This window comes from Mesocricetus auratus, unplaced genomic scaffold (genome assembly GCF_017639785.1).
Source record: "Mesocricetus auratus isolate SY011 unplaced genomic scaffold, BCM_Maur_2.0 Super-Scaffold_100011, whole genome shotgun sequence".
Lineage (NCBI taxonomy): Eukaryota > Metazoa > Chordata > Mammalia > Rodentia > Cricetidae > Mesocricetus > Mesocricetus auratus.
Genome location: NW_024429195.1, coordinates 78,798,574 through 78,918,637, shown reverse-complemented (window position 1 = coordinate 78,918,637; position 120,064 = coordinate 78,798,574). Strand labels below are relative to the sequence as shown.

General features: G+C 43.2%; 3 protein-coding genes across 3 annotated transcripts; 1 reads left to right on the top strand and 2 right to left on the bottom strand.

Annotated features, from left to right (window-relative positions):
• Positions 1 to 18,752: 18,752 nt before the first annotated feature.
• On the bottom strand, positions 18,753 to 22,230 carry LOC121143320 (40S ribosomal protein S12-like). Its single transcript, XM_040755105.1, has one exon. It carries the CDS (start codon positions 21,681 to 21,683, stop codon positions 21,285 to 21,287), a length of 399 nt encoding a protein of 132 aa, XP_040611039.1. The 5' UTR covers positions 21,684 to 22,230; the 3' UTR covers positions 18,753 to 21,284.
• A 200-nt stretch (positions 22,231 to 22,430) lies between these two features.
• Positions 22,431 to 32,666, top strand: Arl1 (ADP ribosylation factor like GTPase 1). Its single transcript, XM_005067986.4, has 6 exons — positions 22,431 to 22,584; positions 24,406 to 24,543; positions 26,912 to 26,993; positions 28,535 to 28,646; positions 31,212 to 31,390; positions 32,312 to 32,666. The coding sequence occupies exons 1-6, from the start codon at positions 22,581 to 22,583 to the stop codon at positions 32,340 to 32,342; spliced, it is 546 nt and encodes a 181-aa protein (XP_005068043.2). The 5' UTR covers positions 22,431 to 22,580; the 3' UTR covers positions 32,343 to 32,666.
• A 4,116-nt stretch (positions 32,667 to 36,782) lies between these two features.
• Positions 36,783 to 119,805, bottom strand: Utp20 (UTP20 small subunit processome component). The gene is made up of 62 exons (XM_040755104.1): positions 119,586 to 119,805; positions 118,450 to 118,530; positions 114,826 to 114,892; positions 114,563 to 114,695; positions 113,550 to 113,738; positions 111,738 to 111,819; positions 110,943 to 111,080; positions 110,283 to 110,438; positions 109,607 to 109,753; positions 109,350 to 109,484; positions 108,478 to 108,555; positions 106,575 to 106,753; positions 102,479 to 102,634; positions 102,256 to 102,344; positions 100,814 to 100,919; positions 97,897 to 98,047; positions 96,921 to 96,983; positions 95,388 to 95,546; positions 93,157 to 93,233; positions 90,455 to 90,534; positions 90,026 to 90,269; positions 86,636 to 86,821; positions 83,444 to 83,534; positions 82,550 to 82,635; positions 81,905 to 82,030; positions 78,743 to 78,909; positions 76,972 to 77,180; positions 73,963 to 74,106; positions 73,250 to 73,329; positions 69,331 to 69,554; positions 68,545 to 68,689; positions 67,578 to 67,665; positions 66,535 to 66,678; positions 66,193 to 66,243; positions 65,943 to 66,095; positions 63,842 to 63,997; positions 63,465 to 63,605; positions 62,961 to 63,098; positions 60,973 to 61,112; positions 60,681 to 60,763; positions 58,667 to 58,956; positions 57,262 to 57,401; positions 56,904 to 57,060; positions 55,317 to 55,415; positions 54,033 to 54,200; positions 52,169 to 52,335; positions 51,315 to 51,456; positions 50,438 to 50,554; positions 47,924 to 48,094; positions 47,634 to 47,765; positions 46,798 to 46,908; positions 45,058 to 45,137; positions 44,631 to 44,700; positions 44,350 to 44,532; positions 43,472 to 43,603; positions 42,817 to 42,949; positions 41,400 to 41,587; positions 40,770 to 40,841; positions 39,162 to 39,425; positions 38,431 to 38,557; positions 37,440 to 37,585; positions 36,783 to 37,290 (listed from the first exon to the last, which is right to left on the bottom strand). The coding sequence occupies exons 1-62, from the start codon at positions 119,628 to 119,630 to the stop codon at positions 37,135 to 37,137; spliced, it is 8,352 nt and encodes a 2,783-aa protein (XP_040611038.1). The 5' UTR covers positions 119,631 to 119,805; the 3' UTR covers positions 36,783 to 37,134.
• Positions 119,806 to 120,064: the final 259 nt, after the last annotated feature.

Here is a 120,064-nt window from a genome sequence, read left to right as displayed (position 1 = left end):
TACTCTGGCCTAGTGAATATGGTCAGTTTCAGGGACTTCCTGAAGGCTATTGAGTTGTTTACCTTCCCTCTTCAGGAGCTTCCCTGCAGGGTAGAATGAATCTCTGAGGATATTTCTATACAAAGCATGGATAATCAGCTACTCTGATGTCAGAATGGCATGGAAGACAGCACACCATGTGAGTGAGTGAGTGAGTGAGGAGTGAGTGAGGAGTGAGTGAGTGAGTGAGAGTAGGATAAAGCTTAGTATCTCAAACTTCATTGTGTGTCTGTCTCCTTCACTATTTTAAGACTTTAGATTATGCCGGGTGGTGGCCTTTAATCCCAGCACTCGGGAGGCAGAGGCAGGCGGATCTCTGTGAGTTTGAGGCCGGGCTGGACCGACAGCCTCCAAAACAATACAAAGAAACCCTGTCTCATAAAAACAACAACAAAAAAATCCCACCAGTTCCTGAGCCCAGAATCCCACTGATCCCCAGGTTTGCCCCAAGCTCAGGACTTGAAATCCCACCAATCCCCATGATGGGAATCTCAGCCCTGGAAACCCCTCCCGCAAGAAACCCTGCATAAGTCTGCCTCCATCTCAATTCCCTGTTTGTCTCTCCCCAGCAGAAGCAGCCACCCTCTTGTGTCTTTCCCAATGAATTTCTGGGTGGGATTTGTTGCGCAGTATGGCTTCGTGGTACTTCTTAGTTCCCGACTGCTAGGATGCCTTTCCCCTCAGAACTGCAGCACAGTACAATCTAATATACTTCCCGATTAACTGCAGCCTGTCCATATAACATACGAGCAATACCTTGACAATTATTCGTTTGTCGATTGTTCTTATGGTGTTGACTCGGTGTCACTTACAGTTTATTGATAGTTGACGATGTTGGCTGATAGTCACCCAGCAGGCATTCATCCCACACTGGCTGTGTGCCTGATACCATCCTAGGAAGTAGCAAGCAAAACCAAGCAAGGCTCCTGGGGTCAGGAAAGTATAGGTTTAGTGGTGAAGGCAGGGCTTTCTCACAAGATGACAGGCAGATGGAAGTGTGTTGTTTATCTCATCCTCTGAACAGCAATCTGATGCTGGAAGAGTTCAGGGCTGAGATCTACTGGAAGCTGGATGGTCAAGGGAAACATGGTGGCGTAGGAGCTGCTATAACTTTTCCTATAAAATGTATTTGCCTAGAAATTACCAAGGTATCTTCCAGCTCCAATATCTTAATATTTTTAGTTCTTTTTTTTTTCCTTTATCTGGGTAAGTCCATTTTAAGATGGGAAAGCCCCTACTTCAGCAAATGTCTAGCGAATGCAGTAATGTGACTTCTTTCCATCTTGCTAATTTAAATCTGATCATCTCAGGCAGCCTCCTCTGGTCTTCTTGCAAAAACTTTTGAAGATTGCTGACCAATCATTCTCAGAGGAACATCATGAGCCATGAGTAAGCAGATTGTACTGAAGAAGGCAGAGATGGCTTTCATCTGTTTGGGTAAAATTTGAAAGGCCTCCAGGAAAGCTGAGTTGGGCAGGCAGTCTCCTCCTGGCGTTCTTTAGAAAACCACCGCTTGACACCACTTAATGCTCGCACATCTGCATGTGGGGTCTTGTGTTCACGAGAAGGACATGATGAAAGCGTAGAAAGCTTGAAGCCTTGGGGACTTGGCTAGAGATTTCAGACCTGCAATGTGGTTCAGGGATAGGCATGGGCAGGGTCCTGGCTGCCAGGTGGGGGAGTCCACAAAAAATGAAATACTGAGGAAATATGACTACTGTGCCATGTAGCTCCAGTACAGAAGTAAGTACTGGCATTCCATTACCAAAGGTATGCCCAGCCCAAATTTAAAGTGTTTTTTTTTTCTTTCTTTTTTTTTCTTTTTCTTTTTTGGTTTTTAGAGACAGGGTTTCTCTGTCCTGGAAAGCTCTTGTAGCTCTTGTAGACCAGAGGGATCTTGAACTCACAGTTCAAGTTCACAGCCTCCCGAGTGCTGAGATTAAAGGCGTGTGCCACCAACGCCCGGCTTAGGGCTTACTTTTTAAGCCTAACAATATTCACTTAATTTTTTTTTAAACTTACAGCACCCAGTATTCCCAAGTTGTCTCCCATCTAAGTACTAACAAGGTAAGACTGTGCTTAGTTTCTGATATCAACATTCAGGGTAGTTTGGTCATAGACTCATTTAATAGACACATGTAAGTATTTACTGTTGCACAAACTTTAGATAGTTCAAGAGCCAGATAGGATAGATTTAGGAATCACTGAGAAATCTTAACATTAATGCGATGAGCTTTTTTTTCCCTCTACATTTAAAGTGAGTACCTACATGTGAGTTCTAGCAGCCTGATCTGCTAGAAATATTGTCTCAAACCATAAATAGAGACCAGTGAGATGGCAGAGTGGGCAGAGACCCTTGCCACCAGGCCTGATATCCTGAGTTTAATTCCAGGACCTACAAGATGGAGGAAGAGAGGTGACTCCCCAAAGTTGTCTTCTGATCTCCATACAGACAGCTCTCTCTCTCTCTCTCTCTCTCTCCCCTCCCTCTCTCTCTCTCCCCTCCCTCTCTCTCTCTCCCTCCCTCCCTCTCTCTCTCGTATTATTAAAGAAATTTTTAAATAAAATAAGCTTTTTTTTTTGCAATACGTAACTTAACCACCCCCACACCACCACCACACATAGATGAGATTTTGTCTTACTTGACTTCTCAGCTGGGAATCAACCTCAGAATTCATCGCTATAAGTAATGGAATGAGTCCTTCCAAGTGTGTCCTAGGCATACACTCACTCATGGCTGTCCTGGAACTGGGACTGGCCTTGCACTCTCCTCCCCAGTGCTGGGATTAAAGGCATGCACCACCACCACTGTGCTGGTATTTCTTTTAATACAAATGATAGAACAATGTCTATGCTGCTTTGATTCTTACTGTTCTTTAACAACAATATATTTTAGTGCATTTTTTTTTTGCATCAGTTCAGGTAGATTTATCTCATCGTTTTCAGACCTTGGAGAAGAGAAATGCAGAAATGCAGTAATGGTGTTAAGCAGCGTCCCTCTGGATTCATCTTTTGAACACCCGGGGATCCTCAACCCCACCGCAAAGCCCACGTGGGTGATCCATCGGCCTCCGGGTGGTGAGAAGTTGCTCAGGTCCACACTCTGCTGACGCCACACAGGGGCTCAGTGCACTGTCCTATACAGTGGAGCAAGGTGTCCTTTCTGCCGCCACGTCCCACAAATCTTTTCTGTCATAACATGTTGTCAAGTTTTTAATTTTGACATCGCCCACAAACTCTCCAACCCTGAGTAATACACAGCACCCAAGACTATCTTTGTCTGTGGTGGTGCATCCTTTGATTCCATCACTCAGGCAGGTTGATCGCCGAGAGTTCAAGGACAGCCTGGACTTCATAGAGAGATCCTGGACTTCATAGAGAAATCCTGACTAAAAAACAAAACAAAACCAAAAAAAAAAAAAAGATTTTTTTTCTGTGGTGTCAGGTGTGGAACGCATACCCTAGGCAGTTCAGTCCCTAGGAACTGCGTCACATTTAAAATGAAATGCTTGGATCTTCTGCCATTACAGCAAAGGCTGCAATCTCGGCATCAGGAGGCAAGGCAGGAGGATCACTGCAAATTTACAGCCTGTTTACATAGCAAGTTCTAGGCCATAGCGAGCCTCTGCCCAATGAGAGAGAGGAAAGAGGCTGGCAGGGTGGCTCATTTTAAAATAAAAAGGAGGGCATAACAGCTCTGCAGGTAAAGCACTTGCTGCTAAGCCTGACAGCTGGGCCCAAGTTCAATCCCTGGGACCCTCGTGGTTAGGAGAATAAGTTGTCCTGTGACCTGTACGCTTGCGTCACATCCTGTGTGAGCCTATATACATATACACAGATGCATACGAAATAAATAAGTTTTTAAAGAAACAAAACACCATCTCTCTCTCTCTCTCTCTCTCTCTCTCTCTCTCTCTCTCTCTCTCTCTCTCTCTCTCTCTCTGTCTCTTTCTGTAATTTAAGACAATGTTTCTCTGTGTAGCCCTCCATGTCCTAGAACTCCCGGAGATCCGTCTGCCTTTGCCTCCAAGTGCTGGGATTGAAGGTATGAGCCAACCCTTCCTGGTCTTTCTCTTTTAAATGTTTCCTTAAACTAAGAATTTTCTTGAGGTGCCTCGATTCCTTCTGGCCAAGGGACCTCTGGTGGCCCTTCAGCAACCTCTAGGTACTCTCTGTTGGGTCTCAATCCATTGGTTCAAGATGGGTCATGGTGGTAGCAGATGCTTGCAATTTAGGCACTGGGAAGGCTGAGGCAGAAAACCATGAGTTTGAGGACAGAGGGAGTTAAATAGTGAAATAGTGTATTTAAAAAGTTACACCAGCCCTTTTCTCCTGTCCCCAAAACGCAAACGATAAGGCATTGTGTAATGTCAGCTCACCTCACGGGAGCCTTGTTGATGTGGAGATAAGGGACTCAGATTACTGGACACTGCAGTTCATCTTGTCATCATTTGTGTGGAAGAGTGTAAGATTAAGCACCCTCCATGGGAAGAAATGGGGAGGGATGTTCATGCAGGAGACTGATATTCATATGTTCTGTCTCACACTGCCTCCCAGGGTTGGGAAACCCTTCTACACATTAAACACAGTCTTTCCAAGCATGGCCTGATGTTAAATGTCTTCTAATTTTTAAGTTCATCACGGGCAAGTATGTCACGTTCATTCACTCATTCAAAAACATGTGGAAAGATGGCTCCGTGACTAAGAACATATGTCCCTGTGAGGAAGACCAGAGTTCATTCTCAGCACTCATGTCAGGCAGCTCATTACTGTCCTTACCCCAGCTCCGGAGATCTGCTACCTTCTTCTGGCCTCTGCACGCACTTTCTCATACATGTGCATAGATACAGGCACGCATATACATACATAAAAATTAAATATATGTATGGGCTGACCCTGTAGCTGGCCCAAAGAAACAACCAAGACATTGACAGATTGCAACAAATCCTGTGGAGCAATCCAGAGGGATGATGTGATAGCTTACAGTTAACTGGGGAGAGGGAGCTAATTTAGATGGAGAGTTAGAGCAGATCTCAAAGAAGGTGACATTTTGTTGGGTGTAGTGACACATACTTTTAATCCCAGAACGTGGGAGGCAGAGACAGGGGGATCTCTGGATTCAAGGCCAATCAGGTCTACAGCGAGTCCCAGGACAGCCAGGGTTACATAGTAAGACCCTGTTTCAGAAAACCAAAACAAGGGTGACACTTTAGCAAGAGCCTGCGTGGTTGAAGATGAGAAGACTGAGGAACAGTGTCTGGGCACAGGGACAGGGCAGCATTGGACATTTCCAGTTCATTTCAGTATCATGCAATGCTGAACTCAAAATACACCCTCTTAGATGAAAAGAAATTCATGCTAGTTTGCCTAGTGCAAAAAAATATTTTAAAGCCACTTATTTCCTGATCTGAAATGTTATTGACAATAAATAAAACAGTTATCATTATAGCCCTTTTGAAACATAATTTTTTTATTTTATGCACATTGGTGTTTTGCCTGCATGCGTGTCTGTGTGAGGGTGTTGGGTCCCCTAGAAGTGAAGTTTCCAACAGTTGTGAGCCTCCATGTGTGTGCTGGAATTGAATCCCAGTCCTCTGCAAGAACAGACAGTGCTCTTAGCCACTGAGTCATCTCTCCAGCCCCCATTATAGTACTTTTCAAATAGATGTTCTTGCTGATGAGTCAGCATAATGTATTCCTTCAGCAAATTTTATAAAGTCCCAGATCTTGAACTTGATTCTGGTGATAAAGTAATGAAGTCAAAAATACGGTTTTAATGAATATTAGGCTGAGCATGAAAAGCTAAGATGTGCTCTCTGTAGTCTTTATGGTCAACCAGTTAGCCTTCCTCCAGCCCTGCCTGTCACATTTGTTCAGTTTTCACGTTGTACAAACAAGTCAGCACTTTTTCAAGTCATTGTATGGAGTACTCAGAAGACTAGATGGACCCTGCCCACCAGAGTATTTTCATTTGGTTTGTATGTTCATATCCCACATGACGGTCTTTTAGAGAAACAAATTCCACTGGTTAAAAATATAAAGAAAGCCAGGCAGTGGTGGCACATTGCCTTTAATCCCAGCACTTAGGAGGCAGTGGCAGGGAGATCTCTGAGTCTACAGGCCAGTGTGGTCTACAGAGTGAGCTCCAGGATAGCCAGGGCTACACAGAGAAACCCTGTCAGGAAAACCAAAACAAAAAAAGAAGAAGAAAAATTGAGAACATCCAGGTCCCAAAATTTTCTGTACTGTAAAGCATGTGTATTATCATGGAGAGTTGACTTCTTTTCATCTTAGAAGTGCTTACAAGCACGATGAAAGCTTGCAGTCTGAGACAGTTCAAGGGTAACATGGGATACAGAACTCTTCCACTTGGAGCTGGAAAGATGGTTAAAAGCATTGCTCTGGATGAGGACCCAGGTTCAGTTCCCAGCACTCACACAGTGGCTCACAACCACCCATGGATCCAATTCCAGGCAATCCAATGACTTCTGCTCTCTGGGTGGGTGGGGGACAGAGGTGTGCTTATACATATACATGCAAGCAACACACACACTTAAAATATAAATAAATAACTTTTTAAAACGAATCCCTCTACTTGAACAAATATTAAAAGCATATTTACAGCCAGGTGGTGGTGGCACACACCTTCCTTTAGTCCCAGCACTCAGGAGGCAGAGGCAGGTGGATCTCTGTGAGTTCAGACCCGCCTGGTCTATAAGAGCTAATTTCAGGACAGCCTCCAAAGCCACAGAGAAACCCTGTCTCAATGCCCCCCCCCCCCCGGAAAAAAGCACATTTACTTTCAGTACAGATATAACACCTTCCCCACGATTAACATTATTAAGTAAATAACCAGGTTCCTTGCCCTCTGCAGAGCAAATCAAATCAATTCCTGCCCTTATCCTTTGAGAACTGCTTAAGCTGTCTGCATCTGTCGTAACCAACTTCCCTCCTTTTAGAAGATCCAGAAACCTTTTAAGTAATAAGGAAGGAAACACTAAGCTGGCAAATGTGGGATGTGAAAATGGTTCTCTGGGCATGAGAAACACACTCCTATTAAGTTAGCAAGTTTCAAGTCCTTTACGAAAAGAAGAACTAGCTTGGCAACGCCAGTTTTGCTTAGTCATGTCATTTTTTTTCCCCCAAAGGTTATTTTTCACTTATGTATTGGCTTTTTCGCTGGCATCAACGTGGGAAAGTCACATGAATTTGAACTTGTGCCCATTTCATCCTCTTTGACACCTATCTCGGCGTCGGATGTTATGAAACTAGTAGCAAAGACTTCTAGACTTTGCAAAAAAAAAAAAAAAAAGAAATAGTCGAGCCCTTTCTTCTCTTGTCTAAAGCACTCTGGCTGGGTGTTTCTTTGGTTGTGAAAAACCACTATGCCATTACCCCTTTAATCCCAGCACTTAGGAGGCAGAGGAGGGGTACTCAGAGTGTTTCGGGACAGTCTGGTTTACATAGTGAGCTCCAGAACAGCCAGGACCATAGAGACCCTGTTTCAAAAAAAAAAAAAAACAAAGCAAAACAATCCCCCAATGCTCCCTAAATCCCCCAAAACATACCCAAGCCTACTTGAAATGAAGGAGACAGTGATTTGATTCAGCATGGAAAGGCATGTGCCACCATGTGTGATGACCCGAGTTTCATGATCTCCATGTGTGTACTGTGCTGTAGAGGGAAACATATGCCTGTGTACCCAAAATAAATAAATAATGTAATTTAGAAATGAAATAGAAGCTAGACAGTGGCGGTGCAGACCTTTAATCCCAGTACACAGGAGGCAGATGCAGGCAGATATCTGTGGTTTTGAGGCCAGCCTGGTCTATAGAGCAAGTTCCAGGACAGCCAGGGCTATAAACAGAAACCCTGTTTCAAAAAAGAAAAGACAGACAGAAAGAAAGAAAGAAAGAAAGAAAGAAAGAAAGAAAGGAAGAAAGGAAGGAAGGAAGGAAGAAGAGAAAGGAAAAAAGAAATAGCTATATACCAGCATATTGGACCAAGTATGATGATGTATGCCTATAATTCTAGAATTTGAGGAGTGGGGACAGGAGGATCAGGAGTTCAAGGACAGCCTTGACTACATAGTGAGTTTGAGGTCAGCTTGTCTTATAAACCCCAGATTTCCAAGCATCGTGCGACTCATCTTTAATCTCTGTACTTGGAAAGCAGAGGCATGCGTTCAAGGCCAGCCTAGTCTACAGTGGTTCTACATGTCTGCGTAGATAGGCCCTACCTGAAAACAAACACAAACCAGTAACAAAGCAGGGAACTTGGGTCTGGGGAGATCAGTGAGTGCAAGCGGGAGTACCTGACTTTGATCCTCACCACCCACGTTAAAAGGTGCCATGGTGGCACATGCTTGTGATCCCAGGCTGGGAGGTAAAGACACACAGAGTCGCCAGGGAGTCAATGGGACAGCCAGCTTACCCTAATTGATAACCTCCAGGTCGCAGTGAGAGACTTAGTCTCAAAAACCAACTTGGATGGCTCCTGAGGAATGACACTTGAGGTTGACCTCTGCCCTCCATATGCATGAGCACATGCACATACATGTGTACCTGCTCCCTCACACAAACATTCACGCACCCACTCACAGACAGGAATCTAAAGCAAACTACCCAAGCGAGCAAGCAAGAGGAGAGCGAGCAAATACAGTACCGTGGCCTGTCTGCAAAAGCAGGAATGAAGTGATTCTAGTTCTGTGAAGGAAATTGTCTTCTACTCTCTGGCACAAAATATAGTAAACATGAGTAAACACTGGATCATTAAAAAAAAATCTCAGAACCAAGTGTCTCAAACATTTGTTTTCTGTGTGTATAGAAGTTGTAATTTTCATCCATCCCCCTGAAGGAATCAGAATCCTGCTAATATTAGAATCCCTGAACAGGCCATGCTGAGTTCCAGGAAAGTGGCCCTCCAGAAGTAGTCTTTGAAAACTAAAATGAAGAAACCAAAATACAGCCAGGCCCATAGTGATGCCCACCTTTAATCACTACGCTGGGGAGGCAGAGGCAGGCAGACGGCTGTGAGTTCCAGGCCAACCTGTCTGAGTTCAGAACAGCTATATAGTGAGACTTGGTCTCAAAAAAAAGTTATCAAAGTGCAGGATGACAAACTGAGTCCCATGCCACTTCTCTGATTTTCTAGGAGGCTCAAAACAAATCATTAGTCTTTAATTCCCGATTTAATCTTACCTCAAGTCATTGCTAATGACATAGCCAAAGAGGAATACCTTTGTCCAAGTAAAAGAGAAAGGACTTGTTATCAACAGGGCTTTAGAGTTCCAACTCCTGTGTACTTAATGTAAACACGGTGATGGAGGGAGAGGGGCGTGGGAACATCCATTAGAAATCAGTATAGCAAAGCAGGTCCCTAGTGAAGTCTTCCGTTTGGGGAAACAGCAAACTGATGTCATTAAATATCATGGTTATGAAATTATCACTGTGATTTAAGGAACAGGAGACATTTGATTTTCCATCTGTAGGTCTGGAGATACTAACTTTGACTAGAGAAGAAAAATTCTCATGCTTAATATTATAGATTGATAGAATGGGGTTTATTCTCTCTCCCCTCCTTCCCTCTTTCCCTCTTTCCCTCTTTCTTTCTTTCTTTCTTTTTTTCTTTCTAATTTGAGGCAAGGTTTCCCTGTGTAACTCTGGCTGCCCTAGAACTTACTACATAGACAGGGCTGCCTCATAGAGATCCACCTGTCTCTATATTTCTGAGTGCTAGGACTAAGGCATGCCCCACCGTGCCTGGCTAGATTGGAGTTTCTTATGTGAACCCTAAATCCATCTAATATATATGTATGTGTAATATTTTGTGGTATTATACATTGATCCTAGCATCATACATGTAGTGCTGTTGGTTTTTAAAATTTTGATCTAATAAAAACTGTGATAAAAAGAGTACCACAGGACATTTTTAGTTTCAGAAAGCCATTGGTCGTAGAACTGCCTTTCACTGCTAAATCTGTTACTAGCCAAGGCCTCAGAGCTCTGGGTTTGTTGAGAGGAGTCCTTACCATTTGAAAATGTCCTACATATGGGACATACGCCAGACAATGGCCATGACACGATACAGCCACTGTGAAAGAGGTGATCATGGGGTAAGTCTCAGATTTCTTCCTCTGGGTAATCTTCTTTGCATACTGGACTTTCTGAACCCCTGTCAACTTGTCCCATAGTTACTGTCACTGTTGGATGAGATGTGGTCCTTCCTCGTCAGCTGGCCTGTGTGAGGGTGTCCCTTTGTCTTCCTGAAAGCTGGCTTATGATGGTATCAAGTCTGGGCTAACTACAGGCATGGTTCCCAGAGTCAAAGGGTATGAGGGTCAGAGAACTGCAGGATTTTCAAAGGATCCTGCAAAGATCTGCCTTGTGTTATTAGTTTCAGGGGTTTTGGTCCACAGCACAATAGATCCATTCTTCTGGACGTGTAGTGAGGTAGGGAGTTCATCACAATGGAAGTCCATTGTGCTGGCAGGGGTGTAGAAGTAGGGGTAGGTTTTTGGTTTTGTGCTTTTGTTTTGTTTTTGATATGGGGTCTCACTAAGTAGTCAAGATGGTTTTGAAATCACTTCCTAGTCCAGGTTGACTAAGTACGTGAGTCTCCTGCCTTTGCCTCTGGAGTTCCGGGGAGATAGGTGCATGCCGTATCCAGTTACAAGGAAGGTTCTTATTTGGAGTCATCCAGCTTCTTTTCCAGAAGCTCTGTACAGTAAGAGTGTCCAGGAGGCCTGATTCTGATGTCCAAAAGCTTGGGCCAGTTTTATCTCAACCAATTACTAGTTATACACCTTGAACAAATTGTTTAACTTATCTACATGTTTATTTCATTGACTTTAAATCAAGGATATTTACCTCTTAGGGTTTAAATGTAGATCAGGTGAAGTAATGTAGTTGAATGGACAAGCACTCAGCCAACAAAAAGTAAACATTTGTTAAATGTCAGTAGAATGCACCCATGACGAATATGCCAGGAATATACAATAAGGGTTTGTAAAAATGAGGTCAATGTTTACCTTGTTTTGTTTGATCCTTTGGAGAGCAAAGTCAAGTCCTGTGAAGTCTAGGCAAGCCTCTACCACTCAGCTCCACCCCAACCATGGCTTTTCTTTTTTCAAATCTGACCATTTCAGTGACAAGGATGCTAAAACACATTCAGCACACACAGACATTCCATTCATATAACCACGGATTCAGTCATTTCCAGGCACTCGCTGACATTCAAGTGTCTCAGGAATGAAGAGTATTTATTGGTGGGAGCATGGAGGAGCAAGCCTCTCCCCATCTCTTTCATTCCGTAGTCCAGGCTGGCCTGAAATTCACTAAATAGCCCAAACTGCCCTTCTCCCTGATGCTGGGATTTCAGGCACGAACCTCTCCACATCAAGTGGTTCTGGTTTATTTTTCTCTAGGAACATTTTATTAGAGTTTAAAAGAAAAACAAAACTAGGGCAGGCAAGCTGTAAATCTCAGCAGCTGCCTGCAGAAGAGAAGGAAAAACAAAAGAAAAAATCCCACGAAATCATGTCATTTCAATTAGGCTGATACAGAGGCTAGAAACATGGTGGACAAGCAACCAAATGTCAGGATGGGAAACTTTAAAGCAAGTGTGGGCAGGAGAAAGGGGCAAGCTTAGGTAGGCTCTGACCATAACTCGGGGGGGGGGGGGGGAGGGAAGAGGGGAGAGGTAAGAGGAGAGAGGGGGAGAGGGAGGGAGGGAGGGAGAGCAAGAGTGGAAAGAGAGGAGAGATAGAAAAGAAGAAAGAAGAAATAGTTGCACTTTCAGAAACACAAAAAGGCAGTTCATAGGGGTTGAGAGCTTTGAGACAGGGCTGGAGAAAGAGCTCAGTGGTTAAGAGTACTGACTGCTCTTCTAGAGGACCCAGGTTCAAATCCCAGCACCCTCTTGACAGCTACAACTTTCTGCAACTTCAAGATCTGACACCCTTACACAGACACACATGCAAGTAAAACATCAATGCAAAAATGCACATTAAAAAGAAGAGAGAGGTCAGGTGGTGGTGGCACATGCCTTTAATCCCAGCACTCGGGAGGTGGAGGCAGGTGGATCTCTGTGAGTTCGAGACCACTCTGGTCTACAAGAGCTAGTTCCAGGACAGCCTTCAAAGCCACGGAGAAACCCTGTCTTGAAACTCTACTCTTGCATGTCTGAGTTTTCTGGAATCTCAGTAAGATATAAGGAACTAGCTTGAAGAAAAATCGCAAATCTGATTTTTGCTGTTGTGTTTTTGAGACAGGGTTTCTCTGTGCAGCTTTGGCTGTCTTGGAACTCGTTCCATAGACCAGACCTCGAACTCAGAGATCCACCTGCCTCTGACTCCTGAGTGCTGGGATTAAAGGCATGTACCACCACCCTGGTAAGAAATCTGATTTTGTGCCTAGTTAGTTAGGTGGCCTCAGTTCTACAATATCCCTATCTACAAAACAGAGAGACAGGCCAGGTGGTCTTGGGTTCATCAGGCTACTGCAACTCCATGAAAATTCCAGGGTTGCTTCATTCTCCTTCCCTAGAGACCCACTGGATTAGAGGATGACAGAGAGATCTGCAAACTCAAAACTAAAGAAACTCCCTCCCATTAATATTTCATCGTAACAGAGGACTAAAAGAAATAAAAGACAGTAAGGGTCAGGGCAATGGCTCAGTGGGTAAAGCTCGCTGTGTAAGCCTGTTGGCTGGAGTTGGAACCTTGGAAACAACGTTTGAAAAAGCCAGATGTACATCTGTATTCCAGGCATTCCTGTGCCAAGATGGGACACAGGAAAGGGGGAGAAATGACCAGAAGCTGACAGCAAGCCTGGAGTATGCAGAGCTCAGGCACAGAAACAAGAAAGACTTCACCTCTGAGCAAGATGGAATGAGAGAACCGACTCCTGCAAGGTTGACCTCTGACGGTGATGGGCGGGCTGTAGCAGGTGAATGTCTGTACACATATACATATGTGTACATGCATGCACACACACACGCACACAGAGAGAGAGAGAGAGAGAGAGAGAGAGAGAGAGAGAGAGAGAGAGAGAGAAAACCTGGAAGTTTTTTACTTTGGTTTTACTGTATTTATTTATTGAACATTTTGATTAAAGGGTGGGTGTCCTTTAGTCTAAAAACAGCTGTAAATGACTGATACACACCAAGACTAACATCCATCACGCTCTTTATATCCTATACAAGTATTACATTGCTTTTATTAGGGCTATCATTTAGCTGATATTTGCAGCATTTTATAGGAATGATATACATCATCCTCCATGTAAAATGTTTTCAGAGAGCAAGAGAGATGACTTCAGGGTTATGAGTATGTCCTGCCCTTCCAGAGACTCCCCTTCAGTTCCCAGCACCCACCTCTAGCTCCAGCTACAGGGATCCAACTTTTCCTCTCCTCCTAAGGTGCCTGCACATACACACACTCACGAACACATACACTCTCTCTCTCACACACATACAAATACAATCAATACATACTTTTTTGGGTTTTTGGGGGGGGGGTTCCAGACAAGGTTTCTCTGTGGCTTTGGAGGCTGTCCTGGAACTAGTTCTTGTAGACCAGGCTGGTCTTGAACTCACAGAGATCTGTCTGTCTCTGCCTCCAGAGTGCTTTCAGACTTATAGAGCTTGTATTCTATAGATTTCACAGTAAACTTCAATAACCTGCAACTAAAACTTCTGCCTCATTAATAATTTGGTCATATGTAATATAATTCTGTCAAAATTATAAATTAATATTTAGGTTAAAGATTATGAGACAAATATTGCAAGTTGGTTTAAAAGATCCAAGTATTCAGGAGAAATGCAAAGTAAGAAGACATGGTCTGAACTGCTTCTAAATTTTTCCCACAACAGTGAGTTAGGCAACATTCAAGACACTTCCTTATTTTAGCTTTAGAATTTGCAATGACTTCTCTAGATTGATAATAAGATTCTTTGCTTTCCGGGCAGGCAGTTAACAGTATTATTTGACAGGCAGTTGGTGTAAAGCAAGTGCTTAAATTGGCTATTGAAACTGTCATATCAAGAAATGCTCTATGGAACTAGTTTTTGTTCACGTGCCAAAAAAATCCCATGAGTAATCTCCTTTGTGTATTTGGTTTGAATGATGGGGCAGCAGCAGCTAATGTCATCGTTTCCAATGATGGACAGGAGAAAGCTGAATCTTAAGATAAACTTACTTTAATTAGTCCTAATACTGTCAGCTGAAGAGCAGCTCAGACTGTTCTTTACAACATTTCCTTTGAGATTAGGGAAATTCCATATTGACTATTTCCTCCACACTCTAGAAGACAATATCACACATGAAAACATCTGATTTCTTCCTGAGGCATAATGCTGTAATGAATCATTTATTCATTCAAATATTCAAGGATGATTGAGTGCCTTCTATCTGTGAGGTACAGTACTAAGCTTTAAAAGAAAGGAAGAAAGAAAAAAAGAAAAAGAGAAAGAAAGAAGAAAAAACAAACACACCTGTAGGGCTAGAGATATTCTCATTTATAAAGCTCTTGTCTGGCATGTGTGAGGCACTGGTTTCAATTCCAGTACCATAGGCTTCTAGTTTTCTTCCTGTTGCCTGAAAAAATAAAAACAAAACCAAAACAAACACTCAAGTAACAATTTAGGGAGAAAAGGGTTTATTTGGCTTACACTTCCGGGTCATAGTCCATCACTGAAGGAAGTCAGGGCCGGAACTCAAGGCAAGAACATGGAGCAGGAAGGGCAGGGGAATACTGCCTGCTGGCTCCCTAGTGGGCTCATGGCTAACTGCCTTTCTTACGCCTAGGAATGGTGCTGTCCACAGTGTACCTGGTCCTCTGTCAATCACCAATCAAGATAATGCATAATCCTTTACACAGACAGGTGGGCACAGACCTACCTGATACAGACAGTTACAAATTCTCCCTCCCTCCCTCCTTAGACAGAGCTTGTCTATGTAGCCATGGATGGTCCCAAATGCACAAATCCTCTTGCCCCTGCCTTCAGAGTGCTGGCTTTAAAAATGTGTGTCACCACACTCAGACGGAATTAAGACACTTTTCAGGTGATTCTAGGCTGTGTCAAATTAACAGTTAACGCTAATTAGGATTCACAGTTGTTTTTTTTTTTTAAACAAAAGTGTATACAGTAGATATTCGAATGAGCCCAATAATTAGCCGTAGTTAATGGTTATAGACAATGAGTGTAAATTCCGAACGTTGTTACTGAATACTGCAATACAGCAGAGAAAGAGTGAAGACTTGAGTACTAGAATGACATTGGGGAAAGCTTGAAGAGATGGGCAGGATTCACGGAATGGGGAACAATGGAGAAAGCACAGAGCAGGCAACATTATTCAGACCATCACAAGGCCAGCTGTATAAAGCACAGCAAATCGGTCCCAGAGCACAGAATTTGATAGCTACTCTAAGGGAGTCTGGGGGCCCGCAACATGAGCATCCCTATCTTTACAATTACAGAATCGATGTGTGGCTCTGTTTGGCTCTCATCTTTGGGTACATTAATGCATCATTTTGTCTGAGAAGCCACACCATCAGCTGTTCCTTCAATTCAGAAAGTGTGATGATCCAGAGAGAGATTGAATGGCTTCTCTCACGATAATAGAAAACTTTTAAAAAGCCCAAATCATACAGTCCTGGAAATAGCAAATCCCTTGCCATACAGAAGGATTTGAATTCCATGTTAAGAAGTTTAAGTTTTATCCTCCACTAATTAAATGATTGTTGTTGTCATGGTGTACTTTATTCTTGTGTGTGTGCTCATGTGTGTGGAGGAGACAAGAAGTCAGCATGGGGACAAATGTCAGTGCCACTGAAGGTCTGAGGGAACCGTGACAGACAGCTGTGGAAAGAGTGAAAAAAAAAAAACCGGTAGCAACATGAAATTTGTGTCTCAGAGCTCATGAATTTTCAGAGCAAGCTGGGAGATTTCCAGGCCAGGTATTGAAGGAATCATTTGGCTCCTGAGAAGTATACGATGTTACAAAAGGGGTGAATGTCGGGTCTGTAAGCACACAGCTGGCTAGTGACCAAAAGGATTAGAAAATGAAACTTCATTCCAAGTTTCTCCAGCTGGCAAAACGGAAGAGAACCCGACGGTGTGCCTGTAGGACCTTTGGTCAAGACTTCAGAAAGCAACTGTGTGTGGTGGCAAGCCTGTAAAGGAGCACTGGAGAAACGGGCAGGGATATTCTGCATGTTCAAGGCCAACCATCCTGGGCTAACAACAGACTGCGTTCTTATCTGGGGAAAAAATAGAGGAGGGCTGAATTGACACGGGTCTGAACTTCAAGTCTTTGGAAGGCTACAAAGCTCAAGAATGATATCGGTGGAGAAACAGTCAGAAGCCGGGGGTGGGGGGTTGGGGGGCAGAGGGCTGGGGGTTGGGAGTGGATTCTGCCCTCCACACCCCAGACTGCCTCATTGTTATAACAGTCAGCTCTGGTTCTCAGCAGCTCGGGATCAAGGATACATATCAAGCTGGAAGTCCGAAACTTTCCCAGTTACTCAGAGAAGGGAAACCAGGACCGCACCAGGCCCTTTACTTAGACCCGTGTGTTATTTGCTTAAGATTAAAAATTAGAAAAAAGGTAAAAGAGAGTGTTGCAGGAGACAGGAACCGGGGATAGGAACCGGCGCCATACAGCACGAGCCATGGAGAATGTGTTAATCATACTTTATTATACAGAGACTGAAAGGGGGAGACAGACACGGGAGAGAAAGATAAGGGAGAATGGAAGATGAGAAAACATAAGCGGGCGGGGGGAGGGGGTTCTATCCTTTTAAAGGGGTCCTTTGCACCTGCGTGCAGACTGGTTCTCATGGAACTATGGGCTGGCCAGAGAACTGCCTGAGTGAATCCTGCCAGGTAACAGGGCAGGCCAGTGTAATGCCTGAACCTTTTACTCTGTGGTTTCCAAATCTGAACCTTTCTGCAGAAACAAGAAGTTGGCCTCCCAGGGAAAACAGTCACAATATGGCTAGGTGCCATTTCCCAGCATCTCTATCAGAGCTGTGTGAAGAAGAGTTGGAAAAGATGGCTCCCTGTGCTGATGAGCGGGTGGGACCTGTGCTGGACTATTTGTGAGCCCAGCAGGAAATCAGGGAGCAAACCCTGTGGTTTTACCCTCTGGAGAGACCCGCTACAGCACCCCGGGGGAGTCGGGGAGTCGGGGGTGGGGTGGGGCACCGGGTACTGCTGCAAATCCAGTGATCCCCAGTGTCCTCCCTGTAAGGGCACTGCTGACTGCCCACCTCCCATGTACTCTCCGCCTCCAGTGTCCCTGCCTCCCCTAGTGTACCGTCGCTGGATGGTGGCATCGATCCCCTCTGGGGAGCTGCATTGATGTGGAACCCCATCGTCAGTGGTCTTCACTGAAGACCTCTGGTTCCTGGGCGGGAGGTCAGGCTCTGGAGCGCAAGCCTGCCGTGGGCAGATCCACTCCTGCTTCCCGCTTTGTCCCAGGAGGCCTTGGCCTCTGGCAGTCACCGTCAGCCTCTTAAGACCTCAAGACCCTCAGAGAAACAAGAGGAACTCAATTGTTTTCTCTCTGAGGAACCACAAAATCTCAAAATGCTGTACCTGCGGCTTCTTCCTTTGGTTTTTGGAGGCAGGGTTTCTCTGTGGCTTTGGAGACTGTCCTGGAACTAGCTCTTGTAGACCAGACTGGTCTCGAACTCGGAGATCTGCTTTCCTCTGCCTCCCGAGTGCTGGGATTAAAGGCATCCGCCATCACCGCCCGGCTCACCTGTGGCTTCTTTATGCGAATTTAAATGGGGGGGGAGAATTAGATGTGAAAACAAAACACATCCAATTTTAAAATTTAGTAAATTATTGGATTATATCAACTGAAAAAGATTAAATTGGCTGGCTGTGGTGGCTCATGCTTATGATCCCAGCATTTGGGAGGCTGAGGTAGCAGGGTCGTTATGGGTCTGAGGCCAGCCTGGGCTACAGAGTGGAACTCTGAAAAGAAAAAAGAAAAAAAAGATTAGTTAACTCTGAGGCTATGTAATATACAATATGTAATCCAAGCATTTAGAGTTGAGGCAGGAGGATAACAAGTTCAGTGTCAGCTTGGACCACACAGCAAGACTCTGTCCCAGTAAACAGGATAAAAAAGCAAGTTGCTTCTGATAAAATGACCAATTGACAGGCGGCCAATAGAAGGGGTTTAAAGCACCATCTCCACCTAGTGGCCACTTTTGACTAGGAGCATAATAGTTCATTTATGACTACAGTGGGTAACAAATTCAATAATATAGAGCATTGAAGAATGAAACTAATGGTCATTTCGTAGTTCCCCAAATCTCATGTTATAATTTAGCATATAGCTGGGCATGGTGAAATACGCGCACTCAAGAGTAGCCATGTCTACATAGTGTGAGTTCCAGGCTAGCCAAGGCTGCAGAGTGAGATCCTGTCTCAACCAACCAGCCAGCCAGCCAGCCAGCCAGCCAGCCAGCCAGCCAGCCAGCCAGCCAACCAACCAACCAAAAATCCAAACAAAGTTGGATAGTGGAGGCACACACCTCTGATCCCAGCACTCGGGAGACAGAGGCAGGTGGATCTCAGTGAGTCTCAAGACCAGCCTGGTCTACAGGGAAAGTTCCAGGACAGCCAGGGCTGTTACACAGAGAATCCCTGTCTCAAAAACAAAACAAAACAATCTCAAATAGCAAACAACAAATATCTTAGTGCTCTTCTGCAATAACAATAAAGTCCATTTATTTTACATTTTAGTGAATATAATATGCATAAGACAAGGACAAAGTGAGCAAATTTAGGTTTCTTTGGGTAAGAATCTATACTAAAAATCAGAGCAATGGGAAGTGGTACATGTTGCAATTTTATTTTTTTTAATAATTTATCTAATGTGCACTGATGTTTTTGCCTGCATGTATATCTGTGTGAGTGTGTTGGAGCCCATGGAACTGGAGTTACAGTTGTCAGCTTCCATGTGGGTGCTGGTAATTGAACCCAGGTACTCTGGAGGAATAGTCAGTACTCTTAACCGCTGAGCCACCTCCAGCCCTTGCAATTTTTAATATGGCAATTTGAGTGAATACGTTGAACAAGTCATTTCTATGTAGTTGTCTCAAGAAAAATACAAATCTCCCAATATAAGTGTATTGTGAGCACTTCCTGTACTTCCTCTGAGATTACTCTTTAAAAGATATTCACTTTTATGTTTAGGTATTTGCCTAAATGTAGATATGTACACCTGGTATGTATAGGAGTCCATGCAGGCCAGAAGAGTGATGGAATCCCCTGGAACTGGAGTTACAGTTGAGAGACACCAAACGGGTGCCGGGAATCGAACCTGGGTCCTCTGCAAGAACAGTAAGAGATACTTACTGCTGAGCTTTCTCTTTAGCCTCAGAGATTACTCTTTATTGTGGAAGTTCCAAAGTTTGCCTACAGGGACTTATTTTCATAAGTTTTATGGTGATGTCTTTTTTTTCTTTTCTTTTCTCTCTCTTTCTTTTGAGATAGGGTTTTCTCCCTGTCTGTCCTAAAACTCACTATGTAGACCAGGCTGGGTTTGAACTCACAGATCTCTTCCTGCCTCTGTCTCCAAGCACTGGGACTAAAGCTGTGTGCTGCCCAGCGTTTACAGTGATGTCTATTAGCTCACTTACAAATGTGGCATATTTTCCCTCTTTTAAGGAGAACTCACACTCTCAGGTATTTTCTGCAGTTGTACTCAAAGGAGGATCTATAGGAGTATACGTCTGAAGTAGCAATAACCAAGACCTGCCGGGCGTAGCAGCCCATGTTGTAGAGGTGGGCAGGTCAGTGGACTCCTAAGCATGCCTGATGTGTGAAGCATGTAGACAAGGCAGTCCTTACAGAGTCATAAATGGAATGCCATTAACTGGGAAATTGTCTAGTGTTCTTTAAGCCAAGAAGCTGAAGATGGAGACAGGGTTGGCTGTGCTCCTTCTGGGCCAAGCATCCTAAAACTCCCATCTCCCCTGTGCTGAGGCAGCCTGGTCTGTGTCTCTGTAGTGGGGAGAGAAAAGCACCAAGGAACAAACAAACACAAAAACAAAACAAAAATTGCTGTGTCCTTGAGAACTGCTAGAAAGTGAAGCATTTCCAACAGAAGCTACTAGTGTTTGAGCCATGTTATAAAATGCCTAGAATGAAAATAGCCAGAAACTCAGCAATGTGACGCTCATCAGGGGGAACGAGGGCTGGGCTCTCGGAATTCTCAACGTCGAGCGCTGGCTTTGCTTCCAGGGCTTCAGTCGGTTTCTGCTGGTGGACTGTAAGGGCCAGACCCGGCCACAGTTCTACCTGCAAAGTTCTTCCACATGGAAGTCTCCCCTCCCCTCAGGAACTCTGGGTTGTTGCCTCGGTGAGGATTCTTGCTGACTTCTGGTGGATGCTTAAGTTTCTGATTTGACACTACCGTTTCTTTGCTCTTCCAATTGGGCTACCCCAGTTGACTCTCTGCAGGATGTTTTGAGCACCTGAGTTAATGATGCTTTGTTATTTGTTGCTTCTGTCTCCTACTGGTTTACTTAATGTCTTTTTGTTGTTGTTGTTGTTGCTTATTTTATACTCAGTAAACTAATTCATGGCTACTATAGACCATTCTCCAGACCTCAGAAGTGTCTAGGAAGAAATTCACTTTCTGGAGCAACTTTTCCTTGTAAGGAGTGTTCCTTTGGGTGAAGATCAGGGTATTGGAAGATTTAATTCAATGTCTATGTAGTAAATTTAAGCAAAAACAAAATAGACACTCTTGCAGGAATGAAAAGTATTATAGCCATTATGAAAAACAGTATGGAGGTTCCCCCCCAAAATAAAATACTGTAGTATCCCCTTTGGGGTATCTATCCAAAGATAATTAAATCAGTCTGTTAAAGAGATACCTGCACGCATATATATATATATATATATATATATATACATACATATATATAAGTACTATACATAGTATATAAATATGCATATAAAAACATCACACTGTGCAACAACATACATATAATTTTGTCAATTAAACCTTAGTAAAGCTAGACCAAATCTTACGCTGTTCGTAAACTTCCAAGCAGATGAAAATTTCCATAATAAATAAGAAGACAATATGCAAAGTTTACATTTGGAAGAACCCCTAAAAAGTGCTGTAATTTCCGGCGAAAACTCAAGCGTTTGAGATAATACTACTTCTCTACGTTTTCAGGAACTTAAAGGAAAATAAGCCAGTTTGTTGTTGTTCATTTCTTGCACTTGAAGTACTCTTCAATGACATCTTTAGCCTGAGATTCTTCGCCATAGTTCTTAACCACCACACAACTACAACCTATCACCTTGCGGGGTTTGCCCTTTCGATCAGTCTTGCAGAGGCCTACCCATTCCCCTAGTTTCTTGTTGTCATCAACCTTAATTAGGTTAATTTGGTGCTCAGCACAAAGGGATTCCACCAACTTGATGTACATAGGTTTATCACAGTTGGATGCAAGCACGCAAAGATGGGCTTGGCGCTTGCCCAAGGCTTTGGCAGCTTCGTGAATTCCTCGTGCCAGGCCATCGTGGACCAGGGCGGTCTTCAGCACCTCTTTCAAAGCAGTACTGACGTCCATTTCAGCTCCAGCAGCAGAGCCTTCCTTGGCCATGGCGGTGGGTGTCAGGTGGATCCGATCTGGATCTGGAACGCACGCGAGCCTCTGAGCGGAGCGCAGAAGCAGGGAACGTTTCTAGGAATTTTAGGGACCACTCAACCCTTTCAAAACCACTCAGCAACTATCGAAAACAACGTAACTTCCAACCCAAGTCGCAGGAGGTAATAAATTCCCAGTCCCGCGGAGGCGGAAAGGCGGTCAGGTGGCCACCTAGAGGACAAAAATTAGAGGACACCTCAGGAACGAGGCTGCTCCGTGTGACAGGTGGCACGCAGTGAGTATGGGTGGCTCTCAGTGAGCACCGGTGAGCTTTCTCGTTATTGTTACGTAATCTTGGCTGCTTCTGCAGGAAGGCATCTGGGGAAGAGTGGACCGCCTCCGCAGACTGCTCCAGGATCTACAACCACTGCGATGCTGCAACCTGCACCGGCATCCTGCGCCCGCGCTTCATCGATCTCTCACCCTTATTTTGCGTTGGCCGATTCGCCATTATATGGTGTCTGAATTTAACACGAAAAGGACTCGAATTTTAACACATGAGAAGGCCTCACTGTTCGGAAAAGTGGAATCAGGAAACGGTTTTGGTTTCTAAATTTTTTGTTGTTGTTGTTATCGTGGTGGCGCCCGCTTCAGCTACACTCAGAGCGCCGGGACTTTGCGTCGAAAACGCTGACGCGGACGCCCAGACCGCGCAGTCGCAGTGACCTCTCGCTCCAGCTCCCGCCCCCGCTGGGTGGACGACGTGGAAGTTGCTGGCTGACCAGGCTTGGGGTCCGCCTGGCTACCGGAGGCCGGCGGCGGCGGAGGGGGCGGCGCCCAGGCTCAACTAGGAGTCGTTGCCGAGTCCCGGCCCGAGTCTGAGGATAGGCGAGGGCGCGGCGGCGGTCCATCATGGGTGAGGAGACCGGGACGGGCGTCGGGCGGCCGAGGGTCCGGTCGGGCCACAGGCAGCGCAGCCGCCTCGGCTCTCCACCTGCGAGGGGCCGCTCTCACGGGCGCGCTCCTCCCGTCCCCCGCGTCCCCATCCCGGGTGGCGGCGGGAGCCCGCGCTCACCGGGGTGTCTGATCCCGCCGGGAGCAGCTGGGTGGCTGCTGCGTGGGCAGTTGGGACCGCGACACTTGGAGAAACCCGAGGCCAGGGGCTGCTGCTCCCGGCGGCGCTGCTCGCCCGCTGTAACTATTGGTGGGAATGGTTGAGTACGGTGGGTTGCCGGGTGGGAGGTCACGGCGGCGAGCCAGTGCGCGACAGCTTTTGATCGCGCCTGGCAGGTTTGCAGTTCCCCAGGTGAGGGAACTCCAGTAGTCGTCCCCGCGCACTCGGCGGTGACTCCCCCAGTCCTGCCGGAGCCTCTAGGGAGTTGCTTTCTTACAGTCCTTCCGCAGCTTTCTCCAAAGTGATCCCTAGCACCCTGATTCTGTTCGGTTCTGTATGACCCTGCAGTGTTGTGTTCCCGCCTCTCTTCTACGTGTAAAGGGTCAAAAGGACTTTGTTAAGTCACACCCATTCTCTGCCATGGTTCCGTATACAGTGCGACATCTCTTCCTGTCTTCTTCCCGTCTCCTTTCCGTGTGTGTGTGTGTGTGTGTGTGTGTGTGTGTGTGTATGTGTGTGTCCGTGTGTGTGTCCGTGTGTGTGTGTGTGTGTGTGTGTGTCCGTGTGTGTGTGTGTCCGTGTGTGTGTATGCGCTTGCTTGCTTGCATGCAGGCTGTGGATTGAAGTAAGCCTTGGGCATGCTAGCCAACGCCCTACTGCTGAGTTACAGTCTCAGCCCTTTTAAAACTTTGAGACAGGATCTCACTAAGTTGTCTAGCCTTGGACTCAGCTCACTCTATAGTCAAAGTTGGCACCAAACTCACAGTGCTCCTGTTTTAGCCTCCTCGAGTAGCTGGTGTTACAGGCCTGGACCTGTAGCCAAGAGGCCTTGCCTTTTATTTACATTACATGTAACCTGTATACATTGCTTATTGAACATATTCTTTATATCCCTCACTTTCCCCTCTTCTCATTTTATATTGGGAATCTTTTTTTTCCCTCTTTAGTCACTTTTGAAAGCAAAGAGTTTGTGCCACAAATACTTTGATGTTGAAGGGTGCCTTTGGTACATAATGTTTCCTGGAAATATTTCATGAAGTATTGAATGTGGTTTTACTGTCTAAAATGCGTATCTAATGATTCAGGAAACAGAGGCAGGCACATCTCTTAAGTTCGAGGCCAGTTATTGGAAAAACAAATCATCAACGAAATAGTTGTTGTTTTGTCTTGTGTGGCCATCGAAGTTTGTTGTGGTAGTTATGTGGGTTAGTGGAGAACACACCAAAGGTACGGGTACTGTGCTTTTATCAAAGGCTCCATTGTCACTGCTTCTCTGACTGGGACTTTGGTATTTAGGGAAAAAGAGGAGACTGCTGAATTATCGTGCCCTTGCTTGGACACAATATTGATTGGAAAGTGAACTGGATTCTTGAGGGCAGTGTCTGCATGTCTGATATTTAGTGTATCTTGTGCTGTCTGACAGTACTTGGACCTAGGAACATTATTTGTTACTTGTCTGCTGTTGAATAGTTTATCTGATTGGAAGCAAAAGTACCTACCTGTGCATCTGGGAATTTTGCTATTTGATTAGGCGTATAACTTTCAAAAGACAAGGTTAAATGTTTTATGGACCTAATTTAAAAGATGACATTAAATATGTTTTTTGTTTTTATTATCTTGTAGGTGGCTTTTTCTCAAGTATTTTTTCCAGTCTCTTTGGAACCAGGGAAATGAGGATCTTAATTTTGGGATTAGATGGTGCTGGGAAAACAACAATTTTGTACAGATTACAGGTTGGAGAAGTTGTTACTACTATTCCCAGTAAGTATTGGTTTGATAACTTACTATAGAACTTCTCTGGTTTCCATCTACTATATAACTTTCTGAATAAATTGATTAGTTGATGAGGGCTTGTAAACTTCTAGTATGAAAAGGATATTGGCAATACTGTTTTTTAAAATAAACTAAGATGCATTTGATGTACTTTAAAGTTCCTTATCCAGGCACACAAACAGGTGTCTGTTTAGAGCTTAAGTCACCTAATCTTTATTCTTAATGAAGAAACTAAATATCTACTGGCTTTGAGGAGTAAATAAATGAAGTGTATAATGAAGTATATAGATGTTAAATTGGTATTGTTGCATACAAAGTACATTTTTATGCATTTTTAATTACTTGAATCACAGTTTAGTTTCTTGTAAGTAATTCTGTAGTTCACTTTTAAAGATGGGAATTATAGAAGCTTATGTTGAAATGACTGGGTTACCTCAATACTGAGAAGAAACACCCAAACTTTAACTCAACTCGTAGCTTTATTATTCTTGCTGTCTTAGAAGATTATCTGCAGATAGTCCTGTTTTACTATATGTGGATGATATTGATGTTTGTACTTTTTCATTTGTGCAACTAAAGTTGTAGAGAGAAGAGTAATTGAAGAATCCATATAATTTGCTCAAGATTTTAAACTGTATTTTGAATTACTCTGTCAGGATAGTCCCCTTTTGTCACTAAACCTTCCAGGAGTTTTGGTTTTGCTTTTATGGAGGAATGTTTGGATTCTGTAGCATCTGTTATTTCCTTTTGCAGTTTTCTGTCCATTTCCTTTCCTTTGATTCTCACTTCTCAGTATCTCCCTCCCCTCCCCTCCCTCCCTCTCCCCCTCCCTCTTCCCTCCATCTGGGTAGCTTTTGGTGACCTCTGCAATACACAATGCTTCACCGTGGGTAGACTGCAGTGTGGGTGTGGGCTGCCTTCACCCCTGTCCTTTGCACATAAACAGTGCTCTTGATGGATGAACACAGCTGTATTTGTCTAGTTCTGAGGGAAGACAGGGACTTGCTTTTTAGTTTGCCACATTTGCTGTGGTTTTTTTTTTCAGTTGTAATATGCATACTTCCCTGCATATCATTTACCAACACAACACAACGTTAAATAGGAAACAAAAATCAGTGGTAACCAAGTCATTTTTCAGTCTAACTTTTTTGTTTTGTTTTTTTGTTTTTTTGAGACAGGGTTTCTCTGTGGCTTTGGAGGCTGTCCTGGAACTCACTTTGTAGACCAGGCTGGCCTCGAACTCACAGAGATCCGCCTGCCTCTGCCTCCCGAGTGCTGGGATTAAAGGTGTGCGCCACCAACGCCCGGCCAGTCTAACTTTTTTTTAAGCTTAGGCAATGTGAACAAACCTATCTAGCCTCAGTGTTATTTTCTCCCTCATTTAGACTCTTCTTTGAAAGTATCTGGTCTCAGCTGTGTAATGCCAAAGCTAGACCTAAGGAGGGTGGTAGACAAAAGGGGTGAGATATTTACTGTCCAGCTTGTAAGTGAGCTCTTGAGGCGTCTGCAGAGAATTCGGCTCCCATAGTCCTTGCTGTGTCCTTGTTGACTTTTAGAGCCCAGTCTTTCATAATAAGTTTAGTTTTTACTGCCCACCAGAACTTTAGCTTCTATATCTACAACTGCCTTTTCAGTGAAACTTTCTGAACATGCTGGGTGGTGGTGGCCTACATCTTTAATCCCAGAACTCAGGCAGAGGTAGGTGGAGCTCTTGTGAGTTCCAGGCCAGCATGGTCTACAGATTGAGTTTGAGGACAGCCAAAGCTGTTGCACAGAGAAATCCTTTCTCAAAAAACCAAACTAATAAACAAAGCCCTTTTTTGAACACTTTTATGTTAGTACTTAGTGGAGTTTAAAAGACTTCTAGGAAACGGGGGAGACTGCTCAGTAGGTAAAGTGTTACGGGTGTGACTTCAGTCCCTAGAGCTTATACAAAACAAACTGGAGGTGGTGGTACACAGTTAGGAGACCAGCAGTGCAGAGGCGACTGGTACATGCCTGGGGCTCGATGGCAGCAAGGGACACGGTCTCAAAAAAAAGATGGGCAGTGACTGAGGAATGATACACAGTCCTCTGATTTACACACACACGCACGTGTATGTGTCCCAGCATTTGTGTTAATAACATGCACAGAGTGGTCAGGAGATATTTTTGTAACCTGCAGGTGGTACTGATCTTGTTGATTTGTGTGCGCACGTGTATATGTGTCATAGTATATTGTCTTAAGTGTTATAATAATTTAGCCCATAATGTTATTGAAAATTACTAGCAGTTGCTAAAATTCAGTGAAGTTGGACACTTTGTAAAGGTAGAGTGGGTTAGTCTACATAGACTATTGATTTGATTTCTCTTTCAGCTATTGGATTTAATGTAGAGACTGTGACATACAAAAACCTAAAATTCCAAGTTTGGGACTTGGGAGGACAGACAAGTATCAGGTATGGTATAAATGCCAGGTAATTTGGTGGTATTTAATATTTACTGGTTCTTTGTAGTGCTGACAACACTAAACCAAAGTACATCTCTGTTGTAAATTATATAGGGGTCACATTGCTTGAGATAAGGTAGAATTTGAAGTTGCGTATTTCCTTAGAGTGTCCAGTGATTAAAATCTAAGGAACTCAGGTTTTCGGATGATCACTTACATGAAAGCTCTCTCAGACACTGGCCCCTTGTTTTGGTTTGTCTTGGCACCCTCCGAGACTGTTTGGCAGCTATACAAGGCCATGCAGAGGTGACGTAATGCAGATGCCTCCTGAAATTCAGTACTCAGCAACTTCAGTGTTTGTGACTATCAGTGGCTTAGGGCACCAGCTTAGGTTATAGTAAAATTACTGTTAGAAAGATTGATAGCAGCCGGGCGGTGGTGGCGCACGACTTTAATCCTAGCACTTGGAGGCAGAGGCAGGAGTATCTCTGTGAATTGGAGGCCAGTCTGATCTACATATCTAGTTCTAGGCCAGTCAGGCCAAATAGTGGGACCGTCTCATAAAAGACAAAGTAAATCAAAGAAAGGAAAGAAGTAAGAGATTGATTGGTAAGTAATACATTCATTAAATATTCTGCCATTCAGTAACTCATTTAAGTCACTCAAGATTATTTCTAATTGTAGCCAGTTCTATTTATAATTTTCATCAGTGATTAAGGACACATTAAAGATTCCCAACAATGGTGGAGCACACCTTCAATCCCAGCACATAGGATGCAAAGGCAGAAGGATCTCTGAGTTTGAGCCAGCCTGGTCTACAGAGTGAGTTGCAGGACAGCCAGGGCTGCACAGAGAAGTCTGTCTCGAGGGGGAACAAACAAACAAAAAACCCATCCTTTTCTTGTAAGGGATTCCTGGTTAAAGACTTGTAGGTTATAATCATTGGGTCTGTGAACAATTTTCCTATTGGTATATTTAGTGTTCTTTGTAGACTGTATTTGTATCTTCTCATCCTGAAGTTTGAACTTACTTCGAAACTAATTTTGGGCCTGTAATTTAGTATTTAGCACTCTTCTTTCAACCCAGTTACACCGAGTGTGATGCAAGATGTATTTCTGTCAGAAACAGTCAATCATTATGGCATTTTTCTGAACAAGAGAGGAGCAGGGCCGGGCAGCAGTGGCACACACCTTTAATTCCAGCACTCGGGAGGTAGAGGCAGGTGGATCTCTGAGTTCGAGACCAGCCTGGTCTACAGAGCTAACTCCAGGACAGACTCCAAAACAATACAAAAAAACCCTGTCTTGAAAAACCAAAAAAAAAAAAAAAAAAAAAGGAGAGAGAGAGACAGACAGACAGAGACAGAGACAGACAGAGAGAGAGAGAGAGAAAGAGAGAGAGAGAGAGAGAGAGAGGAGAAAGAGAGAGAGGGAGGGAGGAGCAGGGCTGGCATGTAATCATTGTCATTGATTAACCCAGTCCAGCATGTAAATTGACGTGCCAAGGTTTTTTCAAGGGATAATGGGTTTTCCATTTTTGGATTTTCTTTAGGCCATACTGGAGATGTTACTATTCAAACACAGATGCAGTCATCTATGTAGTTGACAGCTGTGACCGAGACCGAATTGGCATTTCCAAGTCAGAGTTAGTTGCAATGTTGGAGGTAAGCAAACATTTACAAGTTATCATTACATATTTAAATGAGGAACTAGAGGAATCATTTACATTTGCTTACTTTTTTCTTGTGTATATTATTGTGTATAATGATATTTAAAAACATGCAAGGACAGATTTCCTCTGTTCTTTTCCTATCTTTTCTTAAAGTCTTATTTCTTTATTTGTATGAATGTTTTGTTTGCATTATGTGTGAGTACCATGTGCATGCCTGGTGTCTGTGGAGGTCAGAAGGGAGTATCAGATCCCCTGGGAATGGAGGTGTAGATGACTGTGAGCAATGTGTGGGTGCTAAGAATCAAACTTGGGTTCTCTGCAGGAGCTACAAGTGCCCTAAACCAGTGGGCTAACTCTCCCTACCCCCCCCTTAAAGATTCATTTAAAAATATTTTCATGTGTGTGTGTGTGTGTGTGTGTTTGCATGTGTACATGCTTGTACATGGAGATCAGAGCAAAAATTCATAGAGTTGGTTCTCATCTTACCTTTATGTAGGTTTCAGAGTTGTATTTTTACATTTTTTTTTGTTGTTTTTTTTGTTTTTCGAGACAGGGTTTCTCTGTATTGTTTTGGAGGCTGTCCTGGAACTCACTTTGTAGACCAGGCTGGCCTCGAACTCACTGAATCCGCCTGCCTCTGCCTCCCGAGTGCTGGGATTAAAGGCGTGCGCCACCAACGCCTGGCGTAGTTTTACATTTTTAAAATTATTTTTTTTGAGGTTATAATTACATCATTCAAGAGGCCCCATCCTCCCTGAGGATTTGTCCTCAGTTAATGGTTGCTAGTGAAAGGAGCTATGTTTTCTTCAGTAATGTAGCTACTGGTAAGCACCCATTGTTCTGAAAGCCTAATTAATTTCATTAGGTCACTGAAAAATGAAAAGAAAAATAAAAGATAATTGCCATATACCACAGCAGTTCTAGTACTTACTTAATACATAATCTCTTCAAGTTAGGCGGAAAGAAAGGATTTCTCAGCCAAGGCAGTGGTGGCGCACCCCTTTAATCCCAGCACTCGGGAGGCAGAGGCAGGCGGATCTCTATGAGTTCCAGGACAGCCTGGTCTACAGAGCGAGTTCCAGGACAGGCTCCAAAACTACAGAGAAACCCTGTCTCAAGAAAACAAAACAAAACAAAAAGGTTTTTCCTTCTTTCCTCTAAGACCTTCCTTATACTTCTTTCTCTCTATAAAACTCATGACCTCTGTTCTCATTAATTAATTGTTATATATAATGGGTTTTTAAAACACAACTTTAGTCCTGGTTCACATTATGTAAAGTATTTCCTGGAAACGGATTACTAACTTCATTTTTTAATCTTGAGTTGTGTGAGATTGTTAGGAGTCATTTGCAGCTTTAGGATTTGATTTATCGAATCTCACTGAGATGAGCCTGTAATACAGGTACATGCTGTATTCTACTACTTGGGAGGCAGAGGCAGAGGAACATGAGATGAGACAGTCCTGGACTCCATAGTTCAAAGTCTTACTCGGAGCCAGCGTGTGTGCAGCTCAGCAGAGCACGTACCTAGCTTGCACAAGACCCTGGTGCACTCCCTCACACTGGGGAGAAGAAAACTCAGCAGAGCAAGAACTGGAAGTCTCCTTGCTAGGAAAGAGCCCTTGTGTCCATCAACAGACACTGTTGTGTAAAGTGTAGGTCTAGTGCCAGTCTGTGCTGTTAATATAGGACATGAGCATAGAGCACCTCAGGGTTACCTTCTTCGTATACATAAATACATTCTAAATTAAATAATTAATTGTAAAATATGGAAATCAGCCACAGGAATGTGTAAGTGTAAAGTATGTGTTTGGGAAAGCATTTCTGAAACAATGGAAAGATTTACAAAAGCAAAGATACTTTTGACTGTAACACAAAACCCTCAAAGTTCAGATGTGCTAAATATCAACGAATAAGACAGGAAATCAGGACTAACCAGAAATCAGTGACGACTGAGTAGTGCTTCTTTTTTCTTGAGATAGGGTCTTTTAGCCTCTGCTGATCTGAACTTGACTGCCATGTGTTCAGACTAGCATCAGACGTGATCAGCTTGCCCCAGCGCACTAAGTACAAGATGCTGCTCTTTCCTCCTCACTCTGGTGTCTAAATGCACACAGCGGGGCTTTCCTTGACGTTTCCTGTGTGTTCATGCTGTATTTTGTTTATATGCGCTTCCCTCTGTCTTCCCGGGTTCTCCCTCCATTCCCACTAACCCCTTCTTCCCAACTGGCCTCCTCTCTATGCGCATGTCTTTCTGTTGTTGTTATTGTGACCCAATGAATTTCATTAGAGTTGTTTACAGGAGTATGGATACACAAACACACACTCTTTTTTGGTTTTTCAAGACAGGGTTTCTCCGTGGCTTTGGAGGCTGTCCTGGAACTAGCTCTCGTAGACCAGGCTGGTCTCGAACTCACAGAGATCCACCTCCCGGGTGCTGGGATTAAAGGCACGCGCCGCCCAGCTACAAATACACATTCTTAAACACTATTTTTGTTTCCCCAAGTCAAAGGTGCAAATTGATGAAAGTAAATGAAGTCTTTTTCCATTTTATTTAGGAAGAAGAGCTGAGAAAGGCCATTTTAGTGGTGTTTGCAAATAAGCAGGACATGGAGCAGGCCATGACACCCTCAGAAATGGCAAATGCACTTGGCTTACCTGCCCTGAAGGACCGAAAGTGGCAAATATTTAAAACATCAGCAACCAAAGGCACTGGTCTTGATGAGGCCATGGAATGGTAAGTGTCTGTGTTTGAAGCCAGCTGTGATGTGTATGGGAAGCTTCCTATTGGATAGTGTTCTTTGTTCTTCCCCAGGTCCCTGCTTCAACCTCCTTAGTGTAGTGTGCATTTCCACACCAGCATTTGATGCTGTATTGGCTTTTTCTTGGGGATGTGACATTTAGGTAATAGGCAACGCTTCAAGCTTTTCCTCCTGCTGTCTTCATGAGTAAGCATCTCCATTTCAGTCACACTTATATGACTAGTTACTAGGTAAACTGTTCTCTGCGTTATGTCTGCTTCTAGTTCTGAGTCCTTCAGGAATAAGGCTTGCTTCTTGTCAAGAAGTTCTTAGAAGGCACGATGGTAGCTCATACATTTAATACCAGTCGTCGGGAGGCACATGCAAGACCAGCCACACGGCTACATAGTGAGACCTTCCTCCCTAAAAAGGGATTCTCAGCTGTATCTGTGATCCCACTATCTTCACACACAAGGGAAATTACATGCCCATATCACAGACAAGGCTTGCCGCATTAGTTTATAATTGTTTAGTAGGTGATTCTACTCTAGCTGTTTTGAGAATGGAGATCAGTTTTTAGCTCTGAAGTGTGCAGATGGACAACCAGCAGTAATAGCAGACTGTAGATACCTCAGACTCAAATTTGATGGTGCATGCCTATAATTTCAACACTTTGGAGGCAGAGGCAAGAGGGTCAGGAATTTAAGACTATCTTTGACTGTGCTGAGTTCAAAGTTAGCCTGGCGTTACTTGAGATTCTGTCTCAAACAAACAAACAAAAAAAAAATCAGTAGATACTTAGTCCTTTTCTTTAAATTGCTTTGAATCCACCTCCATTGTGAAATTGATACTGTAGATGTTCATGCTTTATAACTGGAAGTTAGTTTTCTTAAGCTATTGCATTTTTTTCTCTGCAGGTTAGTTGAAACGTTGAAAAGCAGACAGTAAGTCCATTCACATCAGGTCCTGTGAAGCAAATGCCACGTCACACACTCACTGCAATCAGCCAGATGTGCTTCTGTGACTGTCAGAACTGTGTGATTGCTGGCATGTACAGAACTGACTCCAATGTTTGTAATAAATACAAAAAAAACCACAAGTATTTGGTGAAAGGGTTAGCTTGATTGAATTACCCAAATGGTTTATGTAATGTAAAATATTCTTCCTTGCTTTCTTGTGTTAAGGCATATGTTCTATTTGTATGGAATTCTTACTCAAATACAATTCTATTAAAGAATGTACACTCTTGGGGGGAACCCTCCTATTTTTAAATTAGTGGTTGCATTTTGTTTGTATGAACACTAATATATAGCTCAGAATTTTTTGCCCTTAAAATGAATTAAGGCTTTCCAAAGATTAGTCTTAGAAAAATAGCTTAGAAATATAGTATGTATAATATAATCTTCACTTGCCTAACTGACTAGTTTATATTAAGCTATTCCACTTAAGAGTTTTTGGTTATAGGCATGAGTATTATTTTGTTAGCTCACTTAATTGACTTACATTTATTTTACAATACTTTATAGCTGTCAGAAGAACTTTACATATTTTGACCTGAGCATTATCCAGGCACCCTGTGAGAAAGGCAGGGTTCTGCTGTGTTGCTTTGCTAGGCCCTCCCTATTCAGTGAGGTGTGGTGAAGTTCAGAGTCTGGCTTCTGCGTCAGAAATCTGTGTCATAAATCATGCTGTTTCTGGAAATACCAACATGGGAATACAGACACCCAGGTGTGGTGGTACACACCTATAATCTAGTACTCAGGAGACGAGGCAGGAGGGACAAGGGTTCAAGGCTAGCCTCAGCTTTGCGGTGAGTCTGAGGCCAGCCTGGGCTGCTTGACACTACGTCTTAAAACAAAAATAACAACCAACCAAACAAAAAAAATATGCTAAAGTAGTTATAGACATTCAAAGTAATGTTTATATAAACTGTCTATGCTAGTAAAATGATAAATGGTACAGTCAAAATGATCACAAATGACTGTATTGATGAGTTCACAATACTATAAAAACTTCATATTAAAGAAAATAAAAAGTAATTTTAGTAAGTATTAACAAGGTGTCTTGACTGTCTTCCATTCATTTACCTTTTTCAGTATAAAATTGGTTAAAAATAAGAATTTTATTGGTTCTATAGCAAAAATGAAGTACTTCTAGTTTTAAAGATTAGGCATGCTGCAGGGTTAAACTTGTCTTCAAAGGAACTTTCCCAATCTACTAATCCAACACACACTTAGCAAGAGTGTGACAGTAAGTATAACATGTCCATAGTATCACTAACACTGGGGCATTCTTTCAAATATGAGCAGCTGGCATTTAGAAATTAGACACTGGTGAAGAGAGATGGGGACTCTACCCTTCCCTCCCATATATGGTCATTTTGTTGGGGAAAGTGAAGGAATGCACTTTGCTCCTGAGGAATTTTTATTTTTGGAGCTAGCCCAGGCTGGCCTCAAACTCCCAGCGATCCTCATGTCTGGCTGAAGTTGTGGCTCCTAACCGTCATGGCCAGCTTGGGATTCGTAACCTTTTGTGTTTGCTTCTATTTAGTTTGATTTCTTTAAAAATTTTTGGGATCCTCTTCCTCCAGGCACAGTTATTCCCAATTCAACAAAACAAATGAGTACACTTTTGATGGGCAAGGATGAATTCTAGTAGCCATGTATGTGGACATTCCCTTCCATTGGAATATACTCATACTTGAGGCTGGGAGGTGGCTCAGTGTTTGCTCTGCAAGCTTGGGGATCACCCTTTGATACCCAGCAAGCAAGTAAAATGTCAGGCATGTCTTTAACCTCAGTGTTGGGGCCAGTCTAGTAAAATGGCAAGGTCTAGCTCCAAGACCTTCATCTCAGAAAACAAGATGGAAAGTGCTAGATGAAAGTTGACCCCTGACCTTCACATCTGCATACACACGTGCATCCCTCACACCCTAGCACATATACCATGAAAAAAGTCTACTTAAGGTTGAAATAAGATATATACCTGTCAGGTACACAAGGAGCACTTCAATACATACTTGTAAAGAGTAAATTTATATACACTGAGTTACTAGGTCTATTCTCAAGGTGCTATAAGTACTCCCCCATGATTCTGGAACACTGGAAAAATAGGGTGTGACAGACATATACTGCCTAGCACATAGCCCCTGCCACCTGAATCTGATCATGATTTGGCTGATTCGCCACATACTGGCTAGAGTGAATCCTGAAGAATGAGTGTGTGTGTGTGTGTGTGTGTGTATAAGAAACTTGGTAAGGAGAGTGTTTTGAACCTTGCGTGTGTGTGTGTGTGTGTGTGTGTGTGTGTGTGTGTGTGTGTGTGTGTGAAGTTAAGGATAGTGTTTTGAACCTATCTCCTTAGGTTATTTGCTGAGTCTGTTTCATCTGTAAAATAGGAACAATTTGCTGGGTGGTGGTGGTGCACACCTCTAGTCCCAGCACTTATGAGGCAGAGGCAGGAGGCCCTCCATGAGTTCGAGACTATACTGGTCTACAAGAGCTAGTTCCAGAACAGGCTCCAAAGCCACCAAGAAACCCCGTCTCAAAAACCAAACCAAACCAAACAATTTTGAATCTTAGAGACAGTATCAGAATTAAGATGTAGCCAAGTACCTAATAGACAGGATGGGTTTTCTGTTACACAAATATACTGGGCACTGAAGAATATTGCTTTGGGGGGAGAGGTGGCCAGTGGTTAAGAGCACTGGCTGCCTGTTCTTAAGGACCTGGGTTCAGTTCCCAGCATCCACATGGCACCTCAAAACTGTCTATCACTCCAGCTCCACAGATCCACTGTCAATGCATATAAAAGTTAAATTTTTTGGGGGGGGGGTTTCAAGACAGGGTTTCTCTGTGGCTTTGAAGCCTGTCCTGGAAGCCTGTCTTGTAGACTGCCCACCTCTGCCTCTGGACTGCTGGGATTAAAGGTGTGCGCCACCAACACGGGGCAAAAGTTAAAAAAAAAAATATGGCTTCAATGTTGAGTGTGGTAAGCAAATGATAACGTGGCTGAACAACTAAAAACAGTTTCCTTCAAATGTGTGAGTCACTGTAGACTTGGGTATCTTAAACCTTAAATCAACTGGTAAAGTTTCAGTGAAAAGCGTATCAAATTTTTGTTTCTTGTTAGTTCGCTCGATTTAAATTGAGGTATTTGCATATAAAGAAAATATGGGGAGTAACAGGGAATAGGAACTCATACAGGGTGCCATTGGTGGTGGTGAGGCTAAAGGCAATGATTACCAAACAGCATGATGTAAGTTCTAAGAAGCTGGTACAGCCACTAGCAGCTAATCGTTACTATTAAAGATCATTTCTGCTTTTTTTGTGTATACCTGTTTCTTTTGCCACTTTTTCTACATGCTTTACTTATCACATAGTCTGGAAACAAATCCTTTAACAGTGGCATACGGAATATGCCATCTTATAGTGACCCTCTTCAGGAGACAGGGTTTCCCTGTGTGGCCCTGGCTGTCCTGGAACTAACTCACTCTGTAGATCAGGCTGGCCTCGGAACTTGGAGATCTGCCTGTCTCTGCCTCCTGAGTACTGGTGTGCGCCACCACTGCCCAGCCAAAAAAATTATTTCTGTGTATGCCATGTTAGTGTAGGAGTCCTCCCGGACTCGAAGAGGGCATCAGATGCCCTGGAGCTGGAGTTAACAGCTGTTCTGTGTGACAGGGTTGCTGGGAACTGAACTTGAGTCCTTTGGGGAGAGCAGCACCAAAGCCTGTATCCCTTTGGTGAGAACTCAGCTCCACTACTGACAGCACTTTATTTCATCCTTTTCTAAAAGCACCTTGCTTTGGTGGTTCACTGTCTTGTCTTCCATGTAAATTTTAGAATTGGCTTTATTAGCTTAACATAATTTTTTGGGGGGGGTTTGGTCCCATATGCAGTCAACCAATGGGATCAATTTAAATTCATCAGCATGGCTATATCTTTGTTTGCATAATAAGTTTACATATTATTACAAATACTTTGTTTTACTTTATTCCTAAATTCTACTTTTTGCATATATATTTATAAACATATGTGCAAACACACACACACACACGAGGCAGGGTCTCTATATGTCTTCCCGAGTTCTAGGATTAAAAGTGTGTGTAACCTAACCAGGCTTACTCCCTATTTTAGTGATTTTTTTTTTTTTTGGTTTTTCGAGACAGGGTTTCTCTGTGGCTTTGGAGGTTGTCCTGGAACTCGCTTGGTAGTCCAGGCTGGTCTCTAACTCACAGAGATCCACCTGCCTCTGCCTCCTGAGTGCTGGGATTAAAGGCGTGCGCCACCAACGCCCGGCTATTTTAGTGATCTTTTTGTGAAAAAGCTAGGCTTTAAACCAGGTCATTTAGTACCATACACTTTTTAGACAATGAAGATACAGGAGTAGCATATTAAACATTTTAATTTAAAAAATACAAGCATGATCACATTAAAATATACATTATAAACCTATGCCAAAGTTTAACTCATTTTCTTTTGGTTGAGATCTGTTCTCAATTAGTCCAGTTAGCCTGAAATTCACTGTGTCGTCCTGGCAGGCCTCAAACTTGCGGTAATCCTCCTGCCTTAGCCTTCCAAGTGCAATGATTACAGGTGTGTAGCCACCACACCTACCTTCCAAAGATTAACTTAGAAAATAAAATCTGCTAGGAATTCAGTCCAGCAGAGTAAGGCTGGAAGTCCAGGGTTTCACTGGCTGAGTCCATGTGAGTTACTGTTGGGCACACAGGGAGGCCTTACTCTACTATTGCTAAATCTCTCAGGCTGTGGGATTTCTGTCTTTTGGCCTTATAGCCCGGGCGCAGGAACTCTATCTTTCTTTTCTTGGCTTCACTTTTATTTTTATGTTTCTTCAACTTTTTCTTGGCAGCGACATCAGGATTGGTTACAAACTTGAAGAGAAAGCAGAGATCTTTTGTTACTTTTAAGGTACATGTTAAAAGAATCCAAAGTGAATGCAGAAGCTGTCTGTCATTAATGAAAACCCTCCTCTCCAGCCCTCATCCCTCCCCTGGGGACAGGAGCACAGCAGCAGACTCACCTCCAGAGCCTTCCTCTTCTTGCGGAGAGCCCTCTTCTCACTAGCCTGTTTCTGTACAGAGGCAAAGGCCACTGAGAAGTTCTCCAGCCCAACCAGCTTTCTGAGCAATTCTATGATTTCCTGGGATAGATTCTTCAGCAAAGGATCTAACCACACAGAAAAGATGAGAGGCAGGTACACATCAAAATAACATTTAAACTCTTGTGGCATCATGACTAGTTCTCATTCAGCACAAATCCATTGGCCTGTGAGCTCCTGAGATGGGAGGGTGTGGCACCTGTAGCATCCACCTTAGGTGGAACACAACAGGAGACCTGCCTCTAGGAGTCCACCTCCCTGCAGGCACCTGGCTGTGAAGAACTTGGCAGCATCTGGGTTTCCTGCTCAGCTTTGCAGATGTGGCAGAGAAAAGACAACGCTGTTTTTCTAGCCTTCAGTGCACAGGTCAGAGCCTAGTTGTGCTCTCTCCTGCCCTCCCTCTCCTTATAAAATGCAAATTAGCCACACAGCTGCATATTTCTCAAATGCCATGGGAATTAAGGGGTATATCTACTGTCTAATATACAGAATGGACTTTTCAAATACACAGGGCACTAAAGAATATCACTTCAACATGAAGTGCAGTGAGCAAAAGGTGAATGGGTCTGAGCAGCTAAAAACCTCAGTCAGGCGGTGGTGGTGGTGCACACCTTTCCACTCTGGAGGCAGAGGAAGGCAGAGCTGTTTGAGGCTGTTCTAGAACATCCAGGGTTACACAGATAAAATCTATCCCAAAAAAACCAAGACATTTAGCCCAGGCTGTGAAGTTATCACTGTCCACCTGCCTCATGCGTCACAAGCAACAACACCCATCTTTTGACGTGACTGGAAGCACACAGGAGGTTCGTTGGATACAGGGAAAGAAGACAGAAAGGACGGGTCATATACCAGCATTCACCAGATAAGCCAGGGCTCCAGTGTGTAAGCACTCGGACAGATGTGGCAGTGTTACCTTGCTCTGCATAGGTGCTGTTGAGTTCCCGAAACAGGGGAGCAATGATCACCGGGAGGTAGGGCTGGACCCGGTCCACTCCAAGATCCACGGCTACTGCACCGAGGAACTTAAAGATGCAGGTCCTCTGAGAGAAGAGACGTTCTCATTTGCAAGGTCCCTACTCAGCCCTCAGTCATGCAAACACAGGCTCACATGACAAGCACAGCTACTTTGAGACAGACATTGTTGCACTTTTAGGTCTGAATTACAAAATAACAAGGACCTGAAAAGTCTCACCAATAACATAAAAGCACTCAACAAGAAACCTCAAACCCCAAAACAAACACCCCAAATAAAAACTCCCAAACAAACAAAACATCATGTGTTGTAACTTTCTCCTATAATAAATCTAGCGCTTGGGAGGCTGAGATAGGAGGATTGCTATAAGCACAAATTTTGGACCAGCTTAAGACATAAAGCAAGCACCAGGCAAATAAGTCAGAACCTGGGTCAAGAAACCCTGTCACAAAAACTGGAAAAAAACACCTGTGTCAAAAACCAAGAGGCAGCCATAAAGGCACATGCCTCTGGGTGGCCAGTACTTGGGAGGTAGAAGTAGACGGATCTCTGTTAATTTCAGGCCTCCCAGGCCAACAGAGCTCCAGGCCAGCCAGGGCTACACAGTGAGCTGAGACCCTGTCAACAGCAACAACAAAAATGAACAACAAAGACTTGTCACCCCATTGTACCTTTAAGGGATTTCTGGGCGTGTAAGCAGCTTCCAGCTTAGCTGTCCGGGTCAGCTTCTGGATCAGCCACAGCAGCGTGGCCGGTTTGCTGGGCTCTCCCTTCTCTTCTCTGTGCAACTCCATGTTTCCATCCGCACCGGCCTCGTCCTCTGCATCTCCTAATGTGTCCTGTTCTTCAACGGCTTTCGACTCTCCTTGCTGGTTCCCGGAATCAGGTTCCAGTAAATATAAGACTTTTGCTACGAACAACAAGTTCTTAACAACCTTAAAGCAGGGAGAGGGGCGGGTTAGATTGAGACAATCAAGGCATGTTGGACGCTAACCTAACATGCAGGAGACAGAGCGGTGGGCAGAGCACCATTCCACTGACGACGGTGTTCTTTAAATTCTTCCATAAAGCATCCACACTCATTCTCCTGTAACTTAGCATTTGGCTAAGTTCTGTCTTTAAAGTCAGAAGAGGCAGAACATTTTCCTGTGGAGTAAGTACTGTTATTTTATCTTACATTAATTCATTGAACCTAATTATGCAGAAATAGTACTAACTGACTAGCTGCTTTCTATGTATGTTGATTCAACTGTGAAAGATCTCTCTGTGGTATTATCACCAGAAGAAAAAGTTATTCTAAGTTACACCAATATAAAATGTCACTAGTGGTCAACCAGGATTCAACAGTCTTTAGAATTCAATGCCAAGTACTTAATTGTGCCCATCACTGAATGGCTAGCCACTCCTTCCCTGACCCTGCCATATGTAAAGAATGGTACCATTTACTTTTGAAAGACAGAGTTGAGACGCTGTAGCCCAGGCTGGCCTCACACTGATGACAACCCTCCCACCTCAGTCTCCCAAGTGCTAGAATTACAGGTGTGAGCCACAATACCAGCTATAGTCGTATTTCATCTATGGAGGTACAGACACTAATGATGGAAAGATGTATCTGCCTTTAGGGACAGCCAGTTTTTAGGTCAGACTGTGAATGACATTCTTTCTCTGTAACTTCCAGGGGTATGGGAAGGACATTCATATCAGGTTTTACTAGAGTACTTAACCCATCAATCAACCCCTTTAAAGCTTCAGTCACAAGGTAGAACTGGTATTTTAAGGCTAAAGGTGAAAAGGTCAACAGTCTTCTTACTCCATCATCTTTACTGGGAATGGTGATGAAGCCAAGTCATTCCAATATCAACCACAGAGTCAACTAAACACACGTGTGACACACATACTGGAGTGGGCGTTTACATTTCACCAACTACTAAAGCTGGTTCAAAGCGAAAGAAAGCAAGTGACAGCCAGGCAGTGGTGGTGCACACCTCTAATCCCAGTGCTCTGGAGGCAGGTGGATCTGAGTTTGAGGCTAGCCTGGTCTACAGAGCAATTTCCAGGACAGTCAGAGCTGTTACACAGAGAAACCCTGTCTTGAAAATAATCAAAACCAACAACAACAACAACAACAAACCCGAACACCCCCAAAAAATCCAACAAAAAACCAACCAACCCCTCTCCAAACCAAAACAACAACAACAAAAGAAAGGAAATAACAAATGCGCTATTTATTCTTTGTCTACTGGTAGAACTGCTTCTCATACTGGAGACTGTACTCTTACCTGTTCTCCTAGGGACTCATCTAAGAATTTGGAATGCAGCTGATGGCACGAAGCCAGCGAGATACTCTTCATCTGTGAAGAGAAACGGACATTAGCAGACAGACAGCACATTTGCTGGACGTTTAAAACAAAACAACAGTCATACAGAACAGCTGGGTGTGGTGGCATGTATCTGAATCAGGACTACAACAGGGGGTGGACGCAGAGGACTCTGTGAATTTAAGGTCAGTCTGGGATACACAATGAGTTCCAGAACAACTTTATGTCACATAGTGAGATCTTGTCTCAAAACCAACCACATAAAACCCCTCAAAAGTCCTACTGATCCCATGTGTAGCAAGACATCACCCGCCATTCTCACCCCCACGGGCCAGTCGTAAGACAGAAAAACACCTCACATAGGCCAGCAGGGAAGGACAAGGGGTAGAGAAACTTTATCTTACAAACACACAGGACAGTAACAACAAACGCTAAGCCAGGCGTGGAAGAATACAAGTCCTAGGACTTGGACGCCAAGGCAGAAGGATCACAGTAAATTTCAGACCAGCTTGATTTTTTAGGGTAGTCATGGCTATACAGTGACTTGGTATTAAAACAAAACAAAACAAACAAAACAGAAGAAAACGGTACCTTTTGGTCAAGGTCACTTGTTAGGAACCTGACTGCTACAGGCTCCGTGGGCTTCTTTTTCGTTTTTTTGTTTTTCCATTTTTGAATGAGCTCTTCTGGTTGGCAAGATGCGAAGAGCAGTCCAAAGATCTGGGCTGCTGTGAGCCATACCCAGCTGTGCGGATGTCTGAGGTGAGCGTGTACATGACCTGAAAGAGCAAAACGCATTCTCAGATGGCTCACACTTCTCATTCCCCGGACGTAAACAGAGTGTAGGCATCCATGGAACCTCTTATGTGCCTGGACTGAGGAACCAAAGAGGGAATGATGGCCCCTGCTTTCCAGGCCACAGAAGCCAGGGAGAAGTGAGGCAGAAAGACACAGGAGCCAATCATAAACTGTCTGGTGCACTGTCGGTGCACGATATCCCCAAATTCCCTGTGACCTGGTGCCACGTGAGTTAGCTGCAGAATCCAGGGAGATAGATGCTGTCAACAATACATTTGTTTGTTTTTCAAGACAGGGTTTGTCTGTATTGTTTTTGTAGGCTGTCTTGGAACTCACTCTGCAGACCAGGCTGGCCTCGAACTCACTGAGCTCCGCCTGCCTCTGCTTCCTGAGTGCTGGGATTAAAGGCGTGCACCACCAATGCCCGGCTTACAATACATTTTTTTAAGGTCAGTAATGTAAACATGGATATAGGCAAAAACTTAGTCCTAATATTGAAATTGGTGGCTGGAAAATGAATATTTATTTTACTAGATGCTTCCTCCCAAGTGTATGCTATGGTTAGCTCCTTTAGATACAGCTGTAGCTTCAGACAAGGAGAGCTGCTCCCAGGAGGGAGGCTGCTGTCCCCACCTCCTCCGGAGCTCATGCTCCAGCAATAGGATACAAGGCCACTCTCCATCACCACACCAGGCAAGTACAGTGACAAGTCCAATGTGACTGTCATTTAATCTCAGCAGTCTGCGTAAAAATACATGTGCCTACTAATCTTCACTTACACGATAAATTACTTTATTTCAGCCCCCCACCATCTCTTATTCCCTTCTCCCTCCCTCTACTTCTTTTTATCAACAAGTCTCCCCAAAGATAATTCTTATCTGTAAGTCCAATCTAAACAGAGCTGGGAAGAAGACAGGAAGTTACAGGGAGGAAGGATTTGTGTGGAGCAAATCATTATGCAGCAGAACTTCTGCAACACCTGCCTTTTCAAAACTTGACCCCAATTAATATCCTTTGTTCCATAAATGAAATGTATCAGTGACAAAGAAATACCCCCCACAATAACATTTTAGTGTAATAATCTGATGAGATTCTTTACATTTTTTTCCTTATGGACTTAAAAAAAAACTTTCTGCAGGGTTCTCATTCAAATTTCAAGTATTTTCAATAATTCTATCACAACTACTATGTTGCTAAATAAGATACTTACTCCAGATTTTATTCAAAGTCTCAGAGGGCTTGGTAAAGCGAATGATGTTACATTCCTTGATGAGTTTACTTATCAGTGTGAGAAAACCAAACAGCAGGCGATCTGCAGCTTTTTCTTCTGTCTCCTCTATGATCTGAACACACAGTGAATGCACACCAGTTAACAATGACCTGAAGTGCCCGTGCACAGGTCTTTCTAGCACGTCTACCCCAACCACAGCAACACTGATGATTCCCCCCCCACCCCGCCTCCTTACTAGATGCAAGTCCACTCTGCAGTTGTGATAAGCAAACATTCTTTTGGATATTGTCAATTGTGCCTTGAGGGGTAAGACACCCTAGCTGAGCACCTTTGATTTTCACACACCACGCATGGGAGATAACTTACTTTTGGAGATAGCATCACACTGTGCATCTCCACAGCAGGCTGCCCTTGCTTGTTTTGGTGTGCTGGGGGCTTGGGCATGTTGGCTAAGCCCTCTATCACTGAAATGCACACTTACCTCCTCGGCCGTATTTGAAAAAGTTCCAGCTGCACCAAATTCTTGTTTTTAACGAATGAAAACTGCATTTTAAATACGGTCCTAGCTATACCAACTCGACCCGAGTGCTTTCACACGCATTTCCCAAGGTTTAGGAATTAGCAAATTACTTACATCTTTAAAGTTTTCAGGATCAATCTCCTTTTCAATCACAGGAAGAAGCGTTCCAAGCCTTCTCTCAAAATCAACTCCTTCACTTTCCGCGAACAAGCCACAGGTCAGTGCAGCTAACTGCCTGTTTAATCGCTACCCAGAACAAACCACAACATGATGCAGAATTACAGAAAGACCAGAGACATAAGAAATAGACACCACACGCTATCCCTGAGATGCGGGTCCTGGCTTGAGTGAGCGCGTGGATGGCGGACACTAGATGGGCCGGCCCATGAGAGGGAAAAGAGGTTAAGGGAGAGGGACAGGAGGATAATGTAACATCACATGAAAGTGAAAGGGTTCGAGACCAGCCTGGTCTACAAGAGCTAGTTCCAGGAAAGTCTCCAAGGCTGCAGAGAAACCCTGTCTTGAAAAAACAAAAACAAAAACAAAAACAAAAAAAAAAAAAAAAAAGAAAGTAAAAGGGAGTGTGGTGGGCAGATAGGGACCAGAAGGGGTGGAGGGTTGACCAAACTAAACATGGATGAAACTGTAATTTTCAAAAAAGAGAAGAAAATAATGAAATCACAGCTGGACTCAATGAAAGATGGGCCAGCAGTGATGGTGAGTGTTAGGTGGGGATAAAGCAAACCCCACTCCGGACACTGAAGAAGAGTGAAGCGAGAGCGTCGGGACATGCATGCAGTTAACACGGGAACATCTGCACACAGCTGGTGCTGTTACTCCTGTTGAGACTTCAGGAGCACACTATGACACAGTCACAGAGCAAGGCTGTCTGGGAAGTATCATCTCACCAGTGTATCTAGCATGTATTCTGACATAAACTATGCACCAAAGCCAAGACATGTCACTGAACTGTGACCAAAAGCGACACTAACCTTTTTTGCTTCGAACCAGGAGCTAACCAGACCAAACAGCCAGTCCCTCTTCTCAAGGCTGACCTTGCTGAGCAAGGATTTGATCGCCATGGATGCCATCTTTTTGCACATGGTGGAGTCATCATTGACCACCATCAGGCAAAGAGGGATGAAGAACATCCCGCAGGTGTCATGCAGCAGTCCCTACGGGACAACAGGCACCAGTGAGGACACCCAGAACCGAACTGCCATGGATGCTGACACTACACAGCCAGGCCTGTGGGACCCATGGTAAACAGTACCTGAGGGAAGGTGTCAAAGAGATAGGCAATCATTTCCAAGGTGGATTCTCTTCCAGTCTCGTGCTCATAACTAGGGCAAGAACATAAGGTGGACTCAGATCTTGTGATTATTTTTAAATTAAAATATCAGTTTGTCAACTTTTTCTTAAAAGTTGGGACCTACTCCATTCCCCTAATGTCAATCATCGCATGGACCATCGGGCTGCCATGCGCTTTAGATGTCATTATGTTGGATTTCTGACATTCTCCTGAGTAGACTCTGATCAGACGGAGTGAAAAGCATCCTATGGAAGTGTCAGGGAAGCCAAGGGCGGTAGCACAGCACCCATGAGAAACTGTCACTCACTCGGGCTGTCCTTTCAAGACAGCCACCACACTACAGGAAAGAAGACACCCCTCTGCTACTATGCTGTGTAGCTGCACTTACTTCAGCTGAGCGAGCATGAATTCCAAGTTTGGCCTCAATTTCTCACCAAGGGGATAGTCAAGGATGTATTTCAGAAACACCTAAGAACAAAACACACAGCTGACTGTCTGGATTCCACCTGTCCAGGCGGGAAGCCTTCCTCTCCCCTTTCGTCCCCTCCCCCTGTGCCTTATGAGGTGGCAGATTGAGGCAGGGCTTTGGCCGGCTGGGCAAACACTACCAGCAAGTCATGTCTCCGGGATTCCTCCTGCTGAGGTGCTTTCTGGGACTCACAGGAGGATACACCTTACCCAGAGGAAGAAGTCAGACTTTCCAACTCCAGGTTGACCTGTCCACTAACCCCCCCACCCGCCATGTCACTCACTTCATGGCAGGTCCTGCCTGCCACCACGTGGCTGAAGCTGCAAACCTAAGCCTGCACATCCAGAGCTTCTCTGACAGGGTGTGGTGACCGCACTCACTAACACCACGTGTGTGCCCGGCACTGTTAACCCTTGGTGGGTGCCTTTCACTTCTCCAGGCAGTAGGTACATAACAAAGCGATGGCACAGAAAGTTTAAGTAGCTCACTGGTCCAGGCGTTCAATTTTCATTTCTAAACCACTAGTACTGGGCCTCAGTTAAATACATGGTGAGAAGGAAGGCATACCCTTAAACTTTCAGAGCCGTTTTTTCCTAATGCTAAAACAGAGGTGCTAGATGCCTACACTAGGCTGTGTAGATTGTATGAAGTGGTTGAGGGGAATAGCAATGTGCTGTGTACAGCCCAATCTGGAATTACTACGTACTCCTTATCACAGCCAATGAGGGCAGACCACAAGCCAGACTGAAGACTAGAGATCATGTATGAGAGGGAGTCAGTTCTTCCAAAGCAAGAAATGGGATCTGTGTACACAGTAATTCCGAAGTAGGCTGTACACAGCACATTATTATTCAACGCAACTGCTTCACAGCAGCTGGCCCTCCATTCTGTGGTCAAGCAATTTTCTGTTTCTAGGGATTGCTTCCTCTCTTCCACCCTAGTCTCTGCAGCAGCCTAAACCAACCCTGTGCAAAACTATAACTCTGACGGCCACCTCTTGGGTATGGTATGTGGTGCTCCTAAGATTAGAGATGGACAGATGTATAAGCAAATTTAATCATGTCACTCCTCTGCCTAAGGATTATAATGACTGCTTACTGTTCCTAGAACAAAGCCCTTCATTAAAAATTATACTTATTTATTTAGTGTGTGTGTGTGTGTGTGTGTGTGTGTGTGTGTGTGTGTGTGTGTGTGTGTGTGTGTGTGTGTGTGTGTAGAGGTCAGAGGATAACTGGCAGGAGCTGGTTCTCTCTTTCCACCATGTTGGTTTTGGGGATCAAACACAGACCATCAGGTTTGGCAGCCAGCGCCTTTACCCACTGAGCTCTTATGAGCCTAAAAGCCCTTCACCTTTAGCCAGACACAGGTCTGGCCTATTCCACCATGCTTCACTCTGAAGTAAGCTAAGCTCCTGCTCACCCCAAAGGTTACTTTCTGGAGGCATGTCTTTACTGCTCCTTCACCCTTTCTTCAGATTTCGGTTTCTCTAGCAGTCCTCAGGAAGGCTTTCCTGACCCCTAGAAGCTGGGGTCTCAGAACACAGCAATACAACACACAAAGCAGCCCTGAGAATCCAGTCAGAGGGTGGTCTCTAACTCTGAAGTCAAGGCCGGCAGGCTCGGCTCCACTTTGCTAAGGCAGTCAGTTCTCCGTACGCACCTGTCTGCACTGCACCCTGGCAGGCTCATTCTGGGCAGAAATTGCCAACTTGGATACTTTCCGCATGATATCATCAATTTCCGGGACCAATAATTTCCTTGATAAAATAGCCTAAAATATAAAGGGAAAAGACACAAAATTCCATCCACAGATGGACACAAGTAGGCATGATGTTAAAGCAGTCACAGGCAGTCTATAAACACAATGAAAGCACCCAAAAGAAAAAGTATATTTGGAAAAGGATTAAAATGGAAACTTTTAATTATGTAGTTCTTCATCAAATTAAGAAGAACAACAAAAAGACCCTCTACTATGATAAACAAGAGCACCCAAATCTGTCCAGTGCTCCCCAGGCTTGAGTGAGTATGTATGTATGTCTGTGCACATGTGTATACATTTGTATGCATGCATGCAATGCTAGCTAGCATTGCACCCAGGGCCTTCCCCACCCCCTCTGGGAAGATTACTAGGGACCTCCTGTTTCAATACTATATCAAGGGCTGGAGAGATGGCTCAGAGATTGAGAGCACTGACTGCTCTTCCACAGGTCTTGAGTTCAATTGCCAGCAACCACATGGTGATTCACAACTGCCTGTAACTGTGGATCCCATGGGATTCAGTGCTCTCCTCTGGTGTGTAGACATACATGCAGACAAAATAGCCATATACATAAACAAATAATTCTTCTTAAAAATACTCTATTAGCTTGTCTCTATCAAAAATCATAATAACCTTTGTCAGTTATTTAATTAAGTTCAAGGAGTATGCTCCATATGATCCCAAGGATCTAGTATGTGTACATAAATGACCCCAAACAACATCTGGCATCATCATACCTTGAGAAGACCAAATGCAGTAGCTTGTCTTGTCGTATCATAAATGTCTTCCTCAGCATATGCCAGGAGAACCTGAAGTTGCTTCTCAGTTATCTGGTACGACTTGACTTTTTTGACAACGATGGTCACACACTGTAAGTCACAACAGTGAAATCAGCAGCAGCCACCCCAAAGTGAGGCTCTGATGAAAGGAAAGGCCTTCCCAACAACAACTTAGGAAACAAATCTGACCAAAAGAGGTGTTGTGACCTCAGTCCTGGCACTCTCTAAGGGCAACTGTTTCCTCTCACCTTGAAACAATTCACCACCAGGTGGAAGTTCTGGCCCTGGGCAGCCCCCAGTCTCGCATAGTTCTTCAGCAAGAGGAAAAGGTGCTTTGTCAGCTGTCCTGCTTTGGTTTCTACGGAAGGCAGAGGGAACCGCGAGACCCAGATCAGACACTGCAAAGCGCCCGTGATCACCTGAGAAAACACACAGAACTATGACTCAGGACATGCGCGGAGCAATGAACAAGTGACAGACTGTGTTGAGCCTGCTACGGGAGAGCTAGCCACAAAACAGGGTTCCTACTTCGTACAAATGTAGCTGGGTAGCACACGTCTTTAATCCCAGCCCTCGGGAGGCAGAGGCAGGTGGATCTCTGTGAGTTCGAGACCCAGCCTGATCTACAGAGCAAGTTCCAGGACAACCTCCAAAGCAATGTGGAGAAACCCTGTCTCGAAAAAAAAAAAAAAAAAAAAAAAAAAAACCAAAAACCAAAACAAAACCCAAAACCAAGATTTATGTGTGTTATGTGTAAGAGAAGAGCCTCAGACCCTCTGAAGCTAGAGTCCCAATTGGCTGTGTGCCATGTGGGCGCAGGGATGGACCGGGGTCCTCTGCAGTACTCTTAACTGCTTAGCCATCTCTCCAGCCCCACATCACTTATTTCTTGCTGAAAAGACATGACTTCCCATCAGGGCAACTGATGGCAGATTGTAAGTAAAAACAAAGGTGCTCACTTACCAAGTTCTTGAGGATTTGGATAGACCAGACAATTTCAGGACTTTTTTCTTAAAAATTTATTTACAATGACTTTCTACTTTCTAGAATGACATTCAATGTAACCCATCTTTACTATGTTTGTTTTCTACATATAGAGCGCTCTCCTGGGTGGGATCATGAGAGCTGCCGCCACCACTACCTTCATTGAAATGATACGGTGTGGGAATTTTGATCTCACACTGTACACCGAGACTGTTAAATGAAGTTTACCTTGAATCAGGGGTGTGGCTAGAAACTAGCTGAATTGGCAATAGAGACACCAGCAATCTGGATAGAGAAGACACATAGGAAGGAAAGGGTAGGCGCTTGAGTTTGGGCTTCCTTTCTGGTTTGGGGACGAGTGAAGAGACATGTCTCTTGTTGGATATGCAGCCAAAGCAAGGTCAGCTGGTTGCTTCTCGGCCCCCACATCTGACTTTTGAGTCTTTGTTGGTAAACAGAACAACAGAGACTTAAGTTTAAACCTATATATAGAGACGCGTGGCAGAGCTAGGGCTGTAGGACTAGAAGGCCCTCCAGGCTGTGGGACCACAGACATAACTAAAATATCAGTAGATTCATGTGCAGCTGCTAAGTCAACAGAAAAGAATAAGTCCTAGGATCAAATCCAGGGCCCTTCATAGGGTAGGTAAATGCTTTGCCAGTGATCTGCATTCCTAGTTTATTACTGGGCATTATAAATACAAAGATAGCCATGGTGGTGCAAGTCTGAAATCCCAGCACTTAGGAGGCTGAGGCAGGGAGATCTTGAGTTTAAGGCCAGACTAGGGTACATAGTTAAGAGTCTGTTTCAGCCGGGCATTGGTGGCGCATGCCTTTAATCCCAGCACTTGGGAGGCAGAGGCAGGTGGATCTCTGTGAGTTCAAGGCCAGCCTGGTCTACAGAGCGAGCTCTAGGACAGCCTCCAAAACTACACAGAGAAACCCTGTCTCTAAAAACTAAAAGAGAGCCTGGTCAACTGAAAGTTCTGGGCTTAAATCTGTGCTTTTCAAGGGATGGCCTGTGTGACTCTGGAGATGGGGAGGCTCTGGAGTCTGGCAGACAGAGGCTCATCACCTAGATCATGACTAACTGCCAGCCCTAGCTTCCTCATTAAAATCTGCCTTGGGATGGGAGCAAAACTCAGTGGCATAGCACTTGTCTAGGATACATAAGGATTTACATTGATTCAAAGAAATATCTGGGGCCTGGAGATACAGTCTGCTGCTCTTCAGTGTGGTTCCTAGACCCACATCAAGCAACGGACAACTGCCTGTAATAACTCTAGTGTTTCAGGAGACCCAATGCCCCTGCTGACTTCTTTGAACATTTAGATGCACATATGCAGACGTATAAATACAAATACAATAAATATATAAAGAGAAAAAAAAATCTGCCTCAGCAATTTGGAGGGTCAGGAATGGAGTCATTAAGACAATGACAATGGGGACCACGATGAAGATGAAGACCGGTGGCCTGGGAACACCACTGAAGGTGTTTTGAGATAACCTGGGCTATCCAAACAAATGGGACTTTGTGTGTGGTGTGGCTTTTACGTGCATGTTGGGACCTGAACTCAGGCCCTCAAGCTCACACGCCATGAGCTTTTCTAGCCCCCAGTGGTTACTTTCAATGAAGCAGACAGTAATGGTTGTGCTACATCCCTTTATAAATGTGGTCATCTCAAGAATGGAACGTTCCTCAGCTAAGTTCCAGTATTGCATGCAATGCAGCCCCTGTGAAGGATCGGACAGTCCAACACAAACCAATACTCACACACCTTCACATCCCTGGCACCCAGACAGTTTATGAGGAGCGACACAAAAGGGTCCAACATTTCCAGCACATGCTCACTAGAAGACTTGATCTTGGAAGTCTTTAGACTCAGATGCAGCAGCTAAAAGGTTTAAAGAAGATATTTTACATTATTTCCCCATAATACCAGGTGACTGACGCAAAGGAAGTGACTTGCAGACATGGCTATGAAATTTAAGAAAATGAAGAAATCTAAGAAGTGAGTGTCAGAAAGTCAAGCCCATGGGAACTCAGCCTGCAGCTGAGACACTATTCACCAAATGACCAGTAGGCATCTGCTGGGATTCCAGGCACTGGCCCAGTGTACAGGGCGCAGCCATGACCGGGACATACCCAGTCCCTGCCCTGAGGGCTCTTAGCGAGGGACAGACTCTAAAGAGTGAGGTGACTTTAGAATTGAAGGGAAGCCAGCCTCACTGAATATATGTTAGGGTGGTGCAGCAGGAGCCCAAAAGGACCAGGAAAAATGTGAGCCACAGGAACTAAAATGATCAGATTTTAAAAATCTCTTCAACTAAGGAAAAACACAGTGGTACTCTAATAAACATTAGGTCAGAATAGTAACTGAGACAACCGTATCATCAAATCAGCCAAGAGTGGTGGTGCATGCCTGTTAGGCCAGCACTTAGGAGACAGAGGCAGGCAGATAGCTGCAAAGTCTTAGGTTAGCCTGGTCTACACAGTATTGGAAGTATTGGTAGAGACAAACAGGAACTTAAGAAATGCACCATTCACCATTTCTGTATTAATTCACGGTGCAGTATTTCCATGGAGGCGAGTGGCGTGGCGCCCGAGATTCTGTAGATGAGTAAACAGGAAACAAGGTGCAAGCAAAGTCTTACCCGAAGCCCAGACTCGATGAATATGTGCATGTTGGTTTTCTTGCTCATAACAGCTTTTGGCCCACCTCGAACTGGAGTTGGTGGGAGCAGGAGGCAGCTCTGGGGTGGCAGTCGTGCATCAGGCGCAGGGGCTGCTGGCTTCCTGTCAATCACAATGGTAAAGAGAGAAAAAGTATTGTCATCTGCTTCAGAGAGGGACTGCAGGTGGCCTCGTGGAGACCTGAGGGGCACCTGACAGGGCCCAGTTCTAGCCCTGTCTCTTCCCTTCCTGCTGTGATGGAGGGTTGACCAGAGTTACAGCAATCCCTAGCACCAGAGGTTAGCCTAAGGAATGGATCTGAATGAAGACTACTGCAAGAGGATGCTTGGGGTTGCAATCTGAAAATAAATGCCAAGGCCTCTTTTCAGAACGCAGAGCATGATCCAAAGGAAGTACATGAGACATTTTCAGATCACTTAATCAGAACAATAGGCATGTTTCAAATCCACCCTTCCATTCAGTGACTGGCACCAGAGAACAGCGAGGAAATAATTCGCTGCTATCTTCAAGCTACCTCATTAAGAGAAAACACTCTTTCAAAATTGTTTATTTTTTATTTTCTGAGACAGGGTCTGTGTAGCCTTGGCTGTCTGGAATTCACTATATGTGTAGTCCAGGCTGGCCTTGAATTCAGAGGCCCCCTGCCTTTGCCTCCCAAGGACTGGGTTACAGGCATAGATTGATGTACTCAGCTTGATTTTTGTTTCACATCACATCAGATTATTGAATGAGCGCACTTAAGAGACAATGACTAAAGGGCTCACCAGAGAGAAGACAAGACAATGGTTTATCTTAAGGTTTCCCCTGAACTTACTTTTCCTTTTCTGTTAGCAGCGGCAGATTTTCACTGACCAAACCATAGCTGAGCAGAAGAAGAGATTCTGCTGTCATGTCTGGGTTCACAATTAATCCTGCTATAATTCGGCGCAAGGTTTCGTGAACCTTCCGGGCAAGTTTTAAACTCGTGGTGCTTTGTAGGATCTAAATGAGCAAACAATGGCACACAGATGAGCACAGCCAGGCTTTAACTTGCTCTGATGGCTCTCCCACGTACTTGCTTCCAGGGTGTTCTTAGAATGCAGTACCACATCTTCAAATAGATGTAACATAAGGTAACAGTCACAGCCCTGTCAACTGACATTTCCAAAAGAAAACAATCTACAAGGCTGACTGAATAATTAGATCCCCAGTATTTATGGAAAGCTAGAATGCTGAAGGTCCAGAAACAAATAATCTCAGGCTATCTCTAGCCCACAAATAGTCTCTTACTGCACAGCCCTGTGTGTGAGCCAACGTCTTCATGACTATCTAAGTAAACCCTTTTGGGAACATAGGACAGACCTCTGGCTTCCAAGACAAGGCTAAGATAACAGTATGGGACTACTACAGAGACTCTCTGCTTTATTGTAACTGACCTACCCAATGTTTCCACAGTACACTTTGTTTGTTTGCTTATATACTTATTGTTTTTTGGGACAGGGTTTCTCTGTGTAGCCCAGGTGGTCCTGAAACTCACTTTGTGAATCAGGCTGCCCCTGAACTCAAGAGATCTGCCTGCCTCTGCCCCTGAGTGCTGGGATTAAAGTCAGGTGACACCTGGCCCATTCCACAATGTATTTTTAAAATGTCTTGAGTTACTACTTTGCTTCTTCGTTAATTTGCTACCATGCTGAAACATGATATTTGAGGTACCACAAATTCATGGCTACTCATGTTTGGCTTCAGAATAATACAGAGCCTAAAAATTTCATACTCCCTTTGGGGGGTGATGGTGGGTACACACACACACACACACACACACACACACACACACACACACACACACACACACACTAAAATGCATAGTTGTTATAGTAAAAGAAACCATGTGAATTAAGGACAGCAATGGCCAGGCTTTAGGACAAACTCAAAGGAACTTAATGGGAGGGAACTTGGGATCGTCATCACTCTCAGCAAACAGTCAGTTAGCACTTCACTGCATGAGACCCTTTCCACCTCAAATATACCCAACAATCTTAGGTCAGTGTCAGATAAAACCACTTGCACTCTAGAGACAGGGCTACCTACCACCAAGACTTCTGGAAAAAAGAGAAACCAGTCACTCTACACAGCACTTTTTGCTCTAGCTTTAGTACACACAGCTGTAATAAAATGAATCATTAACATTATTGAGTGGTTATTACTTAAAGGGTATGAACAACAGTAAGAAAGTGGGTAAGTTAGAGCCCCTGTTCTCTACGGGGCAAAAAGAAACAGTAGAAAGCACGTGAGCTTTGGATCAGAGTGGTCCAGGACTAAATCTTGAGTTTCTGTAACTATGCTCCTTCCTACCTCCCAAGCCTGAATTTTCTACCTGTAACCGTGCTTAGAACACTTATATTTCTTTTTATTTTATGTGTGTGAATGTTTTTCCAGCATGCATGCTTGTATGTTCCTGGTGATTTCAGAGGCCAAAAGAAGGTGTCAGATCCTGCTGTGCAGTAATCCTTTTGTACACTGTGTGAATATATGTTACTGCCATTGGTTTAATAAACAAGCTAGTGGGCCAATAGCTAAACAGGATAAAGTTAGGTGGGAAAGTCAAACTGACAATGATGGGATGACAAAGGGCAGAGACAGGGGAGTCGTCAGCCTGAGGTATGGGCTGAATATATGTAAAACCTCACTCAAGTACTTACCTCTTTTAATGGAAGAATAAGTTTTGTAACTTGGTCTTTTCCGACAAACTTGCCCAGGATTTCATAAGAATCGTAACTCTTGCTCCTTCGAGCCTCCATAATTTTGGACAGAATCTGCTTTACTTCCTTTTCTTCAGCAAGGGCACCAAACAATTCATGGTTAAAAATCTTTGAAAGAAAGAAAGGACAAATGGCAGAGATGAGCACTTAGCAAGGCACACCCTAACAAGAAGTCTGTGACAGTACACCGTAGGACACCAAAGTTACACTGGATTGCAAGGAGATGGGACGAGCTTCTGTTAGATCTCACACATTTTCAATGCACTTTAGAAACCAGTCAGACACACAAGAAACAACCCACAGAGCAAAATGCTGAGACACATAAAATCTCGTATTTGCAACTTAATTATGGAAAGCCTACTTCCCAAATCATTTAAATTACTTAACTTTAAAAGTATTCCTTATTATATAAAGCTCTGATTGAACATGCTTTTAGCTTTCTCAACAAGTACATAACATATCTCTGATTACTCCTTTGAACCTGGATTATTGAAGATAATTGGAAACTTTTGTTCATTTCAAAAGCCGTTGACATGCAATGCCAACTCTCTTTTGAAAAAGAAAGGTTAAACCAACTTAAGAGACACTAGCAATGACAGGCTGCCCATTGCAATGAAGTTGTAGGTTTTCCAATGAAGTCATAGCTTTTCCAACTTCTGCTAATCTAAAACATAAAGACAGTAAGTTTGCCAAGCAGTGACAGTGCATGCCTTTAATCCCAGCACTTGTTAGTCAGAGGCAGGTGGATCTCTGTGAGTTTGAGGCCAGCCTGGTCTACAGAGTGAGTTCCAGGACATCCTTCAAAAGCTTCAGAGAAACCCTGCCCCAAGGGAAAAAAAGATAGTAAATTCTGTGTGTGTATGTACACGTTCTTACGCATGTGTGCTGAAGTTAAATCTAGGGAGGGTCTTCTACGTACTAAATACCCACCACCACTCAGTGAAACATTATGTTCTATTTTCATTTTTTTTTTTTTTTTGCTTTTTTGAGACAGGGTTTCTCTGTAGCTTTGGAGGCTGTCCTGGAACTCACTTTGTAGACCAGGCTGGCCTCGAACTCACAGAGATCCGCCTGCCTCTGTCTCCCGAGTGCTGGGATTAAAGGCATGCGCCACCAACGCCCGGCCTCTATTTTCATTTTTATACTTTATTTTTATTTATTTGTAAACTATTAAAATGACCATTCTCACTTATGGAAAGTAGAATTGCATTCTGTGAATCTTACCTCAGTCATTATTTGCAGACAAGGGTCTAAATCCCCAACCTGCAGCTTGTTGGTGAGGCCTTGCAGCAGCGTGTAAACAGTGAAAGTGAGCACGTGGACCTGAGGGAGACACAGTCAGAATGTGAATGGCTATGAAACCCACACTTGAGGGGCTGTCTGTAACTCAAGAGTTCTGTGTTAGCTACTGCTTAGAGCAGCGTGGGGACATGCCACCACGTCGCCACTGAAGGCCCTTTGACAGAAGGATGGCTTTGCACAGATACAGCGTGTTCAGAAATACAATGGTATGCTTAGGTACTACGGTGACTTATGATGGAAAGGCACTCAGATACACATGTACAAACTTCTGAGAAATAGACCAAAGTGTTCTACAGAAGAACATGTTCCTAAGAAGGGAACAAACAGAGTAGCTTACCACAATGGGTGTACAATGCTTTGAAAGCAAATTCCTGTGAAGGGAGAATTCCATATTCAGCAGTGACACCCGTCTCAAGGCCCCCCAGAAGAAGGGAGTGCGAAGCTGCTGCCTCCAGCCCTACACTACACGATTGCTCACGGAGTTCTTCAGAATGAAGGGAGTAGAAACAGGCACACATAGCAGTTTGGAAGTGAAGAAGGAGCAATGGTAACCTCTGGGTGAAGCTACTTTCCACTGGACTTTTTCCATATGTATTTGACCATTAAAAGCAAAGTTACAGCCTTACCCTATGAAGTTCCCAGTACTCAAAGACAGAAGCAACTACAGCAGGGGGAGGGGAGAGGACCTACACAGTGGTTAAGTTTCTACACTTCACTTGCAATGCTAAAATACTCATCTTTATAACATTTATGCTGATCTCTATGGCATGCTAGCAAGAAAGTCACATAAAGAAGGAATACCAAACTTTTACTCAGAAAAGGCTCCTTACGCATCAGTAAGTTAAGACATACAAGGAATGGTGACTACAGATCTCTTGGATGAGCACTTGAACACACTGTAAAGCTTCCCAAACTTGACCTAAAGATCCTAGTAGACACAGGTTCTATAGTCAAGAGTGGGTGGGCTCTAGTTTGCGTCTAACAGCTCCTACAAGTTATTGTCCAGGCTCTCACTTGGGGCTGCAGGTTAGACCACCACGCAACTAATGTTTCATTTCCTGGTAGCCTTGCTAATTTTATACCTTATGCCAAGTTTAAAACCTTAAATACATACTATCTTCTTTTTTATTCACCCAGCTGGTATCACCTTCAGATAAATATGGCAACCAACATTTTGTTACTATCTGGATACTATGAAACAATGTTGAATAATGTGAAAGAAAAAGATCATGTAACCTAGCTGATGAGGAACTTTTGAACTGAAGGTTACTGATTTCTAATCAATACCTTTTGCTGTTGCTGTTAGTTTGAGGCAGGGGCTCACGTAATGGCAACTGCCTTTGACTTGCTGGTGCTCTTTTCTCAAATTCCCAATACCGGGAACAGAGATGTGAGTCACCAAACTCAGCTGTGACTAGAAACGTGAAGGCCACTGCCTGCTTGCTCCACTAGCTTTGCTGAGGACAGACCCAAAGTACTGACGTGGGAAACACTGAACGCTGCACTCACCTGATAGCCTCGGACAAGGGTTGTCTGTAACTCTTTGAGGACATACTGCAGAAAGCGCACACCCAGGTCCTTAATTATTTTGGAGAGAGTACTGCGAGCAATATCTCTGACTTCCTGTGCTCTGTTCTTGAGGAGGACACACACTTTCAGCAAAACACTAGAAAATGCAAAGGTAAAAAAATAACTAAGAGGCAGAACCGTAAAAACTTACTTATCCACAGTCCAAATTCCCAGTTAGGGTTTGGAACTATAGCAGACCATGGCAGTATTTCTCTTCCTGACAAAAGAAATTTCACAGCCGGGGGAAAGGAGCAAATCTGAGTTTCTCTGAAGTCCTTATGTCTGTCATATGACGCACCTGGGCAGATTTGCCTCCATAACCTCCTGTGGGAGGGACCGCATCAGCTTAACCATGGCAAAAGCCAGGGGGACTCGGACTACTTCCTCCTCGTTCACGACCTTTGACTTGACCAGCTTGTGCTCCTCTTCCCTCTTGGTCTGTAAGAAAGGTTGGGACATCCAAACACCAAGGACCACAAAGGCCTGGACCCGCCAGTGACTAACCCCAGGTCTTGGGACTTGCTACACCGAACTTTCTTGACCCCTAACTTTACATCTGAAAGACAGTTATTCAGTCAGATATCCCGCTCTATTTCTCCACCTTATTCCTTGGGATAGTCTCACACTGAACCTGGAGGTAGGCTGACAGCCAGCAAGCTTCAGGCATGCTCCCATATCTGCCCATGCCCACCATCCCCACAGCACTGGTGTTAGTTATGGACATGTGGCACTGCCATTCCCAGGTGTTTATGTGGACGCTAGGGGGACCTGAACTCAGATCTTCATGCTTGCACAGAAAGCACTCTGACTTTGCTTGTTTCTGTTAAAGCTAGCCAACTCTGCTGCTGCAATGAGAAACATGAGCTGTGTTCTAATGGAACTTTATTGATTAAATACAAAACAAAAAATAAGCTGCAGCCTAGCTATAACTCATGGGTCATAGTTTGTAGGCCTAGGTCCTATATAAAGAAAGAAAGGCTCTGGGTATATCAGTATGCACTGGTAAATGTTATCCCTGTCAACCAGGAGAAAGATGGATCTGTCTGACCACAATGTCTGCCTAAAATATTTAAATAGTATCCAAAACCAGAGAAGGAAAATAGATTCTAATGTTTAATTAGCTTTCTTTGGAAAACTTATCGTCTACCTGGGAGACAGAAAAAGCATATACCTGTCAGAAGCGATCATTGTTATTTAGGACCTCTTCTTGTAAACATTGCCAGCCTTACTTAAGAAAAGCCCATCGTGTTAAAAGAATAGCTACCCTCAGTTCCATTCAACCTCTTTCCCTCCCCAGCTTCCTAGTGAATAGAACTTGGGCTCACAGGAATAGCTGATGGCAAAAAAGGAAACATCCACAATTAGATCACTTAACCCCTCCTTCTGCGACCCTTTCACCTTGCCAACACCTGCTATCTGCTCACCTTTAGTGGCCTGGTTACTAGCCAACGACCCCCTCTCCTTTGCTTACTCGGCCCTACCTAGTTTCCCGCCCTATCTGCTATATAACGTGCCTAAGGAAAATAAAATCTTGCAGCTTGATCGGCCATGTCGTCTTGCTGTCCGTTTCTCGTGTCTCTTGTGCCATCATTCCAGGTTCCCGTGGGCTCGACCTCTGTTGTGCCCTGCGGGCCAGGGCACACGCCTGCCATACCAAAGTGTAATGAAGGAGCTACAGCAGAAGACGCTGGACCAGTGCTTACCGCAGATGCCAGGCACTTGTGCAGCCTGGGGAGGATGTCCCCAGTTATGGCTCCCTGGATGGTTTTAATTGTTCTTTCCAACTCTTCCTTATCCCGAGGAAGGAAAGAGACAGACTTCGAGATGCACTCCTGTTCCATAGCTGCTATCCCAGCAGAATCGGCTGCCTCGGGGGTTTCTGGTGACTCCTTTTCGTCTGACAAACTCTTACAGGCTTGGTCCTTCTCTTCCTCATCCATGTGCTCCAATTCCATGGCTTCTTGTTCCAGTACCTCAGCCATTTCAACTGTGTCTGTAACAAAAGTCACCTTTAATGAAATAAACAAATGTCATAGAAGTAGGTCTTGCCTGTCTATAATCGTAACTACAACAGTAGCACTCAAGGGGCGGGGAAAGGAGGATTAAAAAGCTCGAGGCCAGCTGAGTCACATAGACAGATTCATCTCAAATGAGGAGGAAGGGGAGGTGAGGATGAAGACAAGGCTGAGCAGCCGTGATAAGCCGCCCTTACTACCAATGTCTATCATCTAAGAGAGAGCACTGATTCCCAGGTCAGGCAGGGAAGATACTAGTCGAGGCAGTAGGGGGCGTGAAAGGACTGTGGGTTTACTCTCTCCCAGCTGAGCCTAATGTGGGCAGAGACAAGGAAATGGGCAAGCAGAATAGCACGTGGCCTGGCCAGGACAGGGTCACGTGAGCAGGGGAGGGTGGGGCACGCTGGGATTAGGATTCTAAATTGAGAAAGGGTTTCCCAAGCAGCGTGGCTAGAGTTTCCTTTCGGCAGAAACTCCATTTACACGAATGAGAAACAGCCATCAGCTGCTGGCTCCCATATAGAAATCTCCCTTGTGGGATTTAGCTTATTTACTTTTGCAGAGTTAGGTAGAACCCAGGGCCTAGCACTTACTAGGTGTGTGCTGTGCCACTAAGCTACAGCATATGAAAGGAAATGAGACGGTGAAGTATTGGGAGGCAAGTCCAGTCGTGATGCTATAAATCAGTGTCCTCCCTGTGCTTTCAACTCCTTACCAGTGAAGGGGACAGGCGTCCACCTTCCAAAACTGCTGTGACAATTAAACGAAGTAAATTCTCTAATTGTGTTTGTTATTCCACCAACTATTAAACAACAGTGCTATTAAGTCCCTTCACTTTTTCATTTGCCGGCTGTGAAACATGGTTATCTTATATAGCCAAAGCTCAGCTTCTCCTGTGAAAATCCAGGTAACTGATGGGGTTCTTGAGAGGTGGCTATCAGGGTGACAGGATGCTGCCTATCTGCTCAAAACACTGCCTTCATTTATCATTTCACTGTCGCTGAGCATTTTTTGTTTGCTTTTCAAGACAGGGTTGCTCTGTAGACCAGGCTGGCCTCAAACTCAGAGATTCGCCTGCCTCTGCCTCCCAAGTGCTGCCATTAAAGCATGTACCACCACTGCCTGGCTTGTTGAGCATTTTTAACTAACATATGGAGTTAGGAACCAGAAAGTGAAAACTCTTGACTCAGCATCATGAAGGACTATGAGTCAAAGGTGCTCTTCATCCTCAACCTGGATGTTAGGATCCCTCCACCTCGGGCTGGGCCAGTGCTGATGCATGCAGATGACTCTGGGGAGGTGGATAACTAGTAGGTCAAAGGTTCTGGCTGTGTCTCAATGTGAGAGCACTCTTGGAGGCCAGTACAGAGGAGGCTGCTGAGGAGCAAACAAGAAGAAGAGCCATCCTGAGGAGGAGAACAGTGCTCTGTCTGGGCCCAGGATCGCACTGTGCTACTCATAGACAGACCTCTAGGGAGATAAACAGCAGCCCAGATGTTTACATTATACAACTGAGATGTGTCTTCTGTACAGCGAAGTAAAAGTTCATAAGAATAAGGCATTCATTTAGTTGGTTTCTTTCTGACTCAGTAAACCGGTCCTCATGGCAAAGAGAAGAAAAAGTGCATTTTGCTGTCTTTAATTATCACAAGTTACCCAGGAATAAAATGAGAGTCTAATTTAAGAAAGTTTCAAAACATACTTCCTTCATCCTGAATACTTCCCATTTGTTCTTCGAGAGTTTTGTAGTCAAAATGGAACGCTTCCAACACTATCACCAGTAAACTGTCAAAAAAGATGGAGAAATGCCCTTTGATTAGCAATGTCATCTTTAAAGGGGAGAGGGAACATGAGGACAGCAACAGTACAACTGTTTTACTGTAACCACATTCATAGAGTGAGCATACGAGGTGACATACGTGGTGATCTCAGAAAGACCCATTCGGGAAGCAATGCTTAGGTTACAGGTTAAAAACAAAAACAGTCGACTATACCTGACGCCTAGCTTCTGGTTGATCTGGCCTGTCTGCAAGACGTGGATGAAATGTTTCAAGTAATACACATATGCTGGCCAAGACAAATGTCTGCAAATAGCTCCAATAACCTCTGTGGCAGCAATGGTTATGTTTTCATGCTGTAAAACAAACCAAGAGCATCAATATACAAGTAATTGCTAATAAAACACAAGGCTGTTTTGGTAAATGCCACAGGGCAGCAGGCCACTAGGAATTACAGAAGGAAAGATACTGCCTGTTCTTCCACAAGTAAGTTTACAAGATACTGATTTGGACACTGTGTATATTTGTCACGTAAATCATCTTTATTCCTTTTCCTGCCCTAGTCCCAGAAAAGGATGGTATCAACTTCTTTTAATTCTTTAATATTCTTTAATGTTACTGTACTCTGAACTTTTTGAGACCCAGATCTTCCAGATGGGTTCAGACTACTGGCAGCAAATGAAAAAAAGAAGTGTGACCAGTATAAAAAACTACGCACTACTGATCTTAAACTAGAAAAGTGGACAAAAACAAACCCAGTTTTCAGACTCTGAATGTTAAATGCAGCAAGAACAGTTTTCCGAGAGGAAGGATAGAGAGTGAGTGTTACCATGCATGGCCTGGATTTCCTGTATGCAGAGACCTGTGGGTTTCCCTACAGAAGAACTATGGTCTCTGAGTTACAGAGACAGAAGCTGTACATGGCAGCCACAGTCTACAGGGAGTAGATGAGAGACAGCAGACGGAGGAAAGGCTCTGACTTGAACACAACACTCATCAGTATACACAGGTAAGGAAAGACTGTCATCAAAGCCCATAAGGATGGATACTCATCCCTCCATCAGCCAGAGTGAAAAAGATGCCCGGCAACAACATGTGAATGGACGCGGTGGAATAGCAGCAATTGTACACATATATGCAAATATAACTGAACAATTGACTGCTTATAAAGCAGTAAGAATATTTACTGTGCATTTTAAAGCTAATACAGAGGTCAAAAGGAAGGGACAAAAATACTTCTTGAACAATAAGGCAACAGAGGAAAAAAAATCACAAATGTCAGGAAAAAACCAATAGAGGAGATAAAAAAGAAAAAAAAATGGAAAAGTAACAAGACTGTAGGTCTCATTCCCAACTTTATTAATAAATATATAATGTAAACTGTCTAAAACCAATTCCCAGGACTGGACGGTCAGACTGGATAGACAGCAGGACCCTCTAAGTCACAAGTGGGTTCAGAGGTAACGGTTCTAAAGGACACTGTGCCAACACAAAACACCGAGGCAGACTCTCTCCAGCTGTGCTTCTCATGCATTTCAATGCCTTAGAGGCTTGAGTTGGTGGTTCTTACTGGTTTTTAAAACTAAAATTTAAAGAAGCGACCTTTTAAGACTGGGTATGGTGACATATGACCATAGTCCTGCTACTAGGGGTGGAGGAGGGGTATAAGTTCAAGGCCAGACTGGGTAACACAACAAACCACTTACACCCTCAAGAACATGAAGGAAGGATCTTGCTAGGCATGGTGGCTCATGCCTATAGTCCCAGCACCTGGGAGTTTGAAATCAACTTCTACTACACAGTGAGTTCTAGGACAGCCTAGGTACAAAGTAAGACAGGTCTACCAACCAACCAACAAGAAAACCAATGAACCAAACAAATAGAAACACGCCCATAAGGCCAGCAATGGGGAAGCTGAGACAAGGGAATTGAGAGCTAAAGGTCAACATTGGCCACACAGTGAGATCCTTTCTCAAAAAACCAGGAATCATTTTAGAAATCCAGATATTTCTGGGAATGGTAATTTCATTTTTAGTTTGGAGCTTGGCCCATGTGCACAAATAATAAAAATAAAACATATATTTACTATTTATCATGTGCCATGAGTGGTTCCAAAAAATCGGAACCACTTTTATTTCAATTTGATCATGCTGATAAACTAATGTGGTTACTAATGCCCATGCTTCCTGTACCTTGCAGCTTACCTTGAGCATTTTCTCATCAAAAATCGGATTCATGGCGTAAGGCATGATGTAATTCTGAAGAGATTTGGAAGACAGCACAACCTGCCCCTCCAGGAGTTGTTTGGCCAGTTTCTTCAACGCTCTTGCTCGCCTATGGATCTAGAAAGTCAGATAAAACATGCAGTGGTTACTAGTTTCTCTCCTAACCACCTCCACCTCAGTCCCGAGGGTATCCTCCATGACAAGTTTAAAGGCAGGAAACTTTGGGCATGTACTTAGGTGAGCAGACACCCGGGTCTTGATTTGTTCTCAGAAATGTAAACAAATAGTCCTGAACACTTAGGAAAACTGGAGAAAGTTGACACTATTATGATTTGTGTTTAGCATTGCCATCCAAGAAATGAGACCCCCAGGAGATGATCATCTCATATACAAATCTGCCTGATGGCCACTCCGGGCCTTATACAATAAGGCAGAACTGTCTGAAGCGCTACTTTGAGGCAGAAGAAGCAGCACCATACCTACCTGAATGTGCTTCATGTTCTCAAAGAAGTCCATTTCTGGATCATGACTATGAGTGAGCTGCACTAAGTCCTTAAATTCCACTTGATTGGGAAACGTTTGAATCAAACAGGACAGGATCACAGTGTAATCATGTTGAACACTCTACAAACATCGAAAAAAAAATAGGCATTTTAAAAGTATCCATTTCCTAGATAAGGTACGTGAAAAAGCTATTCATATTTTAAATAAATCATTTCTTCCACTGTAAGAAAAGAAATCTATAGAATAAAAGTCCAAGTCACACTACTACCATTCACCTCCTCCGCAAAAGGCTTTTCCACAGCAGAAGAGGGAAAACACCTGTAGTCCCTAGAAATTAAAGGACAACGTCACAATACCTCAGTCTGGCTCTTCAACCCTTTCCTCAGTTTCTCCAGGAGCGTACGGTGAATGATCTCCTTATAGTCTTTCTCTGTGACATTCAAAGCAGCTAGCCTTTTGATGACACTGGTTAAGCACATGCTGGCATTGTCACTTAAAGACATGTCTCCTAACTGGAAATAAGAACCCAAGTTATTCTATTGATAACTTCTATCAGACTGTTATTCCCCAAGTAAGCAAAACCCCACTAAGAAATACTGTGCCCTGTGGAACATTAATCCCAGGACTGGGAGGCAGAGTGAAAGCAGACCTCTGTGAGTTTGAGGCCAGCAGGGTATACAGAGTTCCAGAACAACAGTTACAGAGGATGCCAGTCTTCAAAAACAAACAAACAAACAAAAAAGGGGGAGGGAGAGGATAGGAAGGATGAAGGCAAGGAAGAGAGAAAGAAGAGCTGTGAGTGGCTGAGTATTTACAGAAGCGAGGGGGGTTATGAATACACTTACTGAGAAGTGTCCTTCATTTCAGAAACTGCTGTCAAACATACTTTTGGACCAGTTCTACTTCCCAGAGCAAGCAGAACAAAGGTTTGCTAAAGTCAGTTTCTGGTCATCATGGAAAATGGCAAAAAGATGAGCATGTGATTGGTGTAACTTGGTTTAAAGGCCCCAGAATTCTCAGCTGAAGTTGGCAGTGTTGGTGAATGACTTTAATCCCAGAACTCAGGAGGCAGAGGCAGGTGAATCTTTGTGAATTTGAGGGCAGCCTGGTATACAGAGTCAGTTCTAGGGCAGCCAAGGCTACACAGAGAAGCCCTGTCCCCTGCCACCTCCCACCCCAAATAATAAAAAGAACTTAGTGAGTCCAGAGAAGGTTTTCCCAATTCAGCTAGCAGGCAAGTTAGACTCCTTGTGCTAAAATTTGACATGCTATATGAAGAAATAAGCCATAAATAGAAACTCCCTTGTTCACATCTCAGATAAAACTCTTAACATCAGACAAAGAATATGAAATGCCAGTTAGTTGATGCTACTACAGTTTAACAGTCATTGGCTTCATTTTTCCATTGAGTAATAAGGCACTTAATATAAAAACACCCTTTGCTTTTAATAAATCTTCAATAAAAGCGGATAAACCTTCAAGTAACAGTTAACCTAAAGATCAGATTATTGAATTGCCATAAAATTCATTCTTCTAAAAGTGTACATACAATTCCATAGTTTTCAATTGTGTGTGTGTGTGTGTGTGACACGCACACGCCACGGCACTGCTGTGGAGGAGGGCAGAGGACAGCTTTTAGAAGTCAGTTCTTGCCATCTTCCCTGGGAAGGTAGTGTTTCTATTGCTGTGAGTACTTCAGGTTAGCTGGCTTTCAAGCTTTAGGGATCCTTCTGTCTCCCCCTTCCATCTTGCTGGAATTAAGGTTGTGTGATACCACATCTGCCTTTTTACATGTGTTCTAGGGACTGAACTCTTGACTGCCAAATGCCTTCACCCCGTTGAGCCACTGGGCTGGCCCACAGTGGGTTTTATAGAATATTAAAAAGGCCGTGCAACACCATTATTTTCTACTTTCCAAAGGTTTTCATCACTGTTATTCCCACCCTGTATCATTTCTTTAAGACAGGGCCAGTTGTGGTGTTTCACGACAGAGGGATTCACTGAAGAGATGGAGGCAGGAAGATATGTGAAGCCGAGGTCCCCCTGGTCTACACAGAGAGTTCCAGGTCAGTGAGACCCTGTCAATAGACACACACTTACCAAACCAAAAACAAACCAAAAGAGACAGTGTCCTGCTCTCTAGCCCGGGCTGACATCAAACCTATGATCCTTCTGTCCTGCTGCCCCATTGGCGAGAGAGACTGAGGAAGTGTGCCACCACACTCAGGCAATACATAACTTGATTTTTCCCAATTGCTTTCATGTATTTACTAACATCTTAGTCTTTCAAATCATGAAAATAACTCAAAGTGGTTCACAAAACAAAAAAGTCAGCATTTAAAAGAAAAATCTGCCCTAAAAGTGTCTGTCCTCTTTCTAAAACAACTTTAGGAATTAAGCCCCTATATATAGTGGTGTGCTATCAAAACAGCCTAAGTGTTTGCCATGAACACCCACCTCCATATTATAGAAACAGTTATGCATCACAGGGACTAGGTAGTCAGCATCCACCGTCTGCATTTCCTTTATGTTAGAGGTGATGGTCTGGAATGCTGAGAATCGAACGTCAAAGTTGATGTCATCGAGATGCCTTTTATCAAAGGCATTAAGCTACAAGAAGTGACAGTACAACCATATAAATAGCAGGGTTAATAAACCAAAATGACAATACTTTTGAAGCCAAAAAGAAATGAGGTTTCTTTCTTACCTTTACAATGTCTGTAATATATTTTAGTCCACTTTCAAAATCAGACAGACTCTAGAAGGAAAGGGCAATATATTTATTTTTTGAGTTTTATGAGGCAGTTTCTCACTGTGTAGCCCAGGTTGGCCTTACCTCCCAAATACTGGGACTGCAGGTCTGCAGCCCCATTCCTGACCATGACCATAATATTAATAGATAAAAGTGTAACTTTTCTGCTCTAATCATCTCAGTTCTCTAATACCATTCAGCTTCATATAACATCATACTGGAACAAGTGCGGCTTGCTTCAGGGTTTTATGGGACAGAAAGAAAGGGCAACTTGGAATAAAACGACCTGTTACATACCTGGAAAACAGTACACAGCAACTGTCTTGACAACTTGTTCTTAATAACTGAAAAGAGTTTGGCCAGAGGTCTGAGGAAGCTAGTGGGGTCCTGACAATGCTGTAACAAGTTCTGCACCGTCACCAGGATATCAAGCTCTGTATCCTGAGAATAAGGAGAAACTGCATTTCAGTGTTTCATAAAACTTCACACACACACACACACACACACACACACACACACACACACACACACACGTGAATGTTTACATATTTTGAGATCTGGTTTTGAAACTTGCAACAATCCCCCTGCCTCTGCCTTCTAAGTGCTGGGATTACAGGTATGTACCACCACATCCAGTTCAGTTTACATTTTATGATAGCATTGGAAATCGTTACAAGAGTTGGAAAAAACATTTCATGACATTTACAAAATTTAGCATTTTAACTTAACACAAAATCTACAGTTACAGTTTCTTCCTTCAGTCCTAATAGAGAATGTACGTGAGTTTGAAGCAGAGTCTCTTTGGTTAGCTAATCAAAGTGGAGCCAAGGGCATGAGCATGCTGAGGAAAAGGAATGCTTCTGGCTGTCTGCAGATCTGTGGGCTTCTCACTGAAGGACCGTCTGTTCACTCCTGATACCCTGGTAAATGGGCCACTAGAAGAACTCTTGCCTGGGGTTAACCAGGGTTTTAGAATCTGATCAGAAAACTCTTTCTGAACATTAAAGGAGAGATTTCTCACTCAATTTTGCTAGTGTGCTCTATATTCATGACTGCACAATGCACAATGAATGTCTTGGGTTCTATCTGTTGTTCAAGAGGGAGAAACTCCAGAATGGGCAGAAGCTAATGAAAGGGGCACTTACTGTAGTGGCAGTGAGGACTTCTCTCCCATCGATTCTAACCCAATCCCCCCTCTATTTTAAATGTTTAACTTCTATACAGGCTTAAGTTTTCTAGAACAAATAGATCATAGAGTTTAACTAATAAAATCCCCTATGCAAACAAGCCTAATGGGATAGCACCCTCTGAAGACAAAGCAAACATCCTATATACTGTACCTGAGCAACATTGCCCCGGAGGAGGAATGGAAGGAGAAGAGTAATGAGGAGAGAACTTTGTTCTCTGTCTTTCATAAACTTGCTTATCCTGAAGAAGACAATGGACACGTTAGGGAGAGGAATCTCTCTAAGTGTTAACTGCAGATAGCAGGCACTCTCAGTCCCAGCAACTGTCCTATCATCTTCACAGGATCTGGTTGTCTAGGTGACTGTCATGAGGCAATTCATGCTTCCCTATTGTGCAAGGAAACGACATTCTTTAGCACCACCACTATAGGTCTTATACACAATCTTTCAATGCAATTCCACGTTGCTTAGAGAAAAACTGACATTCGGAAGGCCAGCTGTAGTGTGGCGGGAAACATCAGCGGGTCTGTAACGCTGGCCTTTCTGGAGCCTAAGGGCTCATCACCACCACCACACTGATGAACCAGGACAAAATGCAGCAAACCCCGAAAAAAGCTTGGAAACATAAACAAAACATCCTAGCTTCTAGAAGGTCCCAATTTATTATTTTTATGTTGTTAAAAGCAATATTAGAAAATTATCACTGTTTTGTAAGGCTTACATTAAATTTAGGATAATATTATTTCTTACTAACTTTGCCTCTGTAGAAACTGATTATATATTATTTTTACTGCTAACTTGTTTTTAAAAAACTGACTTGCGTCTCTAAACATTGAACAGTTTGCTCTTTCTAGTATTTTTTAGCATCTAACAAACTTGAGACTTTGTAAAGCTGGAAGTCTGACTAGGGCCTGGAAGACAGCAAGTGCCCACTCCTCACGCCCCTTTTGTTTGATGCTTAATGTGGAGATTAAACTCAGCATTTTGCATATGCCTTGCACACATTTGAAAAGATTCTTGGTATCTTGGAAAAACAAGATAAAAGTTTTAACTACTTTAAACCTATGAATGTCAGTCAATCTTGCCTTTGGAGGACAAGCGCGTCACTGACGTCACTTACTTTGAAAGAATGCCGAGCTCTTTACTGACTTGTGCCCTGTTCTTCCTCTTCTTCACCTTTTCTGCGCTTATGGTGGTTTTGCTCAGATACTGAAGAATCGCAGGCACATGAGGCAGAATCAATCTCGCTCCCACAGTGACAGGCTCTGAAACAGTGATTGCTTCAATGAACTCTCCCTCACCATTATATATTATCCTCTTGATAACAGAGAGGCAAAGTATTCAACTATTGACGAGCATTTAAATTTCAACTCTGATCACTAAACAACCCTTTCTTCCTTAACAGAGGCACCAGTAGCTAAATCATACATTTTTAATTAAATTACACCCCCCCCTCCGCCCCCTGGTTTTTTGAGGCAGGGTTTTCCTGTGTAGGCCTGGCTGTCCTGGAACTCGCTCTGTAGATCAGGCTGGCCTCCAACTCACAGAGATCCACCTGCCTCTGCCTCTCAAGAGCTGGGATTAAAGGCGTGCGTCACCACCACCTGGCTTCTAAATTACAAAGTCATATAAGACCTCAGGGTACATAAATCACTCCTAATAACAGTGCAGGAACTGTTGGGATGCTGTAGCAGGAAGAACTGACAGGTCAACAGTGGAATCCATTTCCCAGTGTCCTGGAGGACAGCTAAGAACTGCCTGGGCGGAAGTAATCTACACCCTACATGTGTAAAGGCGATTACACACTTCTCAGAAACAACAGACTTTCACACATGAGTGGATTCTTTTCTGAGAACCACAGCTACCTGTGAAGTCTATGATCACTGGCTTTGTGCAGTGCACACACCTGTATTGTCTGCTACCTCAGCGTACACACAGTCAGTTACTGGCAAGCTCAGCACTGTTTCTGTGGGCTCAAAATCTGGAAGGTTGAGAAGATCATCGACTATGTCCATTATAATGCTAGCTGTGGCATCAGATAGATTCTTTGCTGAAAGAACTGCGAAGACATTGGTCAGGATGTCACATTCTGGGTGTCCAGGTTTCTGTTTAGCCAGAAGAGGGAAATATCTGCAAGGAGAAAGACATTGCAATAGTCATTTTATTTCTCAATATGTTTATATCTAAGACATTCCATAAGAATTTCCTCAATGATTTTAACATGTATATGTGTATGTGAAATTAGTTTAAAATCTAGAACTCAATGGCCAATTCCAAGTACTCTATAAACATTATACTACTTAGATTTACACACACACACACACACACACACACACACACACACACACACACACACACACTCTTCGTGACATCCATAGGAGGTACCATTATTTCACATTACAATGAAAGGGCAGATCTGCTAAAGCCACTGAGCTATCGTAAGAAGCGGCAGAGCTGAGACTTGAATTATACCCAGACTTCCAGTCTCAAGCCTTTTCTAAAGAGCCATATGAAAGTTGTTCTTAGCGATAAGGTTTCTAAAGTGCAATGTCTACAAACTCATGTAGAGACCTACACACTAACACATGAGACAATAGCTTTTGTGGATATATAGAATTAAGAGAATACATTCACTTGGGAGAGGACGAAGCCATTCTAATAATAAAGTACTTATAGGAAAAAATTAGAATATTAATTCCTCCATGTAGAAACATCAAATACTTTTTAGGAAAAAAAGTAGATTAACTTTATCAAATTTTATTTTGTTTTTTTTTTTGTTTTTGTTTTGTTTTTCAAGACAGGGTTTCTCTGGAGCTTTGGAGGCTTTCCTGGAACTTGCTCTGTAGACCAGGTTGGCCTCGAACTCACAGAGATCCGCCTGCCTCTGCCTCCTGAGTGCTGGGATTAAAGGCGTGCGCCACCAACGCCTGGCTCACTTTATCAATTCTTTATCACTGGGAAGAGTTCAAGTACTTTAACATACTTGACACCAGTAACCTAACAGAGAAGTTGTAAGCCGTTATGCTTCTGTATCTTTTGGCCCAATTAATATTTGACACAGTATGGACAGGCTTCAACTCTACATGTGATCATCATAAGCATTGAGTACATCTGTTATTTCTCTGTGTGTATGTGTTTGTATGGTCACATGTGAAGGTTAAAGGACAACACTTTTTGTTTGGAAACAGTTTCTCAGTGGCATGGACCTTGCAAAGTGGGCCAGGCGAGCTGCAGCGAATGTCCACACATCTGTCTGTCTCTACCTCTCAACTGCCTCCTTTACACGGTTCTGCAAGCAGAACTCAGGCTCCCACCCTGCACAGCAGGAACTTCACTGACCGAGGCAAATCCCAGTTCCAGTCTGTTATTTCTGTCTTACATGTGAACAAGTGGAGGTTTCAAGACTCACAGTACAGTGAACATGCCCTCACTGAAGGGCACGGCTGACCCAGAAACTTCAACCACCCGCCAGACACGCAACGAGTCCCGAGTAAAGCGTGCTACGAGGAGGAACTGTGGGGGAGCCACACTAATAGAGACACGGTCTCTGCTCCTTGAGAATTGTAGGCAGACAACTACAGAGGGAGGGAGAGTACAGTCAGGTGTCATCGATGACAGGACTTGTGGGCTGTCATGAGTGACATGGGGACATGGGTGTATGTCCCAGTGAACCTAAGTCAGTGCCAGGGCTCCCAGATCACAGTGGCTGTCCTGACTCATCATTATTATCATTTTAAATTATGTCTCCGTCCACGGTAGTGTTTTTGTTTGCACACTACCTGAGAGTAAGCAAGTGTTAGCTATTCTGAGTTCCCCGAAGTTTTGAGACAATTTACTCTTCCTTGTAAGATTAGGGATAGATACAGTTCAGCTCTAACTGTATTAATGCAAAAGCAAACTGCTAAACTTCTCTATAAATGGGAGAATCAATTTTAACATCTGACTGACACTAGGTAAGTGGCAGCTTTACTTTAGTCTTTCACTACATTGATTTCTTTTTGTGTGTGCATGGGTAACGAGTGTATGCTCCTGAGCAGATAAGCAGGTCAGAGGGCAACTTGTTGGAACCACCATCCACCCGGCTGTAAGGGATCAAACCATAACCACACCACTGGCACTAGGTTAATGCTAGTCATTTTGCGAAGTGTAACATTCTTATGAAGTAGTTTTGGACACATTTGTTCATTAATTCTTTCACACACAACTAGATACGTGTGTCTGTGTTTACTGGGATGCTAAAGTCAGGCTTCCTGGAGATACTTTGCAGGCGAGTACTACATGTGAAAAGAAAGCTGGAGTTACAGCACAGGATGAGGGTCTGAAAGAGCAGCACGTGCTTGTAACTGCTGAGCTGCCTCTCTAGCCCATCATCTACTTTCTCTGCAAAAAATAAAATAAAATAAATGAGGAAGAAATTTCCCGATTCATGAAGTGATGCTCAATATGGATGTGCCCTGGATGCAGAACCGTACAGAACAAGGCGGAGCTGTCCTGCAGCACCTTCCTGGACTAAAGCCTTCCTCAAACATGACTAGAGAATACTGCTTTTGGGTGCACAGAGGTAAGAAACGAAGTCAGGCCTGTTCCTAGCAACAAGCAGACTTTCCTACTAGTAAAAATATCAGGTTAATAAAACATTGCTTCTGGGTTCTAGACAAAGTCTATTTAATAACAAGAACATATTCATGCCACAATGGTAAAAGATAAAAAACTGGTTATACAATATGGTTCCAATTTTGTAAAAACCAATGCCAAGATTTTAAACAACACCACCAGATCAATATCAAAGCTCTACCCAACACAGGAACTGTGTATATATTTAGACAAGAGTTTTAATTTTCCATTTCAAGTGAGAACTGGGAAAAAGACATAACAAATGAGCATTTATTTTCTAGGAAAGCAGGCTAAAACATAGTAAAGTTTTGTGACAATGCCATTCCTTGTAGGATCCACATTCTACTCCCTTGGCCAGGTCAGATCAAATGCCTGTTGCATTTATCACACACTGGAGGAATGTGCCCATCGACTGCCTTGCCAAGCGTATGCTTTAGACTTTATATACTACAATTTTCATTTATATCACATTGCAGAATAAATTTTTTCCCATTTTTCCATTTTTTTGGTGAATTATTCAAATATTACAAAGGACATGGCACCTCTCTTCCTGGCTCTGTACCACCTGTGGTACAGTTAGGTTTTCAAATCCATGCAAGTTCCCTTCCCGGCTAATATCTCACTCCCATGAGCAGTCTAGAAAAGCTGGTGATGTAGAGGCTGAGAGTGAAACGGTGCTTATTAGAGGTTGGGAAGGGCAGGACAGAGGAGTGACAGAGAAACGGTGGGCAGCAGGTACCACTGAGCTTTGTTTGGGACTCTACCGCACTACAGACAGTAGGCAAGTATTTCTAAACGGCTGGAAGAAAGGATACTGAATGTTTTTACAAGAAAGAAAAAGTATGAGTACATATGCTCATCCTGATTTTTACAATATACAATGTATTTATGTACTGTAATATACTTTATAAACATGTAAAATTTATGTATTTATTTTTTAAGTTTCTCACACACCTTAGATATTCCTGTTTTCATATTCATAGATAAACATATCTACAAACATTTTTCTCAGGATACATCATACATATTGCTTGAGTCAATTAGTTTTCTTAAAATTATGTATTTTGAGTTCTTTCCATGTTTTTATTTAATTGCTTCATCTTTTTTGACTGTACTTAAAGGTAACTAATTAATTACACAGCAAGACGGTCCTTAGACCACTTTTGACTAAACCTAAACACAGTTCTTTTTTAAAGGAAGGAACGTCTTACCTTGCATTTCTGCTCCAGATACTAATTAGCTTCAACAGAGGAGTGGGCGAATACTGACTCTCAGATCCAAGCCTGCAGATCTAGGATACCAAATGAAGGAAGTGTAAAACACAGACACTTACAGAAGAAGCAAAAGCAACCACTGAACAGGTTAAGCACCCCAGCGGAGGACGAAAGAGTGCAGGGCACACATAAAGGAAGGATAGAGAAAAAGGAAAGGTGGCAAATAATACCAACCGAAAAAGCAGCAATGGTGGGCGCTCAGTGTCTAGATACTGGGGCCAGCTATTGGGAGTTTTAAATGATCAGAAACGTCTGAGTTTAAACAGCTAGAAACTGTCCTCAAAATCCAGTCCCTCCCAGAGTCTTCTTAGCTAACTACACCAGTTTCTGTAACAACTGGGCACATGCAGAGGAATCAGAATAATGCTAATAAACACACCCACCTTCCCCTGTGTTTGTTAGTATGTGGTGCTATGGAAGTTAGGTCACATTTCTTTAATGCACATAGTCACAGTCAAGTTACCCTTCAGTATAAATGTCATGGTATTTAAAAACCGACTAAGTCTTCTAACAACTTGATTCTTCAAGAGTTGATGTAAGAAAGAGCAGACAGCATTCGTGTCTGGGTGGTAGACTATGCTGGTGAGTTAAAAATAAATGGAGAAGTCGTAGGTGTCAGGCAGGATGTAGAAATCGAATCCAAGTTTTACCTGAGGCCAAACTGCACCATGAAACACGGCATCAATTTCTTCTTCTCCGAACTGATAGGATTCCCAATCCAAAAATATATCGCCAATCATCTTGATCCCCAGCCGTCTTAAATTTTTCAGTGGGTTAACAAACCTTAGTTGTATCTGCAAACAAAGGTCTTCTTCAGACACACACCCTGATTCCTTAGAGAGGCACTCTTGTTCATGTGGCAGGGGAAAGAGACTTGGGGCTAGAGAGATGCTCTGTGCTTAACAGTACTGGCTGCTCTTGCAGGCCCCAGGCTGGGTTCCCAGCACGCACATGGCAGCTCACGGCACTCCATTTCCTGGGGAGCCAATGCCCTCTCTGGCCTTCAAGGGCGCTGCATGCACAAGGTGTATAGACGTACAGTGAAGACAGTTATATGCATAAAGCACTAATAAAAATAAACAAGTATGTCTGTGTGGAGGCCCAGAGGCTGGAGAGTAACAGCAAACATTAAAGAGACATCACATCTCCTTCCCTACGTGGTGTGAAACCATAACAACGCAGGCCATCTGTTCCTACTCAAAGTGGACTTATTTATTGAGTCCCCATCAATGGCATTATAGCCCAAAGTCCATATTTATATGAGGGACTGAAAATTCTGAAGAGTTTAGGATGTGAGGAGTTCTATAAACCTGGAAATGGTAAACATTATACAGAATTTCCACTGGACATTAAAGAATGAATGGTTTAGTCCTAGAGAGGAGAGACAAGGCCTTAGGGTGATGTTCTCCAAACAAATGTTAAAAGCAACAGAGACCTGCAAACCCTGATTACCTTTCTACCTGATCACTCTATTGTGGGTGTAAGGTATTTAAATGGCAACATTTATATATATGACCTTGTTTTCTTACAGCTTTACCTAAAAACCGACCTGAAATGTAGGGCAACAAAGGAAATTCTCTTATGCAGTAGTGAATGTCAAGTCTATGTCTAAGACACAATGAGTAACTAAGAGGGAAGTTACTTGCCACGAAAAGCTAACACTCTGGCCAACGGAGATGTCCAAGTCTGAAATAATACATTTTAAAGTCAAGCGCCTGTGAACACGATGCTCTTCATTTGCCACATAACACACCATCTGCCTCCACCTAATCACCTCACTATTCCAGCTACAGAGGAAATAGCAGGCAAACACATAAGGTGACAGACCAACAAACCCCTCTGCTTTGCTTCCACTCTATTGGGAGCACGTGTGCTGTCCCTTGAGTCAGGTTTCGGGAGAAGATACAAACAATCACTGACACTTTTAAAAACATGGTATTTTGATCACCTGGAGCAAGTAACAAGCCAGCACTACAAACAAGACCTCAAAAGAGATGCCCGCGATGTCCCATCTCTGCTTCTCCCCACAGGCAGGAGAGGCACGTTCTATCCATTTTTACAACTATAGTTCCAGCTCTCCTGTTTACTCCATAATTGTTCACCAAGCCAGAGGAAAACCCGGAAAGTAAGCTTTTATAGACTTTATGTATATTTATACACGGCCACTGCTTCAATGTACAAACATCACAAAACCATTTACAACCTTAACAATGCATACTTCATGTCAGCCAACACCCCAAAGGCTATAAGAGTCATAAAGCCTAAGTGTGTTAAGTGAGCTCAAACACATACTAGGACAAAAATCACCATGGGACAATTCACTATGCCTGAGAGGAATTCTTTGGACCTGTTTAAAAGAGCAAGAAGCTCCACACCCTTGAGCAAGCCTAACACCTCCGTAACTAATGAACCATGAAATTGCACAAATGATCTTGAGTTACCAAGTGTGGCTTGGGAGCAAGGCCCATTACTGAGTAACTTCTAAGTTAATCAAAAGTCCAAAGGACGCATCTTTATGAAGCTTGTCACCCTTTGTGACTTACCACGTGCACTCTCACTGCTGTGTGCGCTGAAGCACACGTGGAAACGCTTACGCTCACACGCTCCTTTAAGACCACACACTACAGACTTCCCCATGACCTCGTGGCTTCTCTAAGTCTCTTTCCCACAAGCAACCAAGGCAATTTCCTCCCTCCCTCCCTCCCTCCCTCCCTCCCTCCCTCCCTCCCTCCCTCCCTCCCTCCCTCCCTCCCTCCCTCCCGTCCATCCATCCCGTCCATCCATCCGTCTTGAGACAGGGTCTTACCATGTAAGACTTGCTGTCCTGGATCTCACTATGTTGACTATGCTGGACAGAAATCAAGTCGCTGCTGCTTTCAGAGTGTGGTATTAATGGTGTGCACCAGCACACTTGACTTATTTCATTACCAATGCCAGTTTATGTCTTTCTAAAAAGTGGTAGGCGACTTCTACTTAAGAATGCATTCCAAAGTCACTGGGTGTATTATGAATCAAGAGACAATCTTAAAAAATTTACTTTTATTTCATGTGCATTGGTGTTTTGCCTGCATGTGTATCTGTATGACAGTGTTGAATCCCCTGGAACTGAAGTTACAGGCAGCTGTGAGCTGCCATCAGAATGCTAAGAACTGAACCAGGATCCTCTGGAAGAGCAACCAGTGCTCTTAACCTCTGAGTCATCATCTCTCCAGCCCCCAGACAATTTCTTGACAAATCGAAATTTATGCTCATTTGTTAATAATGGCTGGAGTTCAATAGACAAAATTGGAGCCTGGGTCTTTACTTCAAACCCAACTGCTCCAAGGAGCCTTCTGTGCTCCTCGATGTACATGATGTACAAATGACTTTCCCACGTTCTCAAACATAAGCTCATGGTCACATTCAGACAAACATCTACAGCGTTCACCTTCCCGCAGCTGGCCAGCTAACTAACCAGTCCTGCTCATCATGCTGTGTATTTGTTTAAAACACTGCACTGGCTTCAGCCTGTATTTCCTGAAGAGTCTATGTGACTCTCAACATAACAAGGGTTACAGAAGGAAACTCAACCTTGAAAGCCACTAGTGATTCAGATGCCAACCCAGCTCCCAAGAGAAAGAGTTTCAGTTTGAGAAGCAAGCATCTACCACGAGCCTCACCTTCTCCCGTTGCTCGAGAATGTGTGAAACGGTGGCTGTCATACACAACAGAATCTGCAGAATCTTGGGAAGGTACTCGCTGATCAGATGACTGATGGTCTTCAGGACAACTTCCAGGCTGTTTAAGATGCCATGCTGACGACCCACAGGAAGCACCTTTGACAAATCCAAATCCTCTACTGCCCGAATGACTGCCAAATGGCACTCCCCTAGTGAAAGAGAGGATGTGGACTTGGGGAAATGCTATTCTGTTGTGGTCATGGCATCTTTACCACCTCTCTAAATAATACAGCTTTTCTACGTGTTATAAAGGCACCAATGCACTTTTCTCATGCATTATCTACCAATTTTTATGAAATGCTCAGTGCACTGAGTAAGCTGAGTTTTACTGTTTGCATTTCAGATAGGGAAACTGAGGAATAAAGAAAGACAAGAAGGATGTTGGAGGGTTGACGCTAAGTGAAAAAAATCCCACACAATTTTATTTTATTATTATTTTCATTTTTGAGATAGAGTCTTTCTATTATGTAGCTCTGGCTGTCATGGAACTCACTATGTAGACCAGGCTAGACCCAAACCATCACAGATCCACCTGCCTCTACTTCCCAAGTGCTGGAACTAAAGGAGTACACCACTACGCCTGGCTTACCCAATTTACAAAAAGAAAAATCCCCAACACTGGACTTACTGAGCTATGTATGCTGAGTTTGGCAGACTCATGTAGAAGAGTAAGAATAAAATGCTCACTTTCTCGTGTACTTCCAGGTTAATAAATTAAAAGCAACTACTGCTACAATATTAATTTTAGAATTTGCCAAAAAGATCTGAACTGGTACTGCTTAAGCTTTGCATAGCCATCTGAGATCAGATGATGAATTTACTGATGCAGACACTTAACTATAGCACCTATAACTGTATCACTTGTATCCACCCACCCAACAAAATCTTTGTACTCAATAGAGTCATTCTCCTATACAGGGAAAGATTATACTAAATGGAAATCTATGATCCAAAACAAAACAAATTGTACTATCAAATAAATATTTATGTTGGGCTAAAGCCAATCAATTTTGGAACTGGAACAAAGGATTTTATAGTCTGAAAGGTCTGAGTTCAAATCCTACCTCTACCAGCTTTCTCATTTGTAAAATGGACAATACATTATGAGAGCGCCTCTGTTTGTTTTAAACACCAACTGGACTTGTTTGCAAAGGGCTCTGATAACGTTACATGTGGAGTAAGCACTCAACACATCTAGTCATAGCAAGTAGTCACCATGACAAACATCACACGCTATGACAGAAGACAGCACCAGAGTTTAGCCTGCACTATTATAGTTCTCCACTGCTTTTCAACTGAGCCCAGCATAGGGGATCACAGGAGAGATAGATGGGGACTCTCTCTCTCTCTGTCTCTCTCTCTCTCTCATGTTTGAAAACAGTCTTAATATACAGTCCTGGCTGACCTAGAACTCATTATGTAGACTAGTCTGGCACATTTTTTTTTCTATAATGAGAATACTTGACATTTTTCATTGGTAGAAATGCACAACAACAAATACACATTTTCTAATTAAAGTCTTCTAATGTAAGGTGACTGACAACCTTGGGATCAACTGGGAGATCAGAAAAGTTTACAGTGAAATGCATTTCAGCAAAAAGACATCACTGAGGTGGAAAGACACAGCCTCATTAGAAAGACTTCTGCCCAGGAACATCGAAAGGTTACCACAAAGGGAATGCATTTGGTCAGAGAGGCAGTGGGTAGCTACCATTCTTGAAGTGCTTCACAGGCTCAGACAGCAGATCTAAGAATAACTGGATCTCTCCAGGTTGGGTCCCAGCGAGGAACCGCAGCACAATGGCCATGCGGGTGCCTGAAGCAGATTTCCCTTGGGTTTTACTCCCTGTCTTATTCTTCATCCGCCCATACAAAATTCTGAAAAGTCAAAACAGCATTATCCATATGCATGTTAAACATATCACTAGTTGCTTGTTTGCTTTAAGGCTGTAAGGAGGTAATCGAAAGATTTCAACGGCTATATGATACAGTTAAGAGAAAAGGAAAAAAGATACTATGAAATACAAGACCAGGCTACCAGGAAGCAGGAAACAGAAAATAAAAAGGCTAGAAGGTAATTTAGTGTATGACAGAGAAAAAAAGCATTAAAACAGGCAAGTCAAGGATAAGTTAAATCAAGAATAAATGAAAACAATAATATAGATATTAAAAGGAAGTAAAATAGTCTGTAAAAAAAAAGAAATGTATAAACCAGCAAAAGGTATGTAAAAAGAAAAAAAAAAAAAAAAAAACAAGGGAGAGGCAGAGGCAGTCAGATATCTGCGAGTTCTAGGCCAGCAAGAGCTACACAATGAGGCCCTATCTCAAATCAAACAAAATAAACAGAACCAAAATCACATGGAACTTACCTAGTTTCACATGCAATATTTTTAAGCCTCAAGGAAAAATATAATTCCTATGCTACAGTTTCATAGCACAGACAAAAAATAAATTTTTTTCTTTATGAAAGGTGGTAAAAGTAATACATGGATGGATGAGTTAATGAGTGAAAATAAAAACCAACACTAATTTTGCTTATAAACATAAAACACCATTTCCCATTCCCCTCCCTCCCAATAAATCCATACACTAGACTAACCTATAAACATAAATCACAGCAGTGTTGACATTGCCTTGAACCTGGCTTCTAGGAATACATGCATACAGAACCACATTGGTTCAAAATATAGTTCTCTCTTATTTTTAAAAGATTATTATTTATTTTATGTGTATGTGCTGCTCTCAAGTATGTACACCAAGTGTGTGCCTGTGGTCAGAGGTTAGAAGTTACAGACAGTTGTGAACAGCTGGTCACTGAACTGGGTCCCCTGCAGGAGCACCCAGTGTTCTTACCCACTGAGCCATCTCTCAACCTTCATATCACAATTCTAAACAGAGAATCAACTGATGCTTTCAAACTGAGTAGGGATCATCCCAGGAAATGCAGTAGCAATCAGCACATGTATGGGAATAAGACAGATGAAAGGCTCCTGGTAAAAAGTTAACATGACCATTTTAATACACGCTTAATAACAGTAGTCAGCATCCACCTCTCCTAAACCTTTATTTAATAGAGCTATTTTGTTTGCTTGAGATAGGGTCTCACTATGGAGTGATCTGGCCTGAACTTGCTGTGTAAACCAGGCTGACTTGTACAGCACCCTCTGCTTTCCTGGGTGCTGGGATAAAAAGCAAGCAACTTAGCTAACAGCTACATTTTAGCGCAATAAAATTTACTGATAACACTTAAAACATGAGTTTAAAATTTTAATATTAAGACACCTTTAAACTATTAAAGGGCTGAAGAACTTTTGTGTGGGTTTACCTATTATAGTTACTATGTTTAGAAATTAAAACTGAGCAATTTTTAAAATATTATTTTATGAATTCACTTAAGCAAAACATCATGTTGATTACACTTTAATATAAATAACTTTTTAATGAAAAAAAAACCAATTATATCTCAGCACTCGTGAGACTAATAAGGCTCTGTTTTATTTTCTGATTGGTCTAACGATGATGACCAGATGTTCATGTTGCTTCTGCATCTCCTCCACTGGAGTGGAAGAAAAGCCCTCTGTGTTTCAATAACTGTGGCACCTAGAAACTCTATATTGATAGACTCTATAAACTGTTTCACCAAAATCCCTTCCTCTTGAGTTTTGCAGACACAGATTCTGTCACATGCATCTGTTACTTGGAAATATTTGGTTAAACAAGTCATGTACAAAAGTCAAAGGCTGCCACATCTCACTGTCAACCCAAAGAAGGAGCATGCTAACCAACCTTATAAAAAAAAAAAAAAACATTATCTGGCCAGGCATAGGTGGAGCACGCCTTTAATACCTGCAACTTGGGTGGCAGAGGCAGGTGGATCTCTGTGAGTTCAAGGTCTGCCTGGTCTATAGAGTGAGTTCCAGTATAGGTTCCAAAGCAATACAGAGAAACCATGGCTTGAAAAACAAAAACTCCACAAAAACAAACAAACAAACAAACACCATTATCCACCGAATCAGACATGTTTTCAAGTTACTGGGAAGCTATAAGTTAACAAGAACAGATAGAAGTTTCTGAAATTCAAATTTCCATTTGTTGAAATTTGAAACAAATTTTACCATTTGCTTTCTTTGATTTGTCAAACTCACTGTGTTCGTGTTTAAGAAAATTTCTGTGAAATACCCATAAAGATAAAAAGAATGGTACTTCATTATCTAGGCTTTCAAATCAGAGTGGTGTTGCACGGGAAGAGAAACAGGGCAGCTAGTGCAGCTTGTAAAGCACTGACAGATGTCATTCCGAGATAGCAGTGTGCACAGGGCATCTCACGAACATGTCCTACGTCGGCACACAGAACAGCACAAAGAGCCATCTCACAGTCAAGGGACACTGACAGAGAACTTTGTATCCATCAAGAATGACTAGTGCAGTTTGGTGCCAATGTCCAAAAGAGTCAATGAGAGAAGAAAAAAGCAGGCTGGAAATATGGCTCAGCAGGTGGGTGCTTGCCCACCACACACAAAACTGGGTGTGATCTCCGGTACTGCATAAAACTAAGTATGGTGATGCACGTCTGCAATCCCAGAGGAGAGTTCAAGGTTATCCCCAGCTACACAGTGAGTCCGAGGCCAGCCTGGCCTACACGAGACCCCATTTAAAGGAAAAAAAAAATGAAAAGAATCACATGACTGTATTAGAACTGTTTTTTGTCTTGCTTTTGAAGACAGAGTTATTCTGCATAACCCTGACTGTAGACAAGGCAGAGATCGCCTGTCTCTGCCTCCTAAGTGCTGGGATTAAAGGTATACACCACCACCACCACCACCACCCACCCAGCTTAGATGTTTTGATTCTCATTCTTCAATAGTATAAATACCTCATCAGAATTGGAAACAAATCTGCACGGTGGGCGGCTTTCACGACAGTGTTGTCTTCTGAAATGCTGAAGTGCACAATCTCCTCCTTAAAGCTTTTGTCATCCAGCAGCCTTTGTAAGTTCTCCCTGTAACAGATTTATACAAATCGTCACTTGGGCCACAGAACTTTCCAAAGATGGGAAGAGCAAGATTTGCAAATATAACTAAATAAAATAACACACCAAGTAGTTCAGGATGAGGCTCACACCCAGTAGGGCAATCCTCACAAAAATATCTTCACATTTCAGGAGGTAAATGGGTTAGAAGGGACTAGAGTTGGTCCATAACCCAGTGCTTAGAAGCATGCGACATAAAGGCTTCATTTCTTAGTGTTACCATTTCCTATGTCATCATAAACGTTTTCTGGAATCAGAATCACAGAGAAATGTTTACCACTTTCCCAGACACAGCTTTAAATTAATAATCTCCTTTCTACATTGTTATCTACAGAGAATAAGTCAACAAATATATTTCTAGTTTTCATTTCTTGCCTGAAAATGGTTACAGCTACTTTGGAAAGGGGCATTTCTCAGGTCTTTAAGAGATTATTTCATAAGTGATTCTGGGTAAAAGGAAGTAACATTTGTCTAGCCTACATAGCTCACCTGTAAGGGAGGATATGAGGGTGTTTGTAGGTCATTATGCAATCCAAGGTTATTTTTTGCACAGCTTGATCTTGGTGTAGCAATAACTAGAAATGAGGTTTTATGGAATAAGTTAGTGAATTAATATATACACAAACCATGAGATTTGTTTAACAAATCAAATAGCAAGACTAGCTAAAAAAAGAAAGAAAGACAGAAAGAGACAAAGAAACTCTGACCTGAATTCTGTGTGAGCCCACATTTTAACCACCTGGGCTGGTCTTGTGACAAGGACATCCTATACTACAAAGTTAATAGTAAGATGTCAGGAGAGAAGTTGGATGTGCTCCCACCATTACCTGTGGCCGGAAATTTCTGAGCTCATACTTTCTAATAAGGTCTCTGTAAATTATATGCAGAGCCTGGGCAAAATCTGATGAACAGATTAGGTTCTACCCAAAGACCAGCCACATGTGAGAAATGCCATTTCCCCAGTAGGTTTAGAATGACAACCCAATACTTGCTCTGCTTCTAACATTGCATTTTCCTGCCATATTTTGTGGAGTTGGGGACATATATTATAATTGCAGTACTTCACTTATCCATTCTCCTTCCATCTAACAGATTCAGAAACCCAAGTCCCCACCATGGCTGAAGTCAAGCAGGAAAGGCAGCCAGTCATCCTATCCCATGATATAACATGATTTTACTGTTATACATGTTAGTCACTGTGTACTGAAGTTAACTTTAAAGTCAACTACATCAGTGTAATCTAAATTGTACATTAAGATGATTTTTAATAGTGTGCACAGTAACAAAACCAGCACTTAAAATGTTACAGAAAACTCAAGTTACTCTGGTAAAGTGGGAGAGACGTTTGCAAGGATTAAAGCACTGAGAATTTATTTGACGTACCTGAAGATATAATTCATATAACTTGGATTCTAGATATAAGGCCCGTGGATTTGAAAACTTAGAGAAGACTTGCAAATGAGCAATTAACTGCCTAAACAAAACAAGAGGTTATTGTAGTAGTAAAGAATAAAGATCTTGAAATACCATTGCCCACAATTTCATTCTCTTGACAAATATTCCAAATCCCCACCTGTAAGTCTGCTGTTAATTACCCAAGCAAATTTTAATGATTAGGAAATTATTTTCTGGAAACTTTGAGTCTCCGACAGGCCTCTTCCCCTAAACCTAGTCTTTCTACACCAAAAAGCCCTTCAGGATATGCGTAGGAAGCCTTAAACTACACAAACACAGGGAAGAAGGAGGTTAAAACACTGTGCTCTCTCAGGTGAGTGCAGGTGATCTGGGCACATATGCCTTTGCTGGGCTCCAAACAGCAGCAAGGAAGTGGCAGGATTCATTCTCCCTCTCAGTCACAGAGCATAAACCCTGACGGCATGCAACAGAGGGCCAAGTTTAGGTGACAACAGCTCTTGCTTATACAACTGACCGGAAAACCAGCAATGCTCTGGCTACAGACAGCGCTGTCCAGAGCAAATGACACCGTCTACTACAACAGCCTGGGAAGGGTGGGTCTGCCTCATTTGCTCATTGGACCGTCTAACACATGGAGTCTAGGGAGAAGGCTGACAAAGCTGGGCTGTGCCTACACTGGCCTAGCAAGCACCAAGGTCATTCACTCACTCCCCTCAAGCCTCTCTCAAAGGTCTCCTGATCTCACTATGTAGCTTTGGCTCACCTGGAACCTGCTATATAGATCAGGCAGGCTTTGAACTCAAAGATCTGCTTGGCTCTTCCTCTGCCTCCCGAGTGCTGAGGTTAAAGCTGTGGGCATATGCTACATATCCAGCACAGTTTATTCACATTTTTAATGATGGTATCTGGTAGCAATATTCTAGGTTTGGGTATAGGTGGTGGACAAATTACCACACAGAGGACCTTCCTTCCTTCCTTCCTTCCTTCCTTCCTTCCTTCCTTCCTTCCTTCCTTCCTTCCTTCCTTCCTTCCTTCCTTCCTTCCTTGCCTCCCTCCCTCCCTTCATCTGTCTGGACTATCTACTTACCTACCTGCCTTGCCCCTGAACTATGTGGATGAGCACAACTTTCAACAACTGGCCCTCCTACCTCCACTCCCAGCTAAGATAATACATGAAGTGCTGCCTGAACCTAGGCCCACATGCATGCCACAAACACTCTGCCCACTGGGCTACATGCCCGGCCATCTTCATTTTTAGTATTTTAGACAAGTTTCTTTAGAACATTTCAAAGTGCAGTGAGGCAGACAATTATTAGTAAGACTATCACTGCAGCTTGTAGGAAAGAAGAGCAGTAAAGACTTAATATCCAGAGCAAGCAGGGATTCCATTATCCAAGTATGATTGATGTTATGAGAGTTTGACTCATGTAAGATAACTTCTACTTTAAAAGACAGGAGAAACTTCAGGGAAGAACTATGGCCAGAAGTACAGATTGAAGCATGAACAGATCCTCTCAGGGGGTAGAAATCAGGCCAGGGCACTTGGACAGAGGCAAGAGCATGTGTGCATGTTCAGGAGTGAGAAAGGCCAAGGTGTGACTGGAGAAATGGCTTATTCATTTATTCAGCAAACACATACCTAGAACTAATCTTTTGCTAGGGATTATGCTGATGGAAAGAGAACAAGGAACTAGAGGTACAGGCAGGTGGCCGTGACCCTTCCTGGGTGTTAGTATTCCAGGCATGTACTTGGCCAGCCCTTGGGGTTCTGACAGGACACGCCCTCAGCAGCAGTCACTACGAGCATGCTCATTCACTAGCTCCCATCCTCCTCTTTCTTTCTCTCCCTGTCTCTCTGCCTCTTTCATCTCTCCCACTGCTCCTGTCCCTAGAGGCCCATCTCCTCTCTCCCCTTTTTACGATCCTTTTCCCTTAGTAAAAAAAAAATCCTCCACTTGAACTGTCATATGGCCACTTTTCTAAAATTACAACACTGGGCCTATTTACACACTATTTCCATTGGTTGGTAGGTCCTTCCTTTCCCTATCCAAGGCTTCATCTTTCAGTGGCAGAGGTGTTTTCCCTCTGCAGAAGGCCTTCTCTTAGTGTTTGCCTCAGTCTTTGTGGTGGACAGGAACAGATCCTCACAGTGCTCCTGTAGACTACTGTTCCCAGAGACACTAGAAGGGAGTTCCTCACAGTGCTCCTGTAGACCACTGTTCTCACAGACCCAAAAGGGAGCAGTTCCTCACAGTGCTCCCGTAAGCCCTATAAACGTATCTGATACACTCTTCCACTACAGATGTTTATGATTCATCCTTGCAGTCTTACACTTTGCAAAGGGCACTGGCTACAGTTACCAAATGGACAAGTTTATAAATGGCTGGTGTGGAAACACAAAAGATCTAAGAGTCTAAGAGCAACAGCAGCCTGGCTGAGCAGACCCTCAGTCCAGACAATCTTTGCGTAAGCTCACAAAACATCTGAAAGCAGGCCTTTTAAAATAAACCAGTTTGGAACAATTTAAGTAAATGAGTAACCAAAGGAACTTAGTATTGTAGCACAAGAAAAAAGTAACTAGCAGGGGCTAAGTCAAAGGGAAGGAAGTGCTGACAAGGGACTCTGGTGCCTGCTACCCCGTACACAAACACAATGCCCGTGGGTACTTCAGCACTCTAGGCTGCAGTCCTCTCATCTTTAAAAGGAACCACATCGAAAGTTCCTCAACTCCTAAGACTCTGTGGTGAAGCAAGAAAACCTAGTTAGTAATTATTCCAAAACAAATCAGCAGTACCCATGGTGCCTAAAGATTAAAGAAAGAGGCAGACAGACACACTTTACTGGGACACACTAACAGTGTGGTCCCAGGCAGCCCCTGCTGTCAGCAGATCCCCAATAAAAGTGTAATTCTGGGCCTGTCTTCCTTTAACATCAGAGCCACAGAACACTACAGCCAGTTCTCAATGCCTAGCCCAGAATGTTTCAGAGTCAGAGTTGCAAAGATTGACAAGATAGCCGGGAAAATCTCATGGAGACACACCACCGCATGCCAATAGCTATCCAAGGAGTTTGCCCTTCACCAGTTATTTCCCATGTGGACAGAAGCCCAAACAGCTGCCCTAGCCACAGCTCCCCGATCAGACAGTGATGGGAACTCACTTTGCTGCAGCCCTTCTTGTCTTTTTCTTCTGGGGTGCTTCATCTGTGGGCACCGCCTCTTCCTCCAGTTCTTGGTCGTCTTCCACAGCAGGTTCCTCCTCTGCTTCCTCAGCCACTGCTCCTCGGCCTTTTCTGCGTAGATCCTGGGTTGGAGCAACTTGCAGATCTGCTGGATAATACTCATTGCTGTTAAGAGGAAGCAAGCAATGACATCGAAAGTGAGGAGTATGCTTCATTGGAAAGGCATCCACAGAACACAGGAACACACGGACACAGACACAGGCAGGCAGGCAGGCAGGCAGGCAGGCAGACAGACAGACAGACAGACAGACACACACACACACACACAGAGACACAAACACAGACACACACAGTACCTTAGTCAAGATGCCTCTATATTAGCATTCTTAAGTTAATTTTACTCTCTGTGGTAGGTGCTTTGCCTACATGTATGTCTGTGTACCCCAGGAGAGGACAGCGTTTGTGTGGGCTAATGTTACAGATGGTTGTACCATGTCCTTAAAAGGGCAGTCAGTGCTCTTAACCAATGAGTCATCTCTCCAGCCCCTACACTAGTATTCTCTGTCCTAACTGTCAATCACTAACTCTAAGAGATAGTCTGCTCCATTACTCTGTTGTCAAAAAGATGGGAAATGTCTATCTTAGACTAAAGTGAAATCAGCCTCCTTGTCTCTGGAAGCACAGCTGGTCAGAGTGGACTATAGAGTAAAAGATTAATGTAAAGTATTAGAACTGTATTTCTTTCCCAACTTTGTCAATGTCCTTTCAAAAGCATAGCATTACAATCTCAAACAGTCAAAGCAATAGCAAGCAAAAAGTAAAGTCAGAAACATTACCTAATTCCTAACAAACTAAAAAAAGCTGCTTGGTCAAAATAGCATTGCATTAGCATACAAACTGGTCCACAGGCAGTGCTGGCCTTTCGATGATGCACTGAGAACTCGGGAGAAGGCAATCTTTTCGGTAAGTGGTGCCAGGCAAATGGATAGCCATATGCAAAAGATTGTAACTAGACTTCTGTCCCTCATCACTTGTAGGACTCAACAGAAAGTACATTTAAGGTAAAAGGCCTAAAACTATGCAACTACCAGGAGAAGAGAGGAAAAGGAAATGCTTCATTTCAGTCACAGGCGAAGATTTTTCTTTTTAAATGACAAATACCCAAAAGCACATAAAACCAAAGTGCCCCCCATTCCTAAACATTAGGACTAGGTTCGATTAGGGCATCTAAGTCTTCCACTCCTACTGCTGGCCTCTCCGTCGCTACACTGAATAGTGTCTTTTCAGGAAGGGGGTGTTTGTAGTCTATTCACACCAGTCTACTAACGCAGCCCTTGCTACCTTGCACAACAGCTGATATATCCTTTTAGACATGTTATCAGAGAAAATCCAGATACCTCTTTCCTCATTCTACAAGCAACCACCCCACAAAGAATTATGGGGGTGGGAGCCTTATTTTCCCACTATTAACCTATTACATGCTTTGTCTGCTCTAACCTTTCTTAGCTCTGACTTCCCCTCCCTGTACCCCACCCCCCTTTAAGATAGGCTCTCATTGTACAGCCTTGATTAACCTAGATCCTTGGTTGGACTCCAACTCACAGACATCTACCTGGCTCGTCTCCAAGTACTGATTTAAGAAGTGCACCAACACATCTTGACCCTTTGTAACAACGAACGGTGTTCATGTATGCGCTTTCAATTTTGAACAAAATGGACGTGCCCTCTCTGCCCCCACATTCCTCTTCAGTCTTCATCGTATTGTAAGAACTCACAGGTTCCAGTTTTCTTCTTCACTGACTCTAGAGCTCAGTTAATCAGATTTTATACAGAATAAGTAAAGCAACCCATATGGACTCTTTCTTTCTGGGTAAGGTTTCTCTTTAAGCCAAAGGTCAAGCCTTATTCCACACAGGGGTGACTGCTCAGAAATACAGAATTTTTGGATACAATTGACTACCCCTCCATGAGACATTTACCTGTAAACTAAGAGGTGATGCTATTTGTTGAGGGAAAACACAGAAAATTAACACACTAGGAAGTTCACATCCATGTCTTGTTTCTTTTCCTATCACTTCCATGGCTTCCTTTGCCGGTTCCTTACTTCCTCTCTGAACACTGGTCAGTGCCAGCCAACTGCATGGCTTCACTTTCTGATCTCTCTAGAGGACTCCACTTTATCAGGTGACGTTAAATACCACTCAATACTGAGAATTCTTAATTTACTGTCTCCAGATCAACCCTTTTCCTTAAACATAATCATTCTAAATGCCTACTTGTCATCTCTACTTGGGGATCTACTTGGTATCTTGAAACACAGTCAAATGAACTCTTGGTTTTCCCACACACCAGCAGCATCTGTGTCCCTCTTGTAACCTGCCTTTCCTAGTTGCTCAGGCTAAAACCTTGAGATATTCAGTTTTCCCCACTCCTTTCTGCTCCCTACAATGAATACCACCTCCAAAGCACACCAGCTGATCTGGTTAGAATCTTTTCAATTTTTTTTCGAATTGGAATTCTTTTTAAAAACTAGTCTTTAGTATTACAACCTTGGCCAGGCCCCCAGCTAACTTTGTTCACCCCTGTAATCTCTTCTGACTGGTGTGTCTCCACCACTGCCATTCTACAATCCGTTCTCCAAACAGCATCTGCAAGCCCTTCATGCTTCTGCTTAGCCTCCCCAGTTCTCTGATAGCAAAGGTCCATTTCACCATCACATGGCCGGCCATGGTGCTAACATCCTGCTCCATCTCCACTACTTTCTCTGGGGGTCACACCGCAGTGCATACCCAAGCCCTGCTGCTGTTCCGTAACAAGCCAGGACCGTGGCTTATGTCCCGCTCAGCCTCCTCCTTACCTTCTTCCCACGTAATGAGGCACACCAAAGCATACACTTACTGTTTAGTTCTACTCTGTACAACACATCCTTGTTAAAATTTCAAAGCCATCAAGACTCTTACTAAGATACTGAAAACAAAACAAGGCTTCAGAAAGCTCTTACTACTCTTCAAGAGAACATTCCTCAGCATGAAGAGGCTCAAACAGCAGTTGGGGTTAGGTCACTGGAAAATACCTATTACTCCCAGGCAAGGTATAAAACAATGAACAGGGCAAGGAATAGTAAGGCCTTTGTATACTGATGAAACTCAACATGGCCTTCTCCTGTGGTAACCTGACCTGTTTTTATTAGCACTGTTTCTATGCTGATTCACATAAAACTGATGATCAACAAAACCAGTTGAGTGTTTACCTGAGGAGGCGGTGTTTTGTAGACATGACAAGGACTTGAAAAACGACACTTGTGCAAAGCTCTCAGTCACTGGGGAGGCTGATACCCCACTCTCACACTGTGTCAAGTGCATTACTTACTTGATAAACCTCAAGAACAGTGGGGAGAGTTCCCTGGACCTTGGCTCTATTCTCTCTGGAAATTTGGCCAAGGCTCGCCAGAGCAAGAATCGAAAGTTGGTATGGTCCAGTCGCTCTCGACAGTCCGTTTTCAATGCTAACTGCTGCTGGTAAAGTGCACCAACATCTCCTTCTTGGGCTTGCTCCCAACTTCCGTCCCCAGTGGACTCTTCCGCCTCTCTCATATCCTTCTGCAGTTCTTTCTCTGCAAGAGAAAGATGGCATCCTAAAGCCTGTAGATTATCACACCTATGCTTAAGACTGGACACTTGTTTCCTAGTAACTCAAAGGAAACAGTAACCTAGCCAGAACTTTATCAAAGAGAATATATTTCTCATGTTCTCAAATAACACTGGTGACCCAGCAAGCCCTTGAGACTTCTGCTCATACCAGCACGCGCAGCTGCTTTTTCTAGATGTTCATAGCAGACACTCCAGAATTGCTTGTTTTCCATCCCATGGGCGTGAGAACTAAGAGAAAAGATCATAAAATACATGATACAGCATGGTCTTTAGTGTGAGATAGCCCACTAGAAAAATGTACAAGAATTAACTAAATGGTTTTTTTTTTTTTTTTTGGTTTTTGCGAGACAGAGTTTCTCTGTATTGTTTTGGAGGCTGTCGGTCCAGCCCCGCCTCGAACTCACAGAGATCCGCCTGCCTTTGCCTCCCGAGTGCTGGGATTAAAGGCATGAGCCACCACCGCCCGGCTAGGAATTAACTAAATGTTAATATTAGCCTTCAACATGAGAATAAAATAAATTTCACACTTTTCTGTTGTTTTTAAATTGCCTTCATTGCTCAAACTTTATCAATATATGTGAATCTGTATGACGTATGTGAGTGAGGGTGGGTGTATGTGTACCAGTGTGTGTACAGATGTCAGAGGAGTCACATAATTTGGGGAGTTTCGTTTTCTCCTTTCACTGTGGGATCTAAGGATTGAACTCAGGTCATTAGGCTTGTGCAAGAACTTTTACCTGTTGAACCTCCTTGCCAACCCACGGAAATCATTTTTATAGTCATAAATGACTACAGAATGTTTATTTTAAAATGTAAGTAGATACAAATAAGCTCTGTTGTTGAAGGTGCTTTGAGTCAGCCTTTCTATACAGTCTAATCTGGCCTAGAACCCACTATGAGGACCCTAACTCACAATCTGCTGGCCCCACCACGGAGTGCTAGGATACAGGCACGAATTTCCATATCCAGTTAGGAGGACTAATGTTAAAGACACAATAGTAAAAATTACATATATATATATCCTCTACTTTGTCCTCTTTGTAGGTGTTACAAATACCATAACCAAAAGTAACTTGGGGAGGAAAATGTTTACTTGACATACATCCAGGTCACAATTCACTGATGGAAGTCAGGGCAGGAACTCAAAATAGGCACCTAGAGGTAGGAACCACAGAGGAATGCTGCCTTACTCCCAGGCTTAAATTCAGCCAGCTTTCTTACACAGCTCAAGTCCACCTACCTAGGGACTGTGCTGCCCACAGTGGGTTGGGCCCTCCAAAATTAATGACCAAGCAAGACAAGTAGTCCTCAGACCACCCTGATGAAGAAAATCACTCAATGACTCTCTCTTCAGGTGGTTCTAGGTTACATCAAGTTGATAAAGCTAAGTTAAGATAGTATATGAGGTAGGCCCATTAGGAAAAGCAAGCTTCTGGAGAAAAACAACTATTGCACTGAAAGTTAGTTAAAAATATCTATTTCTCTGTACCTATTTCACTAACTATTTGAAATATACTTTTCAGCTCAGTGTGGTGGTGCACACCTCTAATCCCATCACGTGGGAGGCAGAGGCAGGAGGATCTGTGTTAGTTTGAGGCCAGCCTGGTCACCATAGCTAGTTCCAGGCCAGCCTGGGGTATGTATTTAGAATCTATCTCAAACATAGACTTTTCATAACTTATTGATGAGACATGAAATGAATCATATAGAGTTACTTTTGGTTTTATTTGTTTTGTTTTTACAGCTTAAAAATCTTGCAATAACATTCTCAAGTTTTCTCTACTTTGTCATTAATTCTCCTTTCCTTTCCTTTTCTCTTCTCTCCTTTTCTCCCCATTCCCCTCTCCCTCATCCTTCTCTTTCATGAGACATATAGCGATGTAGCACAGGCTAGCTTCAGATCTCTGCTCTCTGCCCTTAGCCTCCTGAATGCTGACATTAAAAGTGTGATTCATCACATCTGGCTTATCGTTAACTTTCTAACACACATAAACTTTACACTAGATAGGAAAACTACATATGTTGTATATTATACATGGAAAACAGTCCCCAACAGTAAAATAGCCCAGTCACTATGGAGAGACTTTAAAAGCATTTAAGAGCCAACATTTGTGATAATGGACCACTGATTACAAATATGTCACTTCTTATCTTTTGAAGGTACCAAAAAAAAAAAATCTAGGTTGAAGTCAAAAGCCATTTATTTTCACTATACTTGTTTGATGGCTCTGAAAGGAAGTAAAAGCAGGCAAATTGGTTTAAAAATTGGAAAGGGATTTGTTTATTCTGCTATTGTCAAGTAAGAACTAATAGGATCTGGAAAGGCAGTGACACATGACATATTTCCAGTCTGACAAAAAGCCAGAATAGAGCACCAAAGGACAAACATTTTTAAAAGGACAGATTTCTGCATCTCAGCCACAGCATATGCTATTTTCTATACTTATTAAAATTATTTGTTAAAGCTAAAACGATTTGTGTGTGTGGGGGGGTGTGCATATGTGCACGTGCGCTAGACGGGCAGGGTTTTGAAAAGTACTTATGGTTTAGTGATCTACTATGTAAAAATAAAAGTTGGGATTATCAGAATGTATCTTTTCATCATACAAATAGTATCATACGGAATAAAAAGAAAACTTTGCAGTTGTTTAAATGCATAGAAATATTCATACACCTATACTACTGAAAACCAGGCACCAAAGAGAGTATGCAATTTTCTTCTTTGCATTGTTTCACAAAGGATTCAGATATCCATGCATGTAAACCATTCCTAGATGAAAGGAACAAGCATGGCCCCACCATTCTATCTGAGTTACAGTGAACGGTCCCATCCACTTAGCCCATGCTTACCTTATGAGCTCAATAACAGGGTCCCAGAGGGCACTGAAGTTGACATAGAGCATGCCTAACAGATAACGGAGTGGCACCTGCAAGTCCAAGAGTGATTAGTAAGCATGTGACAGGCTGCAGTAGGACACGCATCCCTTGGACAAGTGAAATTTGGAAAGAAGCCGGCACTGAGTGTGTAATAATTTTTCTCCATTTCCTAAAATATCATTCATAGAACACAGAATTCAAGCTCATTCCAGACGTTCACTCACAAAGTCTAAGTCAAGGTCATCATAACAAACAGTCACAACCTGAAGAGCATCAAACAGTAGTTAAGTGTAGACACTACAGAACAAACAACAAAAAAATGTGGCACTAGGGGCTCAAGACTCCTGTACAGCAGATGCCTGAGATTCCCCCCCCCCCCCCCTAGGGCCTCTTTGCATAGTCCTGGCTGTCCTGAAACTTACTCTGTAGACCAGGCTGGCCTCAAACTCAAACAGAGATCCATCCACCTGTCTCTTCCTCCCAAGTGCTGGGATTGAAGGCACATGCCACTACGCATGGCCAAACGTCTGACATCTTGAAACTAAACTTTCAGAGAGTGCAGTTCAGGGGGCCTAAAGCTTTCTCAGTCAACTTTGAAAGGTGAAAGATTTATAAGATCTGAAGAAAAACCAGAGTATTTATTCTCAGTCAACTCTGAACAGCATTCATTATTACCAACACTGATTTTCTAGGAAGACATCATGGAGAATGGCAGATTTCTTTTTTTTTTTTTTTAATTTGGGGGTATGATGTTGGTACAGGTTCCAGCTTCAATCCCTGTTCCAAATGAAATGTAGAGAATGCTAACATTTAAAACAGTAAAGACCAAAACTAAAGGAGAGAGGAATGCCTTCCTCCGCCTTGCTCTGAGTCCACAATGGATTTCCAAAACCAAAGCCAGTATGCTGCAGCACGGATGTATGTGGTGAAGAGTATGGGCTTTACACCTGACATGGCATCCTCTCACCAAGAGTCAATGAACCTGCCTCCTTATTTGTAAGCAGGGACTGATGCTGCCCACACTTTGCTGTCAGAACCGGATGAGGTTCTGGATGGGAAGGATTATGAATGGAAAGGCATGCTGTGAACTACGAAGTACAATGAGGAGGAAGTCGTTCCTTCTAGGCTGACTGGGTTTCGTGCACACGCTACTTCATTAACATGGACTTGCTGCTGTCATTTGGAATGGATCTACCTGAGCTGTCATCGCCTGGGGCAGTGGTGCACAGCAGCTGAAGGCATGGACAGTGCCCCAGAATACCTCAGCTGCATCCCAGTCCCGCCAGTAGGGTTGCAAGACCCTGAGCAAATCTGAAGCTCACTGCGTCGGCTTTCTTTTCTGTGGAGTATATCACACTCTGCCTCCCTCCCAACCCCCATCCTTCTGTGGGCGCAGTGCCTAAATCCAATGCTTTCGAATGCTCATTCTTAAAGAAGACAGAGACCTTGCTCTTTCTTGAATGGCGAGGATAGAAATCAGGACAAACTACAGTAAGTATTTCAGTCTTACTGCTTTCTTCGTGTATTTTACACACAAAGTGTAACTGTTCTGACGGTTACCTGTTTCGTGGCCATTCTCTGAATCCTAAAACCTAGCCACCATCAACTTTTGAAAAGCGTGACCACAGAGACCAGTATAACATGAAATGTTCTTGATATGGGAGAAACGTGTTTTGCTAGTTGCCTTTGTAAGACAGTCTAGAAAAAAATTAAAAGAACAAAATCTTTCCTATGTTTTAAGTCATTTTGTTGTAATAACATAATAAATATAATTGTAAGATTATGTCCCCAGTAGGGATCACAAAGAACATTATTCTATAGACACATTTTCACTGAAAGCCTACTCCACAGATGACTAATGAAAGACCTGAGTCCCTCAAGGAATAAATGAGTAGAGAATTCCTTTCAGAGGGGAAAAAAGACCAGTATCGTGACCTACGGATAATCAATGAGCAGAGGAATCACCTATCAAAGACAGCAGGATGAGTGGAGGAGAAGGGAGAGTTCATCTCTGGCATCAGAGAGAGAATATGGTATCAGTGTCTTCCAAGTCTTGGGACCATACCCATCTGCAGCTTCCCTGGATAACCTATGCACTCTGAGACCTTGCTTCCTTTGCAAGACAACATTTGATATGATCTCCAAAATAAGATTTAAAGCATAACTTAAGAAACCATTCTAAAGAAGATAGACACTGCTGTTACCTCCTGTAGCGGTCCGTGCGGGGCTGCACCCTGCACCACATCGTGCCTCAGCTTTCTCAAGTGGAGGAGCTTCTCTCTGTAGTCACTCACAGTTGCTGGCACCAGTTCCGCCTGGCGCAGGATAGCAAAGGCTGACTGCCGCTCCGAGAGCCCGTCATCCTGCTCAGCCAGAGAAAACCAAGGAAGGTCAGAGCCCTTGTTCCAAAAGGGGTGTGAAGCATGACAAGACGTTTTCTTTGTTGACATAAGGCCTTACTATGCAGTCCTGGTTGGCCTGGAACTGGCTATGTGGTTCAGGCTGACCTCAAACTTACAGAGATCCACCTGCTTCTTGCCTCCTGAGTGCTAGGATTAAACGTGTGCACCATGCTCAGCTTAAACGTTTTAAAAGTGAAAAACAAAACAAAACCCCAACATAGAATATGGTAGAAAAGGGCAGACTCCTGGAGCTCGGGGTCAGGAAGCCAAGCTGTTTCAGTGGGAGACCTTGTCTCAAAAGACCGTGATCAGGGCTGGAGAGGTAGCTCAGCAGCTAAGAGCTGGCTGCTCTCCTGAGGACCCTGGCTCAATTCCCAGCACCTACATGGTGGCTCATAACCTATGTGTAACTCCAGTTCAGGAAATCTGATGCCCTCTTCTGGCCTCCTTGTATACCAGGAATGTACACAGTACAGATACACATGTAGGCAAAACATCCATACACATAAAATGCAGCAATTCAAAATTTAAAAAATTATTAGCTACATACAAGTAATAGTAATGGGCTTAGCAGGTTGTACTTAGACATCTATTCATACTTAAATATATGTGAGAAAGAATAGGAAGTAGCAGGGGGCATAGAAGGGCTGGAGGGGGTAAATGATGTAATTAGATTTTAAATTAAAAAATAAAAATACAGAATAGAAAACACCCAACATCAATCTCTGGCCTCCATATTCATGTGCACTAAATGTATTTACACGTGCGTACACACACACACACACACACACACACACAAAACAGGAAATTGTCAAAGATTCTAAATGACTAATGGCATCTACTAAAATGAAGAACAAAAAGAAGAAAAAATACACACACACAAACACGGTTATATATAATCATTAAGCAATTCTACTTTAGTATTTGCATCATGGAAATAGTTCTATACATGAAAATATCCATCTAAGGGAGGTCATTGTGATACTGTGCAAGATACTGGAAAATAAGTAACTAAAACCCCTTAACTTCCACTAACAGAGGGAGGAATCAGTAAGATTTTAAACTGCGGGGCACTATTGAAACTTCTAAAGAAAGAGGTAAAACCAGAGGCTCTGATATGAAAGACTCCATGGTAACACAAGCTCCCACCATGTTTGCTACCCACAAGATTTGAAAGAACATTTAAGAGACTTAGTGGAAGGCAAGAAGATAAATTCACGAAATACCAATTTTTATCATACATGTTTATATAGTTTAGCTATATACAGTTATATAGCAAAGATATCAATATAACGTATATATTTTTTAAACTATTCACTCTGATAATTACAATACCTCCATTGAAGCAGGAAGCTGAATGTAAAAATGATTTAGGATCCTTATTGTCAAGAGCCGAATCTAAAGAAAGCACAAGGGAGATTTCAAACCACAAAGTTTAAGTGAAGGAAGACATGGATATACAGTCAGTGAAACCCACGTCTCACAAAACCTAAGAGATACCATTGGTCAGAGTAAAACTTGAACAATACCTAATTCAGGCAGTAAATGAATTCAAGATAGCATGAGACTGAGTGGTAAGGCTGTGCTCAACACACCATAGTCTAGTTTTAGCGGGGGCAGTAAGTGCAAGGTCTGGATAAGCGTGTGACACCGCTCCGCTAAAATCGGCGGCTCCACACTCCTTATTCACACGGGTATTTCCACACACTTCAATGACTGGGTGAAACATCTCAAATTTTTTCTTTTCTTCCTTTTTTTGGCTTTTTTAGAGACAGGGTCTTACTATGCATCCTGGAACTCACTATGCAGAACAGGCAGGCCTCACAGAGCTCTGTCTCCTGACTATTGGCATTAAAGGCATGTACCACTATGCCTGGCTTAAGTTTTCTTTTTACAGAATTTGAAAACTTTCTGAGAGTAGCAACATATCACAAGAACACATTCTTCTAGTTTTAAGTTGTAAGACATGAATAGGTTGTTTACCTATTACTAAAAGCACAATTATCTAGTCTATAAAATATGTACTATGAAGGGCTGTTGTAATGGAGATTTAGTCCAGCAACTACCACTTATGAGTACATAAATAAAAGAAAAATCATTTTATTCCTCTAGAGTTTTTCTACCAGAGTCTTACTGAATCGGAATCTTTAGAGGCAGAACCCTAGGATTTGTAATCTTACTGATCGCCCTAAGCAGTCTTGCTGTGGCCAGTCTGTGGACAGGGTCATCACTGCTCCAACAGAAATCCCACAGTAGCGCCCTCTGATAAGGAACCAGGTGGGAACGGGCCGAACTCACAATGCAGTATTACCTTGGAGACACCAGTTGAAATGTTTGCTTGTAACTTGGGAAATAACTCCATTAAAGCTTCCTCAGAAAGCGGCCCTTTGCATCCACATAACGCTAGCCTCTGGTAATAGAGATCAGTCAACAGCAACACAGATGGCTCTGTCGGAAATGTTCTGCAACAAGATGTTTATGAGATTCAAACTGCACCACACGGCTAAGTTACCAAGAAAAGTCCGCTGATGAGGGAAATATAAAAGGCAGCAGGCTTTAAGTTTTATAGAGCTTGCCAACATCATTTTATAGTTATAGCAGCCCACACCTAAACCTTCCCGTGACAAGCTCAAATTCTAGAAAAGGTAGCCATAGCACACTGAAAGATACTCAGTAGAGCAGTGGTAAATGCATCAAAGGAAGGAGGCCACAGAGGCAGACAGAGCTCAGTTGGCAGGACCAGTGGGCAAAGTGGAGTATTTGATATAGGACAGCCACAGGATGCAGAACTGGAAGGAAGCAGATAAGGCAGAAGAGTGAATCCAAGCCCACTCTGATGCATTCTTACCCACAAGAACATTAGAGACCAGGGTAGCTGGGGCCAAGCGAACAGGGAGATACAGGTGATGTCAGGAATCACAGGGGTCATCAAGAGGGACTTGTTGAGGACTGCCAGTGAGGGGGTGATGACAGGTGGAGAGCTTCCCAACAATACTAGGAATTGCATTCAGGGCAGGAACACTTTGCTGGGGGCTGCCTCATGCCCTGTACACTGCTTAGCCACAGCCTTGGCCTCAACCTACCAGAAACCAGAGCAGGCCTCTCTGGAAGTGCTACTTCCAGAGTCAGAGGCTGTCCAAAACAAAAGTACAGGCCAGAAAAACCAAAGCAGACCATTTTGTCATACAGCAGAAGATAACAGGTTCTCAGATATGCAGGTCACACATGGTGAAGCACAACAGCAAGAGGTCGGAATATGTAGAGTAAGTCATCAAAGTGGCAAGGGAAGGCTGCAGTGGTGAGAGTTAGGGAAGGATGCAATGGTGAGAGTTAGGGAAGGATGCAGTGAGAGTTAGGGAAGGCTGCAGTGGTGAGAGTTAGGGAAGGCTGCAGTGAGAGTTAGGGAAGACTGCAGTGGTGAGAGTTAGGGAAGACTGCAGTGGTGAGAGTTAGGGAAGACTGCAGTGGTGAGAGTTAGGGAAGGCTGCAGTGGTGAGAGTTAGGGAAGGATGCAGTGAGAGTTAGGGAAGGCTGCGGTGAGAGTTAGAGAAGGATGCAGTGAGAGTTAGGGAAGGATGCAGCGGTGAGAGTTAGGGAAGGATGCAGTGGTGAGAGTTAGGGAAGGATACAGTGGTGAGAGTTAGGGAAGGATGCAGTGAGAGTTAGGGAAGGATGCAGTGGTGAGAGTTAGAGAAGGATGCAGTGAGAGTTAGGGAAGGATGCAGCGGTGAGAGTTAGGGAAGGATGCAGTGGTGAGAGTTAGGGAAGGCTGCAGTGAGAGTTGGGGAAGGATGCAGTGAGAGTTAGGGAAGGATGCAGTGGTGAGAGTTAGGGAAGGCTGCAGTGGTGAGAGTTAGGGAAGGCTGCAGTGGTGAGAGTTAGGGAAGGATGCAGTGAGAGTTAGGGAAGGATGCAGTGGTGAGAGTTAGGGAAGGATGCAGTGAGAGTTAGGGAAGGGTGCAGTGAGAGTTAGGGAAGGATGCAGTGAGAGTTAGGGAAGGGTGCAGTGAGAGTTAGGGAAGGATGCAGTGAGAGTTAGGGAAGGATGCAGTGGTGAGAGTTAGGGAAGGATGCAGTGGTGAGAGTTAGGGAAGGATGCAGTGGTGAGAGTTAGGGAAGGATGCAGTGGTGAGAGTTAGGGAAGGATGCAGTGAGAGTTAGGGAAGGGTGCAGTGAGAGTTAGGGAAGGATGCAGTGAGAGTTAGGGAAGACTGCAGTGGTGAGAGTTAGGGAAGGATGCAGTGGTGAGAGTTAGGGAAGGATGCAGTGGTGAGAGTTAGGGAAGGATGCAGTGAGAGTTAGGGAAGGATGCAGTGGTGAGAGTTAGGGAAGGATGCAGTGGTGAGAGTTAGGGAAGGATGCAGTGAGAGTTAGGGAAGGATGCAGTGGTGAGAGTTAGGGAAGGGTGCAGTGAGAGTTAGGTAAGGATGCAGTGAGAGTTAGGGAAGACTGCAGTGGTGAGAGTTAGGTAAGGATGCAGTGGTGAGAGTTAGGTAAGGATGCAGTGGTGAGAGTTAGGGAAGGATGCAGTGGTGAGAGTTAGGGAAGGATACAGTGGTGAGAGTTAGGGAAGGATGCAGTGAGAGTTAGGGAAGGATGCAGTGGTGAGAGTTAGGGAAGGATGCAGTGAGAGTTAGGGAAGGATGCAGTGGTGAGAGTTAGGGAAGGATGCAGTGGTGAGAGTTAGGGAAGGATGCAGTGAGAGTTAGGGAAGGATGCAGTGGGCTGCTAGGTTGGGAAACACTAACTGGAGAGGAGAGCTTGCCTGGTGTGTGTGAGGCCTTGGGTTAAATTCTCAGCATCACCAAACAAAACAACTTTTTTTTTCTTTTTAAATGTAGCTGGGCTGTGCATGGTGACATATGCCTTTAATTTTAGCAGGTGGGAGGCAGAGGCAGATGCATTTCTGGGAGTGCAAGGCCACCATGGTCTACCTACTGAGTTTTAGGGCAACGTAGAGACCCTGTTTTTTAAAAAAAAAAAAATCCAGCTAGCATAAAACCTAGGCATATAATGAAGTATTCATTTGCAAAAATGACTATATACTTAAAATACTTAAAACCTGTCAAAAATCACTTATTTCAGTTGAAGGATCTAGTATCAACATTTAATTTCCCCACGTGACTGTATTCAGGTATAGGATAGATTAGATTTCTGTTATATCTAAGACTTCACAAAAATGGGCCTTTTATATTTGGTTCATTATTAAGCCAAAAACCTTTACTTACAACACTAAATTTTTCACCCGCTCCACAGGAACCAGATGAAGAAGTTCAGAAGACTCTTCCAAACTCAGCAGAGTGTTTACAGCTTGACAAAGAACAAATAAGCTTCCTGAGGGCAGAAAACCAGGAAAAGCGCATTACTTCTCTGTCTGCTGTGAAACATCTCATTATCAACATTACTTATAGGAGGCTCACATAAAGGCAGTCTGTGTTCTAATACAGTACTGTATGTCAAATGTCCAACTGTAACAGAGCAACACACAGTCTCAAGTCAGACATGTCCCTTTCTTATAGTGAACACATGCCTGCAGCAGAGAATAAAAGTTGATACCACTGACTGAGACAAGAAGCCAGCTGAGGCTAAGATCTCTATTCCAGACCCGAGTGTCCGAGTCCTGCCCCGCTGTGCACTTAGTCAGAGTCACAATGCTAGATCTGAGATTTTCATGTTAGGGCTCCCCAACCAGTGATATACATGTACATATTTCAAAATCTGAGGGACTCGAAAACCTGAAGCACTTTTTGGTCCTAAACATTTCAAATAAGGGATACAGTCCACCCTCCAGCATCACCCAGACTAGAACTTTCCTTTAACAGTAGCCCTGAGCTTTTCAAAAGCTCAGTTATCTGTATATAAAATTACTCCTGCTGAAAGTATTCTTCAATTTATATTAAGTCACATATCTAATAGCGTCTCACCAACAGATATTCAGTTAGCACAAATTAAACAGTGACTTGCAGCATAGCAACCTGTTCCTGCCTGCAGGAGGCAGGCAGGCCTTCTTAGTGATGCCCTGTGGTGGTCTGGACAAGAATGAACTCCTGGATGTGGACACTTGGCCCCCAGCTGGGGGTGCTATTGAGAGGAGGTTCTTGAACTTTTAGGATACAGGGCCTTGCTGTGGGAATCATCTCTGAGCTTCCTTCTCTGGCTGCCTGCAGCCATGCCTCCTCTGCCATTATGCACTCTTCCTGAACTGTATGCGAACACAAACTCCTGTCACTTTTGGGCATGGTACTTATCACAGTAACAAGCAAGCAGCCTGAGTGGTGTTTGGAAGGAAACGCGTGCACTGAATAAGGGACTCAGGAAAGTTCGCAGGCAGAGGGAACACACATGTGAATAAGGGTGTTTTGTTTCAGGTGAGTACATGGAGCAGCTTGGAGCAGGCGTATCTAGGGGTTGGAGGACCAGGAGACAGCAGGACTGAAGTGTCCCATATTGGAACAGCCTCTTGATACTTTATGTTCAGGCAACTTGGACCAGGTCATACATTATGGGGTGGGTAAAAGTGACCCATGTCCCTGCCACATGCATTGTTCATCCAGGGAGTTCGAGCAGAATAGTGTTAGTACTATTCTCTGGCATGACACATGTTTACACTTACTTTGGGTGTGCCAGACAAGACCAGGCAGAGAGAGAACAAGTGCTGATTGTCACTGACCTTTTCCAAAGCTCCCCTTGTCAACAGCCACGAAGAGTGAATCTATGAAGCATGACACGAGACCTAGCACCTTCTCTCTCTCAAGAGGTCTGCTCAAGAAGTGCAGAGAAAAAGGGAAATGCTCAGATTTCTATGTAATGGCTTATTCACACAATGGCAAAGAATGGCTAACAATTTTAATCAAAATGTTAAACACTTGTAAAACTAAAGCTTATTTTCTTACCTAATATGAGGTAATACCACCAGGGCTGCCCAAGACCGAGAAAGGTAAGTGGTGTCTTTACTTGGGGGTAACTGGACTATGGCTAAGAGATGGTCTAGTACCGGAAACTGTTCCTCTCTTCTCTTAGAGCCAGTCTTCCTCTGCTTTAAGTAGGATCTGAAGGGTAAAAACAATCAACAGATACTTAACACAACGAGGGAACAGGAGGTGAAGGCTGGATGCAAATAAACAAACTTGCAGTGACAGGCTCTTCAATTCATGTGCCTGCTTGCTTCTCTATTTTAACCCATTTGTACCTTGGCCCAGGTCCTGCTAGTCCGAGGCACTGCCATGCATTCTGTGCTGCCGGGCAGATCTCTTATGAACTGGCACAAACCGGCCTCTTCTACTCCTCATTTCTTATTTACTTGAGACAGAGTACAGCATGCGCCCTGGCTAGCTTGGAACTTGCAGCAATCCTCCTGTCTCTTGCCTTCTGAATGCTGATGAGATTATAGGCATGAACCATTACAATCAACTATCTGTTTCTTTTTTTTACACGAACTTTACTATTTTCCAAATGAAGAAGGATTGTCACAAAGTTACCATGTTAAATTGGCAAATATCACTTTTATTAATTATGATTGACAGTTCTCTGACTTTAACATGGCGCAAGGTTATTGAATGATGTTTTATGACTTAGCACGTTATGTGTTAGTCATATAGTTGTAACTACCCCCTTTTCTATTCTTGCAAGCCAAGTCACAGAAATGAGAGTTAATATGCCTTACAACTTGTCATCCATGTCCAGTTTTGTTAACTTGTATAATAGAAGGGGGCTGTAATGATTTCTGCTATTTGAATCAACAAAAGGTCACATATTTTTGTTTTATACTTTTCAGGACATAGAGTATTTGGAAATAGACAAGTAAGTTAAATTAACTACCAATTCATTAGTCATTTTACCTTTTATTTTTCCTAGACAGTTTCTCTGTGTAGCCCTGGATGTCCTATAACTCACTCTGTAGACCAAGCTGGCTTGGAACTCATAGAGAGATCTGCCTGTTTCTGTACCCCACGAGCCCCCAACCAAGTGCTGGGATTAAAGGCATGTGCCTCCACTGCCCAGCTACTCATCGTCGTATCTTGTAGTCTTTTTGGCAATGAGCATGATTTGACAATCTATAAAACTATAACTCAGATGATGTTAAAAAAAAAAGTTGTCATTATCTGCCCCAGCACTGTCCTGTAGTTAACTTCCCTCCTCATCTGGAGTCTTGAACTCAGACCTTGCAAGGCTCAGTCCTTTCCACAGCGAGAGTAAGTACAAAAGCCAACTCCAGGAAGGACTGGTCCTCTCTCCTGCTCCTTGCTCACTGCCTAACTGCCTCACCAGGTCCCTCTCCACAGCGACATTATCTTCTGAGCTAGGAGAGGCTTCTCTTACTCAGTTTCACCCACTGTCTACAGAGGTACATGAGGATTTAAATGAGCATTTCCACATCAATTTTCTCTTCCTAGTGAGACGGACAGCTGGGATGATACTGAAGTATGACGTTTAAGACAGGGTTTCTCTATGGATCCCAGGCACACCTCAAACTTACAATGTTGCTTAACTTGGACAGTAACTGCAACACTCTTCTCGTCACCTCCTTGTTTGGATTCTAGTCAAGTGTACAAGTGTCTATGTGCAAATACATATCACTATACTCAGCTCAAACCATTACTCAAAAACCTCCACAGGAAGAGTTAAGTCAAAGGTGACCATTCACACAGACTCCTCAGGGGATGGAGCAGAGGGATGTTTTCTCAGGCAAAGAGACATTGAAGTTGTAGCACGATCTAAATTTTTGTACTGTGGATTTTTCTCAGAGGATTAAAGAACTGTGAGGTGTGGCAGGCGGCCTCATCAATCCCTTGGCTTCCCTGAGGGGAAGAAAACAAAGCAGCCTCACTCCACAGCACAGAACCCAGAGTTCTGGGCACTTGCAAGGGGAGACTGGCTCTGGGTTGTGAAATCAAGACATAAGGCCTAAGGAAATGATTCTCCAGGAGTAACTCATTACCAGACTCAGGTAAAAGAGCAAGACTGCGTAGGCTCATTTGACAGAGAAGCTACTTTGAGAGTGGGAGATGTACACAGGCAATAAGGAGGCATGTCTCCCCAGTTCTCAAGCTCACTTAATCAAAACCATATGCTGTGTGACTGGAGACAGTGCCCGTCACCCCAGAGAATGTAGCCAAGTTCAAAGCCGAGAACTTAGCAAGACTCAGGGAGCGTACACTAGTGTCTCAAAGCAAACCACAAGGGTGGCAATAGGTACAACCACTCCATCAAACAAAGTATGGAAACAACGGAATGGGGCCAACAAGATGGCTCAGTAGGTAAAGGCACTTGCTGCAAAACCCAATGACCTGAGTTTGAGTCCCAGAACGCACAGAGCAGAAGGCAAGGACCTACTTGCAGAAGTTATCCTCTGGTACAGACATGTCATGTACTGCTCCCACCCACCACAGGAAACGAAAACACCTTAAACCATTTGTAATACAACGGGATAAATGGAGCAGACTATGGAACACAGATACAGCCCAGAAAAGATGCCCAGGTGATCTATGACACAGGCACAAGGGCAGCACCTGAGAGCAGCTTTTCAACAAGCATTGCCAAAGCATTGAAGACACCAATTAGAGCACAGCGAGTTACATACTTCATAGGACAAAGGAAAGAAGAAGGGAGAGAGGGGATACACTGTGAGGTCCTAGCTCTAAAACAAAAAAGCAAACAAAAAATCAAAAACACTTCATTTTTCAATATGTTTTATAGAACTATTGCTTCTGTCATGAATTAATAAATTGTATCTGGCTCTTCAAAACCATGCCTTCAGAGTCACTACAATGCTATTTACAAGAAGTGGGTTCTAATTCTTCATATTGACCATAAAGCCCCAAATCCCACTTTGGGATATTCACAGGGCTGAAAGCACCATGTTCACGACAGCTGAACACGCAGTGGCCAAGCAGCAGGAATGTTCTCCTGCATGTGAATATTAAAGTGTTCCGTTCTTACCAGGGAACCCTGCTCAGAAACACGGAGGGATGAGTTCACGAATATAGCAACCTGGGTGAACCTCACAGGAACCGTGCTAGGTGGAAACGCCAACCACTCGCAAAGGTGCACTGCACAATTCTACGTGTAGAAGGTTCTCACGGTGATATAAAAATGGGAGGGCTGCCTGAGTACGAGGGGTTAGGAATGAAGTGTAAGCTCAGCTATTAAAAGGTGTATAAGGGAATTGTGAAGTGAGCAGGGGAAAGGGGCCTGGGAGAGGGCTGGAGGGAGAAGAAAAATGAAATCATTGTCTTCGAATTTTTAAAAACTGCAGGGCAAAAAGGGACAAGGATGAATACTTCTGTGCCTTCAGGTGGTGGCGACAGATCTGTTGAGTGATCACCTGCACATACCCAGAGATGCATACGGACAGGGGAGTGCACACAAACAGGAAGTCTAGTGAGGCTGCTAAGTTGTATCTAGTTCTAATACCTCAGCAAGATTATGCAAGATGTTACCAGTGGGAAACATACACACAGAACCTCTCTATATTATTTCTTGAAATCACATATGGATCTAAATGATTTTAAAGGTTAAAAAATTAACGATCACCTTTTTTTTTCTTTTTTGGTTTTATGACACAGGATTTCTCTGTTTAACAGCCCGACTCTCCTGGAACTTGCTTTGTAGACCAGGGTGTCCTCGAACTCATAGAGATCCACCTGCCTCTGCCTCCTGAGTGTTCGAATTAAAGTCTAAAGGCATGCGCCACCACTGCCCAGCTACTCACCTCTTTTCTTAATAACCCTCTGAGATAAACAAAGCTAACAGATTTCTATCTCCATCCACATTTTTCTACACTTACATGCACAATATTTGTTTTAAACTTCTCAAACTGCAATCTTATGAATAACTGTGTGCACAGGCACAACCTGAGTCTCCCACAACACATTATCATCGACATTTTTCTAGAGAATATATAAGGTTGTCATTTTGGGCAACATACTCGAACATCCAACTAGAAATGGATACCTTACCATCACCACAGGGGATGGATTTAGAACTTACCCCACAGTCTGTTGTGAGAAAACCAGAGGGTATTTTTCAATGGCCATGGAGCCAGCAGTGGGTGGAGCAGCCTTGTTCAGGATGAGCTTAGCTAAAATGGCCAGTGCTTCGTCGCAGACCACAGAGTCGCCTATCAAGAAGCAATTCTCAATGTAACAGAGAAAGCTCGGTAGAAAGAGCTGAAGACAAAAACGGAAATGAACCATCATTAACAGAGGCAGACGTCAGATCACCCAGGGAAGAGACCACAACACTTTAACAGAGTTCCTAGCAAGCATCAGTATTAAAGTTCTCCATGAGAACAACAGAAGCTAGATGACAACGTGGCAACATCATGAGCGCTGCGGGGAAAAGAGCCTAGAATCTGATGCCTAGCCTACTAGCAACGAAGTGCAAGGAGGGAATAAGCATACTTTAGATACACTGAGCCTTATGCTCCCGCCATTCACCTTCCCCAGGAACCTGCAGGAGCTACGACACTGACATAGAGTAAAGTAAGAATGAGAGGGAAAGGCACAGCCCAGGAAACAGGAGAAAAACAAAGGGCCACCCTTGCGGGACATTTGTCCAATGGGCTGAGAGCAAGTCCCGTGAGGAAGTGCTCCAGGAGGACTCGAAGGAACGGGGTGGGGGAGTGGGAGGGAGCTGCCATGCAGGTAACTCATGATGCTACTGGGAGACAAATTCACAGACAAGGGCTTCTGTCAAGAATGAGGCAATGGCTAATTCAAGGTAAGGCACATACAAAAGGACATGTAAACCTAAAATTCTCCCTGCTTACACATACAAAAGGACATGTAAACCTAAAATTCTCCCTGCTTACACATATAAATGGTAAATAGGAATTCAATCAAAACCCGAGATAGAACTCTCCTGGGAAGAGAGGGGATAAAGGAACTAAAATAAACGTCCCAGAGGAGAACGTCTACAGACGAGGCCAAAACTAACACACCAAGGAAAGAACACACTCAGGTGAATGCAGACTAAATACCAGGGAAAATTAGGGCAAGGTTATTTGATGACTGCTGCTGGTAACATGGGAAAACAAATGATTTGTCTTTTAGCCTTGTCTAACTGGTTCAAACACACACACGCACACACACACACACACACACACACACACACACACACACACACACACAGTCTCCTGATCCTTCTGTCTTCATTTCCCAAGTGTTGGGACTGTAGGTATACATCACCACATCCAGATAAGATTTGTATTGTAATGGTGAGTGGGGTGAGAGGGGTCTAAGACTTGCTATGGAGCTGAGCATGAAACTATTCTCTGTTTTTAAGTTACACCCAAGTTCTTTAAACTGACTTTTCTATTTTACCGAATGGTTTTATAAACTCAATTACTGCTAAAAACACAGTGGCTACTGGCTATCATTTGTTTTATGTGTGTTTATGTTTGTGCGTGTGCTCACGTTTGTGTATGCACGCGCATGTGTATGCTCTGAGACAGAGCCTCACTCTAACACTGGCTAGCTTAGCTCCTGTTATATAGTCCAGGCTGGCCTTGAACTATAATTCACTGCCTCAGCCTCTGAAGTGCTGGGAGCATGTGTCACTCCTGGCTTTATTTTTTGCCATGGTTGTTTTGGAGGCAGGGTCTAAGTAGCCCAGACTGGCCTTAAACACTCTGTCAAGTTGGGTTATGATTTCATTTTCTTGCCTCCACCTCCCAAGTGCTGGGATTACAGTCCAACCTAGACAGAGAACATTTTAAATGACTTCCCACATAAAGTATCCATATAACTTATGATGGACTGTAACTGCTTTAAACTATACTAAAACAGCAAGCACCAATTATGCTCCTCTCAAAAAGCAACAAAAAAGAATCAGAATTCCAAATTTGATTATATTGTCACATATTTAAAAAGTACCTTAATGTCTTGCTTACCTGTTCAAACTGCTTCATAGCAAACATGACTTCAGAAAAATCCAAAATCAAACGTCTCTCAAATTTGCTTTCAAATATCTGTGAAGCAAAGATGAAAAGTATTCATAAATGTATACAGCAGCTCCTCCCTCAACTCCAACGTAACTACAGTAAGGGATGGCAGGCACACCACACACCAATCAGCAGATGCAGAACCCGGTAGCTCAGTGACCACTACAGAACCTAAGGCTTTCAAAGCCCACTACAACGCAGACAGCAGATACGATCCTGCTTAGAAATCGTCTGGGCCTTCCCTACTTACAGGGTAAAGCCTAACCTTTCACAGCCAAGACAGTTCTACTGCTATGGTGTCACACTTTCTCAAGTGCTTGTGTGCTCAGACTACACACATTTATGAACACAAGTCAGTCATTAAAGTTCCTTTGTTGGGTGTTTTTTCCGCTGTTGGCAAACTGTTAAGAAACTTTTAAAGACTACTCAAAGCACATGTCCTTTGAAAAGCTTTCTGCTTTCCTAGTAAGTAGAATTAGCAATTATAATTCAATAGACGTTTCTAAGCTATTAACTCACTACATTGTAACTACTCATTCCCAGGCTCCCTTCCCCAGCCATGACGGTAGGCATCATCTCTACCCCGGCATATGTAGCACACCCACTGCACAGAAAGCGACACACGCTCAGTAATGTTGGCTTTGAGATTTATCCTGCTTCATCCTGCTTGTTTCCACTATGGCGTGCAGCTGCCATCTCCCTAACAAGCTCAATCCCTTGGGGGCAGAGCATTTGCCATGCTTCATTTGTATTTCTCAGCAGGTATACTCAATGCTAAACACATTATTAACTACACAAGTAACATCTGCTGAAGTAATTACTTTTTCTATGGCTTCTTTGATGAGGGTCTCTGGTAAGGAAACATTTTCAGCTAGGAGCAAAGCAGAAACCACATCCAAGAGGGTCTTCCGGCAAGACGTGGAAAGATTGTCAGTTTGTAATGCTTCAGACAATACCTGTAATAATGAAGGAAAAACAAGGCACACATAGCAATCTCCACTCCATCCCTACCCTCCAGTGCTGGGCATCATCAGACCAGCCTTTAACAAACTCTCAGGCACACCAGACTCAAGCTCACCCTACAGATGTCAGCAGGCCTGGTTATTTTTGACCCACTTCCGTGTTTCACAAGGATCAGGAATGTTTCCAGCAGCCGACTCATCTGTTCAGAGTTTTCACAGCAGTTTTTTTCCGTCACTTTATTGTGTAGCTCCAGGAGTGATTCCTTCAAACCAAGCATTTGGGAGAAAGTAACTACAAAACACCAAACCCATTTGCTCATGCGATAATGGGTGTCCTGTGACAGTTCACCATCTCATATTCTTGCTTACTACCGGAGAGGCCACATTTTGGGCATCACTAGACAGTGGCAGCTAGTATTTCCTGAGTATTTCGTTCTTTGGGAGTATTTACTCAACACCCTAGCAGCATCCTTGACATAGATAACATCGGCCCCATTTTATCACATGAAAATACCAAGGTACTCTTGTAATAAGTGGTAGAACCAAGACAAACAGGAAATCTGGCAATTCTCTCAGTCCCTATGATCCACTGTATCGAAAGATATCATAAAACAAACAAGCAAGCAAACAAGAAAGACTACAGGGGAGGAAGGAAGATCAATATATAGGTAGAAGTATAAAGGAGATGATGATGAAATACAATCTCTAACGGTGCTCAGCTCAGCTCAGAGCAATGACAAAGGGTATGCAGACTGTCCTGATATATATCCATTCCTAAAAATTAGAACTTACTTGCAAACAGTCAAAAAATACATCAAAATGTTCCTTATAGATATAGACTACAGTGGATTTGGCCATGTTTTTTAGTGTTTCCCCAACTAAAATCCATGGTAGTTGAGTTTCTGTTTCAGTAACTGGTCCTAGTTTTTGCAAAATGAGCTTCAACGCCTGTGGGAATGCAAGAGAAAGCAATTAAAACATTTTTGGATAGCAATTTTAAAAAGAGGTCTTAAACTGTGGTTTATCACTCCAATTTTATTAAAAATTTAGCATGGAATAATAGAGGATATGACAGCTTTGACTTTTAGCTCTGCAGCCCAGGCTGTGCTTAAATTTACAATCCATTTGCCTCAACATCCCTGGCTAGGATTTACAAGTGAGTACCAACCATACTATCTAGCCTTAGGATATGGAATTTATCATAGGACAGTCTCCCCGCTCCACTCATAACCATCAGTTGATGTTATAGCCCCCAAGTACTCTGGAACAAAACCAATGTGATTTTCTGAGTACAAGTACCCAAAGTCTACATTAAGAAGCACATTATAAACCTCGACACCCCCCCAGTTTGTGTTTCCTATATAGCCTAGGAATTCTACCCACCCCCCACACCATCCGCTTTATTCTTTAATCCTTCTACAAAGACTCCAAGTATTTCTCTCCGCTCTTTACCTGGCCTGTACAGGAATGAAACATATTTCTGACTCCTTTGCACATCTCAAAGAGCAACTGTCCAACTCCTTCCACTTTTTCTGGATGCTCATTAAGATCAAGAAACATTAAATTGAAAAGTGCATTTTTATCAGGGACCTAAAATGAGAAATGGAAAATTGCATTTACAATACAAGTATGTCTAAATAAGAAACCACACTATTTTATATATTCATATTTAAATAGGCTATGAAAATGTCTGAAAGGAACAGACATGTGTAATGATTTCAAACTAGTAGAATCAGGTACTCACCCTTGTAATTGTAACATGAGGGTGATGAATTCACTAGTATGATAGGAAGGCATGTGCTAAGAAAAACAATATAATGCAACATTCTATCTTCTAAAGTAAATCAAGTGTTTATATTTTATAAACATAAAAGAAACTTAATACCAATGTTTTATTACAAAACCTAAAATTCACCAGAAAAAAAAAGTCAGACAAATATAGGCGGGACTATGCTATTGTTTCCTGGCAAGAAATCATTACAGAAATCCCTTCACTGACTTACTCAAAGGGAACTTTACATTATGTACAATGAAAGCTGTAAAGACCCAAGTAACAGAGTGACTCAAATTACAGTTCACTCATTAGTTGGCAAAGACTAAACCTTAGTGTGACATAAACTGAAAATAATAACAAGCTTCTATTTATGTATTTTAGAAAGTTACTTTGTAATTACATTTAGACATCTATTCTGGTCATCGGATTCTTGACAATTTACTACCAATAAGTACATAAAAGAGCATACTAACCTTTCTCATTAAAAAAGTAAAACTTTCAGCAGCAAAGTTTCTTATGTGTAGTTTTTTGTGAGCCAAGAGGGTACTGTACATGCTGTAAAAGGAGAAAGACGGGGCAATTAACAGTATCAGTTTAGTACAGATATGTTCCACGTCAGCAATGCTAGGTATGCACACATGATCACAGAGACAGCCATGATCAAACAGAAGGCCGAGGCCAGAGACAACAGGGTAGGTTAAATGGTGTTGGTCTTCAGAGAAACACTTCATGAAACAGCGAAACTCATAATGAACTCAGAAAGGCCGGATGAATTTGGGTGTGAACTGAAGAGGTTATTATCAGGAAGAGCAAAGATGGGCTAAGTAGAAATAAATAATCACTCAGGAAATAATAAGGAGGGAGAGGTACATCTCAAAGAGCAGTGGTGATATGGCGAGAGAGGGTGGGAAGCAGAGGATGGAGCTGCCCAGGTCAGCATGCAGCGCTGGAGCCCAAGCAGAGGAATCTGGGCACTAGTTTACATTTGTGCAAGCACTTCCTTTGCATTACTTCACTCAGAGCAGCTCTATAAGCTGGGTACTATTATTGCCCCCATTATTTAGACAGTGAGCTGAGGGAAAGGCTAACTAAGCATGTGTTCGCTGTCACATACCACACAGCTATACCTAATTATGTAACCACAAGGTTAGCCTGCTTAATGGTGGGAAAACACAGAATATGGCTATACTATTTTTGCTATGTCCCTAGTATCCAACAGTTCCTTACTAATAGCAGGTACCAATAAATAGTGGCTGAAATATCATTTCAGTAAGATTAATTTGGCGTAACAAATAAAGGAAGAAAAAAGAAGCTAATGATCTAGTTACAAAAAACAGTCAATAATGGAAACTTGGGGCATCAGGGCAGGAAAGAAGCAAGTATCAGAGAGAATGGGCAAAGAGTGCACCCAGAAGTTATTTCGAGAGTCCCCACAATGGAGTTGAAGACCTCATAGTGGTCCAAGACCCTTTTTGATCTGACCTTTTCCTACTGTTTCTCTGCTGTTAACCTAATCACTCTCACCCTTACACACAGAAAGCCTCTCCCTCCTAATATAAACACAGAACAAGGACTCTATCTGTTTTATATGTGACTATCCCAAGTAATTTAATAGCAGACAGCAGTCACTGAAAGTTCACTGAGTTGTATGAATGACAGAAGAGATCTGGAACCCTGAATCCGTAGATCAAAGGATGCCTCTAAGGAGCCTAGAAGAATGCTGGCTTCACCATCCTGCTCCACATCCGCACTTTCTGTTGGGATGCACAGAACTGACCTTTGATCCTACAGTAATTAATTACAGTAGAAATAACCAGAGAACCAAATGGAGAGCTCTGTTAAGTCTGACGGATTTAAACAGATAGGAATCTTTCCTTTTCTTTAGACAAAAAACCTCCAAGGAACTCATTCTCCTTTCACATTCCTGAGTATGTAAAGATGGTATCTCTGGTAGCTGTTTTAAACAGGGTTCTTAAACAGTTCAGGGGTTTGTAGAGGACAGGATTATATTACAGAGAACTATAATAAAGCTTGTGTGATCTAAGTGAAGAAATAAAACAAAACACAGTCAAAGAGGTACAGAATTCAAAGCCATCATGGCTAATATGGGGGTGTGGGTTGCTAATATAAATTCCAAGTCAAGTTTAGACAGGTAGGAATCATTTTAGGAGATGAAGATCATGGTGCCTGGCAAATCAACTCTAAACAAGGAAATGCTCTGGAGTCAGGGAGGTCAGGGCAAAGGAAGAAGGCTAATCAAAACACGTACAGAAGTAAAGGCTCACCTGTATATCTTGGACATGTCCTTCACCATCAGTCTCCACAGGTACTTGTACAGATACGACAGTGAGGTGAAGGCCCATTCTAACAGTTCTGTGTCCTGGGTCTCCAGGATGGAGGTGATTGTCAGGAAGAAGTCTTCAAAGTGCGGATAGAAATCAGTCTGCAGATCTCGTGCCAACTGTACTACCAAACTGGATTGAGAAAGAAGCAACCAATTAAAAAAAAAAGGCTGTTTAATGACATAGATAGCCTGCGATTGTTTCATGAATTAAACTGAAGCACTTCTAAGTCAAGTCTCTGTTGATGCTCCTTTAGTTTTTGAGACAAGATCTTGTCTTGTTATGTAGCCCAGGCTGGACAAGATCCACCTGTGTCTACCTCCTGAGTACAAAGATTACAGTGTGTCATCCTTCACTGCTCAAATCTTATCTATCTATCTATCTATCTATCTATCTATCTATCTATCTATCTATCTACCTACCTACCTACCTACCTACCTACCTACCTACCTACCTACCTACCTATCTATCTATCTATCCTTTCTTCAAGACAGGTTTTCTCAAGTGTGCTCCTAGTTGTCCTGGAACTCACTCAGTAGACCAGGCTGGCCTCAAACTCACAGAGATTCACCTGCCTCTGCCTCCCGAGTACTGAAATTAAAGCTGTGCATCACCACTGCTCAGCAGCTTAAATCTTAGGAGATACAAAATTCTTCAAATCTTAACAGATGAGCAGAGAAGCCAATCAGAAATCGTTACTGCATAACTTGGGACACCCATCCTAGTGTCAAAGAAGCACACAGCTCTTATAGGAGCCGTATGTGTAATGTACATATGACAGAGCAAGTGTTTTCCTGCTTTACAGCAACACATTGTTTCCTGATACAGTAAACTAACAGAGAAGGCAGAGTTACCTTGTTTCTAAATTATAAACACTACTTAGGGCCAGTGATGAAACATGACTTTCTTCAAACTCAGATAAACACCATTAAGCCTTCATTTGAGAAGTGACTTACTCCAAAAGAGGTTGGTAGGCAAAACTGTTCCTAATTTGCAGGTGAGTCTTCAAGCTCTGAACTATTTCATTTTGATGATAGACCAACTGGTTAAAAGATTGGCATTTATCAATGACTTCTTTGTAAAATTTTCCTGGATTAACACAAAAAGAAAACAAAGAAAAAGAAAAAAGGATTATGTTCTGTTTCTCCATTCCAGCACTAGTTAGAAATATAAAAAGTACAAATTATGGGGGAATAAAATATAAACAAAATGAAAATACCGAAGTGTTCTGTAAGGTTCAGCTCTCTCCACTTCAGCAGAGCCTCGAAGAAGTAGGTTTCAACGTCCTGCAAGAGCAAAGCAGCCCATTAGTGAAGCAATTCTGAAGCAACTGGTCAAGCTTGAGTGCAAACTATGCACCAATACCTCAAGACAAGGACTAAAGGTCTCAAAAGTCCTGTTGTGCTTTTGAAGAGATGACAGTCACTGGAAGTTTAACAGCAACCAATGAATTATGAAAGTGATTCTTGCTGCTCTGGCTGTGTAAAGCCCATGGAATAATCATAAGAAAAGCTGCCTACACAGAAAATGTGCAGCCTCTTCAGTTCCCTCCTGCTTTTAGACATATGGACTGCTACAACCCTGTGGGTGGGAAACCTGACACTTTATTTAGACAAGGTGCTTATGCATCCTTATTACACTGAGAGGGAATTAAAACAACCTAAAAACCCAACAATAAAGGAAGAGTTGTAATAACTTATGGTCTATACATACTAAAGTGTATTACTGAATTATGTGGCTATTAAAAATCCTATTAGGGCCGGGCGGTGGTGGTGCACGCCTTTAATCCCAGCACTCGGGAGGCAGAGGCAGGCGGATCTCTGGGAGTTGGAGGCTGGGCTGGACTGACAGCCTCCAAAACAATACAGAGAAACCCTGTCTCGTAAAACCAAAAAAAAAAAAAAAAAAAAAAATCCTATTAGGAGCCAGGTGGTAGTGGTGCACACCCTTAATCCCATATTAAAATAATTTTGTTGTCATTAAGTAGAAGGATTTTGATGACACATCCTAGTGTAGTAAAAGTACAGTATATGCAAAATATATACTGATGTATCTAATTCTTATTAAAAACAAAAAAAGCTTTAAGAAACTTCTACAAATAGCTATATATGTTAGTTTTAATACAGTATTATGTTATCTTGCACTTTGGAGAAGCAAAGCATAATGGCTTAATTATAGAAAATAAAGACGTAATAGTCTACTGTCATTCTTTAGCATGTTATCAAATTAGTGTATCCTTTGATTGCATTATGTTGGAATGTGTGAAAATTACTACCTGAATTGCTGGACAAAGCAAGTTGAACACAGACAGTCTAATAAGCTCTGCTATGAGCAACAGGCACATGATGAAAATGATTTTCACGCCCAGAAGGAGGCTTAACTGATGATTGATGAGAGGCCCAGCCCACTGGGGACCATGCAACCCCTGGGCAGGTGGTCCTTCATGGTATAAGAAAGTTAGCTGAGCAAGCCACGGAGAACAAGTCAGTAAGTAGCATTCCTCCACAGCCTCTACTTCAGTTCCTTCCTCGAGTTCCTGGCTTGAGTTCCCTACTTGATGGACTATTAACAGTAAGCTGAAATAAACCCTTTCCTCCCCAAGTTGATTTTGGTCATGGTCTTTATTATAGCAATAGAAATCTGACTAAGACAATGAGAATGGAGACCAATAAGCCCCAACTGAGGCCAAGGAATTTTTAAAGAAAAATTAGATACCAATATACACTCATTATGTAATTTGTTATATTGTACATGTTCATCTTTAACATTTACTGCTTGGTACTTTTTGACCTCTCCTGTAGCTTCCACTAAAACCACCTGCTGAACCCACAGCTATAATTCTGCCTCTACATTCACCTATGCTCTAGATCCATGTTTTTTGTTTTGTTTTTGAGACAGGGTCTCACTATGTAGCTTGACTGGTCTGAAGCAAGATATGTAGACCAGGCTGGCTTCTAACTCACAGAGATCCACCTGTCTCTACTTCCCAAGTGCTGGGATTAAAGACGTGACAATACACTCTGCTAGTCAAATGTCTTTTAATGTTTCCCCTAGTGGTCTAGCAGTTAGGATTCAGTGTGCTTTCTGGTACTGTCCTTTTCACTCAAATACTCTATGGACACTATAATTGTCATGGTCACAGACACTACACATCAAATTCAATAAACACAACTAATTATCTTCCTCTAAGAATTGTGTTCTCTTTCTCATTAGCATTTAATGTATTCTGAGAGAGAGAGAGAGAGAGAGAGAGAGAGAGAGAGAGAGAGAGAGAGAGAGAGAGAGAGAGAGAGAAGCTGGGTCTTGCTATGCAATCTAGGCTGGCCTAGAATTAGCAATCTTCCTGCCTCAGCCTCCCCTGGAATCACAAGTGTGTGCCACCACACACAGCCTTCACAAATCTATATCGCTGAGTGGTATCGTTAACACCCTGCTATTGGAACCAAAAACTTTAGCCCCATTCCCTTCCTCTCCACATATCTAGGTAACAATTCCTATCCACTCCACTTAATAGCCCCGAAACTTTCCTTCTGTTTTGGCTCACTATCATAATTATTTGTCATTTAGATGACCATCAGATCTTCACAGCTGGTTTAGACAGACAGGCCAAAAATCTTTTTTTTTTTTTTTTTTTTTTTTTTGGTTTTTCGAGACAGGGTTTCTCTGTGGCTTTGGAGGCTGTCCTGGAACTCGCTTGGTAGACCAGGCTGGTCTCGAACTCACAGAGATCCGCCTGCCTCTGCCTCCCGAGTGCTGGGATTAAAGGCGTGCGCCACCAACGCCCAGCCAGGCCAAAAATCTTAAGCCGGATCAAGTCACTTGCTCCCCTGTTTACAATTCTGGAATAGCATCCTATAGCTCCAGAATAAATTCCAAATTTGCTTGGCACATGAAACTCTTCATGATCTTTCCCATCTCTCCTACTTCAGTCACCACACCCACATGCACCCTAAGCACATCTTTTAAGACTGAACAGTTTTGTAGTATCTCAAACGCGACACAGATTTCCTAGCTTATGCTGCTTTTCATAGATCTTTCCCTCAGCTTGGAAGAGCCATTCTTGTCCTCACACAAACAGCAAAACTCAATTCGGGTAACATCTTACTTATATAGATCACTTTCTGACATCCTTTCTGATACTCTCAAAGAACTTAGGAAAGTTTCTCTTCACTGTGAGTTCTCAAAGCATTTCATGCGGATCTAGATGGTACCATTTAACACACTAAAGTGGTCGCAGACAATTCGCAGAAACACTCAGGACAGCAACAGATGGTGAAGAGCTGAGGTTGAAATCCCCAAGTTAAAGGTGTCCACATCAAGACCTTAAAGGTTAGCAGAAGCACACGGGCTCGATGCAGCAAAAAAGGAAAAAGTTCTTCAGAGAGGAACGACAGGAATGTGGTTAGAATGGGAAAACCATGCATCTTTCCTTTCAAGGAGCAAGAAACTAAACCCTAAGAAATCAGTTTCTTTGAAATCAGAGCTGGAAAAGAAACCCAAAACAACAAAAACAAACCAGAACCAAAACCCACCAGGTCTGCAGACCCACTTGAGATGTGCATGAGAAAAGTGTCATGCTGACTGTTTGACACTGCGTCACCCAACTGAACTTACAGCAAGGACGGAAATGTCCTGTCCAGTACGGCACCTCTCCAGAAAGGTGGCAGCTAGCAACACACAGCTATTGAGGACTTTTAAAAGTGAATTTAAAATGCATTTGCTATGTGTGCTTTCTTTACTAAACAACACAGGTCTAAATTGCTGCCACGTACATTAAAAACGTCTTGAAAAACAATTACATTAGTAAAACGGTTTGAAGGCTGGTAGTATCACGGCCTCTCACCTCATCATAGCTTGCAGTTCTGTCGATACGGTGGATGATATCAATGTTCACATTCCCCAGTCTTTCAGCAAATGTAAGAAACTGCAAAGAAAGGCATATTTATGAGGCATTAGCATTCAGTGCTGCTATCTTGGTATCGGTTGGTGAACACTACACTACAGTCACACCAGACGCCGAAGGTAGAATGTTGAGAGCTTCCAAAGCTTTTTATGAACTGTCATCACAAACAACGGTGCCCTTAGCTTGTCATTTCAGACTTGTGTAACTTTTTTTAAAATAAGAACAGCTGCCACTGATGAAACACAAAAGGTAAAATGCATTGTGTAAACTACTTGGTGACAATAAATATTTCTATGTTTTTGCATAACTTATTTTGTTTTTGTTTTTTAACATATATCTCAGGTTGGCCCGGAACTGGCTATGTAGCCAAGGGTGACCTTTAAATTTAGCCTCAGATCCGCCTGTTCTGGGATATCAGACACTAGCCACCACACATTATTTACCTATTTATTATTTATTTATTATTAATGAGGTGAAGGTGTGCTGGAGATCCAACCTAGGGCTTCCGGCACGCCAGCCAAGTACTCTTTAGCAACTGATCTGCCTCCTAAGCGATGGCTTTCAAATACGGAGGAAGCTGGATGAATGCTGACAAGCAGACCGGCTGAGTCTTCCGTATTTCACAGAACACTCAAAGAACGGGGGGGGGGGGGGTCTCGCTAAATCACGTGTGCTTTTTGTAAAACACAGGCAGACCCGGCCACAAGAAGATCTGGAAAGACGCTTGGAAGCACTACAGTGGCTTGCTGCACGCGCCGGCCCGCCCCACGTCCCTCGCCCCTCGGTTGAGCCTTTAAAGTTACAAGGGGAGACGCACTCGCAGGAACTCTCCCGGCTGTACATCTGACCCCGGACTGAGGGGAATTCGCCAAGACAGGCCCGCGCTCGCCGCCGGAAGGCGAAAACTGCAGTCCAAACTTCCCACCTTCCCCGGGAACTCGTGTTTGCTACACTGGCACAGCCTCCCACTTCGGCCGGGGCTCGGGGCGAGCGAGCCCAGCTTTGCCCCGACCCTGCAGGTCCCGGGATCACGCTATCAGCGAGTCGGGTAGAGGCAGGGGGACTCCCGCGCTCACCCGGTACGTGTTCTCCGTCTTGTGCGAAAGCGGCTTGGTCTTCATGGCTGCCGAGGAGCAGCGGCCCTCCGAGGGCCTCGGGAAGGCAGGGAGGGATCCGCGGGTAGCACGGAGGGGAAAGCGGTCTACACACGCTACTCTCCGAGGCCGCGTGGCCGGCTCTCCTTCACGTGCAGCTCGCGCCGCTGGGCGCCGCCATATTGAGAAGCTGAGCTGGGTGGGTCACGTGGGCGGAAGAGGCGGAGCGAGCACGCCCGCTGGTGCCCAGCAGCCTGTCCTGTGGTTTGCTTGAGAAGTTAGCCAACACAAAACGGGCTCGGTGGTATTTTTGTGGACTTTTTTGCCTTGCTGTGTTTGGGGGAGTTTTTCTTTGTTTTATCGTCATTTACTTGTTGGCTTTGATTTTCGTTTTTATAGATTTGTTTTGTTTCTTGCTTTTTTTTTTAAGCGTCCAATGTAAAGTTGAGTAGGTAAAGAGG

Coding starts and splice junctions, on each gene's coding strand:
- LOC121143320 (XM_040755105.1), bottom strand. CDS start 21,683: ATGGCCAAGGAAGGCTCTGCTGCTGGAGCTGAAATGGACGTCAGTACT.
- Arl1 (XM_005067986.4), top strand. Junction 24,544..26,911: donor AGTTGTTACTACTATTCCCA/GTAAGTATTGGT, acceptor TTTCTCTTTCAG/CTATTGGATTTAATGTAGAG. Junction 28,647..31,211: donor AGTTAGTTGCAATGTTGGAG/GTAAGCAAACAT, acceptor CATTTTATTTAG/GAAGAAGAGCTGAGAAAGGC.
- Utp20 (XM_040755104.1), bottom strand. CDS start 119,630: ATGAAGACCAAGCCGCTTTCGCACAAGACGGAGAACACGTACCGG. Junction 82,636..83,443: donor TATATGAATTATATCTTCAG/GTACGTCAAATA, acceptor CCTCATTTCTAG/TTATTGCTACACCAAGATCA. Junction 82,031..82,549: donor CCTCATATCCTCCCTTACAG/GTGAGCTATGTA, acceptor AATCTGTTACAG/GGAGAACTTACAAAGGCTGC.